Source organism: Equus quagga, chromosome 5, assembly GCF_021613505.1.
Source record: "Equus quagga isolate Etosha38 chromosome 5, UCLA_HA_Equagga_1.0, whole genome shotgun sequence".
Lineage (NCBI taxonomy): Eukaryota > Metazoa > Chordata > Mammalia > Perissodactyla > Equidae > Equus > Equus quagga.
The window spans coordinates 11,897,438-12,040,128 of record NC_060271.1 but is presented as its reverse complement, the minus strand read 5'-3'; the positions used below and the strand labels follow the sequence as shown (position 1 = coordinate 12,040,128).

Below are 142,691 nucleotides of genomic sequence, written 5' to 3'. Positions count from 1 at the left end.
GTCAAGAAGCTCCAGGGAAAGCCCTGCCTCAGTGCTCTGTAAACAGCCAGTTTATGTACATGTACTTCCATGTAACAGGAGCACGGCTCAGGGAGGGAGATCTGTGGAGATCTGACTCCATAAAGTGAGGATTTCTTAAAGTGAAGTCCTGCCAAGCTTCCCTGCTAGCTTAGAGCAAGGAAGTGGAAGAATTTAGAATGAAGAGACCATCAAAGCCAGGCGAGCTCTTAGAGCAAAACCAATCTCCCAGCTTCTCCCATTTACAGATGGGAGAACTAAGGACTAGACTGGGACAGGGATCTGCTCAAGCACGTCAGCGGCAAACACAGGACAGCAATCCAGGCTTCCTTCCTCCCATCCTTGCATAGAAAACTGCTGATAAAACAAAACTTCTTCTTGCTCCCCTCTTCATTATTTCAGGCTCACCAAGAGACAACCTCCCCCTACAACACAGACACACAAACTAATTTGATGGGAAGATGGTAAGTGGAGAAACAACATTTTCTGTGTTATTGGCAATTAGAGTTAATGACTTTGAGAACAAGGTAGATCAGTGTCGTAGAAGCTAATACAGAAACATTTCTAATAATGTTGCTCAGAATAAGACAAGGGCATGTTTAAATGCATGCCTTAAAAGAAGGTTATTAGAAAAATTCACTTATGAAGCATGCAAATCTCAAAAGAATCAAAATAAGTATATTCAGTATGTGCAAGAGGTATCTTAGGAAGACGCAGCTCCCAGCAGCACCATCTGGGCATGAAATGTGAAGTGAGAGAAGCAACAGGATAACTTAGCCAGCGATCCTCTGTGCAGAGAGCCCGCATCCTCTCAGTTCCGGCCCGAGAGAGACCACACTCCCTATCCTCTGTCACAAGGTGGATGCGCTATGACCCAGGCAGTGGGAATGGGACTCTCAGAGCTCTCCACATGGTCATATGCAAAAGGGCTATCCTGGGAGTAGTGTCTGTCTTTACCTGGGTCAAGAGTCAGGGCTCAGCCTGTTCTTATAGAAACAATTTGTCTCATCAATGGTAGAGGACCCACCCCAAACTAAAAGCTCTAATGTCAGTTTCATTAGCAACTAAGCACTGGGGTGAGGGGTGGGGGAGGTTATCAACACAAAGCAGTGAGGCAAATGACAACTCAGGCAGGAAGTGGTGTCGGTACGCTCGGTTTTCCTTCCTCAGCCCTCTGTTCTGGACTCCAGAGCTTTGGGTCAGGGGCACACCAAACGTACAGGAGCTCAGACTGAGGTGGCCCAGGGTGCCCAGCCAAACATACCGGAGTGGTCAGCTCTGGTGTGGTTATAGGGGTGCAGGAGTTGTTCAATTTCACCCCACTGCCCAAGTCAAAGTCACAGATTTTCACTGGAGACACCTGAAAAGGAAAGCAGAAACCAAAGGTCACAAATATAAGAACCCAAAGGACACAAGGAGCCCAACATGACTCTATGGGTGCACAGCTGCGTGGCTGCCACACTGAAGCCCAGCTTTATCTGTCAGGTCATGTTTACTCTCCTTGGGTTAACTAGAAATCACCTGAGGAATTATCCTAAGGTGTCGCCTTCCCCATGCTCTCTCCTTGTTTCCTGACTAAGAGAAAATGTGTGCATCACCTGGTGTCAGACTGTTGTGAACTTAGTATAAAACAAGTAGTAAACCTATGGAACCCTTGCTGACAAACGATGGTGTAGGTTGCACCACAGAGGTTAGAGAAGTTAGTATGCATTCCTGAAAGACTCTTTGCAGCCCATTCAGCGGAGGGCAAAGGAGTTTTGAGTAAAACCCTTGACCGCCTCAGGTGGCTGAGTGTGACCAACCTGTCTTTGTTTGCTTGGGACTTTGTCAATTTAAGCACCGAAAATCCTGTGTTCTGGGAAACCCCTCAGGCCTGAGCAAACTGGGATGGTTGGTCACTCTAGGCAGCATCAACATAGCAGCCAAGCCCACCAGAAGTGGATGCTGCACCTGAGACCACAGACAGCACACGTCACCTCTGGAGCAACCAGGAGGGCAGTTTGTGTGCATACATGAGGACGGCCTGTGTGGTGGGAGCAGCACAGAGGGCGAGTCAAAAAGGCTGGCTCCGAGAGTCCCAGCTCAGCCATTTCCCTGCTGGGGAAGCCTGGGCAAGTCTCTCAACTTCTCTTTTCTTTCTTTCCTTCCTCCCTCTCTCTCTCCCTTTCCTCTCTCTTACATTCTTTCTTCTTTTCTTTTTCACTTAGCCTCTCTTTTTTCATTGTGGTAAAATATATATAACATAAAATATACTATTTTAACCATTTTTAAGTGTACAATTCAGTGGCATTACATTTACACTATCGTGCAACCATTAGCAGTATGTTTCCAAAACTGTTCCATCATCCCAAACAGAAACTCTGAACTCACTGAGCAATAACTCCCTATTACCCAACTCCTCAGCCCCAGTAACATCAACCTACTTTCCATCTCTATGAATTTGCCTATTCTAGGTATTTCATTTAAGTGGCCTCACACAATATTTGTCCTTTTGTGTCTGGCTTATTTCACTTAGCATACCGTTTCTAAGGTCCATCCATGACATAGCATGTATCAGAATTCCATTCTGTTTTATGGCCGAACAATATTCCATTGTATGTATATACCACATTTTGTTTATCCATTTATCTGCTGATGGACACTTGGGTTGTTTCCAGCTTTTGCTGATTGTGAATAATGCTGCAATAAATATTGGTGTTCAAGTTCAAGTCTCTGTCTTCAATTCTTTTGGGTATATACATAGGTGTGGAACTGCTGAGAGGTATGGTAATTCTATGTTTAGCTTTTTGAGGAACTGCCACCCTGTTTTCCACAGTGGCTGTGCCATTTGACATTCCTACCAGCAATGTACAAGGGTTCTAATTTCTCCACATCCTCATCAACACTTGTTATTTTCCGTTTAGTTTTTTATAACCATCCCGGAAGGTGTGAAGTGGTATCTCATTGTGGTTTTGATTTGCATTTCCCTAATGACTAAGCATGTTGAGCATCTTTTCATGTGCTTACTGGCCATTTTTATACCTTCTTTGGAGAAATGTCTATTCAAGTCCTTTGCCCATTTTTTAACTGGGTTTCTTTTTGCTGTTGAGTTTTAGAAGTTCTTTATATATTTTGGATATTAAACCCTTATCAGATATATGATTTGCAAATATTTTCTTCCATTCTATGAGTTGTCTTCTCACTTTCTTGATAATGTCTTTTGACATTCAGGTTCTCTCTTTTTTTTTTTTTAAAGAATATGAAGAGATTCTTTTTTTTTTTAAGATTTAAAAAAAATTTTTTTTTTCCTTTTTCTCCCCAAAGCCCCCTGGTACATAGTTGTATATTCTTCGTTGTGGGTCCTTCTAGTTGTGGCATGTGGGACGCTGCCTCAGCGTGGTTTGATGAGCAGTGCCATGTCTGCGCCCAGGATTCGAACCAATGAAACACTGGGCCGCCTGCAGTGGAGTGCACGAACTTAACCACTCAGCCACGGGGCCAGCCCCACATTCAGCTTCTCTTAATTTTAGTTTTTCAACCATAAAAAGGAGGCAACCAATCTGTGCCATGAAGATCACATGACACAAAGGACATGAAAGTAAATTGTAAACCAGAGGCAGTATAACAGAGTAGTTCAGAGCGCCATGGAGTTCTGGGGTCAGACGCCTTGGTTTCAATCTATACCACATATCAACTGAGTGACTTTGGGCAAGTTTCTTAATCTAAGCTTCAGTTTCCTCATCCATAAGATGAAGATAATAATAGTATCTACCTCGTGAGATTTTATAAACACTCGATAAAGTAAGTTCCTGGCACAATTCAAGCACTCAAGAAATGTGACCTATAATTATGACAATGATAAATTATAAAGTTTTATGCCAGATAGGAAATCACAAGATCTTATTTGAGCTAATACATTACTATTCCCCACAAAACAGTTGTAAGTAGCAGGCTGAGTCATAAAATTCACTCACAGCCATTCCTAATTTAAGAGCTATCCCTTAATTCAGAGCAAGATGTGTGTTCATGCAAATGTGCACATATACACACACACAGCTATCAAACCACCAGGGCCTAAATCCCTTCTAATAAACACAGAATTTGTGAAATTTATAATGCTTATGGAAATACAAACACTTCCATTTACTAATAGATTGAGTTAAGATACAGTTTAAAATAGGTTGCATTTGTTCAACATCAAGTATAAATGTTTTCTTTTTAATAAGCACCTTTGGAAATAAAAATGGAAACAGAGACCCTTTTCAAGAACTTGCTTTCTAATTATTACCTCTAGTGGTGGACACCAGCTGGCATATATGCCATAACAGAAACATCACTTATGGGCAGAGATTTGCTTCCTATAAGACTGAGTTGTTGTTTATGACGCACGTCAACTGTTCTAAAGGTAGGGACTTGCACTAGAAAACACTGATTTTGTGCAGGTCTCATATTTTACAAACTCTCAGGCTGAATCCAATCACACTGCTGAGAAAGAGCAAAGAAGGGACGAGGATTAAGCTACTTGGATTATAGAAACACTCCACATCAGGTATAACATTCTCACGCGTCCATAATAATCAGTTCAAGTTGGTACCTGAGGTGGAGAGAACTGCTAACGACCTATATTGCAAGCAAGGGTGGCTTCCTGGCATCAGTGTCAACTGTGACATCCCAAGTCAGGCCCTAAGTACCTTTTCTGGAGATTCACACAATATATTTTCTGGCTTCAGATCACGGTGAGCAATGCCTGAAATGACAGAGCAAAGAAATGGTTGCCGTATGCACATAATTATCAAACGTTCCACACACAATTAATTTTTTCCAAATGCTGTTGTTCGCAGATTAATTCCCAATTATGGTACATTAAAAAATCAACGAGCTGCAGGAGGCAGAAGTAACCAGAGACACAAACCAAAAGCCCAGTTGACTCTGCAAGTTCTTTTGAAGCAGAAGCTTTAGAAGTCCGGCAGGGATATGAAGGGCTAAATGAATCCAAGCCAGCCTACCTCTCAGCTCTGCAGTGACGACCAAGAAGAAGCCTAAGACGAGGCAGAGCAAAGAGCTCTGCAGAGGACCATGCTTGGAACAGCAATGCAGAAATAATTAGTGCCTTGTTTAAGAGCATCTCAGGGGGCCGAGACTGCTCTACCTCATTTCTTCTTGTGTGGCCGATTGAAAAAAAAAAAGCTTCCTTCAGTGGGACTCCCTGAATGTTCAAAGGATCAAGTGTTAACAAATCTCCCAAAGCATGTCCAATTCCCTTCTCACCTGCTCTGCATAGTCTGAGACAGTCCCGCCAGAAGCACAGCAAGGACCGCTTTGGCCTCAGGGTTCTGTCCTTAAGAAAAGCCTCCCCTGCATTTTGGCCAGACCTCCTGAAGGAGACTGCGGACAGCAGCTTACCCCATGAGGGGCTGAACGCTGCTGACCTGGCCAAGAAGGGACCTGGAGGAAGACCTTCTAGCCAAAGATAGGGAGAAAGCAGCAGCTCACAGGGCCATGGTGTCCTAGTGGCAGACACAGAAACCTCCCATTCCTCTTTCCTCCCGCAGAATGTGTGGCGCAGAGACAGGAGGGCTGGAAGGTCGAGTAAAAACCGCACAGCTACTGCTCGGAAGTACTGGGCAGCAGCAGAAGTACCCTGTTCGTGGGGTCACAGGGAAAGCAGAACCAGCCTTCCTAAAACTCCCCTGTGCCCAACTTCTCAGGCAGCCCAATGGTGGCACTTCACTAGAGAGGAAAAACCTGAGCTCCAGCAGGCTCAGTAACTTCATCAGCCGCCTAATTGAATGAGAACCCAGAGCAACTCAGTCCAGGCTGCACAAATTGAGTCGGGCTACAGCCCGCCACACTAAAAGTGAAAGATATTTTCTATTACAGCAAGTGTTCCCACAGAAGGATCATGAGCCACACATGGAGCCCTGCTCTCCAAATAGGTGCCCGTGGCCCGGTCGTCCCCCAGCCTGAGAACTGAGAGCCCTGCTGTAATAATGGGTCTGCCTCTGTGAGCGCACCAGCCATCGAGCCGCTCCCGTTCATTTCCCAGAGGCTAAGCGGCAGTGTGTCCAGTATTTAAAAGTATGGAACTTGTTTCAGGGCTGACCCATTCTTGCCCAATTCATCTTCCCAGCATGAAGTTATTTAGAAAACAGCCAAGTTCGGCTGGAAATCGTTTTTCATACCCTCCAACTTCTAGTCACATGGGCAGCTGGCCAGCTAGATGTTAACAAGCACTTCAGAACTCCTAAGACACCACCAGCCTTTGTTCCCTTTAGTGCATTCTTGTAAAAAATAAATAAATAAATAAAAAATAAAAAATAAAACCGCCTTTACCCCCCTCCAAGGTATGGATCTTGTAAAAAGTGTGACCCAGTTTTGCAATCTACAGAGGCAGCTTGGGGAGCCGTTGTAAATCTTTGTCAAACAGGTGTTACCTACATGCATCCCGGCTTTCAGAAACAGAACTACTGCTATTCATCATGCTATGGAAAGCAGAGACACCCCTTCTAGGAATTTTCATCCCACGTGTAAGTCAGGCCCCCAACATGGGTACATCAGGAGATGTCTCTTCAGCCACTGGAGGAAACGAGGTGGAATCAACACACCTGAACTTCCCGCACACACGCCGCACCAGGCTGCACTGTGTTGCCGGCACAACGTGGGATCCGTGATTGGCATGCCTACAATTGGTCCTGAGCACGCACAACCGATGTGGCAGTGTCCACAAAAATGAAGGGAGCAGAGCTAAGTCACAAATTATTCACTCCACCCCCACCAGGCAGAATTCTTTACTTTAAGGGAATTAATATTAGGATAAAAAATACTTTCTGCCTAGTGAGGGATAAGGGTGGAGGAAATAACATTTTTGAAGAAACACTGTGTGCCAGGCACTATGCTCCAACTATGTTTTACATATACAATATACATAAGATACACACAATTATGTAAGTGAGTTTATATAAAAGGCTTAGAACAGTGTCTAACACATAAGTGTTAAGTGTTAATACTGTTGATGAGATTATTATTATCATCTCTCTTAATTCTCACCATAGCTCTGCGAAGTAGGCATTATTACTGAGAGAGCACATAGCTGGTAAAAAGGTGAAGCCAGAATTCATTTTTTTCCATGGCACTGCTGTCAGGCAAATTTAAAAAATGTATGTAATAGTCAAACATATTTATGGAAATGCAAAAATGTTTAATTTGCAAAAAGATTTAATATACTACAAACATTCTTAAATAACCAGTCCTAGATCAAAGACTGTAAAGCAAAGTGTAATTGAAACAATAGCAACATGCTATTTACCGTCATGATGTTCAACAGATACCTCAAATGTACGATGTTAGTAGAAAAATGCATTTTCCATTTATCATGAGCAAGATATAAAACTTCATACGTACCATCATGCAAATTTTGAAAAGAGAGATACAGGTGATATATTTTAAAAGACTAGGTTGAATAACACTCAAAGTGTTATTCGAAATACGAAAAGTCGTATTATGCGTAAGTTTTACTTTCTTCATTAGGAAAGACTATCCACATCCACACACTCACACACATCTGTTCAACATGACATTTATTCTTTTTCCTCCCTGCTATTTTTCTTGTATCCCCAGCCTGCTTAATAGCTCCACCTGTACCCACCGTCCACACCAGAAGCCCAGGAGCCATCCTGGCCTGCCCCCTCACCCTCAGCAGCTGCACCTGCTCCTGGCCCAGCCCTCTGCCTGGCCTGCTCCTCTCCCTTGGTCCCCAGAGGCTGGCCAGCTCAACCCACCTGCCAAGGCAAAGGCTTGGCTCACCTTTGGTGTGCAGGAAGTCAAGTGCAGCAGCAACATTCCGCACCACTCGGCTGGCATCTCGCTCATTGAAGTGCTTCCGCTTCTGGATGTGGGCCAGGATGGAGCCTGGGGAGCAGAGGGCACACAGAGGAATGCCTTTCAGGCTCTGCTCTGCTAAGTATAACTTCTCAGAGGACAAGTTTTCACAAGTTTGGGGTGGTGACAGAAGCTTCTTCATTACTAAATGTCTAGCAAGTGTGGTACCTAGCGCAGAGGCGGTACCAGCACAAGACTGGACTAAACAGAACTAGATTGCCGTCTTCTGTACCTAACCATGATGAGCACACAAGGGAGAGAGAACAACTATTTAAACGAGCAAAAAATACTAATGTCATGGGGCAGATTTGGCTTCTGAAATCAAAAAGAACTAAAAGTGAATCCACACAGGGCTGGGGGCCTGTCTGCAGGAACTTTCTCTCCTCTACATCTGATCCCAGACCCAAACAAGAGCACGAGACTTCCCGTGGAAATACCACACCCTCATCGAGATGGAAAGGTCTAGAAAAAGGAAAAAACTGCTTTTTCCCTTGAACTTTCTCATTTATTATTATTATTATAATTTTATTGGCAATGGCTAACATTTATTGAGTAGTTACTATGTGCCAAGCACTATGTAATACTCTTTAAATAGATTCTCTTATCCTCATTGCAACTGTACAAAATGTACAAAATATAGTTATCTCATCTCCATTTTTTAGATGGGGAACCTGAAGCCAAGGATGGTTAAGCAACATGCTCAAGATCACACACCAGTAAGTGTGTGTGGACTTAAGCCCAGTAAGTCTGGCTTCAGAGCCTGTGCAGGCTTCCCCTCAGCAGGACTTGTGGTCTGACTGCTAGGGGGCTGGGTTGCCCTGAGCCAAATGCACTCTCTTTACTTACTGGGTTTGGCCTCGGTAGAGCTGTACTCTAAGTGATATGGTCACTGACGACCCCAGCTGCATCCAGCATTCAGACATGCAATTCACAGTCCTAGCGTTGCTGGGTGCAGCGGGGACAGGCAGGGGCATAAACGTGCAGCTGGGTCTATGCTCACTACTGGAAGCTAGTATTTCTGGGCTGAAGGTGTCATCTCTGTGTCCTAAAAATGGCACGTTTACTTATTTACCTCTGGTTTTGGGCATGGGGAGGGGATGAAAGATCTTTTATTTGCCAGATTAAACAATCAAAGGATCTCAACATGCTAGGGAACATTCTGAGAAAACTGGCTCCTGGCTAGGTCTCAGGCTTGCTCTACTGCAGTGGGTCTCTTGTTTCCAAATTTATTAAAAGGGAAGGAGGAAAGAATTATTCTACATACTTCCAAGCTAGCCCTTAGCATACCTGTTTTATTAATATTAACAGCTGACATTTATTGAACCCTTAGTGCCTACTGGGCACTATGCTAAGCATCTCATATGAATTATCTCATTTAATCTTCACAGTGTCCCAAGGAGGTAGGTGCTGTCATTATCCCTGTTTTACAGATAAGAATACTGTTTGGAAAAGTTAAGTGACTTGCCCAAGGTCACAAAGCTAGTAAGTGATGGAGCTAGACTTCAACTTAGCTTTGTTGGTTTCTAAAACACACTCCCTTAACCACCAAGCTCCTCTGTGTAGTCATCCTCCCTAACCTTCACCTTGCAAATGTGTCCTAGGGTTGGGTGAGTCATGGCTAGGGAAAGGGCTTCTCTATCCCCTTCTCTATGTCCGAAAAGCCACTTGAATATACATCCCAGTGATTATGTGTGGGAGTGATGGCAGGAGTGGTAAATGGTCAAGAATGGCATCTTTCTACCAGCAGGATGGCACATTCTCAGGCCTCCTCTCTATCTGGGTCTGTGTCCTAAACAATGGAACCCTCCTCTCCCTCAGTGAGCTTTTCTGGGCTTCACAGTGTATGCAAGAGTTTCCACCCCATAATTAATTTAGTTAAATAGTGAATGTGTCAAAACAATGGATTGATAAATTGATGACGAAATGTATCTATATTTGAGTCCTATTATAATGAGGAGGCATTTCTAGAATGCCCACACAGGTGACATTCTAAGCTCTGCAAAATGCTAATTATCATCCTTCCCTCCGGCCTCCCTTCTCCCAAATCAAGGGCAGTTTTAAGTCCTTCATCCTTTTTATTAGCTTGACTCATTTTAGAAGTCTCTGGGATTCATGATGGATGATCACCACTCTGAGTCTTAATCAGAAGTCCAAACACATACTCAACAGTAAGTACCTCCTTGCAATTTCTCAAAGACCAAGTAAAACCTTGTGTCATCTTCAAAGAACTCAATCAGCTCCAAAATGTTCCTTAAATAGGAAAAAATAGGAGGAAAGGGAAAAAAAAAGGGGAAATGGTATTATATATTAAAGCCCACTTACAAATATTAAATGAAAAAATATACAATGCCCTGTAGCAAGACAGAAATCAACTTCAAATCAGAATGCTTATTAAAGACTCATGTTTGAGAAGTAGCCAATGGTGTTAGCAAGATTCAGGTCACCTTATCTTTCCATAATGTTTAGTCTCTGGTGTTTTCACCAAGTCTACGCTGTCAAACCCCAATCCTAAAACCCACTAGGTAGAGTTATAAAAAAGTCCCAGTCACATTAAACTGAATAAAATCTGCAGCCGACTGGAAGCAATTGCGGCTAATAACACTGAATAGTAGGTGTGTGTCCTGGAGGCAAGCAGCAAATAATTACTTGCCCTCCCTCTTGCCCATAAATCACGGGGCAGTATTTACATTGCCTGGAGAAAATGGAAACATCTGTCAAATAGACTTGGGGCCTAACGTGGGCACCGCCAGACCCTAACTGCTAAGCGCTGCTTAATGAAACGGCCACGTTCCCGCCGCCATAGCACTTGTGGCCTTCCCCGGTGAGCACTCTCTGTCTGCCTGAGCATTACTGTGCTCTGCCAACAAGGTCGCCTTGTAACTCAGTAGGGAAGCCACCAGCCTGGATATCGGAGGCGTTGGCGGCTTTTTTTCTTTTAAAGAACGAAATAAACCAAGTAGAGTCTCTAATGCTGAACTCAGAAGCTGCAGGGCTGAAAATAAAAATCTGTCCCTCATAAAAAAATGCCGGCCACTTTGGGAGAGACCAGGCTTTCACTAGTGTGAAGGCATCCAAATAAGACGGCCAAAATGGCCTAATTTGAAAGAAGATTGTAGAGGCAGCGCCTGGAGTTAAATCAGCAGCAGCCCCCATCCTCCAGGCTTAATGGCAAAGCCATCAATACCAGCCCACTGGCTCCCTGCCGACCCCGCCATGGAGGGAGAGGGGGAAGCGGAGTCTTAGAGGTGACCCTGATTTAAAGCCACAGTGGGACAGCCACTCATTTGGAGCTGGAGGTGAGCAGACTAAGATGGGGCTGGAGACTACCTTGGCCCAGTAATCAAGCAGAGTGTTAGAGCAGGTTTCAGGACCCTCAGTAGTAGCTGCACATATGTAAATAAGCTAGGATCAGAAAGCAGCAAATATTCTGAATGGTCCTCGTCATCCTCATCTATGAAGTAAAGCAGGTCCCTAAAGATTTCCACTAGGCAACACTCACTCAGCCTAGTTTCCACAGGCCCTTGAAATAAAGAGAACTCCATTTTTTCCCAATGAGCCACTGATTCAAATTGTTCACTCTTCTAACTTGCCTGAATTGCTGATATTTTTACAGTAATGGAAGATAGTTTCTTTGCTGCTGCTGCTTCTCCTCTCCCCCTTTTTCAAACATTGAAAGATGGAAGGAGTTATATGCAGTTACGGGGGAAGGAGTGGGAGCTAAATGCTGGGTCAGTGATGATAAGAAATAACCTCCTTTTCTGTGGCCAAGCATCCCCCCAGAGAAGCAGCAAGTAGCAGCCCTGTACTCACTTGTTTCCTTGACACTGATAGAGCGTCTCCACCTCTCGAAATACCCTACTCCGACTGTGCCCTGCTTGTTTTTCGATGATCTGTGGGAAGAATAAAATGTGTCACATACACCCCGCTGACCTCAGCAGGGGCCCCCTGGGAGAACGCAAGGCCAAATACAGCCCAAATCCAGTTTCAAGCACAAGTCTGGAGTAGGCCTTCGTGACAGGCACTGTGGCTCTGTCAGCAAAGCAATAGATTGGCCTAAGGGCTTTCCAGCCGGTCTGGGCCTGTTCCACTCTGCCAAGTACAACACCAAGAAAGCGTATGAGGCTGCTGCCCCCCAGCTGCCCCCCAGCTGCCCAGGGGAGACTGAAGAGCCTGCAAGACAAAGAGTTACGTCTACCCATTCCGACCCAGAGGGCATCTCTTTCTGCCTCACGGGTAAGAATTCACAACCTCTACGGAAGGATCTTCTGGTGCTGGAGGAAGAGCCAGGGGATGAAGGACACAGTGGAGAGAGACTAAAGCTCCAGGGCCCAGCTCAGATGCCACCTCTGCACTTCTGAGAATTTACCCTTGGGCAGGCACTGTATTGAGTCATTTGGGTACACAGTCTGAGCTAACCCTTACAACACAATCCCAAAAGACAGGAAGAGGTAAAATATTTGCTCACAGCTCTGATAAGAGATAGGGCTGGAATTTCAGCCCAGAGTTGCCTCCAAAGCCCTTGCTATCCTGTACTTGCCTATGTCCTACAAGGCTTCTTTCAGGGAACCTATAGGCTTTGTCTCCCCTACGACACTGTGGGCTGCTCCCCCTCCCCACCTATACCTGGAGATGCTTGGCAAATACTGAGTGAAGGAATGGATGAGCCAACAGAGAAGCAGCTGGTTTACACAGGGCTGGGCTGACTCTGAACATCTCTACAGACCCATTCAGAGTCACAAACTGTTGCACGTAGAGCCTGCGGGCAAGTCTCCTGCAGAGCTGGCTCTGCCTTACAGCCCCACGTGTAGAGTGGGCAGCAGAGATGATGACATCCTGTTCCTTCATTCCAAGACTGCTGTGTAGAACACTTCAACCTTCTTCAACATGTTGTAGCACAAACATCCATGACAAAATGTAATTTTCCGAACAAGTCCACGTCTGTTAGTAAACCGCTGTGGACACATTTTCTGAGCAGTCAGAGAGGTGCAGTACTGGGCAAAGAAGCGACTCAACTTGTTTCTTTACCAAGAGTTTCAGATCAAACTCAGGAAGAACTTTCCAGCAGGCCAACTATCCAGCAATGGACAATTTTCTCTGAGGAGGTAATAGACCCCTGCTACAAGAGAAGGGGAGCAGAACAAGGACAACTATTTGAGGAGTTACAGAGGAAAATGAGGACCAGATTATCTTGAAATTCCACTCCAACCCCGAGACTCTAGGATTCACCAGTTGGATGCCTGTAGGGAAAGCCCTAATACAACCAAGAATTGTGGAGTCATGCTGGGAGAAGTAGCCCATCTCTAGGGAGCTTTCAAAGAACCAGAGAGACATGAGATGTGGGCAGAAACTAAAGCATCTCCAGGCCAGGGTCCAGTCCTTGCCCAAAATGCCAGCGGGCATGGAGGAAGGGCCAGGTTTTCCTCTTGTGATCCAACCTTGAAGAAATAGGTCTGTTACCCATAAATGTATTCAAACTTTTGAGAATCAATTTACATTTGTAGTTTTTACCATATTTAGGCATATTTTAAAAAAATTACTTGCAATCTATACTGATCTGTTTCCAAAAAGGAATCGTGGTAGTGCTTTTGTTACCACACGAAGCAACACTCCAGCAAAAAGGAATACAGCTTAGCAGAAGTGTTCTCCTTTAGAAATCTACAGCTGGGACTATGGCCAGTTGGCTAAACGAAGAAACATTTCCTTCAGGAGCCAGTTTGACTGGTTTGCCCACCTGAGGCGAGGCTGCACTCGGACCTGGGGGCTCAGGTGGATGATTTGAAATAAGCTTGACTTGCCTCCTTGGATTTAATAAGACCTTATTTCTAGGTCAATGGTTCTCAAACTTTGGTGGGTATCAGAATTACCTGGGGAGGTTGGTAAACATACAAAGACCCCCCCCTCCTCTATTAGGAGACCAGGGTCTCTGAGCGCTTTCTCAGCCCTCCAGGTGATTCCGATACATACGAAAGTTTAAATCTGCCCTACGTCAGGGCTTCTCAAGCTTTAGCAAGTGTCAGAACCACCTGGAGAGCTGGTTAAAACTCAGATTGCTGGGCCGATGCCTAGTTTCTGACTCAGTAGGTCTGGCGTAGGGCCAGATAATTTGTATTTCTAACAAGTTCCAGGCAATGCTGATGCTGCTGGTACAGGGACCACACTGTGAGAACCACTGCTCTTGATCCACCCCTTTGTCCATGGGGGAGTCGGCAAATGGAAGCACACAGGAGTGAAGTGAGCCGCTCCAAGGTCATGCAAGTAGAAGTCACCTCTCCTGCTCCAAAGCGGAGGGCTCAGTCCTCATTATCACGATACTGTACATCACTTGTACAGCATTTCATAATTTGTGAAGTGTTTCTACTTCTACCAGTTCCTTTTTATTTTCATCTTCATAACCACTCCACGAGACAGGAAGGGCAGGGATCATTATCTTCATTTGAGAGATGTGGGAACTGAGGCTCAAGGGGGTTCAGTGACTTGACCAAAGTCAAATAGCAGTAGTTTGTCAAAACAGAAATTCAGGTAGGCCTTCTAATTCCAAATCTGATTGTCTGCTCCCTGAAGCTAATTTCATTTGTCAGAATAATAAGACACAGCTTACTATGAGCCAGGCATTGTTCTAAGCACTTTACACATGTTAACTTATTTAATCCTCAAAACAACACTATATAGGTTCTATGGTTACACCCATTTTACAGATGAGGAAACTGAAGGACAGAGAGGTTAAGTAACTTGACCAATGTTACACAGCAAATAAGTAGAGAAACCAAGATTTGAACCCAGAGACTATAGCTTCAGAGCTCCCATTCTTACTGAGCTACAGTATTGGGGAATATAAAATTTATTTGTTTTAGGACAAGCTGGGACTGACTATTTGCAAGGTAAAGCCTGGCATCCAGATAAGAAACTCACTTTGACAGCATACTCTTTGCCATTCTGCAGGCTCACGGCACCTTGAACTTTGGCATAGGCTCCCTCTCCAAGCAATTCAGAGGTCAGCTTGTACGTATCTAGAGGTGAAATGGATGAGAGGAATAACAAGGTGAGTCACCCCTTTGCAAGTTAAGGTGGAGAGAAGAGCTTCTGTGACTGAGCTTCCCCGGTGGGACAACACAGGCACACGATGACCCCATAGCACTCAGTGATGAGGAAGACCATTAGCTTTCCCAGCCATCTCAGGGCTCAGATTCTCAACAAGCAGACCACATTGAAGGCATCCTGTTCCTCAGTTTAGAGATGAGGTCAGTGAAAGGGTTTCAATTTGGCACACAATTCCTGAGCACCTACCATGTGCCAGACAGCACATTAGACTCCTAATAGGGACAGAATGAGGAATAAATACAGTCCCTGCCCTTTGAGGGTCACAGTCCAGTGGAGAGGACAGACATGTACAGAAGTGACCACAGAATAACCCCGGCAGTGGTGACTACTATCTCAGAGGGACAAGGCACAGTAAACAGAGCAGAGGAAGGGAAAGATAACTCTGTCCAGGGACTCTGGGAGACCCTCACAGACGGGGGTGTGATTTGAATGGACATCATTCATTCATTTACTCATTTGCCAAGTACCTACTATGTGCCCAGCTCTGTGCTAGGAACTGATGACACAAAGGGAAGTAAAGCACTGTTTTATTTTATATCACACACAAAGGAGGTCATCGGAGGTTTCTGAGAAGTTTCCATAAGTCACCCACAGAAATAAGGGACAGAAGTAGGATGCAAATAGACGCCTCAAGGTTTTTAGGGTACTGAGTCTAACAGAGTAATAGGCCTGGGTTGAAAGAACATTTAGGTGACCTGCCCGAGCTCACAAATAGCACAAGCTCTTTGAGCCCCTTCCAAAGGAAGCCACCGCTCTGTCACAGCCTCTGCCAGCTGACCTCCTCCAACCTTGGCCTCCATTCTTCAGCTTTTTCCTCTTGAGGCAGCCTAGCATTTAAACCCACAGAATGAGCAAAATACTTTTTAACCATGAAATTAGATTTTATCACTCTTAGTCATGAGAAGCCCTATAATTGCACAAGCTATCCTTGAATAACAGGAAATACTCTTGTGTTCATCGAAAGAACAAGATTGTTGATTTGGAACCTATTCTAAAAAGCTTGGGACTTTTGTCCATCCTTCTTCCCTCCCCCCATACATACACATCTACTGTTTGAGTTAAAGACAAACAGACAAAACCCTGCACTAAGCATCTTCCTGGTTCCATCACAGTTTGGTCTTGCAGCTGTTTATAAGAATGCACACTGTTGTTTGTAAGTATTTTAAATGATGTTCCTTTCTCACAACGGACGCTCTGGTATTAGCCTTTTACACGCCAGGATAGGTCGGTTGTTGGAGGTCCAGTATTCCTGACTCATAAAGGGCTTGTTCTTAGAACCACTCTACAAAACGATCAATTCACTAGTGTATCTGCAGTGTTGGAAAGAGGGACCATGAGGAGAAGCTATTTCAGGTCTCGTATGAAAGAAACAAAATAGACAAAAGGGGCATGTCACTCCTGGGAGTGGCTACTGATCTTTCGGTCCTTTGCACAAGTGTCCAATGTTCCCCTCATCCCATCACATGCCCAGTGATAACAGGAGCAGCACTGAGCCTGGTGCCTCACACATAGAGCGTGTTCAAAATGTTTGATGACCCAACGTTGCGTCCCCTGATCACAACACGCACTCTTAAAGTGGAGTCAAACCCAGACAGCACAAGTAGCTGCAATCTCTGGGAGCCAAATTCTCTGTTTATAGAAGACTGAAGTTTCCTTTGCAGCCATGGCCCTTGGTGTTCTCTCATCCTCTTACATTCTTGTGCTGCCTCTCAGCATCCCCTGAAGGAACAGCTGAGGGAAAGGTCATGTGTGAGAAGGGGCTGAAACACACCAGGAAGTCTCACTCCATGTACAACTCTAACAGATTGGTCTCTCTGTACACGGATGAGATGCTCGAACCATTCAAAGGAGGCTGCACATCATCTGAGAGTTTTTCCATCTCTGCTCTTGCTCGCTGTCACTCCTTTGTGTAAACCCTATCTTTCATCCCTATCACACAGATAATCATGAGCTGGCTCAAAGATGATGCAGCCTGTGATCGAGACCCACGGGCTTCCAGGATGCTCCTCCCATGCTTGGGCAGCCACAGGCCCAGATCTGAGAGAGGTGTGTGACCAACCTTCAAACCTTCCTGGCAAGGAGTCAGTGGCCCGGGCCTTCCGCTTCTTCTTCTTCCTCCCCTTGTCACTTTCTGCAATGGGAAGGGGTTCACTGCTGCCCATCTCTGGAGAAAAGAGGAGATGTAAGGGAATATCATTGTACTGATCAAGCTATAAGTTCACCCAGAAGAAGGGGTGGGGCAGGAGATTTACATTGATGGTTTCTAAACATCTGTGAGGATTACTGATTTGTTTTGACCCGCGAGGCAAAACTAAATGCAAAACCATTATAGGAGATCATTAACTGTGGAAAGGAACTCTGGCAGAGAGGCTGGATTAAAAGAGGATAGCAGAAGTCTGTTTTAACCAAGCTTATTAGCACATGGATTTAGATCTGCCACCAGTCAAACTATAGGCCCCAAATAGAACAACCCATGAGCAGAGTCCCACCTGTGACATCCTCCAGCCTCACAGCCAGAAAGGCAGGACTGAGGGAGTTAAGCAAGGTGGGGGGTGTGGTTGGGAGAGGTCCATGCAAATGAAATCATACGCGCAGTGACCTCCCTGTGGAAGCGCATGGGGATCAAAAGGCCTTCAGTGGAGGCTGCTTCTGTGAAGGTATAATAAGGGCAGGGGATGGGTTTGAGGATGGCCCTGTTACTTCACGTCCAAGAGCACAGACGTGAGCGCCTGTGGAGCCCAGAGTGTACTCTCCCCTCCTCAGCTCCTTATTTGAAAGGCTGCAGGTAGGGCCCACCCAGGAGTCTGCAGTTGACAGGTCTACAGCAGGCTGCTGGATGAGGTCGTTTATTGCAAAAACATTATTATCTCTCACTGGCAAGCACCTGGCTCCCCCTGTTAAAGGGAGGATTTGTGAGGCAGACATTCAGACACTGGACAGATTGGGCAGGAAAGGGCAGGGACAGAAAGAATAAGCAGGAGACTGAGACGGGGAAGAGAAGAGGAGGAATAATGAGCCAGTGCCCAATCATAGTACTGTTTCTAAGACACTCTAGCTAGGGCCTTCCCCTGTTAAAGATAAATTACTTATAGAACATGTCATGCCCCTGATCCAGAGTGGAGCCTTAATACGCTTTGCCTGCAGTTAGAAATAATAAGATTTCTCTCAAGTCTCTGGGTCTAAATCCCCACCAGGGTGATTAAACCTTTACATCCTTCTAAAATAGAGGCACTCGAGTGCTGATGGGGCATATGACGTGAGAGACTTTTAGACCAACCTTCAATAAACACAGGCTCTAGGTTGTTGGATTTTTTTTTTTTCCGAGAGATTTTGAAATGGAAGCTGGCTCTTTGCCCACTGAGGGGAAAGGCCCGCTCTTCTCAGAGGACCCTGGCTGAACACGATCAGAGAAACAGCAAGTCTGCTCAGGAAGATTGATTAGAGTCGATGCATGTCTTCCATACACTGTTCTCAGAAGCAAGTACACAACAGCCATTAGGAGAAAGCACACAGAACAATGGCACTTTTCAACACCACAATCCAGAAAGCATGCTTAAGCAGCCAAATGTCTGACAGCTCAATTTAGGTGCATTCTTCCTTCCGTTTTTAGGATCTGATGACAGCAGATTTTCAATTATACATTAGAGAACAAACACACGGATAAAAGGAATCCTCAGAGGATCTCAAAATATTATTCTAGCCAACAACTTCAAACCCAAGATATATCTGGGGACTGCAACATGCTATGAATGCAAAGAATTGAATTTAAATATCAGCAGCCAAATATCCACCCTCACTAAGGCAAACTAAAAGGAAAAAAGCTGCCCAACATAGTGAGAAATTCTACAGAAATAAAACACAGGGTCACTCATCTTCTGGAGCTCAGGGAGGGGGCACCGGCCATCGGGAAAGCAGGCTGAGAAGGAGCCTCTTGTGGAAGGTCCCTCTTGCTCTGCCCTTGTGTGCAGTCCAGTGTCAACTCTCGTCTCCGTCTGTTTTCTCACCAGTACTGCGAGCCAAGTGCAGAGTGGACAGATTTTGGATTCACTTCTCTTTCTCCTTTCCCTACCCACACTCTGATGGAGGGCCTAAGGACAAGCAAAACAGCCAAAAGGCAGGCAACGTAGAGGAGCAGCAAGAGAGCCGGTGGCATTATAATTCACAGGGGATGCTCAGACATACTTACGACTCTAGCTAGAAAACCCTGTTAGCGGCAAATTACACTTGGTTTTTACCACGGCAGGGCTGAGGGAGCCTCTTGTGGAAGAAGCACACCTCTGAGCACTGCCGCATGCTCAATATTAGACTTTATGGCTTCACACACAAAAAGATGGAGTACCTGGTCTATTCTGCATGGATTTCAATGGAAGAGAGTACGCCGGAAGGGACAAATGGTTAAGACTTTCCTCGGAAACAGAGCTTGTTGAAGGAGAACTGTTTTTGAAACTAGGAAGAAAAAAATGCAGGAAGACAGTGAAGTGCAAAAATATCCCTAACTTCCCTGTTTTCACAGGAGGAGGGGGGAGAGGTGTCACAATCTCACCAAGCGCTCGATAGTTCACCGTCTGGAGCCTGTCCATACACTCTGTTTTATCACAGACAGTCCACCAGCAGGGTCTGAGGACCTGAATTTATCATCCACGCAATCATTTGATAAAAGCTTCCTTAGGGTGCAAGCCTCTGCAATCAGGCTCCTCGGCTCACCTCCTTCCCTTGGCCTAAGAATTCTTCTCCGCCATCGAAACCCAGCTCAAAAGTCTCCTCCCCTTGCAGTGAGTTAAGATCTGAGTAAACACTGTGGACAGTTAGGCAATACGCAACGGACGGTACGACCGCACAGAACTATGGTTAGTGCTCCTCCTCTGCTCCCAAGCCCCCTGCTAGAAGCTCTACTGGAGCGCTGATTTTATTTGGCCTTGAGCTCTCCCCAATGTTCCCCAAGGCCAGGTCTGTCGCCTGTTCATCGCTGTATCTCCCATAAGTCATGGCACAGCGTCAGACACATACCAGCCATCAGAAAACACGCACTGAAATGAAAATATGAAATGATGCACATAGTCATGCATCACTTAACAATGGGGATATGTCCTAAGAAATGTGTTGTTAGGTGATTTCGTCATCGTGTGAACATCATAGAGCGTACTTACACAAACCTAGATGGCACAGCCTACTGCATACCTAGGCTACAGGGTACTAATCTTATGGGACCGCCACCAGACATGTGGTCCACCACTGACTGAAACGTTACACGGCACATGACCGTGCTTAACGTTTGATGCAGTGCATGTCACCCAGGCCCTTTAAGTTCCAAGTGCACACACTGAAAGAAATGTGGGTACATCTTTGCCCTGCAGATAACACAGAGTAATGCTATTTAGTTCTATGACTTCCCTGACAAACTCCCTCTAAAAAAAGTCCTATGATCTTAACTTTCTAGCCAGAAGCCTGGTCCTTGCTATATGACTTGGCAATGTGTCTGTTATTTCAGAGGAGGAAGTGAGGACTTCTTTTAAGTTTTTAGACAGACTCCAGCTGCTGTGGAGGCTCCCAGCACTTCCACTGCCTCCAGCCCTTGCTTTTCTTTTGGGCAGGGTTTGGTGGCCTACCACTTGTGAGATGGTGGAGGAGGAGCTGGAGAAGAGGCACCCTGTTGACAGGGAAGGCACATGGGCTTGGCATCAGGAGACCAAGGTGAAAGTCCTGCTTCAGATATTACCAGACATAGCACCAAGGCCAAATTACTTTGCCTCTTACAGCGTCCGTTTCCTCATCTACTGAAAAGGTTTAAAAATAATACCTGCCCTTTCCGGTAACCCTGTGAGGACCCAGTGATATACTTAATATAAATGCACATCAAAAAACATGTGTATGCACAGGTATGTATGCACACACAACAGAGAGAACACTAGACAGAAATACACAAAAACGTTAATACTACAACAATTTGAAAGAGTGCCTACTATGTGCCAGGCACCGTGCTAGGTATTTTACATATATTATCTCTAATTCTTACAATAATCCCAAAAGGTAAATATTTCACCATATTTCAGGTGAGGAAACTGAGGCTCAAAGGTTAAATAATCTACTGAACTCCAAACGTCTAGTTAGTGGTTTAATTGGGATTCAAAATCAGTGCTGCCCTTGCAAGTCCAGGCCATTTCTAACCTGTAGTAGTCCTGTCTATGTGAGGAGGTGATTTTTATTTTCCTCTTTATATTTTTCAGTATTCCCCAAATTGCGTACAATGAAATTTATTACTTTTTTATGCTATTATTGTTTTAGTCAAGTTTTATATTTCAATAAAATACACAATTTTTCTCCAATACACATCAGAATTTAGAATCTGATTATACAGTATTTAAAATTATATCTAGATTTCTCTGTATTGAAATTCGACATTCAGTGAGCAAAAATGTTTCAGGAATATTGAAGCCTTGAAGATATTATTTTTATAACCTTGAAAAACAACAAATACTATTTTAATTTTTATCTTTTTTTTTTTTTTAAGATTGGCACTTGAGCCAACATCTGTTGCCAATCTTTTCTTTTTTTCCTTCTTTTCCCCAAAGTCCCCTCAGGACATAGTTGTATATCCCAACTGTAGGTCCCTCCGGCTGTCCTATATGGGATGCCACCTCAGCATGGCCTGACGAGCAGTGCCATGTTGGCGCCCAGGATCCAAACCGGCAAAACCCTGGGCCGCCGAAGTGGAGCACGTGAACTTAACCACTTGGCCACAGGGCCGGCCCTAATTTTCACCTTTTTTAACTGCTATTTTTAAAAATGAAAAACTTTGTAAAAACAAAACACAACAACGTATTGAACATTCAAGCCTGAGAAACACCAGTTTGAATCCTGGCTCCCCACCCCTGTGTGAGCTTTGGCAAGTTGCTTAGCTTCTCCAGGCACCAGTTTCTTACATAGAAAATGAGGGCAGAGTAAGGACTGGGCTGCCTATATCATTAGGCTGTTGTGAAGGTCAAATAAGAAACTAGATGTGACGGCACTGCTGACTTATTCATTCAACAAACACTATAGTTATTGGGCACCTACTGATTGTCCAGTGCTAGACAGTGAGAATATAAGAGAAGACACAGTCTCTACCCTTATGGAATTTAAATCCACTGGCATGTAAAACAATTCCAATCCAGTAGGACAAGTGCTGTGACAGGGAAGTCCCAGGTGCTGTGGGATAGACAACAGGCATTTAACTCAGTTTGGGAACTAGATGAGGGGACAGCTAAGCTGACACCTGAAGGATGAATGGGAATTGGCCAGGGCAGGGCTGGGGAGGGAGACAGAGGACGAGCATGTGCTAGGCCCAAAGGAGAGGCAGCCTGGTTGGCCAGTGTGAGTTAGAGAGAACTCACAGATGAGGAAGGCCGAGGAGTCTTACCCAGTGGGACTTCAACAGCAACAGATGTTCCTGATATGCGAGTACCGATCCATTTCTGGTTCCCCTGCAAGGCGACCCCAAGGCCTGCCTTCTGAAAGAACTGTGTCATTTCTCCATGAAGTCTATGAGCCACATTGCCCCCAAAGTGACTAGATGTGCTTTCCATATTTTGGTAGAGTCTGTAGAGAATTAACCAGCTCCCACATCTGGTATGTGATAGCAAAGATGATCATTTTTCCCCTAAGAGCACGACTTCGCTGGCTAACTCAGCTCGGCTGGCCTAGCTCGTGCTCCTCTCCTAACCTCTCTAGCATTCTCCTCAACGTCTATGATTCACTCCTCTTCCAAACCTGCAAGAGTTACTTCCCTCAGTCACAAGCGCTTTCTAGAGAAGGAGCAGCGGTGAGAGGAAGCTCAAGAGGACAATGATCAATTCAGCTGCCTTCTCAGTCATCAGCTGGCTGAGGGCACCCAAACGGATGGAGAACTGAGAAAATGAAAGCAAAGTGAAGAAATGAAAAGAAGGGGGATGGACACTCTTAAGGCAGAGGCTGAGACTAAGAAACGTGAGGCAGAGGAGGAGGCAATGAGGAGGCGTCTGGGGAGACTGAGGCTGGACACTGCCTTCTCTAAAGTGGTAGTAGTAGTTACAACACACACCACTACTACCAGTGACAGCACACACACACACGGATATGGTGCCTACCACATGCCAGGCAGTGTTGCAAGCACTTTACAAATACCACATTTGTACATACCTATTTAACTTATTTATTATAACATATAACTTTTTTCATCTTCACAACTCTGTGAGGTAAGTATAATTATTATCCATATTTTACAGATGAAGAAACTGTGGTACAAAGAGATTAAGTAATTTGCCATGGTCACACAACTAGTAAGTGGCAGAGCTGGGATTAAATCTAGATGGTCTGGCTCAGAATTCAAGCTTTTAACTATTATACTATATTTACACATTAATGCTGAAAGGCATAGGGGATAGCCAGTCAGAGTTAGTCAGGCACCAGCAAGAATACTTTTATTTAGAAAGCTTAGCACAGAGCTTCCCTACCAATGTGCTGTGAATGAGATACGGATCCTCTCATCAGGCTGAACAGTATCATTTCTGTGCATGCTATCATGTCAGAAAGGTAATAAGTGGCATTGCTCTAGTTTACATTAAAACAAGAGCATTATTACCATATTATCATTATTATATTAAAGTCTGATTTATCAGAAGTTTCCTCTTCTCACTCTGAGATAGCTCTGTATTTCGTGTTTTGGCACATTACATACGACGAGCTACAAACCAATCCAACCACATTATTTCATGGCAGTTCTGGTCTCAGGTACAAGGCTACATTCTTCTACGTGACCTACTAGTTGGTTGATTTGGTTTCTGATGGTATCACTACTACGCAGGGGACAAGGTCAAGGAAAGGGTGCACTCAAATAGAAGCTAGTCAAATCTAATGCATGGTGGATGAAAGGAGCCACCTGTGGAATCAGCTCAATGAAAGGATGGTCTGTCTGTGAGTGTGATTCCACGGGGCTAAGGTCCTTCACAGGTTTCTCCCAAGAGTCCTGTGTGTAGTGAGGCCGGGCAGTATTATGCAGATTCCAGTGTCTCATTCAACTGCACTGAAAGCAGTTTGAGGCCAGCTAAGGTGGCTGGGTGGTGATTCACAACAGGCCTCAAACTGGGCTGGGACAGTCAGATTTCCAGAGGCAAAAGGTCTAGATTTAGGCCCATCTTCTTCCTCTGTTCTGATTCTGGGATCACAAGCAGACTTCAGAGCTGTCACTGCATCTCTTGGTGGAAGGAATGACAAGAGGAAGCGTAGAGGGGGTAAAGGAAGTGTGTGCTTAAGAAACGGCAAGCAGGAGTAAAGGACTGGATTTGTGTGAACACGATAGTATAAAAAGCTGAAAAAGGCGGGCTGAAGTGAGATCAACCAAGCTTATCAGTACAGCCTATAGGGGCCTCCAACATCTGGTCCCCGTCTACTTTCCAGCCTCACCAACCAACAGTCAGCGATTCTTTCAAGTAAAAATGAAAGCAGTGGCTAGTTCATCCTGCAATTCAAACAACCCCACAGGTGCTTTTCCTGAGACAACCAGCGTCCTTTGGTATGCAGAAGTGCTTTATGAGCATTGCCATTTTGTCACACAGAATATTAAAAAGATGTGTACTCAAGGGTTGAGATTCAATAAAACTAATATTTTTTACTGCTTCATCAAGGACATTCTTATGTGAAAATGGCACTTTTTTAAAAACTCTGTGTGGCAGTGAAGAACACAATGATTGCTAGCGCAGTTCGGTGCCACTGCCTTGATTCATGCTAAGGCACCAGCAGTTTTGCCCACTGTTGCTTTGCAAATAACAAATAACATCTTAGTACTGCTATGAAAATCGTTTTGACCTTGCAGATATCCTGAAAGGGTTTCACGGACCCCCAAGGTCTGCAGAGCACCCTTGTAAACCACTGTTCTAGGCAATGAGGAGGGACCGGGTACGACTGGAGTTGCGCTTTAGGGCTATCAAACTAGCTGTGAAAGCAGAAAAAACTGGAGGCTGGAGGGCGGAATGAGGCTGTGGCAACAACCTGAGGAAGACCTATAACTGAGGCAGGGACAGAAAGGAAGAGACAGGGGCGAGGGAATGAAGTCACAGAGGCAGAACTCGTGCTGGTCCCGCCAGATGACTGGAGACGGTGGAGGAATCAAAGACTCGTACCCTCCTTGAAGGAAGGGACAGGGTCTAATTTCTCTCTCTCCCCACTGCCCAGTATGGAACCAGGCACAGAGGGGGACCTCAATATATGTTCATTAACCAAAGCCAGGTAACCATAAGAGCAGTAGTAGCATCAAAGGAGGGGGGAGCTCAGGAAGGGAAGCTGGCTGGGGGTGGGGAGCAGGGGAGACAGTGTGCTGCTGCGAAGCTTCAGATGAAGGGTGACCACAGAGCAGCCAACTACAAAAGCTCACAGATCAGGCTAAAACCATTCTCACCCACCCTTCATCTGACCCAATTTATAAATGATGCATTATTTATAACCTAGCAGGCATGATGAAACCCCAGGTTAGAGTGTCATACACAACACTTCAAAACATCATCATATATGTCACACATAAATTAAAAAAACATGAAAAAAAAAACCCTGAAAAGATACATCTCAAGCTATTATTAACAATGGCTACTTTGGGAGAATGAAAATGGGTGGTTACAGAATTTTACTTTTTATACTTCTGTTGTATTTGATTTTGTTTTGTTATGATACAGTTGTTTTACTTTTACAATTAAAAATAAACAAGTATGTTTTACCTACTGCATGGTTTTCCTATGACTCTCTCTGCCATTTTATTCTGGTAGAAATGTGCTCCTCCCTACTAAGTAGCTGTTTTAGGCATGCCAGGCAGCCCAGCTAATCCTAGCTGCCCAGCTGAATAGTGAAATCTTGGACTCACCCCTTCTGGAAATATCAGGTAGTTTCATCCTGAAGCAATCTAAAAGGCTAAGTAAAATGTACATCCAATCTTACCTATAGTTTGTCCAACTTTTGAGAAGCGAATCCTCTGTAAACTTGAAATTCCAAATAAAATAATGCTTCTGTCAGGAGGTTGCTGTCTTCCAGCTACAGGAAGTGTTTCAATGGCCTCTGTATGTAGCAGACATTCCTCAACTCTCCATCGGCCTCTGCTTCATCATATCTGGCATGAAAATCTTCGAAAAGTAGAAATAGAAAGGATATCAAAATGCTGACTTCTTTAAAAGAATCAGGAAAGATAAAAACCAACCTAAGCATTCCCCAAACCTATGCATTACCCTGGTAAGTAGATTTGCACAAGGCAATCACAGATTTCCCTAGTCTTTAAAATCAGACATTTGAGGGCCGGCCCGGTGGCATAGCGGTTAAGTTTGCATGTTCTGCTTCTCAGCGGCCTGGGGTTTGCTGGTTCGGATCCTGGGTGTGGACATGGCAGTGCTTGGCACACCAAGCTGTGGTAGGCGTCCCATGTATAAAGTAGAGGAAGATGGGCACAGATGTTAGCTCAGGGCCAGGCTTCCTCAGGAAAAAGGAGGACTGGGACCGGCCCCGTGGCCGAGTGGTTAAGTTCGTGCACTCCGCTGCGGTGGCCCAGCGTTCGGATCCTAGGCGCGGACATGGCACCGCTCATCAGGCCACGTTGAGGCGGCGTCCCACATCCCACAACTAGAAGGACCTGCAACTAAGATATACAACTGTGTACGGGGGGGTTTGGGGAAATAAAGCAGAAAAAAAAAAAAAAGAAAGATTGGCAGCAGCTGTTAGCCCAGGTGCCAATCTTTAAAAAAAAAAAAAGAGGAGGACTGGCAGTAGTTAGCTCAGGGCTAACCTTCCTCAAAAAAAAAAAAAAAAAAAATTCAGACATTTGAGCATTTGAAAATGCTGACACTAAGCATTTGAAGATTTAACAAGGGTCTGAGTAAAGATTTTCAGATTCTGTTTCCAGTGTGGGATTCCAGGCATAGAAAGACGCAACTGGACCTGGATGACAGACACGGACACCTCTCTGTTCGCTGAGGAGTCTCACCGGGAATGTAAAACTAACACTTCTCTGTCATCCACTTTTTTAGAGATGAATAGACCCTGTCTCTACCTCCTAGCGGCCGGGTCCCATTCTCACAGGCAGGAGGCAACAGAGCCAGAAAGATAAAGTAGATGCTGAGAGCAGGAGGTGGCATGAACGGGAACAAGGTTTTATGCCAAATACATACTAATTGCTAGTTTTCCATCTGATGCAACTTCATTTCCGGATGTCCACTGCTATTTTTAATCTTGTGGCCCTAGCTATCACGTATTAAACTTGGTTTGTCAATTTCTCTACAAAATGAAAGTGTACTTCCTCTTTTCCCACTGGAAAAGTTCTGAAAATGCAGTTTAAAACCCAATTCTGGGTCCTTCTGCCAAGATTTCTAAAATAGTTTTCTAACTGGAAGCCGGATGTGTTTCACCATTACCTCAAATCACATGTCCCAAACTGGACTCATCCCCAACCCCCACCCACCACCTCCTTCCTCCTTTCTCTTCTTCTCTCTCAGATGATATCATCCTGCCAGTTTCCTAGCCACAGAACCTTTAAGTCATTTCTAATGTCTCTTTCTCCTCCAGCCTCATAAACTCCATATACTCACACTGTCAGGCTTTCCCTCAGGCTGGTATGTAGCTCCTTGAAAAAGAACACCTATTCACCCTTCAAGGCCCATTGCAAATTACTGAAAGTAGTCCCACAAACTACAGAAGCGGTCCTAGACTCTTTTTTCTACTTCATCCAGCATTTAATGGAACCCACAGCATGCTATTATACTTAGAGTTGGTTATACACAAGCATATGTGGCTCTCCCCCGAGGCCATAAGCTCATCAAAGGCAGGGACACATCTTTCTTCTCTTTGCATTTCCAGCATCTAACATAGTATCTGGAACAAAGAAGGGCTCCAGTAAGTATCTGAACGAAATACTTCATCCACAAAATATTTCTTTATTGTCCCATAGGGAGTATTAGCACATAGAATAATCCTTCCTATTGTGCTTTTTACTCCCAAACAAATTTCTGTGGCCCAAGGAAACTTTCCAGGGCCCAGAGAGGCTCAGGTTACACTCTCTCTCCTCATGGCCACAACACTTCCAGGGACAAGCTTGAACACCCTTGAACTTCAGCTCTGCCTTTAGTCTTGCCACAGGTTTAAATCCCTTGGACACTTCATGCTGCCTAGAGTAGGGGCTGGCAAATTTGTTCTGTAAAGGGACAGACAGTCAATATTTTAGGCTTTGTGCGTCACATGGTCTCTGCTGCAACTACTCAATTTTGCTTTGTAGACTGAAAACAGCCATAGATAATACATACATGAATGATTGCGGCTGTATATATATTTTTTTTTTTTAAATTTTGGCACCTGAGCTAACATCTGTTGCCAAGCTTCTTTTTTTCCTTCTTCTTCTTCTCCCCAAAGCCCCACCCAGGACACAGTTGTATACTCTAGTTGTGAGTGCCTCTGGTTGTGCTAAGTGGGACGCCGCCTCCACATGGCCTGATGAGCAGTGCCATGTCCACGCCCAGGATCCGAACAGGGGAAACCCTGGGCTGCCGAAGTGGAGCGCATGAACTTAACCACTTGGCCACGGGGCTGGCCCATGTGGCTATATTTCAATAAAACTTTCTTTATGGATACTGAAATTTGAATTTTCACACCACAAAGTATTAACCTTTTGATCCGCCCCCGCAACCATTTAAAAATGTAAAAAGCATTCTTAGCTTGCAGTCCATACAAAAACTGGTGGTGAGCCAGATAAAGCCTGTAGACAATTGTTTGCCAACCCAGCTTATTTCCCCTCCTCACCAACTCCACTCCTCTCCCCAACACACACACACACTCGCATTCCTCTTCATGTCCACCAGTAAAACAACCCCCAGAACTCCTTTATGCACTGTGTTATTCTGCTGTTTGGAACCACTCTAGGGCTGGGGAGGTAGAAAGTGCATGGGTTTTCAAGCCATTAGGGACTAGATTCAGATTCTGCCTACCCTCTACTAACGAGGTACCCTTGAACATAATACTTAGCCTTTCTGTGCTTCACTGTCATCATCTATAAAATGGGGCAATAAAACCACATCACAGGGTTGCTGTGAGAATTAAATGAGCCAATGTATGTCAAGTTCATGGCATAATGCCTGGTATATAGTTAGGCGCTCAGTAAATAGTAACTATTATTCTAGCTTGGGATATGGCTTCCCCACATCAGCTGTGGTCCTGGAAAGCAATCCAGCCACTCTGTAAACTACAACTGGGCAGCAGGAGAGAATTAACTAGTAGTAAAGTACAAAGGCTGAGAGAAAGAACTTGGAGGTTCTCAGATACATGAGCTGGGATTCTAAGTGCCTAGTTAGCCCTGATTCCTGTGGCACCGTTCCAAATTCCTTTGGGCCTCTTTTCTTCCTCAGCAAGAACTTCTGACTCTCACTCTGCCTGAATAGTCTTAGCATTCCTTACCATACACACAGATAAGCCCTGGAACCCTGTCCTCATTCCTGCACCTCTTCCTGGGATAGGGCTGGGGAAGGGTGAATGTGGCCAGACCAAACCTACACAACTGGGCCTGCCGCTGGGTCTTCTACAGGCTAGGCACCCAATTCTCTCTCAATTCTTCATGAGTTGCCTGCTGTGTAGGGGATGAAATTTTTACAGAGCTCAAGAATTAGTCTTTCTACAGAAGTTTTAGAGCAACAAACCCAAGTATATAAAGAATTCATCATACTTTTCAAGACAGAAAACATCAGTGGAGGAAAGATAAGACAAAGGCTTGTGATATCTCTGTTCTTGGTCCAAAAAGCCAGATTTGAGGCTGTCATTTTCTTGCTCCAACATCTCTAATGGGTGTTCACTGCCTCTGGAATAACCAAGCTCCTGTGCTGTCACTCAGGGCCTCCACAATCTTGCCCCAGATGACCCCTCCTGCACTACGTCTTACCACTCCTCTACAGAAGCCTTGACCAGGCGGAACAGACAATCTGTTTCTACCTAACTGCCCTAAACAAGTTCCAGTTTCCCACACTTGTGCATGATTCAATCATAGCACTAGTAACACGTTACTGGACATCTCCCTCTAGAGTGTGAGCTAGGGACAGGGTGGCGACTAAGTCTGATTCATCTCTGGGTCCCCTACACCCCACACAGCCCTGGCGAGGGGCAAACACTCAAGAAATGTTCATGAATTAATAGAAACACCTGAAGTTATTCTTCCCTTAAACTGTTTTAGTTGGACTCTTATTAGCAGACTAAGCACAGTCTGGGTCACCGCCAAGAAGTAGAAAGACCGAAGAGAAAGAAAAGAAGCATGACCAATGTGATCCAAGCAATGGAAAATAGGTTTTAAGAGTGAGGTAAAAGAAACCAAGGCTGCTTAGCCTGGAGAAGAGAAGATGAGGCCTAACTCGATTCTGGCTTTAAGTACACAAAAGGATCTCCCGAGAAAATCTTGATCTCATCCTCCCTTTATAATCAGAAGTAACTTTTCCATATTCATGGAAAATGGAACAAGAAGAAATGGCTTAAGTTACGGCCAGAGCGGTTTAAGCTGGAGAGAAAGAAGAACCAAATTAGGCACCACTTTCCAGAGATACTGTTACTGTGCTTTTTGGCTAGTGACTTGGAGGCGTCTTGCTTAGTACTTTTGTTGAAGGCTGTGCAAAAGGGAATGAATACGCTGCTCTGTTCCTGTTTACTGTGGAGAGAGGTGGGTGAAAACACAAGTCAGGTAAGATTTTCTAACAAGCCACCGACTTTGACCCTTTTCCTACAGGCACTTTCTGTCATGTCATGCTTTGCAACCCTGTGATGGAACAATCTAGTATTTCAAAGTTTCCTGATGGGGCAATGGGAAGAAAGAGAAGGTAACAATGTCAGAGTAAGACAGTAGGGAAAATGGCCCTAATAAATATACTTTCTATAAAATCAACACCTAAGTGGACATTAATAATAATTGCTACTATTATTCCCATTAAAGCTAACATTCATTGAGCACCTACTATGTGCCAGGCTCTGCACTAAGTGTTTAACATAAGTTATCTCAATCCTGATGACAACCCCACAAGGTAGGTAATATTTCTATCCCAATTTTACAGATGAAGAAACTGAGACCCAGAAGGTTAAATAACTTGCCCAAGTCACACAGCTAGCAAGTGACAGAGGCAGAACTCAAACCCAGGCAGTCCAACTCTAGAGTCTACACACCTAACTACCGTCTCCCTACAAGAAGGACGAGAGGCTGGACTCCAAAAGCTAGTCTCCCTGAATCCAGGTTCACTTTCTCAGCTGCTTCCCTCTACTGCCCCCAGCCAGGAGGAGCAGAGCAACACATGACACTAGCAAGAAAAGAGATCTCAAAGCGAGCTCAAATAGCCCCTATACTATAGAGAAAGAAGCTGAGACTGAGGACTCACAGATGATAAGGAGCAGAACCAGGACTTGAATGCCAGCCTCTTGACTTCAAGCGTCGTCCTCTTTCCTCCACTATAGATTCTTGTTGAATTTGAGGGTGAGAAAACAAAGCAACAGAATGTGCCAATGGGTTCCCTCCCCAGACACTTTTGTACTGAACTGCTCATCTCACCTTAGAACCTATGCCTGAAAACAAGAGTGCCAGCAGCCTCTGTAATCTGATCCTAAGGTTCTTCTAGCTAAGGATGGCAATACACTGATTTATGGTAATAGAAGAACTGTCAAAAACTCACATATTAAACGACTCAAGCAGACCTAGACCAGGCAGCTTCCACACTAGGTCAGTGGTTCTCAGTTGAAGCCTGAATTGGACTATTCCAACAGCCCCCTCATCGATGCCCCCATTCTGGGATGTTCTTTGCTCCAGACTAGCCTCCATTCTGCAGCCAGAGTCCACAGAGCCCTAGTCATGGCATTCAGAGCCTTGCAGCATAATGGAAAGAACATGGGTCTTTGAATCCAACACTTGGTTTGGACCGAGCTCTGCCACTTACCTGACCTTGGGCAAGTCACTTTAATCTTTCTGACATCTCATTTCTTCATCTTTAAATTGGGGATAGATATCCCCATATTAAAGGATTGTGAGGATTAAATAAATTATAGTGTGTAAAGCATCTAACATATTGTAAGCCACAGAGCAGAGCAGACACTCGATAAATGTTAATATTCTTCTCCCCACACCCACGTTTTGGCCACAATCCATCATTTCAGCTTATTTCCTCTCCTCGCCAACTCCATTCCTCTCCCCAATACACACGTGCATGCACACACACACCCGCTATTCATTTCCACCTCTAGACCACTGCTCAAGCTGCTCCTTCTCACAGGAATGAACTTCCTCCACGGCATAAATTTCCCACCTTCAGGAACCCTTCTCTGGACCCCCTGTGGTCATACTAGGATTGATTTCTCCTTTTCCCAAGCTCCCACTTTGTTTACATTCCTCACTACATTTACCATAGTCAGTCTGATTTCAGTTATTTATGTACTTATCTGTCTTCCGAACTACACTGAAGGGAGAAGGCTCTGAGAAGACAATTACTTACAGGAGGGCAGGAAATGTGTTTTCCTCTCTGTGTACTTCTCAATACCAAGGTTTTGTACACAGCAAGAGCTCAATAGGTGTTTATTGAACTGGATCTTGCCACCCTTGACTGGTAATCTTTACAGAAAGATCGTGGACTGAATTTATTCTAAAACTCTCGGGGCCGGCCTGGTGGCGCAGCAGTTAACTGCGCACATTCCACTTTGGTGGCCCAGGGTTCACTGGTTCGGATCCCAGGTGCGGACATGGCACCTCTTGGCAAGCCATGCTGTGGTAGGCATCCCACATATAAAGTAGAGGAACATGGGCACGGATGTTAGCTCAGGGCCAGTCTTCCTCACCTCAGTAAAAAAAAAAAAAGAGGCGGATTGGCAGCAGATGTTAGCTCAGGGCTAATTATCCTCAAAAAAAAAAAAAAAAGCCAAATAGTAAGCGGTCAATAAATGTTAGATATTATATTAACAATGAAGTACACTGGAGAAAAATAAAGAGTCAGGACTTTGCACTTCTAGTACTATCTCCACCACTGACTGACTGCTTGTGTAATCTTGATCAAGTCCTTTCCCTTCTCTGGGCCTTTCCCCATGTGTAAAATTAAAGAGAGAGAACCAGATGGTTCCCAAACTCCTTCTACCTTTAACAATGTGTATTTTTCTCTGATCAACAAAGAGCCTTCTGTTCCATATACTGAAGCTGTTGGCAAGGAAAAATGTGCACTTGTAGCTGCTGGTTCTCCAGACGGAAGGGGCCAAGGCCAAGGCCAAGGGCAGGACAACTGATCAGTAAACCACCTGTGTGCTTTCCCCTGCGTGAACTACATCACACTGAGCGCAGGTCCCTGAACAGAGCACCACTTTCCTTCCAACAAAACTCACAGCAAAGGCAAGACAAGAGCCTGAAAACGATAGCAGCAGTGAAGAATCCTGCCTTGCGCAGAATTCCTGTACTTTTGTGCCTTGCATGCCTGTAATTAGGCATCATTAATCTAAACTAGGGCTCTCCTTAGACACAAGGAGAAGGAAAAACACAAAGGCCCACTCTGAACCTGAAAGCTCATAAAACAAAGACCAAAGCGAATAAACAAAAAATGTCACTGACTCATTCAACCACAAACACTGCAGTGGCCTACTATGTGCCAGGCAGAGGAAGGATGAAACAGATCTGGTCCCTTGCCACCAATGTACTCAGAGTACATATGGGGTGACATACCCCAAGGCAGATTGTGATCAGTGCTATATTTGAAGTGTAGCCTCTGCTACAGAAGATGGGGGCGGTGGGCAACTAACCCAGTAGGGTGATCAGAGAAGCTTCACTGATGAGGTCACGTGAGACATGGGACTTGAAAGATGAGAAGGAGGATGGAACTCCAGGAAGAGGGAACACAAGCAAAGGAACATGCAAGGAGTGTTTGAGGAATGAAAACTAGATTATTTTGACTGGGGCACAGGGTGCAGATGTGTGAGAACAAAGGGAAACAGAGCAGAAGACAGGTTTGGGAACAGATTATGGAGGGACTTGTCTATGAGACTGAGGAGTCCTAACTCTATATAGTGGACGACAAAGCCCACCAAGGTTTCTGAGCAGAGATATAACATGACAAGAATGTTGTCTCAGGAAGGTCACATAGGTACCTACAAAGAAGATGCAAAAGGAACCAAGTTACTAGATTAGAGACACATGTGCCCCCTAAGCATGTGCTGGAATCCAGCTGCTCCTATTCACAAGCTTCTCTCTCCCATGGCTCAGCTTCATGCAACCGGGGTTTAAGAGGCGCTCACTTGCCAGGCCCTCTAACCATCAAAATCTGCTGGAGGACTAGAGTAACAGGCCTCCCAGACAAAGTCAAGAACCCAATTAGCCCTGTGGATCACAGAAAGAGAAGAGCCGAGGTGGGAGAAGTTGGGGGTGGGGGGCATCAAAGTCTCCAGCTGGCCCAACTCATATAAAAACCCAACCCTGGGTCTCCTCTTTACATCTCTTCCAGCCTAGCCTCTTTAGAGGGGCTGAAGCAACGGGTGATGGGGCTGAAAGCATCTGGCTGTTGGCTGAAGATCCAGTGAGAGGATACACATCAACTGCCTGGCACATGGACAATGGTCAATAAGCATTTGTTCCCTTCCCATCCTGCAAGGTCAGTTCCGCCTACAAATCCCACTGAAGTGTCAGGCCCTGGGTCACCTCAACTCCCCTCCCCCAGGGCCTCTCTAGGGTACCCCAGTCCAAAATGATCTAGTTCCTAGGAATCACAGCTACCAAGCATTCAGCACCCATTTTGTGACAGGTGCCATACCAGGTGACACATGTAGATCCTATTCAACCTTCACAAGGACCCTACTATGCCATCTTATAGGAGAAACTAAAGCTCTGAGAGGGGAAATGACTTGGCCGGAGGACACACAATTAGGAAGTGGCAGAAGGGAGGCTCGAACCCAGGCCTGCCTGCCCCGAAGCCAAGCACTTCCAGCACCTCATTCCTGTCACCCGCCGAGCCTCGGATCTGCTACTGGCCATCTGACAGGTGGCCTGGAAACTCCCCCCGCCAGAGACTGCGCCTGACACAGACTTCTCCTCACTGGATAGCCACACGCGCATGTCAGGAGCTTTTAAATGAAATCAGTAAACTTTAAAACAACGTAGTACACAGATACTATAAATTCCTCACGTGAAAAACTATTCACGATGTTGGACTGCCTGAGCCGTGAGCCCAGCCACACAGACTGCTAGGGACTGAGCCCCAAACTGGCCACAGGCTGAGCTCCGACCTCTGACACCTGTCCCGACAGACGCCCGACCCCAGGCACGGGCTGAGCCTCGACGGGGCACACATGCTGCGCCCTGAGCTCGTCACAGACAGAGCCCAGAGGAGAGCCCTAAAGGAGTATCCCCTTGGGGTGTCCCCCCAGGGCAGAATCAAGTCGTGACCTCGGGCTGTTCTGAAGGCCGTGACCGCCCCGTCCCGGGCACACCGACTCATTGAGACCCCCGCCCCATTTTGCTCGGAGGGATACCTCGCCGTCCCGCCTTGACCGCAGCTGACTCTTCGCGGGACCGGCCGCGCGCACCCCCACCTGCAGATCGCTCCGCCGAGAACGCGGAAGAGGCGGTACTAGACCCGGGGGGCGGGCCCGACTGAAGAGGGGCGTGAGGGGGCGGAGTTGCGCCTGCGCCCTGACGGCTACTCCCAGGGAGAGGGTGGGGCGAGCTCAGTAAACTACGCAGGCGTGATAGGGAGGGGCGGGGAGATCGCTGGGTAGCGGGTGGGGCTTAGCTCCTTTCGATGCTGTCTTTCCAGAGAGGTCTGCAAGCGCTGGGAGGGAGGAGGCCCAGCAGCGGCAGGTGTAATTAACATTTACTGAGAGCTTCTGCATGCCAGAAAGGAATTTTTAAATGCCTTTTACATATGTGGAAATGCTGCCAGAGATTTCTAAAACAAGAGCTAATTCTGTAAAATTTCTTAAAAGGTTTGGGTGCCTATGATTTCACCATGAGAGTTTCTCCTTGAGTAAAACATTACCCCCAGTAGTTCAAAATAAAAAACTTAAAAGTTCATTTCTTGGAGAAAACTAACTGCAAATAATTAGTATTTCAGCCCTGCCCCATCCCTCCTCTAGGCTGCAAGTGTGATGAGGGAATGAGAGCGCTGACTTGAGTTTAATTCAGGTCCTCACTCAGAATGTGTTTCCTACGCTGTGAAATGGAAGTAAATATCCCTTCCCCGCCTGTCTCAGGGTTTTTGTGAGGGTTTGGTGGACAATGCTAGTTAAAGGGCCTCCTGGACTTCCTTCCCATCATCACCTGAGAAGTGTTTGTCGACCTGCCCCTTCTGGGTTCAGTCTTCTTATCTGTTTGATGGAGGGAAGTCTGGAACATTAGGGAACATTCAGGGCTTTGCTAGATTTCTCAGTCTGGGTGAAACCTGGAGAGGGAGGCCTTCTTCTAAGTTTCCAGAATCCCTCAGTCCAACCTGAAGGCCCCTGTATAGCCTGACCTCTCCCACCATCACCTTCCAGGCTCACCCAAGCTTCATGTCCTCAGAGGCCATGCTGGTCTGTTCCCCTTTCTGTTCCCTAAATGTCTCAGTAGCCAGCTGGCCCTGAGTCACTCAGGCCTATGTTCCAATCCAGGTTCTCAAAATTCTTATGTCTCCCACATGGCAACCAAGTTCAGTTAACACCAGAGATGAGGGCTCTGGGGGCCTCAGAGGAGGAAGGGCTCAGGCAGGCCTCCCCCAAGCCAGGTAGGGCTCCACACAGCTCCTGGGAGCAGGGTTGGGAGTGGGAGCAGGAAACTTTAAAGAAACTGCAGTGTTCATGAGGGCCAAGTGGGGAGGGCAACCTTGACTCAACAGGTGGACGCTCTGCCCCAAGGTGGGAGAGTGGTTCGCTTCCTTGTTCCCTGCTCCAAATTTTTTTTTTTTTTGAGGAAGATTAGCCCTGAGCTAACATCTGCTGCCAATCCTCCTCTTTTTGCTGAGGAAGACTGGCCCTGAGCTAACATCCATACCTGTTTTCTTCTACTTTATATGTGGGACTCCTGCCACAGCATGGCTTGACAAGCGGTGTGTAGGTCCACACCTGGGATCCAAAACTGAGAACCTGGGCCTGAAGCAGAATGTGCGAACTTAACCACTGCACCACCAGGCTGGTTCCCCCTCTCCAAATATTTTTATGGATCCTGATCCAACAAGAAAACAAAGCCTTCCGCAGCCTGGCTGCCCATTCTGTCCTTCTACCCCCAATACATTGCTTCTCCCAGGACCTTCTGCTCTCCTGCCAAGTTCTGACCTACAAAGGACTCTTTTCTCTGTCGCTGAGATCCCAGCTCTCCCTCTGTCTCCTCCTTTCTCTCTACCTCTGTCTAGTCTTCTCTAAGCATCCCTCTTGGAATTTCTCCAAGCCATTTTGTGACGACTTCCTGATGTATTCAGACATTCCTCTGTAAGGCACAGGCCTTGGCCACACAGTTCGGAGAGAAACTTATCCTCACTGCCATAGTGTATTTCACAACTACGGCCCAGAGCCTGAACTTTCTAAGAGGCTGAGCTGTCCAGTAATTGAAGAGGTAGTGAGTGACCTGTCATAGGAGGTATGCAAGCAGAGCCACCTTTTGGAATGCTGGACTGGGGCCTCCTCTGGTGAGCGAGAAGAAGAGGCAGCAGAGTGGAGGGCCTTGTAGATCCTAGAGCAGTGACAGGAGGGATACTGGGAGCCAGAAAGGGAGTCAGAGACAAACTTGATTCAATAAGCTATTATATGTCAAGCATTTAGCACTATTATATGTGTGTACCTGACACACAGTGAGTATTAGCAATTATTGTTACCATTGTGAATGATCCACAGACCGTGAGTAATGAAGAAGTTCAGAGATCAATCAGTTCCTCACTCCCACACCTGGTCATGAACTAGATGGGGAAATTGAGGTCTAGAGGGGAAAGGGGCCTGCCCTAGCACCTGGGGAGCTGGGCTGGGACTGAAACTCAGGCCTCTGCCTCCCAGGAGGGCACAAAGCCAGGCTGTCTCCTTCTTAGGTAGAGGAGAGAGCTCTAGGTGGGCCTTTGCTGACTCTTAAGAACCAAGCTGTTTTTCAGCTCTTGTCTGGGCACTTGACGCCAAGGGGCAGTGGAATGACAGCGAGACCTGAGCTAGGACACTCAGGTATCTTCTGGGAATAAGCTCAGGAGTCAGCTGCATGTCCTGCCACCCCCACTTTGAGCTCTAGCCAACACCCAACAAACAGCCTTCTCTTGAGAAGGGCTTCCTCTGCTGTGATCAGGATTAAGACTGTTTCTGCTCTGTCCCTTAACCCATTAGCTCCACTAAACCACCCAGATTACGGGGGTGGGGTAGGAATAGCCAGTGCCAGGTGACCTGAGCTGAAACAAGGAGACTCTCCCAAGAGACTGAGTTCCCTGAAGGCAAGGGCCAGCACCCCCTACTCTGGGAGTCCTAGCCCAGCCCAGGAATTCTGGGTCCAGAATTCCCAGAGCCCTGGGAAAACCTGGGTGTCTCTACCCTGGAGAGCTGGGCCAGACATGACCACACAGATCAACCCTCCACATGGCCCAGGATCTCAGGACAAAAAGGCCTCCCTGCCCCATTTGGCCCAGTTTCTTCCACAGCCTGCCCAGGAACCATGTGGCACTCAGACCACAGCTTCCCACCAGTGCCACTTTAGTTTGCCTCCTTTATTTTACCAAAAATAACAACAATAAAGTCTTCCCTCTGTTTCGCAAAAATAGATTTACCCCCTCCCCCCACCCCTCTCTGCAATCAGCCATTGGCCACAGCCTAGAATCCATCTCCCAATCCAGTCCTCCCTGGGGGAATGTCTGACCCACCCCCTCATTCCAGAGTCTCTGGCAAAGCTGCTGGGTCAGTGTGTTTCCCTTGGGAACTTCTCCGGAGGCAGCAGTCCCAGGTGCAGCTGGCTGGCCCCGGGAGCCCCATCTGCTTCCCTAGAGATCAGGCAGCTGCTGGGCCATGGAGAGGGGCATGACTTTGGAGGCTTGGCTCAGCAGACAACCTCAGCAGACCTGAGGGGTGGTAGGGCGCTCTGGCATCAGGCTAGACATCCTTGCTCAAAGCAGGAACAGCTGTGTTCTGGAAAGGGCCTGTCAAACCCTCTTTCCATGTGCATCTCATCTCCCTTTGCAGCCATCCACAGGCCTTGGGTGGGAGTCAGGACCCTTGGTTTAACTCCAGCTCCACAAAAGCCTTGCTGTGAGGCCTTGGACAGTTTCTCCCTCCTCTCCTCCTGGCCTCAGTTTCCTCCTTTGTACGTGGATGATTCTGTGAGACTGAATGATGCTCGGGTCCTTTCTGGCTCTCCATCCTGGCCTCCCAGCGTGGAGGCTCTGGCTGTCCCTGCCTCAGTTTCCCCACCCCTGGGTCTGGGCTCAGGGCTGGGCATGGGGTGCTGAGTGATGGAGTGCTGAATGAACATCCCAGTTTCTCTGTGGGCAGCTACGCTCTGAGATCCAACCAGCTGGAATGTCTCAAGAATGGTTGGGAAGGAGGCAGGTACTTGCAGGATGGAGGTTCTCCAAGCCTGGCAGAGTCTACTCACTAGCTACATGGTCCTCAATGTCCCAGGATGGGAGACAAGTCTCCAGAGTCTCCCAATTCAAGTTCCACTAGCTCCTCGGGTTGGAGCTATCTTGTACTGGGCTTCAGATCCTGGGAGCCAAGTCCATAGATTCTAGGAGCTAGACTGGAGCATGTGATTCCCAATTTAAGGACCAGGAGACCTTCGTAAACATGAGGGATCACCCCCCTCCTCCAGGAAGCTGCCTCCAATCAGGCCTTCCTAGAGGCAGACGGATGAGTGAAATGACAGCTGATGGGCATTTCTGGCTGAGCGAATCAGAACCTGTGTGCAAATCAGAACCTGTATCTGTGGTGGGCCAGGGGTTTAGGTACCCAAGGCAAGGCTCCCCTTCCTGCTTGCCCCCAGCTCCTCAGAACTTATGTTTGTGGAAGACGGTAGCCTGGAAGCTTCAAACATAGAGCTACGCCTACAGCGACATTTTGTGCACTTACACACGTGGTCAGACACACTGAGTGGGAACACCGACCTGTCATCATCCTACAGTGGTCATGGTCTGATGGTCCTAAACCCTACTCACTCTCTTCCTTCTTTCCTTCCATCCATTTACATAACATTTATGGAGGGCCTACTATGTGCCAGGGAGGTCTAAGGCAGCTAGCTCTCACAAACACACCCCGTAGTCAAAATCACTTTCATACACACACAAACACACACAGACACACAGTCATCTGTGCTTACACACAGGCTGATCACTCTCTTGTACCTTTCTTGCCATCAACTCAGCCACATCCACATTTCCCAGATATGCTTGGGAACTACCATGGAAGGGTCAAGTGTCAGAGCAGAGACCCTCTAGCCCACCCTGCCCCTAGACTTCATGCCAGAGGGTTAGCTCCTCCTTCCCTTCTGCTTGCCCACTTTTAAGCTATCCCCTTCCCCATTCACAAGCAGTCAGGGGGACATGTGGGCGGACTTCTGAGGACCAGAAGTCCAGGGGCTTTGGGTGTGTGGAGGGGTCCCAGGGCCTGCAGGTTTCTCTGTCACCAGACTCCTGAGGGTCCCCTCCCCTAGCCACTCTGTGTTCAGATGATCCATCTGACGAGCAACAACATCCAGGCCTGGGCTCAGTGACAGATCCGCTCTGTCATCTCCCTCTGCAGAGACACAAGGTGGGAAGCAGTCAGTCAGAGCTCACCCTGCCAGGTAGCCCCTTCCCAAACCCCAGGGCCTGGTTGCTCTTCTGCCTGAGCCTGGCCCCCTCCCCAACTCCAGGCTGCAGATCTGGGTTTGTAAGCTGACACTTGAATGAATTCTCTATTAAAGTACAGAATCCATGGTTAAAAGAGTTGCCTTCCCCTAATTTATCCACTTGAGTACTGGATTTTCTTAAAGCAGGTAGCCTCTGGATCTGAAAACTCACAGAGGCTAGCCCTGGGCGGGGAGGAGAGAGGGGGCTTGGCCTCACCAGTGGCTCCAGCTCCCGCTGGTCCACCAGGCTGAACTCGCGGATGAAGTAGTAGAAGTGCTTGTAGCAGGTGTTGACGTGCGCCTCGGCCCCCATGCTGAGGATGCTGTCGAAGTGGTGGATGTAGACGTGGACAAAGACGCGGAAGAGGCGGGTGAGGATCTTGGTGCAGACCTGCTGGAAGTTCCTGGGGAAGGGAACTCCTGGGGCAGAGATGGGCAGAAGTTGGGGATCAGCATCTGGTGATGAAACTCAGCCCAGCCCTGCCCTCCCCCACATAGGCAGCCTTAGCCCAGGATGGCCTCTTCCCTAGCACACTTCCCTGCGGAGACAGGGAGAGAGAAAGAGAAGGTGGTGGCTTTCTCCCATCCTTCCCTTTTTAAGGAAGCACACATCTGATTGTGCCTCTCTCTTGCTGAAATACAAATCATCTTCCACATTTTCCCGTTTCCCTGAGCAGGACTCTGCAACCTTGTTGGGGTCACTGACCAACCATTCTTAGACTATTATGAAAATTATGCCCAAATTCTCCCCAGAGATATGTGCATCTGCAGATGCTCTCAAATGATGTCCTTGGGTACAATTCCAAGGGGAGTTCATCAACATCTGGGGTCCTTTTTTTTTTCTTTTTTTGTTGGTGAGGAAGATCTGCTCTGAGCTAACATCCATTGCCAATCCTCCTCTATTTTTTTTTTCCCTTGAGGAATATTAGCCCTGAGCTAACATCTCTGCCAGTCTTCCTCTACTTTGCATCTGGGATGCCTCCACAACACGGCTGATGAGTGGAGTAAGTCTGTGCCTGGGAACCGAACCAGTGAACCCAGGCTGCCAAAGCAGAGTGTGCAGAACCTTAACTACTTGGCCATGTGGCTGGCCCCTGGGGTCCATTTTTAAAAACACGGGCCTTCAGGATTAAGTCCTAACTTTGCAGCACAGCACCTGCACAAGGCCTTTCATGATCTGATCCTGACCTCCCTCTCTGGCCCTACCTGGCTCTTTCCTCTTCACAACATTCATACAGCAGGCCCCAGATCCCCAATCCCGAGAATTACTGAATCTTCAAGAACTAGTTCAGACATCTCTCATTCCTTCAAATATTCAATCACACTCACAAAGAACCTTCCATCTAGGAGCTGGGCCCTGTGCTGGGCCCGCTGCACCTCTTGTCTGGGATGGTAGCCATTCTATATATGATAAGATGGAGGTGCATGAAGGTGGGGCCACTTGCCCGAGGCCACCTAACTACTCACTAGTACAGACCGGAGGCACGACTCAAAGCCTCCTGCACTGCACTGCAACGCCCTTCAGAGATAAATGCCACGGACCCAGCCTGAGAGAAGCCCCAGGACCTATGAAAAAGGCACAATTTCTACACAGCCCCGACACTCAGGGTGGAGCTCTTAGTGGCTACACCCTCTTCTCTGCTGTAGCAGAGCCATCCCAAGGTTAAGGCACAGGCACCTGGAGTCTCACCGGCCCGGGAGTCAAGGCAAGAAGGGAATAAGAGCCCAGCCATAGCGCCACCCTGGCCCACCCGGCTCCACGGCGCCCTTCTTGCTCACTGCGCTTAGGTGGGGTTGTGCCCTGCCTCCTGTGAACGCTTCCAGGCCCTGCCCAGGTCCTTCAGACTTGCCCTGCCCATCTGGACTTGGGGCCCGGGCCTCAAGAGACCTGAACTGCAATTCTGAATCCCTTCTGATTCACTGCGCTGTCCCTCTCTTGGCCTCAGTTTCCTCCCACGTGAAATGAAAATACCCATTGTTGGGCATGATAGTGCAAGAAATGGCAGGACACCAGCTGGGGAGGGGCCGTGGGTACTCAATTGTGACTCAGTGCCCAGCTTCTCTCAGCATTCAGACTTCTCCCCTCTGGGCTTGACCACCCTGCCCCACCCATCTCTGATTCCAGTAGCCTCAACAAGGATGAACATGAGGCCAGGTGGGGGTGCGGCTGCTGTGATGAACATGGTGTCATGACTGCTCAGCTCCTGGCCAACACCCCCTCTTGTTGCCCTTGGGTGGTGAAGCAGGGCCAGGATGACATCACTCATCTCTCCTCCCTACCAGTACCTGCCCAGGCTGCCCAGCTGAGATAAGAGAAGGCCCCATGGCTTGGGCCTAACAAGGGAAAATTCTGCCCTCAGAGCCCTCTGAGGTGGAGATCCCACCCAGCCCATGCAATCCCCACCCCTTCCCTTTCCTGGGCCAGGAATCAGAGGGAACTCCCAGGAGGCTGCAAGTCAGATCAGCCCAAGCAGGGCAACCTGCTAGGAGCACTTTAAGGCACCTGTTCTGGAAGTTTCTGAGAACCATAGTGGCCTTGCCAGGTGGTCCCTTCAAGTTTCAGACAAGAAGAGCCCCAAACTTGGAGTCAGGCAGTCCTAGCTGGAGATGCCTGATGTTGAGCAGACACTTCACCTCTCTGCGCCTCAGTTTTCTCCTCTACAAAACAGGGATAAAAATCACAACCCCTGCTAGAGAACTGCTCTATTAAACTCCCTGGCCAGGCCTCCCCTGCCTGCAGGTGGCACTCACCAATGCGCGTGGGAAAGACATCCTCGTCGTTAATGAGGCCCTCGATCCAGTCCATGAGCAAGGCCATGTAGCGCGGCGCCGAGAGCTTGGCCGGCCGCCGATACTGGCGCTCGTCCTGCCAGCGGTACTCGTAGCGGGGCCCGCCGGCCATGACTGGGCAGCTGGTCTCGCTGCAGCGCTCCGCCATGGTGCCATAGATGAGGTTGATGCGGTTGAAGAAGTCCACCACGTGCACGGCGATCCAGTCGTCAATGTTCTCCCCCGGGGGCAGCCTCACTACACTGCGCAGGTCCAGGCCCGACTTGAGCGATGCCTGAGCTTTCTTATACAGCTCAAAGCGCTGTGTGCCGGGCTCAAAGCGCTTCCGCGGCCGGAATGTCTTGTCCTTGGCGAACACCTGCTTCAGGCACAGCGCCATGGCCAGGCTGGGTCGAGGGCCAAGTGTCCAGGGGCAGGACCTGTGGATGCCCTGCTGGAGCCAAGGGTAGGGGGAGCATAGTGGTCAGGTCCTTACCAAAAGGCCTTTGACTTCCCAACACATCATTTCCCTCTCACTTCTGAGCTTTTGGCCAACCTCTGCAGCCTCTGTCCGGGACCTAAATGCTCCTCATCCCCTCGGTCCAGCGCCCCAGCCCTATTTCCAGGCTACCCCAGCTCCCCTTGCCAAGCGCCCACAGCCCTCCCATCTTGTTTTGTTTCCTCTCCACTTTCATCGCATCTTACAGAGGGCTGGGCCTGGGCTCCCAGCAGGTGCTCCTCAGACTTGCTGTTGACCAGTAGAGAGGCAGCACAGGCTTCCTGCAGGCCCACCAGGAGGCAACTGCCTGGACATGATGACCTGTGGGGGCCCCACAGGCCAGCTGGTGTAGCGTGGGAGAGCCTGGCTGCATTGTGCTAGGGGCAGGGGATAGGGGGAGGGCCCCGCCTTCGGCTTCCTCTGGGATATCCCGTAGTCCATCCGGCCACTGGCCACTGGGGATTCCCAGGGAGCAGGAGGGACTTTTCTACCAAAAATGTCCTTTCTTTTTATTACCCTGAAAGAGGAAGGACCCCTCATATGGCCAGCTGGGTGGCCTCTGAGTGTGGCCCCAGGCACTGGAGAAGGGGGGAAGGGTGGCGGGTCTAGAAGGATGCCACTTCCTCCAACAGTGGCTGGAGATCCTTCACCCCAAGATAGCCTCCTCCAGCCAGAAACCCAAACCCAAACCCGAACGAGCCACTGGCCCCTGCCCCTGCCCCTGCCATTCAGGAGACATTCTAGAGTACCTACTATGTGCCTGGCACTGGGAGATAGGACAATGCAGTCAGATCCACCCAGCTGGGTGCATCTAGAATTCAGACAAATTTGCTTTGCCTCTTAGAATTGAAGGATCTCAGACTCAGAACAGACTTTGGGGACAGCAATGAGGGCCCCAGGCTTGGAGGCAGGAGTCCTGGGTCCTAGTCCCAGCTCTCCCATGGCTGGGTGACCCCTGTAGTAGGCATGGATTTGATCCAGGTAACTTCCTGGGTCACTCTGATACAGGCCAGGTTTCTGGGACTCCTGCGGCAGTCAGCTCACATCTCATCTCCCCGGGGAGTGTGTGAGCGCTTGGGAAATGCAGACCTAGGTGCCTGCTCAGACTGGAATTTAGCCACAAACTGAGCACTGACCCTGGCTCCAGACTGTGCACTGAGCTCTGGCTCTAGGCTGAACTCTGACCTGGCCCTGACCCCGGTCACTGTGAGTCCTGGACTCCAGCCCTAGGCTGAGGCTTGAATACAGCCACGAAGCCTGGCCTTGACCTCAGAGCTGACACTGGAGCCTCTTCCTTTCTCACATTGCTAGTAATGCTGGGACAGGACTGGGGACGGGAGGATGGGACAGGGTGACAACGGGGTGTAACCAAAGGCACAGCACACATGGGTGGCTGGGAGGTGTCACATCAGGCAACAAGTCAAGGTAGTGGAAGAGAAGTTTCGAAGGAGGTTCTTCCCCGTACCCACAACAGGCAGGCCAGGAGGGGACAGTGAAGTAAAATGAGAGGAGTTTGGCGGGTAGGGGCAGGTCTCCCGGCAGAATCTTGTCTTCTTGAAAAAAACCCCAAAGATGTGGCAGGTCATCTTATCCATCCCCTGCCCCTCGACTTCTCACCCAAAGAAGTCCCCAGAGTGGGACCCGAGCTTCCTGACCCAAGAGAAGATGTGTCTTCAGGCTTCACTCGCCACCTGCGTTCTAAACTCTGCTTGGGCAGGTGCTTCCAAAATCATTCACACTGCCATTAGGTGGGGCTCCTGGCTCTCCACCTCCGCACAGTCCCCTTTACGGACAGTTACCAACAAGCCCCCCCCCCCCCGGCATTCAACACTGCACCCCACCTTTCTGCCCCACTGCCCTACACCCACCACCCTGGGCTTCCTCCTGATGCCTGAACACACCCTCATCCTCCTACCTCTGTGTGTTTTCATACACTGGTCCCTTTGCCTGACTACACATGGTCAGGTTGAATGTTACTTACTCCCACAGCCCCCTCTTCTGAACCCAGAGCACTTTCTCCTTGGATGGAGGCTGCTCTTCGGTCACTGCTGTCCTCACCCACCTCACCCCACAGCCTAGGTCAGGGCCTGGCACATAGTTGATGCTCAGGCTTTAAAAGCTTAGAATCAAGAATCTCAGGGTTGAAATAGTTCTGAGACCAACTGGTCCAACCCACTTCTTGTACAGATGGAGAAACTGAGGCCCAGAAAGGGGACTTGAGGAGCCTGTGTTCACACAGCAAGTTACAGGCAGGGGATCTCCAAAGGCAGAACTGGGAAGTGGGATAACCATGACCATGAGCAAAGGGCCATTTTCCTGCACTGGCTGGTCGCTGGTCTGGTAGAGATGAGGGGACAGGAGGGGAGTGGAGGCAGAGGGGAAGCATCTTCTCACCAACTAGACCAACCTGATTCCTGCTCTCCCAGCATGCTGAGCCTCCCCCACACCCTCACAGCAAGTTGGATGTCCTGACCAGTGACCCAGAGTCCCACCTTCCTGCGGCAGAATTTCAAGGCCTCGGTCTTTCCCCAGGAAAATGTAAGCTTGGGGGCGGGAGGATCCATAGGTGCCCTTCTATCCATGGTCCTTGTCTCTTCACTTCCCACTCCAAAGCCCCTACTGAGTTTCTATCCCTCACAGAGCCTCTGTCCCCTCCCTGAACCATGGCCATTCCCCCTCCTAGTCTCCGTTTTCTAACTCTGGATGTCCTTTTACTCCTAAAGTAGCCAGTGATGGCTCATATCCTGGGTGGACTTCTGGCTTCCCAAATGAAGACCAGAGTGGCCCTGCCTCTTTCTGCCACTTAGCCCCCCGCCAGGGCCACACCTGCCACTCTCCAGGCCTGGCCCAGGATCTTGGCCAGGGGATGGCCCCAGTTTGAACTCAGAATCCAGCCTAGGGCGGTGCCATGTCGGGGCGCCCTGCAGGGGAGAGATCCAAGAGGAAAGTATAGGCAGAAACTCCATGCTCTTCCTCGCAGCGCTCACCCACGCCCCCCCCTCGGCCTCCCGCTGGACCCCCTGACTCCCACCACTCTCCCTCGCCCAGCTGCCAGGAGAGAAGTTCGTAGGACCCAGAGGAGCAGGCCTGACATTTCCGCTCCTGAAGACACGCCCCCTTCAAACACCGCCACCCCCTCAACCCCGACTTTCGCAGCTTTTAGCTTCGGACCCCGGACCGAAGACTGTGGCCAGCCTGCCTTCGGGCGGAGGTCGCCTCCGGACAGTGCCACTCCAGGGACAGCCGCAGAAATGAAAGTGGAAGCAAGGCTGGGCCGCGTGCGCGGCGGGGGCGCTGGGGCGCGGGCACTCACTCACGGGGTCCTCGTCTGGCTGCCGGGTCACATCCCCAGCGCCCTGGGTCGCCTTGTTCTGCCGGTCCTCCCACCCTGCCGGTTCTCTCGCTTGTCCGCCTGTCCGCCGGCCTACCCCGCCGGGCCGCTGTCGCCCTCCCGCCCCCAAGGCGACGCCGGCTCCGCCCTGTCCCTCCCGGGCCCCGCCACGCCGCGGCCCAGGGGCGGGGAAGAGGCGGGGAAAGGGGACCCTCCTCCCCCCAAAGCACAGACACACTCTCTGTCGCCTTTCCGCAAAGTCGTGCTCCCGGCTTCCCTAGCTGGCACTCTCAGTTATCTCAGACTTACCCAGGAAGCAGCCTCAGCTTTCCCGACTGTAAAATGGGGCCAAGCTCAGCTTCCGTCTGGAGCAGAAACAAAAGAGCTGCTAGATAATGGTGGTTTCCTTGCCCTCCTAGAATCAAATGTGTCTCACTTGTCCCTCAGCTCAATAAGGGATCAGGTCTGCCCTATACAATTTCATGCCCTCAGCTCCTGGCAGAGTGCCTGGCAGTAGCAGGCACTTAATGCCCACTTGCTGAATGAATGAATCATGAGTGAGTCCCTCACCCCAGCACGTGGCAGTGAGGAGTGCTCACATCACAGACTTTCCCCTCCCTCAGCAGAAGTCACCCCCTTTCTCATTGCCAGACCTTTGTTGCATCTGCTCCCACTTTGGGCTGTCTTCTCCCCCTCCTTCCTACCAACCAAATCCAAACTATTCAAGACCTGATCCGTTCTCCCTCCTTGTCTGCCTGGGTTCCTCCCCTGAGGGCAGACAGATATCCCGCAGCAGCTCAGTGCGCACTGTGGGCCCCAGGCCCAGGGTCCAGTTGGCTGGCTCTGTCCTGGGATGGGAGGGAAGGTTGGAGGCCTTCTGGGGGTGGGAGGACCAAGGCAGACAGATGGCTGCAGAAGTCACTCTGGAGGGGTGTGGGAGGTGAGCAGGCAGAGGTAGCGGAGACTTGGAGGTGGGCATTTACAGTGGCATAGATGCCTCACTGAGCTCCCCTTGTTTCTGGATCTTCTGGTTGTTCAATGGCATGAGAACACACTGGATCCTTAAGAATCCCAGCTCAGAGAACTGAGGATTCATTCTTTTGTTGAGCATCTATTTTTGCCCCAGTCTAAAGCTCTCTTTTTTTGGCTGTCTGAGTCTTAACACTGCCCCAAGTCCCCTATAAACAAACATATGCGTGCTCTAGTGCATGCAGAAGGAATTCAAATCTAGTCCTTCATTTGTTTGATATCCTAATCAGTAGCCTTTATTGAGCATGACTCTGTGCACTGAGAGCAGGGGATCAGCTGATGAAGCTGTCCCAGCCCCTTACCTCAGCTGACAACAGGTCAGCAGTGGGGGACAACACACAGAGATAACACAAGGTCAGAGCTCAGTTTTCCAGAAGTGAGAACATGGCTAGAGACTGCTAACGAGCTCTTTGTAAGAGTGGGGTTATCTACAGGAAACACGTGGAACACCCAAATGGGGCACTTTGAGGAGAGTTTAAGGCAGGCACTATTTAGAGCTGCAGCGAGGGTGTATGGAAACTGCACAAAGGGCTAGCAAGAGCAGCCCTTCGCTGTCTATCCCAGGCTGAAGGGGTGCTGAGAGGGAGGGGTAAAGTGGGAGCGAAGAGGAGGGGGCTGCTGATGGGAGCTGTGGCCCGAGGTCGAGGGGCATACCCAGCCCACAGCGATCATGCTGCGAAGGACTGGGGGTGAAAAGGGGCCTCACTTCTCTCCCTCCCTCCCATCTCTGGCCAGGTTTCCCCACTGGCCCAATCCAACCCTTGAAGCCAAGGACGAGGGAGTCTGTTGACGCAGTGCCTAGAGGTCGGCCTCCTGGGCCTAGAGCTGGGGGGAGAAGGGTACATCTGGGGGCAACAGAAGATACTTGGCGCATGGGCTCAGGGACTTAACTTTGCAAAGGAAATAGAAACTGCTTGTGCTTTCCTTATCATTCAGTTCTAAATATTTCATAATTTCGTTGTCATTTCCTCTTTAACCCATGGATGATTTAGAATTGTGTTTTTTAGTTTCTTGGACTATGGGAGGCTTATGTTTTTCTTTTTCACTTCTAATTATGTTGCCTTGTGGTTGGAGATCATGGTCTGTAAGATTCTTTGGAATGTGATGTGACTCCCTCTGTGGCTTTGTCCATGGTCATTTGCTGTATGTCTGAGCTGGGTTTTAGAGGATGGGCAGGAGTTTGCCTGGTGAACAGTGAAAAGCACAGAATCTTATGTTGTAGGAAATACAGATGATCCGTTTTGAAGGAACTTCAGGAGTTCCCAGATCAGCCACAGAGCCCCTGGGTGTCAGTAAAAGTAGACAGGCTGGCAGGTGGGATGGCAGGCAGGTGGAAGGGTTGGGAGAAGCCAGAGACAGCCCAGATCTTGCAAGCACCTGCACCCCCTTACTGCGGCTCTCAGTCTGGGCTAGAGAGGCCTTGTTCCTTCAGGAGGCTCTGCTGGGGCTGAGGAGACCCAGACCTCGGAGAACAAGGTCCTGGCTTTACCATGTATTAACCGTGTGACCTTGGGTTACTCTTGTCCTCTGTGATGACACGCTGTAACCCTGCAGCACTGCACACCCACACAGGACAGGCACTGTTCTCTGCCACTGTGTACTCAATATAAGTGGCTCAAATAAAGCCCTGTTTTGCAAGCTTGGTGAAAGCCGTGGAGAATCTAGTTGAGGACATACCCTCTTCCACTGCACAGCGCTGGCACATGACTCTTCCATGGGAGCTCCAAGTGGCAGCAGGGTGGCATGCAGACCTGGGCTCCTGCCCTGCTGTGTGCCTCTGGGAAAGCCTCTGCCCTTCTCTGGGCCTCAACTTCCCCATATGTACCACAAAAGCATCTTTCAGCCATACCATTCCAAGTTCCTTACCAGGTCCAACTCCGTGTTTCTGCCCCTGTGGGCCTGTACAGTGACTCCAGTGATACAGAGCGGCCTCTCCCTGGGGACTCCTCAGGCCCTCCTTTGCCAGGAAAAGTCCCCCAGCCCCACACCGCTCTCAGAATGAGCTACAATATCCCCAGCTCGCCCCACTAGGCACCAGCAGCACCTGTAGCATGTAGGCCCACCTTCTCCTCACTCTTTCCCAAGAAAAAGTTTCCATTCAGCTTCTGCCCCTCCCTGCCCAGAAGGCAGGATCTCCCATCCCGGGTCTTTTATCCTGGCACATGGAGGAAAAAGCGAAGGATACCCTCGTGGCAGTAAGAAGAATTGAGCTTAGACTTCCTTTCGCTTAAAGAAGACAAATTCAAGGGAATGTGGCAGGGGAAGACAAGGTTGAAAAGAATGTACATTAAATTTCTGCACGACCTTGGGCAAGGCCTTTATTCTCTCGGAGCCTATTTCCCCTTCTGTAAAACAGAAACAACGACACTAATATGTGCCCCACAGAAGAGCTGTGAGGATCAAATGTGAGAGCCCTGGTAAATGGCAGAAGGCTCTGGCCCGTCTTTTTGGGGGTGCTGGCTTCAAGCACCCAGAGGCTTTTGTGTAGAAGAGGGATTGCACTATTCCTGTGGTCTTGGAGGGCAGGGGGCAGAGACCCAGGACAGTACATGAGGAGAAACTCAGCACATGACAGCTGTCCAACCATGCAGCCTGGGTGGATGGACCCACTTCTCAGGACAGAAGTGTGCAAGCAAAAGTGGCAAAGTCCCCTGCAACACGGGCTTCAGAGGGTTTCAATCCCTTTGCAGAGCAGGAGAGCCCTCTTGACCCTGAGAACCTCAGACTCCAGTTTCTGTGCTCAAAGGTCCTCCTCCCTCCCGGCTCCCGGTCCACCTGGGAGGCTTTGCTCTCACCTATGCAGGTTTCAGGCCTTCCATTTTGGGAAGGAGATCTCAGGAGATTGGTGGAAGTCTGGTGTGCATAAGGGCCTTAGGACGATTTCACAGTCCTCCTGACCTGACCTCCAAAATGGCCTGTCAGGCATTGCTCTCTCCCCCTGGTGCACGCTCTCCAACCACTTCCCAGCTCAGGGTGTCCCAGGAGAGGAGGTGATAGCTGTGTGTGTGCAGGGGGTGCTCACCAGTGTCCAGGCTCAGCCGTCCATGGAACCCACCACAAAGCCTGCACAGGAAATTCTGTCCAACCCTAACCCCTCTTCTGCCACTGTGGTGCCTCAAATTCAGCTTCTGGGGCTGCCTGCCTGGAGCACCACCCTAGTTCAGAGCCCGTCTCCTACAGGAAGCCTCCCTGGCGCTTTCTTCCTTCCTCCACAGCATCCCTTCTCCAAGTGTGTTCGGTAACACCTGCCTTAGAGTCACCAGTGGGGATGGGGGTTCCTTACAGAGTACCATCTGATTCTGGCCAAGCCTGGAGATCTAACTCTCAGTTGCAGGAAGGACTGGGAATTGAGGAACAAGTGAAATGATATCGGAGGGATGAAATCAGCAAAATCCAGAAAGAGGAAAATTCTGTAGGACAGATTCTCAACAAATAAGTGGCAAGAATACAAAAGAGATGAGGGGACACCTACAAATTAAAAGTGAATTAAGATGGAATACTGCTCAGCAATAAAAACAAACAAACTATTTGATACTTGTAACAACTTGCATGGATTTCAAGGACGTCATGCTGAGTGAAAAAATTCAGTCTTAAAAGGTTACATACTGTATGATTTCATTTATGTAAGTTCTCAGAATGACAAGATTATAATGATGGAGAGCAGATCAGTGGTTGCCAGGAGTTAAGGTTGGGAGGAGGGTGTGACTATAAAGACAGAGAACAAGGGACTTTCTCTGGGTGATGTTTTGTATCCTGATTGTGGTTCCACAAACCTACACATGTGATAAAATTTCATAGAACTATGTACAAAAGGAAAAACTTAAAAATGAGTGCATATAAATCCTGGTGAAACCCAAATAAAGTCTGTGGTTTTAATAGTATTGTACTAATGTCAATTTCCTAGTTTTGATAATTATACTATGGTTATGTAAGATGTTATCTTTGGGGGAAGCTGGGTGAAGGGTACACAGAAATTCTCTGTATTAGTTTTACAACTTCCATGTGAGTCTAAATTATTAAAAAAATAAAAGCGTTTTTTTTTTTTTTGAGGAAGATTAGGCCTGAGCTAACATCTGCTGCCAATCCTCCTTTTTTTGCTGAGGAAGATTGGCCCTGAGCTAACATCCGTGCCCATCTTCCTCTACTTTATATGTGGATGCCTGCCTCAGCATGGCTTGCCAAGCAGTGCCATGTCCACACCCGGGATCCGAACTGACGAACCCCAGGCCGCCGAAGCGGAACGTGCGCACCCAACCTCTGTGCCACCAGGCAGGCCCCAAAAGCTTTTTTTTAAAAAGACTGATTTAAAAGACATATCCAGTTGCAAGGTGTGGATCTTGTTTGAATTCTGATTTGAACAAATGTGCTGTTAAAAAAAAAGTTATGAGATAACTGGAGAAATGTGAATATGACTGCACATTTGATAATATTAAGGAATTATTGTTATTTATTTTAGGAATTTTTTTTTGTATGCGTGAGGAAGATTGGCTCTGAGCTAACATCTTTGCCAATCTTCCTCTTTTTACTTGAGGAAGATTGTCACTGAGCTAACATCTGTGCCAGTTCTTCCTCTGTTTTATGTGGGACGCCACCATAGCATGGCCTGATGAGCGGTGCTAGGTCCGCGTCCAGGATCCAAACCTGTGAACCCTGGGCCGCCAAAGCAGAGCGTGTGAACTTAACCACGATACCACTAGCCTGGCCCCCTTTAGGAATTTTTTTTAAAGTTCTCATCTTTTAGAAATATAAACACAAGTCTGTACGGATGAAACAATATAATATCCAGCATTTGGAGGGAAAGTGGGTGGGGGTATAAATGAAACCAGATTGTCATGTGTTGCATATTTTTTATGTTGGGTCATAGGGACTTGGGGTTCATTATACTATTGGCTCTACTTTTGCACATGTTTGAAAATTTCAACAATAAAAAGTTTAGAAAAGAATACACACAAAAGGCAGATTTCTGGGCCTCTCTCATAGAGATTTTGTTTCAGTGTCTCTGGAGTGGGCTCAGGCGTCTATTTAGCAAGCTCCCCAGGTGATGCTTATATGGAAGACTAAGGTTTGAGAACCTCTGCTATAGACTGAATGTGTTCCCCCCAAATTCACATTTTGAAACCTAATCCCCAGTGTGATGATGGTTGGAGGTGGGGCCTTTGGGAAGGATGACTTCATGAGGGTGGAGCCCTCAGGAATGGGGTTAATGCCCTTATAAAATAGACCAGAGGGCTCCCTTCTCTTTCCACCACGTGAGGACACAGTGAAAAGATGGCCACGTGAACCAGGAAGCAGTCTTTGCCAGTCACCGAATCTGTGGGTGCCTTGATCTTGGACTTCTCAGGCTCCAGAACTGTGAAAAATAAATTTCTGTTGTTTATAAGCCACCCAGCCTGTGGTATTCTGTTATAGCAGCCCGAATGGACTAAAACGACCTCTTTCTGTTCCCCTTATTACTCGAGGGGGGATAAAAATGGGGGCCTCCCAGAGGGGAGGGGTGATGTCTTCTAGTAATAGTAGTAGTAAATTAGTATAGTTTTACCATCTTACAGAGACAGTTGGGTGGGATGGAAACAGCACACCTGTTTCATTCATTTGTTCATTCATTCATCAGATGTCAGGCACTGTTTCTGGGCCAGGTGCTGACCTTGCTCTTGTTTTGTGGGTGATGACAAAGCCCTCGGTCTTCTGAGGAACTTCCACCAGGTGTCCCACTTCATAGCTCCTAAGACTGAGGCTGTGGAAGATCAGAGCCAGCAACAGGGCAGGGAGGGACTGGCTCTTAAAGGCGAAGGGTCCTTGGCTATCAGTCTAGTCTCCTCAGAGTACAGGGGAACTCTGAGGCACAGGGAGGAAAAAGGGTCAATAATGATAATAAAAACCATTCTGCGAACCTTCTATATACCTGTGCTTGAGATGCATTGTCTCATTTCTTCGTCTCATCAACCTTGGAAGGAGGGTTTGTCTTTCCATAGCTGTTAAGTTGTCCTCTCCAGGTGAAGGGATGGAGGGGCGGGAAAGAAAAAGACAGTCCCACTAAGGGGGAAGCAGGGATTGGACGTGTTAAGATGACACCCCAAACTCTGCCCTGCAGTGCTCCCAGGAGGACCCGTAGGTCCCATCTTGGCTTCATTTTCTGGAGGTGGGAAAACTGTTCCCCACAGTCAGGAAGCAGCAATGCAGGCAGTGGGCGGGGCCTGCTCACTTGGTGGAGACTCACATTGCACCCTGTGGATCTGGATTCCACAGCAAGTACAGCCTGTGACTTCCCGCTTGTCATGGGGCTGCATCTGGGGCTTTTTCAAGAAGCAGCTTTGCCCAAGGCTAAGGGAACGAATGGTGTGCTCTTCTTTTCCCGGGAAGTCTTCCTAAAATACACCAGCTGCCTGGAACCAACCTTCCTCAGGGGGGAGCCCTTGGCACAGAAAGTTCCTAGTGCTTGCAGATATGCTCCTTGGTTAAGCCCACGAGACTCTGTCTTCCCTTTTGGACCGTAAACCCTGAAAAGTGGGTTCTTATTTATTTTACCTCCTCCCATGGAACCCTGTAGCAACAACTGACAGTTGTAAGGAACTTTCTGGTTTACTAAGTGCTTTCACCACTCTGGTCATTTTTGAGTCCTGCAACAACCCTGGGAGACAAGTATTAGCTCCAAGAGGTGAAATGACTTGGCCAAGAGGCACGGCCGGAAAATGGCAGAGTTGGAACTCAAACCCAGGCCTCCTAACTCCAATCATGCGTGCCCCCAGCCCCCTGCCATGCCCCACACTGCCTGAGTGCTTAGCAGATACACTGCTTAGGAGCTATCTCCCATGACCCACCCAGGAAGGAGAACAGATCAGTTTGAAAAGCTGACCTCATCCCAGGACTCTTCCCTAGAAACAGACAATAATCAAATCCTCGTTTTTCAGATATGTTCCAGCTGAGTTGCTTGGGACCAAAGTGCAGAGAAAATTTGCAACGAAGAGATAGAAGGAATGTTGCCACCAACCCTAGACACTTTTCTAAAAATGTTCTCCTGGGAGAGTAGATGATAATGCAGACAGTTGTGCCTGATCCATGTTAAAGCAGTTAACAGCATTCAGTTCACTGACCATCCTCAGTAACCTTGACACTACCTTAGATTTCTCGCTCACTCTTTCAATACCCTTGCAAAATCTGCTGGGGCAGGTCCTATCCCGTACAGTCTGCAGACAGAGAGAAAGTCATTTAATGTGAGCTGAGGGTAGAAAAGGAGAAAGAGATAGGAAGGAGACCAAGTACAGAGAGGAGAAGGGGTTCAGGAAACAGAAGCTATCTGAGGGTCACTTGGTTTCTAGAGTAGAGGGTCGCCCACCTCTGGGAAGAAGGCACATGGTAGACCACCACTGAAATACCCAGAGCTTCCCTGACCTTGACAGCAATTCCCTCTCCACAGGGGCGTTCGGAGGACACACTGCAGGCTGCTGGCTCTGAGACAAACTGAGAAGGGCAAGAAAGTTCCAGCCAATCAATCCCAGCTCCAATGGGGTGTGAGTCTCCCAGCCAAGCTCTGTAGTGAGTTCCCATCCATTACCCATATCGCTGCCAGCCCAGCTCTCCATATATCATCCACCTCCACTCCCTCACCACAGACGAGAACAAACGCACACGGGGTGGAGAGCTTCAGCCTACACAGGCAACACACAATTCTCCACGCAGCTGCAGGAGCCAGGCACAGATAATCCAGTGCAACAGATAAGCCAGCATTTGGCTCCAGGGGTCATGAGCCCGGGGAATTCTCAGCTCTCACAATCAAACTAAGAATCTGGACTCTAAGAATCTGGGAAGGCCTCTGCTGTCCTCTGTTGTCCCTCAAGGTTGTCATCCAAGACATGCTAGGAACAGCTAGTCTCATCCCAGAAATCTTCCCTAGAAGCAGACAATAATCTAATCCTTGTTTTTCAGATATTTTCCAGTTGGGTTGCCTGGGACCAAAGTACAGAGAAAGTTTGCAACAAAGAGAGAGGAGGAATGTTGCCACCAACACCCTGTGTGACGTTGGGGAAGTCATTTCACCTGGTCTGCGGCTTTTCTCCTCATCTGTAAAATTGCTAACTTATTGCAGGGGTTCCCAACCAGGCTGAGCCTCAGAATTACCCAGAGAATTTTTTTTAGTAAATAGTTTCCCAGGTCCCACCCTAGACCAAAAGAATCCATATTTCAGTGGTGGGGCCCAAGAATGCACATCTTTGACAAGTTTTCAGGTGTTTCTGAGGCCCAGCCAGGTGGGAAAATTATGTTGGTTTCTTTAAGCTATAAACTGTTACCTCTAATGAGTTGGAATTAAAGAAGAAGAGGTCTATAATCAGGAGTACCTTGGTCACAGATAAGCCATCCACAAATAATCAGGCAGGCCCTGCACCTTGGCCTGGATCTTCAAGTGTCACCTGGCTTCTGACCCAGCTGTCACTCCCAGGCTCTGGGTCTGCCTAGCTGCCTGCCCTCACTCCCTGCTCCCCTTACCCAGGTGTGGGCACTGGGTCCAGCCAGCTGGTGATTAAGGAGAGAGAAACAGTGCTCACTCCAACCTATATGCTCTGGTCTGGGTTAACCCAGCCTTCCCCTCCTTGCTCCTACCCGCCAGTTTGTGAATCCAGCCTTGAGATTCCCAAATTCCTAGTGCCATGCCAGGATTTCTGAAAATGTCAACATAGTACAGGAAAAATAGCATCACAGAAACTTGTGCTCTCGAAGCAGAATATCTATGTTCCAGAAGTAGAAGATCCCACCTCCTCTACATGGGAGATGTGTGCCTCGAAAAGGCCAAGTACTTAATCTAGTGCCTACTATTTTGCACTTTTATTCTGTGTGAAGCACAGTGTTAAGCACGCTACATATACTATACCACTTAATCCTTTTAACTTTTCAGATAGGACTATCATTTTTTATTTACAGATGAGAACACAATGGCTCAAAGAGATTGAGTAACTGGTCCAAAGGCAGAGCTGGGATTTAGAACTTACTCTTAACATCTATGATGCTGTCTCCCCAGGGATATCATTTATAAAACGAGAGTAATGCTATCCTCATAGTATTGTTGAGGAAGATCAAATGGAAGAAACTTAGGCAGTGGAAGCAAACATCTCAGAGAGTCCGCTGGGAGTCATGCACCAAATGAGGCTCAGCAAAACACCTCTGTGTTGCCTCCCATCCCCTACAAAATCAGCGTCAAAATATAAGATCTGTCAGCTACTTCCCATCTGACCAGAGGCAAGGCCAAAAGGGGAGAATAAATGTGGGTTGAAGAAATAAGAATGCGAGGCGGGGATTCATGCCAAATCATGAATATAGGCCCAATAACAACAAAAAGGATCTCAGGGTCACAGTGGACCAAAAGTGAAACATGACTCAGTAGTGATATTTCAAACCAAGGGAAGGATTTTTTGGGGGGTGAGTGGGTAAGTGGAACACTTGAGGGGACACCATTTACCTCTGATTATTGCCGTGGCAGATGCAGAAGACTAAGGAAACTCACATCTGTTGGGAGGGACACAGGTTCTGGGCGACAGTCAAGATTCAAGTCAAGATGTGATGACAACCCTGGGCTGAAACCAGCCAGATGAAATGAAATCAGGATATGTGTAGAGGCCAAAAATCAAAGAGTTCCAGAGTGAGGCAAGGGCAAGGTGGAGGAGTCAGTAAGGTGACCTTAGGGAGTGGCAGTGTGGGGAGATGACTGCCAGGTGGGCCATGCTGATTCCCAAAGGACTGCCATCCTAAATCTCCTCTGGTCACTCCATAAGGCTATGTTGGGTTCAAGTCCCCACTGTGAGGCAGACTCTGGTGAGTTAGTCTGTCCAGAAGCAGGGGTTGGGGTTTTCGGTCATATGAGGAAAGACAGAAGGCTGTGTAATCTGCTGTAAAGTCTCCAAGGCAACTTGAGAGCTGTCGTCACACATCATCAGGAGAGGCTGTGAGGTAGAAAAGTGAACAGACTTTTCTGGGAGGCTCCAGCTACGTGAGGCAGAACAAAGGCCTGTAAGGGAGTGACAGGCGGCGAAATTTCACTGCAGGGGAGGGAAGAACTTGCTGTCACTCAGAGGTGTCTCTGTGAGGGAGAGGCAGGGCACAGGTCAGCCGGCAGAGCAGAGAGCTCCCAGTCCCTGTGGGTTTTCAGACAGTTGCCCAATGGCTTGGGGATGCTGTAGAGAGAGCTGCTGTGGTGGGAGAGAGGTTAAACTAGACCAGGGTTTTTTTCATTCCTTCTTAGAAACTGTTTCTTCAAATGACAACTGATGGGATGCTCGGTAAATAACACACTGCTTCTCTGGTTGAGTTAGAGGTAAGGACCAGGCTTCCAGGGTCCCTACCTGTAAGGAACTGTTAGATTTCTTGACACACACTTGAAAACTAGTGACTGGACAGTCTCTAAGGTCCTTTTTAATGGTAAGACTTGGTAAGCCAAGACAGGAGCTTGAATGTGCCAAAAAAGTAACCGTCTTGCTCTAAAAGTTCGTTCATTGTTCGTTGGTTCTTTCTGCTTACAAACCCTGGACCTGACTGCCTCCTCTGATGGCCCTTTGTTTTCCACATGCAGCCTCTGCAATAAGTGCAAGCAAAATGGCCACTCTCGGGCTGGGATATAAGCACAATGTGTTTTCCAGGGCTGGTCTCATTGTACACGCGATGTTTGTAGACACAGGGGGTCTGAGCTGAGCAGTCATCCAGGAGGAATTTATTTGACATTCACTGGGTATCTTGTCTCTCTGTGTCAGGCTTCATGCTGGACACTGGGAATATAATGTCCAGGAAGGTAAGATCCCTGCCTCAGAAGAGTGTCCAGTCTATGGGAGAGACAGCCTTGTAAAGGCAGAACACAAAACACTGGGGAGGAACAGAGGACCACATGACCAGGGTGGGGTCAGCGTGGATTGGGGGAGGTGTCAGGGACGGCTCTAGTAGAGATGGTTCAGTGGAGCTTTGAAAGACAAATAAGAATTAACTTGATGAAGGGAGAATGGGTATTTGAGGCAGGTAAAAGTATCTGAAAAGGTCAGGACAGAGATAAGAACACAGTGTGTTCAGGGAACTGTTAAGTTGTCCAGAATGAATGGAGCTAAGGGAGTGGGTAGGGGCCTAGCAAGAGATGAGCCTACAGATGTCACCATGGACCAGATCCCAAAGCTCTTGTGAGCAGATCCAAAGGGACTTTATTCTGAAAGCTCTGAGGAGCCTGGGAATATTCCTAAGTGGTTCGAACCAATTTTTCTTATAGCTCGTCCAGTTCCTGAGGCCCAAAGAGCTCAGAAGTGGCCCTGTGAACATTGAGGGATGAGCCTGCTCAGTGGACATTACAAATGATACCATTAAGTCCGGGGCATGGACAGTCCACCTTCTATTCCTGGCTTGGCTCCTGATGCAGGCAGTGACCTTCAAGTCATCTCTTTCCTTTTCGTGTACCAAGTCTCTCCTTTAGCAGAATAGGGCTAAAAATGCTGCCACCAGCCTGTCACATTAGGAGAATTGCCAAGACCAAAGTGCTCCATGTGGCATAAAACAGCACAAAAAAATCCTCCTCAGGTAGAACACGCTGGCTTTTGAAACAAAGTTTGGAGGAATCGGAAATGTATAAGGTGTGCATTTTGTTCTTGAGTTGCCAGCAAGGAAACCGGCACACTAGTTTCTCAAAGCAAGGGCTGGTTCAAGAGCCACTCATGATTTCTTAAGCCTTGAGTTGGCTGCTGGAGCTTGGATTAGGGGTGATCGGGAGGCTGCCCTCTCTTCTGAGCTGGAGGCAGGGCAGGGCGGGAGGTGGGGCGCAAGGAGAGCAGTGCCACATCTCACCAACTAGCAGGTTCCTGCTGACCTCAGAGGGTCATGGGAAAGACTGAGATAATCCAAGTAAAGGGCTTAGCACAGGGGCTGGCACATGTAAGCCCCCGGTAATAAATGTCAGTGGTTACTGTTAACACGCATATATTGTGAGACCAACTCTGAACTCACAGGGCCTCCCGTCTCATTCTTTACAGAATAGAATACGTTGAGACTTTATATTGTCTGCTTTTTATTCTCTTTTAAGCTATAAGCGCTTCACGGTGGGTACCATGGTCTGGCAAGATTTGCATTCCCCACAGCATCCAGCAGCTTTCTTTACATTCCTTGCCCCTCTTCTGAGATGGCCCTGGTCAGTCTGCCTTGTAATTATTCACGTCAGTGTCTCGCCTTACTGAACTGTGAGCTCCTCAAGGGCAGGGACTGAACCTTTAAATCTGTGCCCAGAGACCAGCGTGCATAGCTTGGCCCTGCTTCAAGGCCTCAGCACCTGTTCTTTTCTTTATCTGGTACTTTTCCCCCACCTCAAGCATCAGCTGTCACCTCTGCAGAGATGGTGCTCCTGACCATTTAAGTTACTGCTTCCACTCCACATTCTATCACATTTAAAAAAATTTTCATAGCACTACCCGTATTTGAAATACTCATTATTTATTTGTCTTCCCCACAAGAATATAAGCTCCATTGGAACAGGGGCCTTATTTGTCCTGTTCATTGCTGCATTCCCCAGTTTCCTATAACTGTGCTTGGCAAATAATAGGTGCTCAATAAATATGAATGCATGCTGAATCAATGCAAAATCAAATGACAGGGCATGGGCATTTGTACCTCTTCTCCAAGACTAAGCAAAAGGTCAGTAATGTAGAGGCTGCAAAAAAACAGAACATGCAGCTCCTACTTCCAAAGTGGATGGAGAAGAAAGAAGTAGCAGCATAAACATCCTCAGAACAAGACAAGGCAAACGATGACCACGTGCTAGATGTGAGGCACAGAACCAGAGGCAAGAGAGACAAGGATGGCGGCTGGAACAGAGCTTGACAGCAGGGATCATCCTACTCATCTTCCTGTCAGGACCTGACAGGGCGGTTGCAGAGTTGGTGCTCTGTGAGCGACTGCTGAATTGCACTGAGCAGACAGCCTACCACAGGTAATGCGGGAGATTGGGTGAGATACAGAGACTCTGGGTATAATTTGGTATCCTGGTTTGCAAATATTCCTACTCAGTAAGTTCTTGATCTATGTGTGTTAAGAGATTCTCCTAAATTCAGAGCATTTAAATACAGGCACACAAAACAAGATAACGTTTTGGCTAAAATCCATGTCATTTATTTATTCAACAAACAACTGAGCATCTTCTATGTTCTAGGCCATATCCTTGGCACTGTGAATGAAGATAAACCCTGGCCCTCAAGGAGCTCACAGTCTAGTGGGGAAAAAAGATGCATACATAAATAAATATAATGAAGAGGATGCAAAGGGGACCACTATGGGAGGCAAGCAGCAGGGGAATCTGATCCTGTGGTTAATGTCCACATTACCCATTGGCTAATGGGCATTTTTTTTTGTGAAGAATAGATAAGGCAATGGTTCTCAAAGTATGGCTGGCTAATTATCCACATCAGAATCACCTGGAGCACATATTAAAATTTAGATTCCCAGCACCTTCAGCAAAGATTAAGATTCAGCAGGTTGGGGATTTGGGGCCTGGGAATCTGCATTTCAAGTGCTCTGTGTAATTCTACTGCAACTTAAAGTGCGAGAACCTGTGAGATAAGGTTTGCTTTTTAAACTTGAATGAAGAATGATCTGCACATCTGAAATGCTAATTTGTGTTGGTCTTTAATGAAAGGAAGGGGAAGTAGAGAAGAGGAAGAGAGCAGGCGTTTACTAAGCTCTACTTTAATCTATGTTTAAGTTAATTTAATTCTTACAAGAATCCTGTGAGGTAGATATTATCCCAATTTTACAGATGAAGAAACAGAATTAGAGAGTTTAAATAATTTGTTCAACATTATAGAGCTAATGAATCCCAACAATGAACCCAGATTCGCTTAACTCTAAAGACTGTCCACTTTCTGTAACACCATCTGGCACCAGGGCACAAATTTACTGATGAATGTTACAATTTTCTTTTAGTTCTTTGCCAGATCTCATCAGGTAAATGTAAAGAACAGCCAGATGATACCTTGATCACGTCCAATGTAACTGACAATGGATACATCCTTCTTTGCTAAGTGGGGATTTAGGGCAAAGCTGGGAGAAACAACAAAATGAGCAACCAGTTCTTCTTTCTTTTCCCATCATTTTCTCATCCTTTGGTGGAGGTGTTATGCAAATGTACCATGGTTAAGAACTGGGTCCATCTGGAGGGAAAAGCAAACGTACTCACGAAAGTAACTCCACCTGACGTCAAAGATTCCTGGGACTCAAAACATTCAGACTCAAGTTTCTCAAAAAATGAACTGTCAGGACCAGAGTTAGGTCCAGAATTTGCATTAGGAAATGGCTCAACCTTCAGAGAAGTTGTGAAAGGCCAGCAGCTTTTCCAGGTTAAACAAACACTATCTCTTTCTACACACAGACTCAGAAGTACAACAAAACAGACACAGCTCAAAAAATAATGGGAAGTGCAATCCAATTTAAAGAGCTTGGGGACAGGCCCAACCTATAAAAATTCTTCTGTAACAAAGAAAACAAACATACACACACAAACTGCAAATACTGGTCACACTCCCACTCACCATATTCAGTGTCATAACCCAGATCTTGGGCAGGAGCAGCAAAGTGGAGCGCGCCAGATGAAGAAAAGGAAAGGTGTAGTACAGGCAGTTGACAGCAATACTGGGGGCCCGTGAGGCCTCGGGTCCAGAAGCCTGGCGTGCAACCACCACCATCTTCTCTCACTGAGCTTGGAGAGACAACAGTGACACTACAAACCAAACGTGAGTTTTCAGCACTGGAGAGCTCCTTTCTTATTTTTGACGTTTCAAGTAACTGCTGAGTCCAAAGATGAGTTTTGATCAAATCAGCCACAGCACTGACACTATGGACAGCACATAGCTTAGATTTCACTATTTATCATAGCAAAGATTGTAAGTCAGGCTTATTTTATTGCTACATTTTCCCCATATCCAATCTGGGAACATTTGAATCCACCCACATTTTCATATCATACTGGCACGGCTTAGAGTTGTTTAAAACAAACAAACAAACATGCAAATCTGGATTGATCCTCTGCTTGGAAAAGTGTTGATTTATTTACTCTGCACTGATTCACCCCCTCCAAATACATAGCTTCTAATAGGCAGAATTGGAGGAGCAGGTGCCACAAACTATGGTTTAAAAAATATGCAGGCACCATACCTGTGTGTTTAACTATACCTGAAATCTACTGATACTCTAAACCAGCTACATTAAAGGCAACTCTGGGGGCATCTAGATAAAGTCTTAATCCTGATGGCAATATGTGCTTGTTCTGGAGTCTAAATAGGATATTTGTGTTGTGCCTTTGGCCAGCCAAGTGGTACAAGGGAAGAGGATGTAAAGCCTACATCTAACTATAGCAGGTCTTCAAGCTTATTATCCTGTCACAAGTTTATAAAGATAAGGACCTAATCATTTGGGAGCTGTGTAGTCAAAATGGTCAGAATGCAAATGCACTGTTATACTGTGTAAAATCAAGTCAAACATCCTGCAGATCCTTGGCTGTCTCTGGTTATGACCTCAGACACTTAAAAATGAAACCTCAAGTATGCTGGGAGATAATTATCAGAATGTTTGGGTACTTCATTCCTGAATATCAAGTAATAGGGCTCATCTCCATGTTGCTTCTTGTAATAAGAGACTCATTAGAGACTGCTGAGTATAGATGCTGAGCTCCCAAGAGTTCAAGGCGGTGTGTGGGCTCTAGACTATCCAGGGCTGAGCAGACTCTATAAGCCAACCCCTACAGCTCTAAGTCTTATGCTGGTTCTGGGCACATTTCAGTTCTGCTCCAAGTCCGCTTTGCTCCAATTCAGCGATGACAGACATATATTTGAACTCATTTGGTCTGAAGTTAAAGGTCTCCACTAAAGCGTAGGTCTCTTTCCGATCGGTGGCATAGAAGAGCTGAACTTGGTTGGCAATGCACTGTGCCTCAGCAACGTTCTGTAAGGGAAAAAGAATAGTGAGGTTTTCCCCTGCACAGGGCCACAAAGCTCTGTGTCTGACTCCTGTGGCGGGTGGGGGTCCTCACCCAGGAGTCACTGCTTCCAGAAAGCTTCCCTGACTCCCTGACATCTCAAGTCTTGGTTGGTTGCCCCTTGTCTGTGTACCCAAATGACCCCATGCTTACCTCTACCATAGTATTTATCATACTGTCTTGTATCTGTCCTTATTTTCCCTTCTCTCTGCCTTTCCTGGTATGAATTCCTCAAAGTACATGCTTGTTTTATATCCCCGCACATAGTGATATCTGGTGAATGTTTGCTGAATAAAGTAATGCATACGTTCAAAATTCCCTCTTTGCTCAGTTCCTTAGTAACTGTTAAATATATCTTAAGGGGGGAAAAAAAGAGCAATAGTTACCCAGCTCCAAGAACCAGTTTGTGAGCACTAAGTTCTTGACTAACCAGACATACTCTTGACTAAAACCTGTTCCTGATACTACCTCAGTCAGAAAACTAGTGCCAAAGCCAGCTGTGTAGTTTTATAATTTGTCCACAAATTCTATGACGCTCATCCCTTTGATGCAGCCTAGTTTCCCTTTCCTTGAGTGCACGCTGTACTTAGTGACTTGCTTCTAACAAATGGACTATGGTGGAATGGTGGAGAAGGACTTTTGCTCTTAAGCCACAAAAGATACTGTAGGCTTCTGTCTTGCTATCTCTCTTGAATCACTTGTTCTGGGGAAAGTCAGCTGCCACGCCATGAGGACATTCGAGTAGCCCTACGGAGAAGCCAACGTGGCAAGGAAATGAAGCCTCCTGCGAAGAGCCATGCAAGTGGGGTCAAAGGTGGATCCTCAAGTCCAATCAACCTTCAAATGACTGTAGCCCTAGCCAACATCTTGACAGCAACTTCAGAGGGAATCTGAGCCAGAACCACCCAGCTATGCTGCTCCTCAATTCCTGACTCACAGAAACTGTGAGGTAATAAATGTTTATTGTTTTAAGCCGCTAGGTTTTAGAGTAATTTGCTTTGGAGCCTTTTATAACTGATCCACTAGTAAAGCCACAGGGAAGAGAAGGGGCCCCTTTCTCTAAAGCTCAGTAGTAGAGAAATGGTGACCAAACCACTCTATAACAGAGGGGGGGTCAGGACACAGGCAACACTCCCGAAACCTTACAAAAGAATTACCTCAAACAACTCTTACTTTTCTTCCGACACATTCTCTAGTTCTAGCTGGTCAGAGGCACTTATTCATTATCACTATGTTCCTATGGCCAAAACTCAACCCCAAAAGATAATGGAAAATTCCCACTAAAGCTAACTGTCAAAAGTGTGCTATGTCTAGCTACGAATGATGAAAACGGTTTATAAATACCATAGGCTGCTTTACCTCCATTCCCTCCTGTGGGGCTTTCACATCATTTCTCACAAGCAGGCGCTAATCTCTGAGACTGGATCTTCAATCAAAAGCCTTTTTTCCAAAATGCTGGCTATTTTAAATTCATAGACTTTTAGAGCTGGAAAGGGTCTCAGAGATAAGCCAGTCCTCATTTAATAGGCCAGGAAACCAAAGCAGATGAGGTTCAGGGATGGGCCCAAGGTCATGTGGCTAGCAAGTGGCAGAGCCAGGACCAGACCTCTGGACTTTCAGGTTGGTACTCCCTCCATTTAACAATGACACTGTTTCTGGTGGGGCAAGATAATTTAGATTGACTAAAGCTGGTAACGACTTCATCAATTTCACCTTTCTTATACTCAAACATGCTTCAAGCGCAAACTGTTTCTAAAGCAAGTGCACTGCCATAATCTGAGGCAGACACCATCACTCTCTGAGCCCCTAAACTGTAGGGCCTCTGACAATCAACTTTTATTTCAGGCTTAGGATGGCAAAGGTAGGGGTAATTTTGGCTGTGTTCATTCTAGAACAGTGCTGTTCAAACTGCAGAGTCCTAGGGGCTCTGTGGAGGTGCGTCAGGTCCTTCACCTCTGTCTCAGCTGTTATACCCTGTGGTTTTACATAATAAGATTTTGTTTGGTGGGGCCGGCCCGGTGGCGCTGCAGTCAAGTGCGCACGTTCTGCTTCGGCAGCCTTGGGTTCCCCAGTTCAGATCCTGGGTGCAGACATGGCGCTGCTTGGCAAGCCATGCTGTGGTAGGTAGGCATCCCACATATAAAGTAGAGGAAGATGGGCACGGATGTTAGCTCAAGGCCAGTCTTCCTCAGGAAAAAGAGGAGGATTGGCAGATGTTAGCTCAGGGCTAATCTTCCTCAAAAAAAAAAAAAAAGATTTTGTTTGGATAAAGGGTTCTGACCACTAGTTTGAAGACCACTAGTATAGTGGGTAGGAAGGTAAGACCCAGGGAGATATGGGCATCTGTCTCTTATGGAGGGTTATAGAAGCCCCCCCACTCCCACTTATTCACCCCTGCCTTTTGTTCTCTTAACTCTCAACATGAAGCAGTAGTCTCCTCCCTTTCCAAGACCCAAGAAGATAAACATATTAATTCCCTGCATTGCTCAATAAGGATGTATAGTAACAAACCCAATTCCTCCCTCTCTTTCAATCTTCATAGCTACAATCAAATTACCAAGTCTTGCCCATTTTACTCCCTATATATTTCTGGGGTCATTCTTTCTCCTCCATCCCTACTACCACTGCTCTAGTTCAGGTCTTCACTATGCCCAGATTATTGCAACTGTCTTCTAAATGAACACCCTGACCAGGCTAGAACTAAAAAATGTTTAGGAAGCAAATAATTAAGGTTAATGGTCTTGAAATCCAACTCTTTATGTATGGGTCACTCCCTTTCCAAAACCTTTTAATGACTCTTTTGTGTCCTCAGAATAAAGCCAAACCTCTAAACGCAATCCACTAAACCTCCTTTTTTATATACCAGTGATACCAAACTGTCTGTAATACCCCAAGTCATTTTATGCCTCCCAGCATTTACTTATGCCATTCCCTCTGTCTGGAACATTCACCTCCCCATGCCCAGTTTCTTTATCTGGCTCAACTCCTGCTCATCTTTGAGGTTCAACCCAGGTGTCTTCCCCAGCACACTGTGCATGTCTATCCTAGCACTTACTGCATTCCAATAAAATCATCTATTGACACAGACATAGAACCAAATAAGTTTTCTGAATAGTCTACTAAATCTTCAGCATTAAAGTTAATTAGTTCAGAAGAAACCTTTAGTTTCCACGTATTTCTATTCATTTGCTTTACTGTATTTGGAAATACCATGCCTAAAATGCAAACTAATGCCTGAGTATGCAGGAGATCACATATTTACATTAAATTTCTAGGTTTCCCATCTGATGCCTGTGCCTCCACAATAAATTCTAATGTGTCTAGCTCTGTCCTACACTGGAAACTTACAGTCAAGTTGACTTACACAAGGCAAATGCATGTTGTCTGGTATACTGTTGAATGTTATAAGGCCAGGAAGCAAATTTTAATGAGGATGGGGACTGTGCAGCAGTTTGAGACCTCTAGAGTGAGGTGGTAAAAATGCCAAAGCAGAAAGGGTCTCTTCTGATCTCTAGAGTCCACTTTTAATGTGATTAGATGCTGTGCTTTGTTGAAAATCAGAAAATAAAGTACAACCTCTACGTCACTCACTCCTGTGGTCAAATCTTAAACCTTGTCATTATTGGTTAACTATATCCCCTCCAAATCTCAATTTGAAATATCCACATTTTGTCTACTATTTCCTATCTTTTTTTTTTTTTTTCTGGGAAAGATTTGCCCTGAGCTAACATCTATTGCCAATCTTCCTCTCCTTTTTCCCTCCTGCCCAAAGCTCCCGTACATAGTTGTAGATTCTAGTTGTAAGTTCTTCTAGTTCTTCTATGTGAGCCACCACCACAGCATGGTTACTGACAGACTAGTAGTGTAGTTCCACGCCCAGGAACTGAACCTGGGCCACCGAAGCAGAGTGTGCGGAACTTTAACCACTAGGCCATCAGGGCTAGCTCTGCTATTTCCTATTTTTTAGGCTCACTCCCAACTTCAAAAATCCTTTAACTCCACTAGAAGTCACAATTCCTACTGTCTTTAACCTTCCTTATTTTTTTACTTCCTTCTTTATCCAGCTTGCATTCCGTGGTCATTAATTAGAATCATTCCTTTGCATTCACCTTTAAGTTCCTGGTCCTTGTCTTACTTCGTTATACCACTTGGCTAAACCATAATCCTGGTTAAATCCAACTGAGTCTCAGCCCTTTCTCTCTGTGCCTGTACCTGCACCTGCATTCTCTCTCCCATTTTCCTAGATTGCAAGTTCACAAACACTTTTTGTAAATGGATAGACAGCTAATATTTTAGGCTCTGTGGGCCCTATACTCTCTGTTGCAACTACTCGATTCTCTGTTGTAGAGCGGAAGCAGCCATAGATAATATGTAAATAAGTATGGCTGTGTTCTAATAAAACTTTATTTACAGACACTAAAATTTGAACTTCATATACTTTTCACAGGCCATGAAATATTCTTCCTCTTTAGTTCCTCACCCCCCACCCCAACCATTTAAAGATTGTAGAACACATTCTTAACTCATGGGTCTTATAAAAAGTCAGTGGATTGGATTTGGCCCACTGTAGTTTGCTGACTCCTGTCCTAGACAACAATTTCACCCTTTCTCTTTTCTACTCAACTGTCCAACATCTATTCTTCCATACTCTCTCAGCTGATCGCCTTTCTTTCTGTTCACTAAGCAATCTGAAGAGAACTTCTACAAGCTGTCACAACCTCTATGCATTTAACTGTATTTGTGTCCTTATATCCTGGCTTCTCTCCTCTCGTTATATTTCTGGCAAAGATCAACCCCTTATTCCCAGACTCACCCACTCAAAACTACTACTTCAACAATTCTCCCCTCTTTCTCCTGCATTATCATTATTTCCCTCTCCACTGGATTTTTCTGTTGGCATACAAATAGAATGTTATTTCTCTCATAACAAAAAACACTCTTGTCCCCACTTCTCCCCCTCCAGCTAATGCCCCATTCTCTCCTTTCCTTCACAGAAACATTCCTTGAAAGATTTATGCTTACTCTTTGCAATTTCTCTTCCCATCCTCTCTTAAATGTACTCCGATCATGCTTTTATCCTACCCCTCCTTTGAAACTGCCCTTATAAAAGTTTTCAATGACTTTAATATTGTGAAATCTAGTAAATTCTCAGTCCTCATCTCATTTGCCCTACCAGCAAGTGAGATTTTGCCCTACCGGAAAGTGAGATTTCCTATTCCTTGAAACATTTTATCTTAGCTTCCAAGGCATGCTACCATCTTAGTTTTCCTCCTACCTCACTGACTATATCTTTTTAATGTTCTTTGCTGATGCTTCCTCATCTCTCCAGGGCTCAGCTCTTAGACTTCTTATCTTTTCTATCTTCACTTATTTCCTTGGTGATTTTATTCAGTCTCACGGGTTTAAATAACAATTTGTATGCTGACAATTCCCATATTTATATCTCCAGCCTGGACCTCTCCCCTGAACTCCAGGCTCATATATCTAACTGCCTACTACTTGGATATTTAACAGACATCTCAGATTTAACGTGTCTCAAATTGAGCTCCTAATTTTCCTTCCAAATCTGTTTGCTCCTCCTACAATCTTGTCTATCTCAGTTAATGGCAACTCCATTCTTCTGGATAGGATTTTGGGTGACTTCCAGTTGAGTGTGATGGGTGGAAGGAAGAATGGGAGAAATGGGGCTGAACAGTTTCAGGAATAAGAGACAGGGAAGTAGAGTCCCAACTGTGTCCTAGACTTGGGGTTTACTGCTACTGTGAGATACTAGCTGAACGTCATCACTTTTTCATTCCCAATATGCAGCTGGTAAGAAAGAGAGAGAAAATAAGTGGGTGTTGTAATGAAGAATCTCAAGGGGAAGAGGCACTAAAGTGCCCCCACTATCTTGAGGATATCTTGAACTTAAACCGTGCCAGATGAGGAGACTGAAATGAGCAAGGACTAGACAAACAGGTTGTACAGTAATCATAAAACTGCTCTTGGCCCTGGATACGCAGAGAGAACAAACACAACGGACACCATTACCTATGGACATATGGTCGATGCTCTAGCCCAAGGAATGGGAAAAGGAGGAAGGGAAATCACCATGGATGATGAAAGCTGAACATACGAACAATGTGGAGGAAGATAAAAGATGCATAGCTACTGTAGACTTGGAACTCTTCTCTATACTTAAAAAGCCATTTACTCGTCCACAGTCTCTTACCTGAAACCTCTAGGGCCAGATGTGGCTCAGAGTCAGAATTATTGGATTTTAGAAAGGTAATAGTGCAGATACTGTCTGTGTATTATGCATACTCACTATAATCAAACACATAATATTTCCCTAGTAAAATGCATGAATATTCCATACCAAGTCGGATTAATAAGAACTGTAAGTGGCCTCACGTCAGTTTAAGTGAAGATCTAGCTCCCAAATGAGTTCAAGTCAGATAAGGTTTTGTGATCAATTCAGTTATCAAAAAACTTTGTTGGCCAGCCCCGGTGGCCTAGTGGTTAAGTTCGAGGTGCTCCACTTCAGTGGGCTGGGTTCAGTTCCCAGGTGCAGACCTGCAGCACTCGTCTATCAGTGGCCATACTGTGGCGGCGGCTCACAAACAAAATAGAGGAAGACTGGCAACAGATGTTAGTTGAGGGTGAATCTTCCTCAGCAAAATGCAAAACAAAACAAAAAAACTTTGTTTTCAGAGATTTTGGACTTCAAAATTGTGAATAAGTGATTGAAGATCTGTACTAATTTCAACTTGGAAGAGCCTGAGCAAGACAAAATTATTGTCAACTTTAAGAAACAAGTACACGTAGGCCTCCGGAATTACACCTTTCATGAACTTTGGCAGAAGAAGAATAGCTTCAGGGCCACACAGTAAATCCAAGGAGGTAAAAGTTGATTCTTACCAGAAATGTAGAATCCATTTCTGCTGTCATCAGCACTATGCCCTTCTCTTCCTTAAGTTCAGGGTAGTGATATAAAATCAGCTGGCTGGCTGCAGCTTCCCCTCGGGTCTATAAGAAGGAACACTTATCAAGGCTCAATAAGGTACCATCACAACAAAACCGCAATTTCGGAGCAATAGAGTCTGGAGGAAATTCTGGCCCCTAACAGCCCCTTGGGTGGCTAATGAGTGGGACGACTGGTATGTGGGGGGATGGTCAGGCCTGCCAAGGCATGGTGAAACTGACAGTTTGCACAGTGTTATTTGTGTCTTCAATTGAAAAAGGTTTGGCTTTTTTCCCAGAAAATGTTTACAGTAGGCAGTGAATCCTTCATCATGGCCATATATTTAAAAACAAAACGGCACAAGCAGCTACCAAATCAAGTTCTAAAGAAAGCAATGTGCCTGTGTAATTGCCACTTTTATGGACTACTGCATTTCACAGTTGAAATCTACTACCCTTGGCTGGCTCTGAAGACTGAGCTCTTTTAAGCTGTAGCAAACAGCTGGAGAGTTTGCACATGGGCCAGATTTGTAATGTGCAGTTTTAAAATATAATCTTGGTGAGAGGAAGCGGGGAAAGAAGAATGGGAACACCATAATTTCAGGAAAAATGGACAGGGCAGTGGTTACCAGACTTCAGTTCAGACTAGGAAGAGAGGCTAGGTTCAAAGCTAAAGCCCTCATGCAGTGCAGGAGAAAACAACTATACATTCAAAAAAGATCTCTGGGGGGGGGCTGGCCCCGTGGCCGAGTGGTTAAGTTCGCGCGCTCCGCTGCAGGCGGCCCAGTGTTTCGTCGGTTCGAATCCTGGGCGCGGACATGGCACTGCTCGTCAGACCACGCTGAGGCAGCGCCCCACATGCCACAACTAGAGGAACCCACAACGAAGAATACACAACTATGTACCGGGGGGCTTTGGGGAGAAAAAGGAAAAAATAAAATCTTTAAAAAAAAAAAAAAAAAAAAAAAAAAAAAGATCTCTGGGGGGCCGGCCTCATGGCCGAGTGGTTAAGTTCGCATGCTCTGCTCCGGCGACCCAGGGTCTCGCTAGTTCAGATCCTGGGCGCAGACATGGCACCGCCCATCAGGCCATGCTGAGGTGGCGTCCTACACAGCACAACCAGAAGGACCACAACTACAAAGTACAACTATGTACTGGGAGGCTTTGGGGAGAAGAAGAAGAAGGAAAAAAAAATTGGCAACAGATTTTAGCTCAGGTGCCAACCTTTAAAAAAAAAAAGAGGGGCTGGCTCGGTGGCCAAGTGATTAAGTTCGCACGCTCCGCTGCGGCGGCCCAGGGTTCGGATCCTGGGCGCGGACATGGCACCGCTCATCAGGCCACATTGAGGCGGCGTCCCATATCCCACAACTAGAAGGACCTGCAACTAAGATGTACAACTGTGTACAGGGGGCGTTTGGGGAAATAAAGCAGAAAAAAAAAAAAGATTGGCAACAGTTGTTAGCCCAGGTGCCAATCTTTAAAAAAAATAATAAAATAAAAAATTAAAAAAAAAAGAGAAACTCCCTTAAGAGTATTTCTTTAAAAAAAAAGATCTCTGGGTTTCATCTCTAAAATTTCAGGAATAGTCTTTTTAATTTATCAGTACCTAACTGTTGCGATGGTACTCTTAAAAGTTCAGCCTCTCAGTTCTCCCGAACATACTTCAAATATACTGATCATTTTGATCATAATTAGGTTTCTGGATCTTTTTCCTATACTTGTATGTGAGCTTCACGAGAGCAGAGACCTTGTCTACAAGATCTCCAAGTCCTAGCATAGTTTCCAACACAACAGCACAATGGTTAAGTTCATAGACTTTGGAATCAATAACTTAGAATCAATCAATCCCAGCTCTACCATTTATTAGCAGTGTGAACGAACTTCTCTGAGCCCACTTTCTTCTCTGTAAATAGAAATAAGAATAGTATCTATCTCCTGGGATATTTGTGAGGATTAAATGATATAATGTATATAAAACATCTGGCACATGGTAAGGACATCAAATATTGGTTATTATACTATGTGTCCCATAAATGACTGTTGGATTAGGGGCCGGCCCCATGGCCGAGTCTTTAAGTTCACGCACTCTGCTTCGGCGGCCCAAGGTTTGTTGGTTCAGATCCTGGGTGTGGACCTACACACAGCTCATCAAGCCATGTTGTGGTGGCATCTCACATGGAAGAACTAGAATGAACTACAACTAGGATACACAACTATGCGCTGGGCTTTGGGGAGAAGAAAAAAAAAAAAAGGAGGAAGGTTGGCAACAGATGTTAGCTCAGGGCCAATCTTGCTCACCAAAAAAAAGTATACTTAAAAAAAAGTATTGTTGGATGAGTTATAAAATAAAGTGAAAGCTGCCTCCTCATTCTATTTTTTTCCTTCCTTTTTTTTAAACAAATATTTTACAATTTTTGGATACAATCACAAGGAATATAGTCATGAGCAAACCCTCATTCTATTTTGTACTCTCTTTACTCCAGCTTTAAAGCCATTATAATATATGCTTGTTTTTGCCAGATTTGGCCTCCAAATAAATAATAGCAATTCTAGTCATGATCTAATTTAAAATACTGACTTATTTTAAAAGTGTCAAATGCTGTGGATTGAATTTCTCAATCTAATATTCTGGAATAAAACAAAGAAAAAGAAAGGAAAGAGAGAAGCAAAAAACCCAACATCTATGGCTTGGAAACTATGCATCTAGCACCTTGGAAAGTGCTGACCTGGTTAAAAAGACACAAGACACAGAACTTACCTTAAGGTTAAAAAGATAACCATCATAACTCACCTATGTTTGTTAAGCAAGGCACATGTAGGAAATGTCTGGGGAAGAGATAGGAGAGAGCCAGAAGTACCCTGAGAACATGTTTTGGTGTCTTTTCCAATTTTTAGCTATTGAGTAGGCCTAGAAAGCTAGCCCAACATCAAAACACAATCATTCACAGCAAATACTCCTGGGAGTTGGTAGATATTCTGTGTCCTCAAGCCTCAGCAGGTGCTCGTGTTCCCAAAAGGGGTGGCATCTTTCCTCTAGGGGATGAGCACAAGCCACCTACCTGAATATTTATAAGTGCAGTGAAGTGGAGCTCAGCACCTGTCCACTGTCCTACAAAGAACTCATAGCCTTCCCTTCTCGGCAGTGCACAGAGAAACTGTGGGAAACACACACACAAGGAGACAGATGAATAAATAAAATCATTTGCTCCGTGTTCAACCACCTGGATCATTCACTTCTTCAATGTTTGGTTTTTAAAACATTTTTTAAAATTATGAAATTCCTAGGGATAATATAACAAACATGCATATATTTTGCAACCCATCTAAGAAAGAATGCGTTAGAGATCCAATTGAAGCTCTCTGTAACCCATTCTAATCCCATTCCAGGGTAACATCTATTCTGCATCTTGTGTCTGTCATTCTCCCTCAGGTTTTTATACTTTTAATGTATGGTATGTGTATATCCATAAACAAGAAACAGTACTGTTTGCATGTTTAAAAACTTAAATCTTATCAAACTATATGTATACTTTTACAGCTTGCTTTTTTCACTTCACAGTATACTTCTGAGATTTATCCATGTTGATAAATATAACTCCAATTCAGTAATTTTCACTGTTGTATGGAATTCTACTACAGAAATTTACCATAATTTATCTATTCCTCTATTGATGAACATTTGGGTCTTTTTCAATTTCTAAACTTTGTAATGCTGCTGAATTAACTTTTGTTCCAATTATTGTAATCACTTCATATTCTCTCATCTGAGGCTGATACTGGAATATGGCTCCAAACACAAGAAATGATGAATTTTATGCTTGAGGTGTTTAGAATTGGGGATGAGTGTGGAGAAGAGAATGGTGCCAGAACAAAATGAAGTATAATCAGTCCAATATGCATTAGTCATGGAGTCGTATCCTTCTTGCCAACCACTCAGGCTCTGTTTTACTATTATTAGATGAGAGAACTTCAGTGACTATCTAATAGCTGATCCATTGTTAGGGAAAAAATTTTTCTTTAGAGCTTTATTGAGGTATACTTGAAGTAAAGTAAGTTGCACATATTTAAAGTGTACAATTATATGAGTTTTGACATTTGTATACTGTGAAACTATTACCACAATCAACATAATGAACATATCGATCATCTCCAAAAATTTCTCCAAAAAGTCTGTTTGTAATTCACACCTCTCTCTCCCCAACTGTCCCTAAGCAACTACTGATTTGATTTTTGTCATTATCAGCCAGTCTGCATTTTCTAGAATTTTGTATAAATGGAACCATAAAATCGTACTTTTTGCGTTGGCTTCTTTCAGTCAGCATAATTGTTTTATGATCTATCCACCTTACCGCATATATCAAGAGTTCATTTCTTCTTATTGCTGAATATTATTCCACTGTATATGTATATGTACACACATACACAGTTTCTTTATTCACTTACCTGTGATAGGTCTGGATATTTTTCAGTATTTGGATATTATAAATAAAGCTGTTATGAATGTTTGTGTACAAGGCATTGTATGGACACATGCTTTCAGGTCTCTTGGGAAAATATCTAGAAGTAGAATGGCTGGGTAGTATGGCAGGTATATGCTTAACTTGTAAAGAAACTGCCAGACTGTTTTCTAGTGGTTGTACTATTTCCCATTAGTACCAGCAGTATATCAGAGTTCTAGTCGCTCCATATCCTCACCAATACTTGGTATGGTCAGTCTTTTAAATTTTAGTCGTTCTAGTGGTATCTCACTGTGGTTTTAATTTGCATTCCCATTATGACTAATGATGTCGAGCAACTTTTCAGGTACTTATCTGCCATTCCACCTTGTTGGTGTATTGTCTGAATCTTTTGCCATTTTTTTGGGTGTGTTTTTTTAAATTCATGTCATAATAGTTTATAATACTGTGAAATTTCAGTTGTACATTATTATTTGTCAGCCACCATATATATGTGCCCCTTTAGCCACCATGTCCAGCTCCCAACCCCTTTCCCCTCTGGTAACCACTCATCTGTTCTCTTTGTCCATGTGTTTGCTTATCTTCCAAATATGAGTGAAATCATATGGTGTTTGTCTTTCTCTGTCTGGCTTATCTCACTTAACATAATACCCTCACTTTCTATCCATGTTGCTGTGAATGGGACAGTTTTTCTTTTTTTATGGCTGAGTAAATATTCCATTGTATATATATACACACACACACACACACATACACATATATATATATATATCTATACACACACACCACTCTTCTTTATCCATTCATCAGTCAGTGGGCACTTGGGTTGCTTCCACATCTTGGCTATTGCAAGTAATGCTGCAATGAACATACAGGCGCATAAGTCTCTTTGAATTGTTGATTTCAAGTTCTTTGGAGAAATACCCAGTAGTGGGATAGCTGGGTTGTATGGTATTTCAATTTTTAGTTTTTTGAGAAGTCTCCATACTGTTTTCCATAGTGGTTGTACCATTTGCATTCCCACCAGCAGTGTATGAGGGTTTCCTTTTCTCCACATCCTCCAACATTTGTTGTTTTTTGTCTTGATAATTATAGCCATTCTAACAGGTATAAGGTGATATCTCGTTGTAGTTTTGATTTGCATTTCCCTGATGATTAGTGAGGTTGAACATCTTTTCATGCATCTGTTGGCCATCTGTATATCTTCTTTGGAAAAATGTCTGGGGGCTGGCACGTGGCATAGCGGTTAAGTTCTTAGGCTCTGCTTTGGTGGCTCAGGGTTCACCAGTTCAGATCCTGGGTGTGGACCTTGATAAGCACCACTTATCAAGCCATGCTATGGCAGGCCTCCCACATATAAAATAGAGGAAGATGGGCACGGATGTTAGCTCAGGGCCAATCTCCCTCAGCAAAAAGAGGAGGATTGGCAGCGGATGTTAGCTCAGGGCTAATCTTTCTCAAAAAGAAAAGAAAAGAAAAATGTCTGTTCATATCCTCTGCCCATTTTTTGATCAGGTTGTTTGTTTTTAGTTGTTGCGTTGTATGAGTTCTTTATATATTTTGGAGATTAACCCCTCATCGGATACATGATTTGCAAATATTTTCTCCCAGTTGGTGGGCTGTCTTTTCATTTTGTTCATGGTTTCCTTTGCATTGCAGAAGCGCTTTAGTCTGATGAAGTCTCATTTGTTTATTTTTTCTTTTGTTTCCCTTGCCTGAGCAGATATGATATTTGAAAAGACCCTTTTAAGACTGATGTCAGAGTGTATTGCCTATATTTTCTTCTAGAAGTTTTATGGTTTCACGTCTTACCTTCAAGTCCTTGATCCATTTTGCGTTTATTTTTGTGTATGGCATAAGACAATGGTCTACTTTCATTCGTTTGCATGTGGCTGTCCAGTTTTCCCAACGCCATTTATTGAAGAGACTTTCCTTTCTCCGTTGTATGTTCTTAGCTCCCTGTCGAAGATTAGCTGTCTGTATATGTGTGGTTTTATTTCTGGGCTTTCCATTCTGTTCCATTGACCTGTGTGTCTGTTTTTGTACCAGTACCATGCTGTTTTGATTACTATAGCTTTTTAGTATATTTTGAAGTCAGGGATTATGATGCCTCAAGCTTTGTTTCTTTTTCTCAGGATTGCTTCAGCTATTTAGGGTATTTTGTTACCCCATGTGAATCTTAGGATTCTTTGTTCTATTTCCGTGGAGAATGTCATTGGGATTCTGATTGGGATTGCAATGAATCTGTAGATTGCTTTAGGTAGTATGGACATTTTAACTATGTTTATTCTTCCAATCCATGTGCATGGAATATCTTTCCATTTCTTTATGTTGTCGTCGATTTCTTTCAATAATATAGTTTTCATTGTATAGGTCTTTTACCTCCTTGGTTAAATTTATTCCTAGATATTTTATTCCTTTTTTTTTTTCTTTAGGAAGATTAGCCCTGAGCTAACATCTGCCAATCCTCCTCTTTTTGCTGAGGAAGACTGGCCCTGAGCTAACATCCATGCCCATCTTCCTCTACTTTATATGTGGGACGCCTACCCCAGCATGGCATGCCAAGCGGTGCCATGTCCGCACCCGGGATCCGAACCGGCAAATCCCAGGCCACCAAAGCGGAACATGTGCACTTGACCGCTGCACCACCAGGCCGGCCCCAAGATATTTTATTCTTTTTGTTACGACTGTAAATGGGATTGTATTCTTGAGTTGTCTGTTAGTTCATTATTAAAGTATAGATATGCAACTGATTTTTCTAAGTTGATTTTGTACCCTGCAACTTTGCTGTAGTTGTTGATTATTTCTAATAGTTTTCTCATGAATTCTTTAGGGTTTTCTATATATAAAATCATATCGTCTGCAAACAGTGAGAGTTTCACTTCCTCCTTGCCAATGTGGATACCTCTTCTTTTTCTTGCTTAATTGCTCTGGCCAAAACTTCCAGTACTATGTTGAATAAGAGTGGTGAGAGAGGTTTTGCCCAGGTAGCTTGTCCTCTCACTATTAAGTTGTAAGAGTTTTTAATGTCTTCCAGATACAAGTCAGTTGTCAATATATGTCTTGCAAATATCTTTGCCCACTCTGTGCCTTGGTTTTCATTTTCATAACAATGTCTTTTGAAAAGTAGAACATTTTAATTTTTTTTATCATGGTAAAATATACATAACATAAAAGTTACCAATTTAACTATTTTTAAGTGTACAATTCAGTGGCATTAAGTACATTAATGCCATCCATCTCCAGAATTTTTTTCATCTTCCCAAACTGAAACTCCATACCCATTAAACAGTTAACTCCCTGCCCCCCTTCCTCCCAGCCCCTAGCAACCACCATTCTACTTTCTGTCTATAAATTTGACTACTCTAGTACTTCATATAAATGGAATCATACAGTATTTGTCTTTTTGTGATATATTTTTGTGGTATATTCCATTTAGTCTAATGTCTACAAGGTTCATCCATGCTGTAGCATGTGTCAGAATTTCCTTCCTTTTTAAGGCTGAGTAATATTCTGTGTATTTATTTATACCCCCTTTTGTTTATCCATTAATCTATCAATGGACACTTGGATTGGTTCCAACTTTTGGCTATTGTGGCTAATAGTGCTATGAACATGGGTAGACAAATGGAAAAATTAAACTTTAATGAAATCTAATTTATTGATTTTTTTCTTTTATAGTTTGTGCTTTTTGTGACATACTTAAATCTTTGCCAAGCCCAAGATCACTAAGATTCAATCTAAGATTGTTTTTTCTAGAAGTTATATTTACATCTATGATCTGTTTTGAGTTAACTTTTGGATCTAGGGTGAGTAAGAATAGAGGTTCATCTTTTTCCTTATAGATATCCAATTGTTTTGCACTATTTGTTAGAAAGATTATCCTTTTCCCATTTAATTACCTCATCATCTTTCCTGAAAAACAAGTGACCACACATATGTTGGTCTATTTCTGGATTCTCTATCCTGTTCCATTGATCTATATGTTTATCCTTATGCCAATACCACAGTGTCTTCATCACTGTAGCTTTATGATAAGTCTTGAAATCAGGTCACGTAAGTTTTCTAACTTGGTTCTTTTTCAAAATTGTTTTGTCATTCTAGGTCCTTTGGATGTCCAAATAAATTTGTATAATCAGCTTGTCAATTTCTTTAAAAAATTATTTCTTGGGATTATATTCAATACGGAGATCAACCGGGGAGAAATGACAATAATATTGAGTCATCCAATCCATGAACATGATATATCCCTCCATTTACTTTTATTTTCTCTCAGCAATGTTTGTAAATTGTTTTTGAGAATTCTAGAAATTATTACTGACATCAAGTCAGCTGGTCTACCTCACCTATTCCCTTTTCTTCAGGTCTTCTGGCAGCTTATTACTCTAGTGACAATCTCATAATTCCTTTTAAGCACATACAATCAGGACAGCACGGCCAAAACTGTAAAGAAAACTGACAATAAGACAGCAACTTAAAGAAGGTTGAAAATATTAAGGTCTCAGGTGCTGCATCCAACGTTCACTTATATTGATAGATTAAGATCCAGATCAGAAAGGGCTGAGATGGGTCAGAGAGCCAAAAAGGCAGAGACATACTGGGTCAAACCCATGTGATTTCATAAGGCTGAAAGTCTCACCTATCAATACAATCAACATATGAGCATCTTTGTTAAATAAACAGAGCACTATAACATGTGAGACAGTATGAAGCATGAAGAGGTTGGTTAGAAAACATCCTTGTTTGGCAGCATTGATAAGCAATCCTCATGGTCAACAGAAACTTACTGTTGGACAGGACTGAGCCCGGTTCCAGATCAAATCAAACTTCTCTTCCTGTAGGTTGGAAAAGAATAAAATTCACAAACAGGAAAACATAAAAGGCCAGAGTCACATTTAAATTCACCAGTACTGCACTCTAGAACTAAAATACCACTAAAACAATCTCTTAAGTTCCATCATTTACAAATCCCTCTTACGACAGAGAGGAAAAACCAAGATGTATGCTTTGCTGTTCAATGTCAGAATTACACCTCAAGAGTGGATACTCCAAATATTCCAAACTCTCCAGGGGATTCTGACAAATGTTAGAGATGTCAGGTCACTAAGTCTGTCTGAGGAAGAGCTAACAAGGCCTGTCTAAACAATGAATCAGTACGAGAGAGCTAAAATATCATGAAAAGTGCAGATCCTTTTGGCTGTTGAACTCCTGCAGGGCAAGGGCATATACGTATAAGAGGCAGAAAACCCAACTCTCACAACAACCAAAGGGCCTGGCTTTATTTTTCTGTCTGTAAGTTTTCCCCCTTAATCTTACACTTACACATGTAAGCTCAGTATAATACGTATATATTTATCTATTTGCTTGATAAAAACTTAACCTAAGCTCCTTCCTCTTCAGGGAAGAAGAAGAACAATTAAAGAACTAGCTGATAACCCAGTACAGTACTTCAAATGCTTTCTTATGATAAAAGCCAATAGGACATTAAACCAAAAGAAGACAGCAACACCCGTTCCTAGTCACAGATCTCAATGGTCAAGCAGTGGCCAGTAACTATTTCCAAGACAGCAATTTCGAGAAAGGGAAAAAAACCAAGAAAATGCCACTTGCTAAAGGGAAATGCCAGAAAAAGACTAGGAGGAGGTTCCAAGTCAGCTCAGGTATAGGTCACTTAAGACAAGAAGGGAAGAAAGCCATGCTAGAGGTCCTGTCTTAAATTCCAATAGCTCGGTTGGAAAACAGCAAAAAGAAATAAAAGACTTGGAAATTGGAAGCTTGGAAATTGCTCAACATGAACTTACACCATGCTCCCTTGTCAGAGACTTGACTCAAAGAGACATTTCTAAACCAGAGAAAGGAAAAACAAGAGCCATAAATATACCATATGGAGCTCCCAATCTTTGGTGTTTAGGGCATAATAAAAACCCTCAGAGCTATAAAGGCAAGTTCTCAAGAGGCAATAAACGTAGGAAAAGTAAAGGCAACTGCCTGCTAAGGTTAGAGACCTGACCTTCATGCTATAACACTTTCATTTTTCCCTCCAAACTACTTACAGGAATAACTGCATAGACTGTATCTTTTGCTGCAAAATACTGCTGCCAAATCTGTACAAAAAAGAGAGAGTGTCTGTGACATGTGGGTAATCTTTTCAATCTGCGCCACGAAATGGTGACAGCTTTCATTGCTCAGAGTAATATGCTATTTGATAACAGGGAGGAAAACCCAATGTAATGCTTTTATTACTGGTACATGATTACAAAAAAGATTTAATACCATCTACTCTTCTAGATGATTAAACTGTAACTCTTAATAACAAATTCCTGTCAGAGAAATGGACTCTATGACCTTATTAATCATTTCTCTTAAGAAGTGCCTTGGGTGTAACAGACAAGCTCTTTTTTTCATATCTTCTCTCTTCCCTCCCAAAACTCATACTCCCCAGCACATGTGGGCATTCTCAGAGAGCCAGGATATCAGTCATTCAGAACCCAGGGTGTGGAGTCAGGGGGACCTAGATGCAAATCCCAGGTCTAATCATTTGCTGGCTATGCTACTTTGGGCAAATTACTGAAAATCACTAAATAACATCAATATAATCGTCAATAAAATAGCAATAATATCAACCTCACAGGACTGCTGTGAAGACTAGGTGAAATAATGTAGGTTTGTGCTTAGCACAACAGAATTACAATGCAAACCAGAGCCCAGGTGTTCTGAGGGCAACAAAGAGGCACTTAACCCAAGTAAGGGAACAAGTGCCAGAGGAAGGGACACTGGAGCTATATCCTAAAGGATGATCAGGAGTCAAACAGGTGAATGGGGATGCTGGGGAGATAAACAGATAGAAGATAAGAGATGTATTCTAAGCAGAGAACAGCATTAGCAGAGCCACAGAAGTTGGGACAGGCATCATAGCCAAGGCAACACCTGAGTGAGCTGATGTTAAACAATGGGTCACCCTCCTTTAGAGTTGCTCTGCTTTGTCAACATCCCCATTAAAATGGGGGGCCCTAACTGGAGACATTAATCAAAGTGTGATCTAACCAACACAGAACACAGAAGGACTGTTATCTCCTAAGACCCGGGCAAGTCACTCTACCAATGCAGCCTGAGGCTGCTTTTTTTTTTTTTCCCCGCATGTTAAAACACTGTCCTCTCATTTTAAGGAGAGCATATCCTGCTTATTTTTATTTAATTTATATTAGTAGATAGTTTATGAATCAACAATGAATATGAGACTCATGGATGTTTCCTAACATAGTTGACCTTGGTTACTCAAAATTATTTTAACGAACAAATTTTTATTAAAATTATAGGTCTGAATGGTATCTGTCATGTGATCAGCCCTCCTGGGCTGGCTTCTCCCTCCCCTAAAGGACATGCTTGGTGTCTACTTTCCATTGGCAACTCTTCCCAAAGGCACAGTTGAGGTCTCCCTGAGACTTTGCATGAGCCTCTATTAACAGAAGTTAGAACCCTGTGTTGTCCTTATTTGTCTTTGTGTCTGTCCTTCCACTGGGCTAAAAACCCCTTGAGAGTAGGGAGTTCTCTCACTTGTTTCCATGTCTGGCACAGAGCCTGACATTTAATAGGTATTCAACAAATGCTTGCTGAAATGAAATGAATGATAAAGCACCCAAAGGAAACCCATGGCAACTGGCACAACTTCTCGTAAGGGAGTATGACGCAGAGTCAAACAGACAGGGCTTGAGTCCCAGCTCTACACTGACGAAGTTACTTAATCTCTTTAAGTTACAGTTTCCTCAGTTGTAAATTGGGAATAATAGCACTTACTTTACAAGATGACTATTAGAATTTAATGAAATAGTGCATATGAAGAACTAAGTCAGTTCCTAACACACAGTACACTGCTTTTATTATATTCTGATTCTCTCAATCTACCTAAAATGTAATTCATGGATCTATAAGGGATGCCAATAAATAGCTTTCTATAGCATAATTAGAGAAAAGATTCATAGACATGAAAATTTAAATAGCAATGCAAAGCAACGCACATGGAATGACCAAACAGGCAGGATAGATCATGAATGCTCTGAAGGAAGGTGTCCAGGAAGCTTCCTGCAGGAGGTCCTATAATAATGGAGGACTCTGAATGCCCGGTAAAGGAATATGGGAAGTCAATGAACATTTGTGAGCAGGTTACTTACATAATATTTATTTTTATTCATTTATTTAAAAACACAAATATAGCACTTACTCTGTGCCAGGCACTGTTCTAAGTACTTTACAAATATTGTTTAATTACCCAAATAACTCTATGAGGTAAGTACTATTATCTCCACGTTATAGATGTGGAAACTAAGGCCCAGAGAGGTTAACTAACTTATCAAAGTCATACAGCTCATAAGTGGCAGAGCTAGGACTTAAAGCAGGCAGCTTGGTTCTGGAGTTTGTGTTCTTAACCAACACACTATGCCTCTCCATAATGAAAAGAGAACTTTAAGAGAACTCAACTGGTGAGGCTATGATAGGGGGAGTGGGAGAAATGAGAGCAGGGAACCCTATCTAGAAAGGTAGTGCAGTAATCCAGGTATAGAGTAGTGACAATTTCAAATAAGGTATGGGCAATAGGAATGAAAAAAAAGGGGACATTTGAGTTGATGAGACATACAGGAGTGAGACCAAGAAAGACAAGTTTTCTTATGCCACTGTTTTTCACATAATTCATCACTTTTGCTTTCTCTTTCTAGAAAGAGGCATCAGGAAAATGTATGCTCCTTTCTATTTTCAAATTTGGTTCACAGGGCACACGCTTTCATGAAGTATGCCAATCTGTTTTCATTCATTACCTGTTTTATTTCCTCTGCAGTTTTGTCTTTCACCATCTCAATGTTAAAGATTGAACTGAGAGTCTGAAAGAGAAAATAACAGGCAATTAACACCCACAAAAATAAAACAGCTTAACTCTATTTCTAAGCCTTGTGGGAAGGAATCTGTCAGGACAGTGAAGCATATCTTTAATAAGCAGAGAACAAGTATAAAAAAACCCAAATGCTCAGAGAAGGCAGCTGCCAAGCCCAGGCAGGGTTTCACCATCCCATTCCCAGGGCGTATCTAAGGGACTTCCCAAATGCTTCATCCTCATTAATGAGCACTGGTAAGAGGAGAAAGTTGGGTTGTTACCTTTAATTTAACTGCTATTCTACCAGGGGTGGCTTCTTATTTGCAAAGTAAACATGTTTTTATTTGATTTTTTGAACACTTCTTCCTATAGAAAGGAAGGGTATCACTATATTTCCTTCGTATTTCCTCTAGCCCCGCCAGGACCCATTCTATGCTAGGGGTCATATCAAGGACACAAAAATTCATAGAACTATTTCTTATCTCCACAGTTGGAAAATCACAGAATCACTGAACCACAGTAAATACGTTCAAATTTGCAGCCTCTTGTTATAGATGTTCCATATGACTTCAGACTTGTATGTTGAATGGAAACCTACCTTGTCCTTAGTGAATCCTCTTCTCAGAGGCTGTTTCCCCAAGGTGTCTGTCTGGAATACATGATAAGACAAGATATTAATCTACACTTTACTCATAAGAAAAAGACCACCAAGCTAGGGGCGGTGCCCAATGTCTCATTTAGTAATTTTGTAACTGAGAATTCACTTCTCGCTACTCTTTATAGTAACTATACACACTGTTAAGAGTTATTGTTTGTGAGACTTTTCTTTGACTAAGATTCTGAGATACGGAGATAAGAAAGGACTTCTTTGTTAGCAATCACCAATTACTAGTTCTGAGTCCATTCTATACCTGACACTATGGATATGAGGGGCTCCTTCCCAGAATGAGGCCTGCTTGGGCTTCCTGTGCTCTTCCCTCTGAGCTGCTCCACAGTAAGCCACAGGGGAGGTGAGAAATGGAAAGACGTATTTCCCCAGGCTGCTTCTTATCTGTGACAGCACTTGTGATGGCAGACATCCTCAACAGACCATAGAGTCTTTTCAAATACTTGGTCTTAACATTCCCTCCATCAAATTAGACTCCTCCTCAAAAAAGGTCAAGAATAAGTGAAAGTGATTATTTTCTCTCCTAGCCCACTATCTCTCATAAAGGCCACAGTCAGGAAATCCTGTTTCGAGTTGTTTCTGATAATAGGGATGGGTTGTTCTGAGTCTTCCACTCAATTTCTTAGCTCAAGACCAAGCCTTTCAGAGAGAAGGAGTACAATCGACATCTGGGATTCTGAAGCTGAAAACACTTTCTGTATAAAACTCTGCCTTTTGTTATTCTGTGCTTTAATGTATCCAAATCTTTCATAAATGATGCCCCTAGAATTCATACCCACAAGTTAGACAAAAGCCTGGTGTAGAAAAACCTACTGGATACACTCTGGTCTTCTTGGTCATACTCCTACACATTGGGCGCATCCTAACGCAGTCTTTCCTTCATATGTAAACCGTCCAGAAAAGAAAAACTTGATTTCATTTTCATACCACTCACCTTCAGATGTATTGTGAAAATAAAACAAACAAAATCCTCCATTCATGCAGCTGCCTTCACCTTTCAATCACTAAGCCCAGTGTATTCTTTTCCCACAATGTCCCTCCAATCCATTCTTTGTTTCTGTTTTCACTCAGAGAAATAAAAAATTTAAGCTCTAAATAAAAGCTTATTGCATTTAATCTAATTTAAGACACTACTGATCTTAAGAAATACCATTATTTTATGTATCAGAAAATGATGCCAATTAATAACATAATACTTTCCTATCACATCAATTTTACGACAATTTTGGAGATGTTAAAATGTAAAAAAAAAAAAATGTGGGCTTTAGAACCAATGAAATAAAGTAATTAAAATTATAGTTGAAACTATGTGCCAAGTCTCAAGAGCATTTCATAAAAAATTTAAATGGGTACTTCACTACTCTCCTACAGATGCGTTGGAAATCTGCGGGGAAGACTTTTTTGTTATCACAATAATTGGATGGTGACACCTCCATTTATGGGAGTAGCAGTGGTGCCAAATGAGCTGCAATTTTGCAGATGTGTTCCATATAATGAAGAATTTTCCTTCATCCTGCACAACTTTTCAATGTCTAGCCAGACATCCTTATAGGTGAAAAACCTTTTTATAATTACTTGGGCCTAGAAACTAACTGTTTTTCTTTCTTTCTTTTTCAACAGAGTTTTAATAAACACTGAATTTTTCAGAAATGTAACTACAACATAACTTGAGAGAAGACTGTACATTGAGGAATCTCACGAGGGTCACTGATAACAACACTGCTGATGGTTTGGGAGTTTTTACAATTATCAACACGACACCTGTGTACCAGGCAGCATCTGCTGCTTGTGTATTCATGGTGATTTCACAGGTAGGCGAAAGCATCTGATGACTGTATAAGGTCTCACAGCATAGTGTGCCCTAGAATTTACATACTAAAATATGTATTTTATAAAAAAATACTTTCCTCTATATTACATTAGGGCATTATATTGATTTTTTTCCTCCTGAAATTATGTGTGTAGGTGGGTTATACTGTCTACATTTCATTTCAGGGTAGAAAAGGTGTAATTAAAATTTATTATAAAAAGGGCATGTCGGGTCTCATGTGGTAGGGAACCAATGACTCAAAGAAAAGAGAAGGCTTTGGGAATGGAGTCATTAGCCATTAGCCTTCCTCTATCTAGCTACACAAGACAGACAGTAAGTGAATATTTACACAAGTGTTGCCATAATTTAAATTAAATATTCACTTATTCTGCATCTTGTCATCATAAAGTTGAATTTCTAAGTCTGTTTACAAAAAGGGGCAAAGAGATTTCCCATGTAATACTGAAAGTTTACAATACAGTAATATTTCCAAAAGCTACTGACTTGTAACCTTGACACTATAAATGTTTATTATAGGAAATTGCATTTGTTAAAATATTTGTAGTAGAGAGTTGTTTGGTCACATCAAGTTGTAAACTATGTTTGTCACAGGAGGTTGAATTTGCTCCCCAACCTTGTGACGATCAGTGCATTGACTATTGGTCTTGTTCTAATTAACTCAACCAGTTATGAAAAGACTGAGTGGATTCTCTTAAAATTTAGGATACTCAGGGCAAAAAAAATTATTTCCCAAGTATAAAATAAACATCTCTCATTTTAAAACACAATGTAGAATGCCAATTTTCCACTGTAACTACCTTATTTCAGGCCCATGCAGCCCACACGTGGATTACTGCATATTCTCCCTGATTTCAGCCTCTCCCACTCCAATTTGTTCTGTGTACCACCCTAGATTAGTATTTCCAAAATCATAGGTTATGAAATCAATTTAGTGGATTGTGGCTGAGGTTTTTTAAAAGACGAAAAATAGTAAGTGTGCACTGCATGTAGTAAAAATAAGCATTGTTTTGCAAAAATTTTGTTTCGGTTAAATCATATACATATGTATGAACTAACCTGCAATGTAAAATCTATTTCTTAATGTGGGCCATTGTCACAAAGTTTGAAAAGCACTGCATTAGATAAGTTTTCCTATATGCAGCTTTCAACATGCTTCTCCCCAGCTTTGATTCTTGTTTAAGGATAGTGATAACTATTGAGCACTTTTCTGCCCCCCTGATCTCTACAGCCCACCGCCATGTGTGTCTTGCTCTGACCACCTGACTGCACCTCCTGGGAGCAGGTACTACTCTTTTCATCCCTCTCTATCTCCACTATGACCACAGTACCTTGCCAGAAAGAGCAGGATACCATTAATGGGTGGAGACTGAACTGAATAGAGAGAGGCTATGCTCAGTTCATCCAGCTGACCCATCAATCAGCCCACTCCCAGGATAAGGGTTAGTTGAGGGGCTCTAGAGCACTGGTGAGCCAAGGGGCAGGTCTTACCTTCTGTTCCACACATTTGATAAAGTCACCTTGCCTGGAGTGCCCCACTGGCTGCTTTCGAAACTCAATGCGCTTCTCCAGTCGGGACTCAAAAACAGCTGGGTCAGACCTGCTCAAAGGTAAACCAGAAATTAAACCACCTGGGAATTTTTGGATTTGGAAATAACAAAGCATCATGTTCCACTTCGAGAGAGAGGACACAGGCATTTAGAGGCTGAAGGATTCGCTTAGTTCATCAGGCCTGAGCACAGGCATAGAAATCAAGAAAGTGGAAAAAGAAATTCAGTTATTCCACTATTGTTAAACCTCAAGGGCCTGTGTAGTATCTTTCTCCTGCAGGATATTCCTTAGAGGTGACAAAGAGCTTGGTCCCTCAGGCACTTACACTCTGGGTACTTGGAATTCAAATCCTCAAGATGGGAAGGGGACTTTGAGGTCATCTTCCTGAGTCACTTCCTCTGGCAGGAATCCAACAGCATTCCTACTAGGTATTAAGCTTTTACTTGAACACATCTAATTCTTGGACATCTTCTTCTCCCCGGACCCAGGCAGAACATGTGTTTATTCAGATGCAGGTGATTCAGAGGCTTCAGGCAGCTTATTTTGTAGAAGATTTAGCACCTGAATAGCTCCCTAACCCTCTCTCCAAAGAATCTGCTCCTGCAGATGGAACATCAGAACTTGTCCTTTATGTCAAAATGGGCTGGTCTTCAGGCCTGAAGTCCAGGTTGGGGCTGCTGCCCTTGTTAAGAATTCTTCCGGCTGTGTAGCTGACAATGCAATATTTGGCTCTGTATACCTTGGTGAAGACATTATACAGGGACTCCAGCTCCTCAGTGAAGAGACCTGTCGTGTCACAAGTGAGGTCTGCAGGATCCAAGGACATCTTGGTCACCTCTCTGGTTGAGTCCTTTCTGGTCAAGGCACTGTAGGGGCCCCTTTTCCATAAAACTCCTTTCCGGAGGTGACATCAAACACCACTTCCTTCACTGCCACATATGTGAACAGATCTTTTCTTCCCCTCCATAGCAGGCCAGCTCCTCAGTACAGAGTTGCTCCAGGAGTCCTGCTTGGTAGAGTGTGGCACCTGCCCAGCCAGGGCTGCTAGCGCCAGGACCAGGGTCAGTGCTGCCAATGTTTACAGCCACACCTGGGCCTGTCATGGAGACTGGACAGAGAGAGCGAGGGGCAGCCTGGGCAGTGGAGTCTGTGCATTCTCACCTTGGACATCTTTTATTATTAAAATTCTCTGAGCTTAAATTTATCCCTTTCTATCTTTCACCCTCAGGAACAAGAGAAAATGTCTAATTCCTTTTATACGAGCACCTGAAAATCATTATTAAGTCACCCCCTAGATTTCTCTTCTCTAGGTTAAATTTCCTTAGTTTTCTTGGCTCCTTTCCATATATGTGATTGGTGACTCTTTCCTCACTGCGCACCTGCTCTCTGCACACTCTCGTTTGTCCACACTCTAGATAGAGTGGGCCTGAAACTAGCTCAAATCCTCCTAACCCACCAACACAATGTACACTTTGGTGAAGACATTATACAGGGACTCCAGCTCCTTGGTGATGAGAGGTGATGCAAAACCCCAGACACTGGACTGGAATGGGGTCAGCAGCGGACACAGCCTTGTCCTGCTGTTGGTTCACACCGAACTTGCTGCCAGTGCTCAAGAGCTCAGCTTTTAGTGCGTATGCCCCAGCAGGAACCAATCAGGACTGTAATTCCTTTAAAAATATCTCATGATAACCTACCTGTTTGGTCCTGGGCCCGAAGTCCAGGCCCTGTTTTGCATCTTCCCCTAACTGACCCTTTTTTGGTCCTGCTTTCGAATCTCCCTTTTCATCTACCTCAACCTCATGCTCTTTTCCTTTTTTGTATCCACACAGCTTTCCCTCTCACCTCCCCAACTCTTCTCTCACTCAGCTTCTTCTAGGACTTACCCTTTCCCTTCTCCTTTTCATTCATTTAGCAAACTTTTCTTGCTGTCTCCTGCCTGATGGCTACCTTGCTGGACTCTGGGGATACAAAAGTAAACAAGCCAGAGGGCTTACCTTAAGGAGCTTACTATCTAGTGGGAGGGACAGACATGTAAATAAGTACATTAAAGGGCTACAGGGATGATCATGAAAATTTGCTCAAACATTCCCAAATGGTTGAGGTGGTTTCATGCCTCTGTACCTTGGCTGCTGCTGCTGCTGCTGCCCCTATCTGGAACATCCTCCCTCAACCCAAGAAAGTTCTGGTAATAGGCAAAGCTAGAGAAGCAAGACTCAAAGCCTGTGTGGAACACTATGGAATATGGACATTATCCAGAGGTCAGTGGGGTGCCTTGGAAAGCTCACTCTTCAGGAGGTAGCAGCATGTGTAAATGCTGATAGGAATGATCTAGAAGGGAAGGAGAGTAAAACCAGTCACTCATTTGCTCATGAGTAAGGATGAATGGCAGCTGTCAAGAATTCAGAAGATGAGTAGACAACTCTGAGATGCTTGTCTGTGAAAGGGATCAACGAGAAAAGCCTGAAGAGGGATGAAGGCCAAGAAAAGGTTTTTAAGATGACAAATACTCAAGTATATCTGAATGCAGTTGGAAGGAGAGCAAAAATAGTCATTCATTTATTCTGTTATTCTTTCAAAAAGAGACGAAAGATCACTATAGTAGCAGTGGGATGATTGTGGGTGGAGGGGTCCAAGACCGGAAGTGGGAAGACTAGCTGGAGGACCACAGGAGTCCAGGCAAAGCTGATGGAGGAGTAAATTAAGGTGTGGAAGTAGCGAAGAGACAGAACTCGAAAAGAAGTTACAGTACACACTTCTGGTTTCCTTTCATAAGACAACTGCCTGCCTACCCTGCCAAATTCTCACCCAAGCCCTTTAATTTTCACCTTTGGTCTCCTTCAGCTCCTTCCACTTGAACTCTTCAGACATTCCCATGGCCCCTTACATCCACCTCAACTCCCTCGAATCTCCAGGTCCTTCCCTCTGGAAGCTGAGGGGTGGTGTTAGGAACTCGGATTCCAAGTCGGATGGATCCCAACCAGCAGTGTGACCTTTGGCAGGTCTTTTACTCTCTCTGACCCTCAGTTTCCTCATCTTAAATCAAGGATGCAACTGACGATCCAGCTTTGACACTGTCAGTCTTTGATGCCCTGCTCCCACCCCAATCTCCTTTCCTTGCAGTCACGACTGTAGCTAGGAGCCTGGGTACCCGAGTTCCAGGCCAGGCCTCGGCTGACTCAATATTTGACCGTGAGCAAGTGAAGTCCCTTCTCTGGAAGGCTCCATTTTCCCATTTGTATAACAAGCCCAGGTCTCTTGGAGCTGCCTGCTTCATAAGGGCTGTCCTGAGGGTCCACCTCAGCGTTTGGAGAACTAAAGCACAAAGACAGACAGCCGGGAAAGCGCCAGAGCTCTGCAGAGACTCTCAGCTCGGACACTAGCTGTGTGATCTTAGCCAAGGGGCCTGCCTCTCTGGGCCTACAGACATCACCTGCAGCGCGGGGACACAACCGGCGCCCGCCTCGCTGGACAGTGGGCAGCACGGAAAGCGCCCGAGACACCAGAAGGCGCGCCGCCCGCTCCCGCCCGCCGCCGGCCGGGCCGCACCTGCGCAGCTGCTGGATCTTGTCGCGGTAGCGGTCGTAGAAGGGGTTGGCCTCGAGCTCGGCCCCAGCCCGGCTGCCGTCGGCGCCCCCCGCGGGTCCGCCCGAGCCGCAGCGCACCGGGAACACGCGCAGCTGCGCGGGGCACACGAGCCCCAGGCCCAGGGCGCGGCTGCGCACGGCGCACAGCCCCCGGTAGAGGCCGGCCACCTGCAGGACGGCCGCGCCCGCGCCGCCCGCCGCCGCCGCCACGGCCGCCATGGCCTCCTCCTCCTCCGCCGCCTCCTCCGCTTCCTCCTCGGGCGCGTCGGCCTCGGCCCGCAGCCCGCGCGCCCGCTGCATCACGCTCCGGCTCCGCCGCGCCCGCGCTCCGGCACCGAGGTTCCGCGCCCCCAAGGTTCCGGGCGCCGGGGAAAGGTGGGGCGGGGAGGAGGGGGCTGCTGCGCCGGCCCCGGCCCCGGCCCCGCCCCCGCGCGCTCCGCCGCTGGGTGTGCCGCTGCCCGCCTCCTCCCCGAGCCTGCCCAGGTTCACGCCCTCCTACTCGGGACCAGCAGCCTCTGCGCTCCAAGTGGCCTCTTGAAAGCCTCTCGGACCTACTGGTCCTCGCGGGGCTTGCTCCCTTTTAAACTCTGCACACTCTGCGCTCGTCTTTCAGCATCGAAGGCCCTTTCATCAACTATGTTCACAGTAGCAGCTTCTCTTTACTGAGCGTTTCTCGGTGCGGGACACTATCGGCTTCACACCCTGTGAGGCAGGTTTTTTCCCCTCATTTTACAGATTAGGAAACTGAGGCTGAGAGTCATGAAGAGACCTGTCCTAGTTCTGCCCGAGGGCTGAACTCTTTTAAGATGCCGGCTCCCTCTAAAGCCTTGTCTCTCTCTGCTTCCTGACATCCACCTTTAGCTCCAGCTGAACTGAACTACTCTCCTCCCCAAAGGGACACTTCGATTTGTCCTTGACAAGTCTTTATTCTTGATCCCCGCAATGCTCTCTCCTTCCTCTCTCTCCACCCGATGCCGCCATCTTCTTCAATCCCCTGAAAAGGGTGTGAGCTCCTGGGGTCAGGGACAGTGACATCAACATCTCTGTGTCTCACCTGCTCCTAGGACAGGGCCAGGCCTGGAGCATGCCCTCTGCCTGGGACTGATCAGTTTGCCTTCGTGGAAGTCCTTCCTGTATGCATCTTACCTGATAGAAACCCCTCCTGAATAGTGGACCCCTCAGGGGCAGGGACAGAGCCTTCAACTCTGCTCAGTCCAACCTACCATCATGGAGATGGGCCCGGAGCCCTGGACTGTGCTGGCAGTAGTGTGGTGGACGCTGAAATTAGTAAGTCCTTTGAGGGTGCTGGCCTGTACTTGCCTCAGGATCCTTGCACTGGCTGATCCTCTTGCTTGGACCTGCATGTGGCTGCCTCCTCCTCATTTAGGGCTCAGTTTACAAGTCGGCACCTCAAAGGGACTTTTCTTGATGTACCTCACATCCCTTTATATCCTTTATCCCATTACCTTATTTTATTCTCTCCATATCAGTTATGACTGTCTGAAATTCTTAGGTATTTATTTCCTTGTTGACATTAATTCATGGAGCTTACATTCTAGTGGAGTGAGACAGACAATAAATAAATATATAATGTTAGGTGATGGTATGTGCTATGAAGAAAAAACAAAGGAGGCTAAGACAGACAAAAGTAAGGAGGCACTTGAGCAGAGACCTGCAGGAAGTGAGGGAGTGATCTGTATGGATATCTGGGGGAAGAGCCTTCCAGATAGAGGGAACAGCAAGTGCTAAAGCCCTGATGCGGGAGCATGCTGGCCCTGCTAGTGGAACGGCAAGGAGGTTATGGTGTGAGGGAGGTATGGAGAGGTGCAGTTACATCGCTCAGGGTTTTGTAGGTCTTGGTTAAGGAGTTGGGTTTTAAATCTGAGTGAGATGAGACGTCGCTGTAAGTTTTGAGCAGAGAAGTAACATGATCTACTTTTAAAAAGGATCATTCTGGCCGCTGGTGGAATATAGGGCATGAGGGGCAAGGATGGAAGCTCTCCCAAGGTGACCAGTTTGTCCTGGTTTACCTGGGACTTTCTTGGTTTTAGCACTGAAGGTCCTATGTCCTGGAAACCTTCTCAGTTCCAGGCAAACTGGGATGGTTTGCCACTCTACAGTGAGACCAATAATCCAAGTGAGGGATGGTGGTGCTTAGAATAAAGTGAGAGTGATCGGAAAGTGGTCAGATTCTGGGTATGTTTTGAAAGCAAAGCCTAAAGATTCTGCTAATGGAGTGAATGTGGGTGTGAGAGGGAATGAAAGGAGTCAGGGATGACTTACAGGCTTTTGGCCTGAACAACTGGAAGGATAGAGTTGCCATTTTCCGAGAGGAGGAAGGCTGGAGAAGCTTTCGGAGGATGGATGATCAGGAGTTTGGTTTTGGATGTGTTAGTTTGAGCTAATAGACTGGCAAGTAGGGATGTCAGCCAGGCTGTTGGGTGAATGAGTCTAAAGTTCTTAGGAGTGGTCTGGGACAGAGATAAAAAGTTGGGAGTTGTTAGTATATATATGATATTTAAAGCTATGAGTCTGGATGAGATCACTGAGGGGATGACTGTAGATAGAGGGCTGAGGTCCGAGCTCTAGGGCACATTATTAACATTTAGAGGGGCTGGACCCATGGCTGAATAGTTATTAACTTCAGGCGCTCCGCTTTTGCGGCCCAGGGTTTCACCAGTTCTGATCCTGAGTGTGGACATGGCACCACTTATCAGGCCACGCTGAGGCGGCGTCCCATATAGCACAACCAGAGGCACTCACAACTAGAATCTACAACTATGTACTGGGGGGCTTTGGGGAGAAGAACAAACAAAACAAAACAAAACAAAAAAAACAAGATTGGCAACAGTTGTTAGCTCAGGTGCCAATGTTAAAAAAAAAAACCAAAACCAAAACAAACATTTAGAGATGGGGGAAAATAGGAGAAACCAGCAAAGCAGACTGGAAAGCAGGAGCCAGAGAGGTGGGAGGAGAGCTAAGGGTAAGTATAATCAAGAGAAAAATCTGTACTAAATAGGGCCCCAAGTCACATGCTGGGGGACCACAAAGAGGGAAGTAATTAAATGATGCCAAGAAGCTGGGCTAGCCCCGGGGGTGCAACCTACAGGGAGGCTGACTTGGGCTTAATTAAGGATGGGCTTTCTCACTGAGCTGCCCATAAATGGATGGAGCTGCCTCAGGAGGTGTGAGCAGTCCCTGACCCAGTCACATCCCAGGGATTGGTTGCCAGGTAGGGGAGATCTACCTCCAGGGTTCAAGCATCTCATGGGAGTTGGACTGGACAACACTCAAAGTCCCTTCAAACTGGAGATGATGTGATTCTGGGAAGCCAACTGAAACAACTGCTTGTTTGACAAGTTGACAGGTTGAAACAACTGTCACAGAGTAGGAGGTTGAGCTGAACCTTGAAGAATAAGCAGGTGTTCCCTGGGGGGAAAAGTGGGAGGGGCACTCCTAGGTGGAAAAGTAGTGTGAGCAAAACTCCAGAGATGTGAACAAGCAGGGTCTGTTAAGGAGTCTGGCCTGGTCAGAAGGGAAAGTGTGTGAAGGATGGGGAGGAAGGTGAGGCTGGAAAGAGATGTAGGGCCAGATGGTAGGGAGCTCCTACAGGACTTGATGCCCAGGATACACTTGCCAGCACTTGCTGAAGGAAGGTAATGAAACAAAAGGGAGATTGTAAGAGCCGAGGGAGTTGGGGTTGATCACTTAGTTCTCTTGAGCAGGTTTTCTCCTGACAACTTGGTCATAGATGTCTTGAGGGCAGGGCTGCCCAAAGCTGTGTGTGCTCCCACTCGCCACTGGGGCCAGGTATCCATCAACTATTCCTTAAAGTTCAGCAACAGAAATAAGCCCCTGAGGGACCTAGAGCCCTTTCCTTGGGGCTTTTCTGTGGGTTCACCATGACGGGGTAGGGGCAGACAATTCAGTGGGTGGGTCAGTCCCTGATAGAAGCAGTAGAGATACACTATGCCCATGAGACACCATTGGATGGAGTCCCTTCCTTCCATTAACCTAAGACTTCACAATCACTGCCCCTGGAATACTCAAGGCTCAGAACCCAGTGACTTTGCCTTTAGGGAACAATGGGCCTGGGCATTCTGGGGACTCCTATTGGCTGGACAGATGGATAATTGAGCTCCCTCTCCCCAGAGCCATCAGTTGGGTACCGAAGCTCAGCCTTATGGATTCCCAACAGGAGGACATGAGCCTCCCTGGAGGTAAATGTCCCACCAATCCCTGCCCATTGCTTTGCGCCCTTAGGTAGGGGGCAGATACTCAGGGAAGAGCTTTTACCTGGATGGGGTGGTGGCTGCTCGCATAGAGGTTGCTAAGCAGTTAGGATATGGTTTCCTCTAGAAAACTAAGGATTCCTTGCGGGCAGAGACCATGTCTTTCTGCCCAACCAAAGGGGCACTATGAATACCTCAGGATCATCACAGCTGGATGGTTAGGGGTTGTGGTGGAATGGGATGGGACATTGGTGTCCCTGTCAACTGGTAAACTTTTACTTCCTTGATGGATCTTGCCTTGAGTGAGGCTTCTCAATCTGATAGATTGGATGTGTCCAGGGTTGGGAACCAGAGGCCTGACTAAGCCGGGGCAGGTCATCCCCTCTCTAGACCTTGCTTTCCTTATCTGCAAAGGGGAAAAGGTGGCCTCTTAAGCTCCCTGGAAATCTAGCTTTGACTGAATAAGAGAATGACAAGGCAAGTCAACGAGGAGGGAAGGAAGGAATGGAGAGAGTGGTTAAGTGGATGGAATGATTGATGAATGGGTTAAGGAGAGGAATGAGAAACAGCTCAGGCCTCAAGCTAGAGCTATCAGCCAGTTTGCCTCTTTTTCTTTCTTATTGCCTTAGTGTGGCTTTCATTGTACTTTGGATTCCTGGGACTGTGTTCTGTGGCAACCGGCGGCTTCATTCTCCTTCTGCACTGGAGGAAGAACTTGCGGCGGGAAGAACGTGCCCAGGAGTGGGTGGAGGTGATGAGAACCACTGCGTTCACCTACAGCCCGCTGTTGTACTGGATCAACAAGAGACGGCACTATGGCATGAATGCAGCCATTAACACAGGCCCTCCCCCTGCTGTCATCAAGACTGAGACTGAGGTCCAGAATTCAGCTCCTCTGTGGGAGTTGGACATCTCCGAGAGTGGGAGCTATGCAGCTCAAGGCAGCAGCCCCAAGGTGGAGGCCCCTGTTCCCCTGCAACCTGAATTGCAGGTGGGCCCACAGCAGCTCCTACCTTCCCCAATGCTGCAGCCCCAGGCCAGCTCTCCATTCCCAATTCTCATCTTTCAGGAGCTTCCCTTTGACTTTTCTCTGTGCCATATACCCCCAATGCTGAATCACTCGGCCTCCTACCCTTTGGCCACCTGTCCTGAAGGCAACGCCTACTTCTATTCCCTTCCCACACTGGCCCTTGGGGACCACTGCTTCAATGCCAAGCCTTTTGCTTCAGAATTGTAGCCTCCTCTCACTGAAGGTGGGAGCTGGAGGTATCAGGGGCAGAGCAGGAAATGGAGTTAACCTCAGGATGGTTGTATTGATACAGAGGCCAGGGCCCATCTGGATGTCACATCATTAAAGATTAAAAAAGTTCAAGGTTCCCTTGTGTCTCATTTGTTGTTAGCAGGGCAAATGTTCCTCCCATTTGATGGGGGCACTTTCCAAACGTAGCTGAAGGTTGCCGAGTAACAAATGAGAACTGGAGGGTTGGCTGTGGGGAGACACACTGAACCAGTACTCGTGATGGGCTCAACATCTCTCTGTCTAGAGTTTAAGACAAAAAACATGTGCCAGACCCTGGGCTAGGTACCCAAAGGCACTGCCCTTCTGTGGGATGTTGAGCACAGCTGCTACAAGAGTGATAGCTGCTGAGGGTGCATGAACTATGGCGATTCATAGTGGCCATGTTGCAGGCAAAACAAGTCATCATGAGACCCATGAGCCACGCTGCACTGCTGGCTGAATCACGTTCTTTGTTAACATCTTTGTTGACGTATTGAGTTCTTACGTGGCTGTCTCTGTACATTACTCCTAACACTAACAAGAAAGCTGCCAAATGGCTATCACCATCCCCCTCTTACAGACGATGAGACAAGGTTCCAAGGGCATTTGCCATATTGTTTTTATTTTACAGAGCTAGTTCTCAAATTTATGTCTGCCTGGCTTCAAAGTTCCTGATCTCCCCACCATACACCATGGTGTCCCTTCCCTAATGATAAGTCTTGCTAGGAAACGCTTGGCAAGATTGTGTGTGTGTGTGTGTAGGGTGTAATTAACTTGCTCCACAGATTGGCTTTGGGGAAGGGATGGTCAGTGAACACCCTTTAATTACTCCGAAATAGATCCAGTTTTTAAAATCTTCACCAAAGGGATTCATGGCCCCTCCAAGTTAAGATACACTATATGGGAGTATTAATTTTTGTACCTTCTGGAAACAATCCTAAAAGGAAAGACAAAGATAATAGTGGCTATTTGGTTCTAGTTTAAAGATAAAGTCCAGGTCTGCCCCAGGATGTAAATTTTTCTCTTTTACTTTGGAAATGTGAGGAATGAGGAAATCATCTTACCATAGGTAGATGAGTAAGCTTTATGTATAGTCGTCCCTGAGAGGAAAGGCCACCCAAATTGTGTGTGTGTGTAATCCCAGAATCTAGCAAACAGGTAGAGCTAAGCCCCAGCACCCAAAGGACTCCTCTTGCAATGGACTTCAAGCTTTTTTGTTTTTTAAAACGCAGTGGAACATTTCTTGTAAACATGCTCTTATACTGAATCTCAAAATACATAGCATGCCTAAGTGGAGCTTGACTGATAAGGGGCAGGGGCTCACTCTTCCCTCAGCCTGCCCCCTCCCACCCAGCAGATGCCAGAGAAACGGCCTTCACTTCTTCAGGCCAAAGCCCGTGGTTCTTCAGGCACATTCTTCAACATTGCTTTGTGCCCACCATCTGTTAGTCCCTGCTTTCAAAAGGAGGAAGGAATCCATAAAAATATGGATCAAAGCAGATAAGTTTTTTTTCCTTAGTAATGGTGGGGGCGGGGAGCTCTTAGTCACAGACACAGTGGGAGAAAAAGAAAATGTTTTATTTAGATAAATTAAAATGTCTGTATTACTGATATGAACTAAGCAAAGCTCAAATCAAGTCATGGAAACCTTGAATTCACTCCCTAAATAGAACCAAAATTGCTTATACATTACCAAAATAGCTCCACTAAAGCAAAGTAGATTTACATTTCTTAATATGAGAAAACAACAAGGTAGCTTAGGTTCGTATAACAAACAATACACGCTCTGTAAAATCTCAGGAATACCCAAATGTGTTCTGGTTTGGATATGAGAGGAGAAACCACATCTAGCTGGTGTTGGCAAGCAAGCCAATGAGGTGTGTAGCAAACAAAAGCTGTCACTAAAAACAACTCAACAGCAGGTCATTAGGAGTGTGAGCCCATCACAGTCAAAATCTTCAACTGTGACCAGCAAGACCAATGAGGGGGGCTGACTGGGTTAAGTCCAGCCACGTAAAGTGAGGAAGCGCCAATGGAAGAGACAGTAACCGGTAGCAGATGAAGGGCGTCCACTCTTCGGTGTTGCTGTATCAGACATATTCCTAAGTGCCAGGCCCTTCTCTGCCCTTAAGATGACACTAGTCATCCCTAAACCAGGTTCTCTCTTCTTTTGGTTCTTCTCCTTTTTGCTTCTCTGATTTATGAAGAGGCTCTTTAAGTAAACAGTATAACAGTACAAGGCAAAAGAAAAAAGGACCCAGAAGCAGTGATTGGGATAACTTAGGAAAGCAGCAGCAGGAGCTGCCAAAGTGAAAAAGTAAAAGTATCTGAAATGAAAACCAAAATCAAACTCACCGCCACGACTCAACCTCCCTCTTAGAGCTGAGATGTGGCAGGTGAGGCTTGACTACAGCTTAAGTCACAGGTTGGGTAAGTCAAGCCACATACAAATAAAGATCCCAAATTAACACTGGATAATAGGCTTACGGAGTTCTTTTCTTAAGCCAACGAGTCTGCTCAACTTAGAACCAAGGAGTTCAAGATGCCCTAGCTCTGCCTGGGACATGGGATACTTTCTTAGGCAGTATGACAAGGTATTCACCAGTCTAAGAGTGTAGCATGAACACCTCTGCCAAATTTGGGAAGGGGAAAGGATGGTGCTAATACAGCTGGCTCAGGGATGAGGCTAGCCAGACAAGCTCGAGGTGGGAAGAACAGATAACAAAGAACAAAACTGCCTTCTCCATGTGTAGATGTCTGAAGCAAAAGAAAAGTACATACAACAAAGAGTTAAGGTGTTCTCAAAGTATCTGCCTATGAATAAGAATTTGAAAGTAAAAAGGACAAGCTACATTACCCTCAAGTATATTTCATATAAATCAGTTCTCAAAAAAATACCTTCCAGGTACAGACATACTATTTATGGTACAGTATATACAAATATAGCAGTATAATTCAATTTATTGCTAGAATTTTATTTGGTTGTTACAAAATCTGTAAGGGCATATATATATTAAAAAAAGGAGGGGCATGGAAGGCAGCCAGAAGAGTAAGAGTTATCTTCAAGTTACCTAAAGTGCCAGGTTAATTTTACACTATATGTTAACCTTTCCAAGAAAGTGAAAGCTCAGGTGGGCTGGGAAATTTTCTTTTTAAAAGAAAGAGAAGCATAAGCCATAATGAGGTAAGCAGACACATTCATGGGAAAAGACTTCATCTTGCTTTAATTAAATTTTAATACTTCTAGGAAAAAAAGCTTCTAAAAGCTTAGCCAACACCAAGCTGAACATCATATAAAGAAAAACACCAGCCCTTAAATATTTAAGGGTGCTCAACTGCATTTGTGGCTAACAGGACAACTTGGGAAAAGTTAAAATGTAAATGAGCTCTACTAAAGAAGTCTGTGCCATGAAAGCTTCTCTGGTTTCTCCCTGACTTGGCCTCCAGCACAGTTAAGTCTTGCAAAGTTTTTTCCTTTTGTGATGCCCCAACACTGCTTCTAACAGCAACACAGCACACACATAGGTGACATGGAGGTATAATTCCTTCCAGTCCAGGGACCTTTAGTACCAGGCCTACAGAAGTGTTTAAAGGAAGAAGTATTGCACTTGCTTATATGAGATTTGAAAAAACTTCCTACCATCACATGAAGCCCCCGGCTCCAAGCCTGCCCGCTATCGTCTGGCATCCTCTGGACAGAAAGCCTCTAGCTACTCCTGGGCTAGTAATTGTAAGGAAACCCATTATGGTTTCCTGTGTTTCATTTCCCAAGCTTTCTGGCCTTAGCCAAAAGAGGGATACATTAGATTCTTGGTTAGCCTCCAGGTAAAGTCTCAAGGAGTTTCCTGGGTCAAAGTTAGAGGCATAGCTCTCCTCTAAAGCTTCTAGGTAGCCAGGCTAACAGTGACCGAGGGTCTTCAGCTCTGTCATTCAGAATGAAGACAGTATCAGAGGTGGAAATCAGCTACAGCTTTAAGATAGACTTGAGTGGGTGGGCGGGGAAGATAACGTAGCTCACTCAGGGGGGAAATATAGCTCCCTGCTAGATAACTTTGTATGCTCATAAACCCTAAAATAGGATTAAAAACGAGAAAAAAATCCCCGACAAGACTTCTCTGGTTCACAGGTTGGGATTAGCTAAGGAGAAGGGACAAAGAGCCAGAATTTTACTTTCCTGAGCCTGGAGAGGACACTGTCCCCACTGGGTCCACTCTCTAAATCTATTCCCCCAGCCACCAGGCCAAACCCCCCTGGCAGCACCTAAAGGAGATGCCTTAGGGAGGAGTGGACAGAGTTTCAGCTGCTACCACCTCAGATTAGTGATTTTTAATAACAAGTCATTTGTTCACATCCTGTTTCAAACCATTCTATTTCCCACAATTATGCACAATTGTTTCTTTCATTTTAAATATTTACAAACAGAAAAGGTCTAACTTTTAAAGGAAACACATTTTCTGACTCTGTATAAAGTGCAGCTAATTTAAGGCAAATTTATGTGAAATATAAAAGGTGGCTTATTCTCTCTATATACACATTTTCCAGTTTTAAAAGATAAGGTCTCCTCCCCTCAAAAAAAGGAAAAGAGAAAAAAAGAGGGCTTGACTTTTTTTCCGGCAATTTTAAAATTAAGATCTTCTTGGTGTCAGGAAATTAGAGATTTCTGAATATCATATTCTACATAAAATGGTCTTCTTTTTTAAAAAAATAACTTTTATATAGCTTTTTCAAACAAGTTAAAAGGTGGCAATGTGTCTGCTATAGTAGTCTGGAGAACTGATGGGTAAGTAAAGGGGTTGTTTTCTTTAGGTGAGTAGATATTAGGTAGTCCAGGGTATATATCAATTTCTAAAATATGCCTGATGAAGCTAGACACCTAAAGCTACTCTTAGCTCCAGGAATGAGTATCTTCCATCTCCATCGGAATCATATGCTCTCAAGCTCTCTGGTTCTGGCACAGCAGAACTTAAGGAGTTAGAGATTTCTTGGTAGGTCAGCTTCCCATCCACGTCCTGGTCATTCTTGTGGAATAAATCCTGGAGATCTGTTAAGAAGGAATTACAAAAAATATATATGTCTATACATATAGCTAAATTTAGTTAACAGTTAAAAAACTAGTCTCAACTTAATTTTAAAAAGCTACTTTTGTAAACTTTGTTTCCAAAAGGTAAAGTTTAGGATCTCACTAAATAAGAAAGACTAATTCTTAATCCTTTAAGAATGAGAGGAATAACGTATGGCACTATCCTTCCAAAACAGAAGCAGTGACAGAGAATCACAAGAGAAATTAATGGACTGGCTTTCTGTTTGCCCAGGGCCTACCTTTTAAATTTTCCAGACTGTATTCTTATGTTGAAGGGGTGAAAAGGATTGTAGAGGCCTAAAGAACCGCTTGATAGGAGCTGAGCCTATAAAACTGACTATGGCATATTGTCAGTTAAACAGAGCTATCATATGACCCAGCAATTCCATTCCTAAGTATATACTCAAGAAAAATGAAAACATATATCCACACAAAAACTTATACACGAATACTCATAGCTGTATTATTCCTAATAGCCAAACAGCCGAAACAAGCCAAATATCCATCAAATGATGAAGAAATAAACAAAATGTAGTATATCCATACAACAGAATATTATTCAGCTATAAAAGGAATGAAATCCTGCTACACGCTACGACAAGGGTGGATCTTGAAAACATTATGCTAAATGAAAGCATACTGAAAGAAAGCAGCACACATGAGGCCACGTGTTGCATGATTCCATTTATATGAAACACCCAGAATAGGCAAATCCAAAGAGACAGTGGTTGAGAGATTAGTGGTTGCCGGGGAATAGGGGAAGGGGAAATAGGGAGTGACTGCTTAATGGATACAGGGTTTCTTTTGGGGATGATAAAAATGTTCTGGAATTAGATAGTGGTAATGGTTGCACAACCTTGTGAATATACTAAAAACCACTGAATTATACATTTTAAAAGCGTGACTATTATCGTAGGTGAATTATATCTTAACTTAAAAAAAAAAAAAGAACCAGAGGACTGTATCTCTTCAAAGCTATATAAATATAGAGGGAGGCAGCCAGGCTAGCTAGCTATCTTTTTCCTCAGCTAAGAGAGAGAGCAATACCACCAGCTGTTCTGTATCTTCTTTTTTATTTCTAAGATATTATTTAAGCCAATAGGATTGGAGAATTTCTACCAACAGTCTCTCCTGGTATTTTCTCAAGGGCCCCATAATAAATACTTAGGAGAGCTAATTATTTACATAACATTTAAAAAGGACTTAATTGTGTCCCCACAGAACGACTTAGTAGATTTAGTCTCTAATACCAGAATATGGTCAATGAGACATGTTTCTTTAAAAATCTTCCTAAATTCCTTTCCTTTCTTCATTTATTCAACTCCACACCTAGATTCAAAGGCCTCCTGCTGTTTGGTACTTAGGAAGAATGGAAATGGCTGAAGGTAAGAGGGCATAGAGTGCAAGGTACAGTCCAGCCAGAAGTTTTGTAGACAAGCCTCTGAATAGCGCCCTACTTTTACTCCTAAGACAGCCCTGGCCAAAGCAGCCAATAAGTCTCAAGAGTTCTCCGAGAGCCAGAAAAGCAGGTGGGAGGCTTGTTCCCAAAGGCTGCCACCAAGTGGCTAGCTGGAAAATGTTTTTTGTGTGTATATGGGGCATGAATTTATAAAATGTGCTAAATGCACTTGGCAGCAGTATTTGAATAAAAATCTGATTGCTGTTTCAGGTAATTTCAAAGTGTAATCATTCAAAAGTGTATAAGGCCCATGTTAGGGACTGAACTACAAATGTTAACATGGCTATTTCTTAATCTTCTCTCACAGTCTGTCTTCCATTCTTTCTCATCAATTCTTGATGTGACAATGGAGAGTCAGAGGAGGCAACTGTGTTGCCAATAAACACAACCCAATACTCTGTCGCTTCCTCCAGAAAATAGAAAGAAAAAATTGAGGATAGGGAAAAACAGTAAATGCATTTAAATGGCAATATAAATTTAAATCTTCTACAGCCTGCAGATAACTCATTCACTTAACAAATATTCACATGTACCGGGCACTTGCTAGAGGCTGGGAGTGAAGTTAAATTTTCTATCTCCCCAGGAAATTAGAAGAGAGTGACACATGCTAAACAAGGGCAAACACGAAATACTGTAAGGGTACAGACTCAGGAGGAAACTAATCCAGCCCCAGGAGGTAAGGAAATGTTTCCTGGTGGAATGATACCTAAGCTGAGGTAGAGAGTCAGGCAGAGGTAGGTGGCCAGGAATGGGGTGACTTTCCAGGCAATATCAAGAGTCTCTAAACATCACAAGGAGGGCGAGAAGACACATTGTTGGAAGCGAGGCAAACATTTTTCTGTGAATCATATCTTTCCTACCAATGTTTATCTTGCTGATTTTCAGCCAAAGGACCTCTCATTTTTGGAGGCCCCTGACAAATACAATCAACTTTTTACTTTATGTTGCTAATCTCCACCAGTGTGCCTTCTCCACTAGACTGTGACATCCACGAGAAAAGTGAGATTGGATCTTATACGGTTTTCTCATTGCTTAGCACTGGGTCTAATTAGGCACACAGTGAATGAACGAAGACTCTAAAAAACATTAACAGAGAGATAACACAGTACATTGGTTAAGAGTGCAAACTTTGGTGTCATACTGCCTTGGTATGAATTTTACCTCAACCAATTATGTGCTGTGTGGACTTAGGCAGTTTCCCTCTCAGTAAAATGGGTATAATACATGAATATTGATGTTCTCAGGATTACATGATAAAATGCATATCAAGTATCTGGCCCATATGAAGAGCTCAATAAATGTTAGATATAACTCTTTTTCTTAAAAGTTAAAAAATATTAAAAAGTTGTAACTCTGAACATTTCCCCAATTACTTCATGGTATAAAACTTTACCTTTGATGCTTGAAATTCCTGGCAGGGAGACAGGTCTTAGCTGGACAGCTTTCTCAACCTGGTCTCCAAAAGATCGTGGAAATTTTGGCAATGCTGATGGCTTTGATGTGAAACTCTGTACTTGCTCTGTAACAAACACATACAATTTTAGTATTATCAAATCTGACACCAAACTAAACCAGTATTGAAGGTCACCTTTTAGGGCAATTGCATACATACTTAATTTAAGAGAAACAGCTGAGAATTAAGTAACAGAGTGACTAATGTGAGGTTAAAGGCTTGGATTGAGATATGTTTTGCGGGTAAGGGAAGATCAATCAGTAGTAGATAACATTAAGGTTTGAAGCTGTGGTCCCACTGGAAGATCTTATGTATAAGTTAGCATTTTACCTGTTTAGCTGGTAAGAGTTTAAGCCGCAAGTGAGGACAGCATTGGATATCTGACATCCTAGGAGCCATGCTATAAGCCTGATGTGGGGGTAAGTGCTCTTTGACCAGCTGGTGCTGAAAGAGTGCTACCACACGATTATGTACTATAAGGCCTCCTGTTGTAGTCTGTCTCCCACCCAAAAAAGAATAAGAAAGGTTGTATTGTTTTCCCCAAATGAAAAATACTTGTAGGGGGCAGGGGTCAAAGCCAATGCAGTCCAGTGCCGTGGTTATGCCTTGGTTACGTCTTCACAGAGCTTAAACCAGTGGAGGTTGATGCATCTGCTAATATTGGTTAGGTGTCCCTATCTAAAGCCAAGGGCCCTTCCAACCCAATAATACCATGATTATTTGTTAATGGTTTTTCACAAGAACTAATATTTATTTTTAAGTAAATTTTATGCACTTACAGAAATGAAAAGATGCCCATAAACAACATTTAGGGCTGGTTTAATATACAATATGAGAGTAACATTTTTGCCTATAATTGGATGCAGACAGCATGGAGAAGTCTATTTCCAGCCAAACATTACCCATTCTTCCCTTAATAGACTGGAGTACAAATCATGTACAAAATGGGCTTTTTCTAAATGAAAGCAAAGTGTATCAGCTTCGTCTCAGTGCGCTCAGGCATCATTCACTCAGTTCGATCAGTCCTGCTGGAACACCTTTCCCCACTCCCAGTGTGGGAGGCAAGCTGCCCAAGCCTGCGTGAAATATTCAGAAGCCAGCCCTGAATATCTCACCTTCATTGGCGGTCTCTGGAGGCCTGTTGCTCTCAGGTTTGTTTGTGAAAGCACTGATCAGCTGTAGTTTCTCTCTTAGCTTGGATACCTGAGAATCTGAACTATCTTCTTTCTGCTCAAAAAAAAGATCACAGAAGGTTTAAGGTGGAAGTCAGACCTCATTTGATTCTTCATTATATTTCCAGAGCCTATTTAGCACGTGGTGCTTGGCCCCCAGTAGGTTCCCTATAAATGCAATGAAGGCATGACCCAACAAATACTAGAGAGATCTTTGGTATCAGTGCTGATGAGGGCCTAGCTGGATTTGAGGCTAGACCATTAAGGGAACATTATGCTTCAGATGATCTGATTCACCGTGAACATTTGGCTGATGGGGAAGGCATGCATGTGTTAGCAGTAAAGAAAATGTACCCATGCTCAAGTGCCTATGCGACGCCCATTTCCTAAAGGAGTAGGATGTTGTTTTCTAGGAACTATTTCACACTAACTAATGTTCCTGAATATCTTACTTCACCTGGGACTAGTTTAGGTAAAGTTTTACGCTCTTATCATCTTAAAAAAAACCCAATCAAACCAGAAGTGTTCCCTGATCCTCCTTCTCTGCCTCCATGGGGATGACGCAACTGGTGGTAGGAACATGAAGGAGCTGGAATAGTTCTAATTCAAAGTCTTACTTACATAAGTCTTCTTAAAAAGTTTTTTCCCTATATCCTGCCTCACTCCTGGGATGATGTAGAGTGGCATATAAAAATACATTTAATTATAAAATGAAAGAAGTCTGGTTTCTATGAGGCCAGTTTCTAACTACTTAGGCTAGGGTGAAAGACCTTGATCCTATGTTTAAGTAGAACATAACTCATTACACATTTCTTTTATTTAACGTATATTTACTTATTGCTCTCCTATCTTTATTTCTACCCTAACAGTTACTGCATAGTAGATTGCTTTTGGTTTATTTAGGAAGGTAAAATACAAACATATGTAACTAAAACTAGGTACTAAATGCTTCAAGAATGTATGGTAAGGAGAAATTACATCTGGTTAGGATGCTTCAATGAGGTAGGATAAAGGGACTAATACATTGGGATGACAGTTAAAAACACAGAGTCTGAAGGTAAAGCCAAGAAATTCAGGCTTTCTGTGTACTAGCTGTATTTTATTTTGATATTTACTGTCAAAATCTGACTTGTTCCTGAAATCACTAGTACTTTCCAATAGTAACCACCTGTTACTTTTTTTGGGCTCAACATTTATACCTGGATCTTAAATTTTTTTTGTCATTCTCTAGGTGAGGTTTTTTTTCAAAAAAACTCTTCTTTGCAGAAGCAGTTAGAAAACTCAACAAAAGCCTAGCTTATAAAGCATTAAATCTTAATATATATGATTTTTATCTAGACAATATAAAATTGTTAGGGAAGAACAAATATAGATGGAAAACATTACATTGAAAACTGCCTCTACTATGGTTCATTTCCAAGTTCATTTCCTCTGAACCTCATATCCTTGAACTTCTCAAATGCAATGTGCATCTGAGATGATGTTTTAGCCACTCAGTCACAGTCTTCCTGGCTTTTCCTTTATCTTAGCCCAGGTCTTATAATATTAAACAACACTCTGATCACAGAGAAGTTGCAAATGAACTCTCTTTCCTGGGATATCAAAGTATATCACAGATTGCTTGTCTTATCTTGACAATATATCTGGGAAGAACAAAAAAATAGGAAAGTACAAGGTGATGGGAACTGGCTGAGGCATAAGGGGACAATGTATGTACTGAGACTACAATCCTGTTATCCCTCCGCCATCACCCAAGAGACTGCAATCTTAAAAATAAATCATTTTTAGGTTAGACACCATTTTTAGACCATCTATGCTTCTGTTCCTCATCATTAGTACAGATAACTTACTTAGATTAAAAGTCACTTCCTTAGGGAAGCATTCCTGATCTTTGTTAATGCCCTCATTGCGCCCTACACTTTTCCCTGTAGCACTTATCATACTTGTCATTATGTGTTCAATTATGTGTTAATGGTTTTCTGACTGATGAACTTTGAGCTCCACCAGAACAGGGGTCACATGTCTATCCTGCTCACTGTGGTCACCCAAGCTCCCAGCAAAGTGCTTGGCACAGGGGAGGTGCCTGATAAAGTTTGCACTAATATACTAATTTAGTAATTACTTTGTTTTGAAGCTTCAGCAAATGAGACCAAAGTGCTCCTTTTGAGAAAGACGCAATAGCTTAAAAGCACAAAGATGCTGACGCATCTATTTTTACTTCAGAGTGAGTCTCCTATTATTTACCTTTATGCTTTGGGTTTTTACTGTTTCAGTTCCATTGGTTACTTGATGCAAAGACTCTCTTTTGAGAGTGGCAGCTCCATCACCCATCTTAAAGAGAAAAAAGAAGAACAAGAGAAGATTAAAGGCAAATATTAAAACTTGAACATCTCGCACTTTTGAAATAAACTGGTCAAACTTATTTAAAGGGTCTCAGAACACTTTCAACAGAAATATCAGTAGGCGGGAGGGAGGGAGGCCACTGAGACACAAAGCTGAAACTAGCGCTTCCAGTGGTTTCAGTCACAAACTTTAGAACTTGAAGTATAAAAGACGAGAGAACTTTTACCAAGAAACATGCTGGGTATGATGCTGTTGGAAAGAAAGAGTAGGACAGATGGTACTATTAACAATTTCCTCTTCTGGAGAATAAGTGAGGAGGGGCAGGACAGTACAGGGAGTTTGGGGGTGGCAAGTTTTCACAATAAGCCTTAAAACCTTCAAGGCCTCCTACTCATCAAATCATCCCAAATTCCTAGCCTCTACTTAGTTCAGCTGAGTTCAAAAGGGCTTTTTACAATAAGGCTCCTTTAATCTTCACAGCTTTGTAGTAAATTACACACCCTGCATAGCAGGAGGAGGAACAGGTCTCCTTACTCCATCCTCAAAGCCAAGTCGAGGCAACTTGCCAAGGCTCCACTGCGGCACAGCCAGTTCAAATGCTGCTTTCCATGTGCCAGAGTCTGACTTTATTTGTGGGCTTGCTTCCAGCTTTGGTGGTTACTTGAATTTATAGTACAATTTCCTGTATTTGTATTCCATTTCTCTATATATGCCTGTGTCTTTGTTGTATGAAATCTTTAAGCGTAAGGCTTGCAACTATTAAAAAATAATCCATATGGATTCCAGCACAACGTATATGTGAATGTTGATAAGAAAACGCCACATTTTTTTCACAACAACATGAAAACCAGTATATTTTATGGTCTGCCAGTGTTAGTGACTTACTGGGTCATTCAGTTTCCTCATGTAAAATGAGAGGCTGGACTCAATGGAGAGTCTCAAGTTCAGGAGCTGGTCTGATCTGATCAGTTTTAAATGGCTTTCCTGACATTATATGCAATAGGATCCCCCTAATATCCAGATGAATCAGGATAAATCTGAAAGCCAAGTTCAGGCTTCAAGAAATAACAAAAGATTCTTTAGTTATTGTCACTATCATTGCTCCCACCCATAACAACTTAAAAAAGAAAAGATCAAGATCTCACTTGGAAATACACGCCAGAGCTTCCCTACCAGATGGGGCACTGGTAACATAATATGAGGCTTGTCATCTCTGCCAACAACTTGTGGTGAGGTCTTGGCAAGCAAATGAATCTCTCTACATCTCCCTTTCAAATCAGGACTAACACCGCCTGTGCCATTCACATCACAGAGCTAGTGTAGGGATTAAAGGAGACAAGGATTAAGTATGACACAAATGTGCAGCCTCTCAAATATGCCAGAAGACTGCGTCTGAAAAGGTTGTGGCATGTCACCTAGATACACACAGAACACACTGTAACACAGAACATGTCACAGAAGATGGGAAAAGGCTCACCATGCTTTCTAGTGAAAGTGAGAGGACAGGTTCACTTGCTTTTCTACCTTGCCCATAGCAACCAGATCTCTTTCTATCAAGTTGATTCTCTGGGAAAGATTACTGACTGTCTCATTCATCCCCTCGAGTTTAAGATCACTCTGTCTCTGGTATCCTACTAGGGCACTGTTTCCCTCCTCTAAAGAGTTGTTAAGGTACAGGCTATCCTGGAGCAGAAATAAATCAAGTTGTGGAATCCAGCTAAAGATGTATACTAGACAAGCAGGCCAGCAGCACTGAACAACCATAATTATGTCAAGTTCCTGAAGTGAAGTCTTTTTCCTAGTTTAGACCATTGATTGTCTGTCTCTGCTTTGTCCCTCCACTCTAAATTGCTCCCAGTTTACTCCCTCTGGAATTGTTTGACCTCAGCTAGACAGGAGGGGGAAAGAGGGAAGAGGACTACCTACATGATTCACTCTCTGGTCCCAGAAAGCTGAGAGCGTGGGAATTGATTTCCCAATGCTTACCTCACCTGCTGGTGGGAGAGCTGGCTGGGTTATTAACTGAAATGCTCATCAACCTAATTTGTCAGAACAAAACTACCTTAGGAGCAATACCAATTACTGAATTGGCTTGTGTGGCAAAACCATAACAAGTAGTGCATTATTTAGTACAAGATTCAATTCTTCTTATTGACATCCTCTAGTATTGATTGCTACTTAAAAAGGAATGATGACTATAGGTTTTAAAGGACATTAAACTCAGGACAGGAATTCTTAGTGAAGATTTCCTTTATTCTCTTTAATGTGACTTTGAATTCAATATCCTTTTCCTCCCTCTTGTCTTTAGTCTTTAGAAAATCCTGATTTTCAAGGGTATGCTTTCTAATATTCTTAGAATTTACTATGGCTCAAACTAGCCATCACTCTGAATTAATCTGCTATCCAGACACCTTTAACTTGCTCAGATTGCTATTTTTCATAAAGAGTTTCAGGATAATCTGGTTATTCTATGTCTTTCAAGAGGTGAGAAGGAATTTACTCCACTGATCAACATGCAGGGAAAAAAAGCAGAGTGCCAAAGAAGAGACAGGACAGCATCTTGTTTCCTAAGATAGTAACACACATCCCTTTCTGCTCAGTTCCTAGGCAGGCAAATATATGTAGAGAAGCCTGCCAAGGCACCACAACACTAAGCCCAAACTACTCAAGTGGCCTCCAGAGTCCACTGTGGTCACAGGGAGTTAAGCCAGAGACAAAAAGTACCTGTTTCAAATTTTCGCTGTGAGTTTTATTGTCAAGTTCTGATGTAGCTGAAGGTGATGGAATGATCTGGTTGCTTCCACTGGTCTCCTTCAAGAACTGCTGATTTGTTAACAGGAATGGAAGTTAGTATAGGCAATAAGTAATTACTAGTTCTACTTAACCATCTGGGACGGTCTCAGAACACTGCAGCCTCTTCCAGGGAGCATCCACAGATTTATCAACAATGATTTCCTGGGAACCTACAGTGTGACCAGTTCTGTGCTAAGCCCTGAGGGCACCAGATACTTCTGGGGATGCCCAGCATGAAGCATGGGCTGGACAGCATACCTAGATGACCTTGGGAAACTGGGATCTTCCTGGTCTGTTTCTCAGCCTCTGAATGGAATGAACTCCCCAGAAACCAGTCCTCCTCTCCCCCATTACCTGGACTCCCACAGAAACTGTAGAGTCACTATAACTTCCCAGGAACCAACTCAGTCTAAACCTGGCTAGTGTCATGTCCCCAAGACTAAAGAGGTTTGAACATTCAAGGAGTAGCCAGTCATGTAATCACTGGCTTTGGGCACTGAGCACAACCACCACTCATGCGTATTATTAGCTTTTCAGTTTTAACAGCACGTGCCATGATTTATGTTTGAGAGTCATCCTTCCCTTCCCATTCCCTCCTCACTGCTCAAGTCTCTCTTTAATGAGACTGAAGAATAACATGTTTCTATACACTTTTTCCCTTTAGTGAAAAAAATTTTGTATGGCTTAATCTTTCAGAGCCCATAACTACAACTTATTTGGTATAAATTGTGCCAGTAGGAGGATTAACACTGGTAGCCATGGAAGTCTAAAAGTGGTAGATTTAATTAGAATGCAATTGGGGCTGGCCCTGTGGCCGAGTGGTTAAGTTTGTGTGCTCCGCTGCAGCAGCCCAGGGTTTCACTGGTTCAGATTCAGGGCGCGGACATGGCACCACTCATCAGGCCACGCTGAGGTGGCTTCCCACATGTCACAACTAGAAGGACCTACAACTAAAAAAGACAATTATATACCAGGGGGCTTTGGGAGAAAAAGGAAAAAAAAAAAAATCTTAAAAAAAAAAAAAAAGAACGCAATTGGTGAAAAGAAATTGTTTTCCTTGAAATCTGAAATCCTAGACATTCACCAATCCTGCCTTTATAAGAAACAAAAGGCAACAATAAAGAGAAAAGGAGGAGTGGAGGGGAAAAAACCCATGGTTTTTTAAGCTTAAATTTATAAAGTTTAATTTTTGATTTAGGAAATAATGTATTTTAGAAAATATTTAATTACTTGAGCAAATGCTCCAGATATTAAAAAAATAATAATAAAAGAATTGCTGAGTTAGAGAGGTCTTTATTCTTATGGATCACATAGTTACTCAACAGCAGAGTTGGAACTACAATCCAGGGTGTCTGGACACCTAGATCAATGCTTTTTCCTCTGGGTGAGCCCCACTAAATAAGAGTGAGCAGTAGTGGTTTTGAAGAAAATAAAAACCCCTCCCTTCCAGAGCTCTAACATAGCCCAGGTATCTCTGGTACAATTTACCCAGTTTAAACTTGAAACTCCAAAGCTTAAAAAGAGCATGATCTAGAAATTAGTGGAGAAGCTAGGGAACTTCCATGTGCCTTGAAGAGTCCTCCTTTCACGTACATGTAACTCATCTCCCCAGCAAGACAGCGAGGGCTGTGCCATCCATTTTTACTCTTCATAAAACCTTCATGGAGCTGAGTACTCATTAGGTGATTAATTAAGGCCTCTGATTGACTGCAGACAGCTTACATCTGCACAGCATTGAGAAACACTTGAAAACAATTCCTGGGCACTACAGGGGTTGGCTCCTGTCTCAGTTATCTGTTGCTACATAACAAATCATCCCCAAACTTTGTGGCTTAAAACGACAATTTATTATTTCTCATGATTCTGTGGGTTGACCTGGCTCAGGGGGGTGTGGGTGTGCTTGTGTTCCACATGGTGTAGGCTGAGGTCACACATCTGGCTGCATTCAATTGTGAGCTCGGTAGAACCAGAATATCCAAGATGGCCTTTCCTCCTCTAGACCTCCTCTTCATCTGGCCTCTCATCATTCTACAGCCTAAGGGCCCTGCCCAAATTCCTGGCCCACAGACAAGAAATTATAGTGAGAAATCACGTGTTGTTTTAAGCCACTAAGTTTTGGGATGATTTGTTCTTTAGCAATAAATAACTGAGACACTTCTCTACTTTCCTTTCCTTCTTTTCCATTTTTCTTCCTACTCATTCCACCCTCAGGAACTGTGTCCCAATGCTGCATCTCTTCCAGCATGTTTGCAAAGGACTCAGCTTTTAATTCTATCCACCTTAGCTGCTTAATTTACAGACTGTAGAAAAATCAATAAACTTTTGCTTATTATGTCTTTTAAAAAGGGGCATAGTTGGGTCTGTGTGGATAATTGGAAAGTTGGCATCAGTACTGTTACAGCGAAAACGGTGGGCAGGAGAACATGGACTCTAGTAGCACTTGTACATTTCCTCACCATATCACTCTGCAGCAACTCCATGGTTGTCTTGTGCTCATCCATGGTTTTCTGTATTGCCTCCACAGCAAGGTGCACACTGTTTAGAGTATTTCCAATGGAAGCTACACTCTGAACGGAAACATGTAGTAAGGTCAGTGTTCCTTCTTTTTAAAAATTCTTAATAGCTTTATTAAGATATAAGTGATATACAACAAGCTGCACATATTCAAATGCGTGACTTTATAAGTTTTGACATGTATACACCTGTGAAATCATTACCACAATCAAGATAATAAACATCCATCACCCCTAAGTTTCCTCATGCCCCTTTGTAATTTTTCCCTCCCTGTCCCCAGGCAAGCACTGATCTGCTTTCTGTCACTATGTATCAATTTGCATTTTCTAGAATTTTATATAAATAGAACTGGTGAGTGAGCAGGTACTTTTCTTTTTGGTATGGCTTCTTTCACTCAGCCTAATTGTTTGGAGATTTATCCATGCCGTACCTACTTGGCATGTAGCTGAGTAGCATTCTTTTATACGGATACATCACAGTTTGTTTATTCACCTGCTGATGGACATTCAGGTTGTTTTCAGTATTTGATTATCACAAATAAAGCTGTTATAAACATTTATGTACAAGTCTTTATGTGGGCATATGCTTTCATTTCTCTTCATTATAAGCTTTCTCATCATCATAATACCTATGAGGTGAATGACTCATCATGTGGCAGATGTATGCTTAACTTTAAAAAAAAAACTGCCAAACCATGTTCTAAAATGGTTATACTACTTTACATTACCATTAGCAGCATATGAGGGTCCAGTTACTCCATACTCTCATCAATACTAGTACTCTCAGTCTTCTCAGTTTTAGCCGTTGCAGCAGGAGTGTAGTGGTATTGCACCATGATTTTACTTTACATTAAACATTGATCTAATGGAGGTCAGTGTTCCTAATTATTTCAACTATCTTCAAACTATGAATTTCATATAGCTTATACTGACACAATTAACAGGAAACTACATATACGTGTATATACATATATACACTCACACACACAGTTTACCTATCAATCAGTCAATAAATCACAAGCCATTTTCCCAATTTAAAAGACTTTCCCTAGAGGAAAACCAAATCTTTCCTTAAAAAAAAACAAAGATACTAATTTATAAATTTAAGACCCACAGATAAGGTTCTCCCAGACTGCCTCTACTACCCCTGCTGTAGGCAGGCAGATGGCCAGAGCTAACGATGAAGACTGCCACTATGCCAGGAGCAAATGATGACTTTTGAGTGAAAATGGGTGGAACCATTTTTGGCTCTGAGAAATCTAGCATTGCAGAGAAAAATGAAAAATTCCACCTGGCAGCATTTTTTGTTCTTCTACTTTAGAATTCCATCAGTAACTACTGAGCAGAGTTAAACATGGGTGATAGCTTACTTTGCTTTTATTAGGCCCAAGGAGCTCAAGCGGACTGGGGACTTGGGAATATGATTCAGAGACCATCTCTTAAAAAAGGCCTGTCCTTTGGGGCCGGCCTGGTGGCAGAGCAGTTAAGTTCATACGTTCTGCTTCTCGGCGGCCCAGGGTTCACTGGTTTGGATCCCAGGTGTGGACATGGCATAACTTAGCAAAAGCCATGCTGTGGTAGGCATCCCACGTATAAAGTAGAGGAAAATGGACATGGATGTTAGCTCAGGGCCAGTCTTCCTCAGCAAAAAGAGGAAGATTGGCAGTACTTAGCCCAGGGCTGATCTTCCTCAAAAACAAAGACCTGTCCTAAGGGAATATTCTAGAGTGTTACTATTTGGTGGGTGTTGGCCTCTTATTAAGATATACTGACAATTTTATAGTGTCACTCAGTATTTTTAACCAATGTCCTTTCTATTCTACTGATAGTCAAGATTCCAAGAGAATAAGAGATGACATTTTCAACAAATAAAAAAAATTACATGAGATACATTGAAGTTAGCCAGACCTGGTGATCTAGTGGTTAAGATTCAGTGCTCTCACTGCGTGGCTTGGGTTCGTTTCCAGGTCAGGGAACCATACTACCCATCTGTCAGTTGTCATACTGTAGTGGCTGGGTGTTGCCGTGACACTGAAAGCAGTGCCACTGGTATTTCAAATACTAGTAGGGTCATTGATGGTGGACAGGTTTCAGTGGAGTTTCCAGACTAAAGCAGATTAGGAAGAAGGACCTGGCCACCCATTTAAGAAAAAATTGGCCATGAAAATCCTACAAATAGCAGCAGAGCATTGTCTGATATAGTGCCAGAAGATGAGAGGATGGTGCAAAAATACCAGGCAGGGTTCAGCTCTGCTGTACATAGGGCTGCTAGGAGTTACAATCAACTCAACGGCACTAACAACAAACAACATTGAAGTTAGGTAGTATTTGAGATGACTTACCACTTCAAAACTGAGCCACTTGTAATAAAAGTAGTGCCTGACACTATAAATGCACAGATTTGCAAAGAGACAACACACTGGGTAGAAGGCTCTAAGCTGGGATGTTATCTATGCCAGCTCTGTTGTTACAGAAGCTACAGGCATTCAAAGACACCTACTGTTAGAGAAGCCTCACTAGCTGGATGTATGAGCCAACTGGGATGCAAGAAGATAGTAAGCTCTTGTTTAAGATTTTTTTTAAGGAAGCAGCTGACAGAGCCATGTGAACTTTAGAGCAAATCCTGAAACTAGTACTCTCACCAACTGCAACGTGCCTGGCACATAGTGGAGGAACCTCCACAAATGTTTACTGAATGAATGAATGCAAGAATAAACCCATTTCCTTTTCTAATGCAAGACCACCAGGATTGTTTCTGTATTAAAGGCTACAAAGGCCTACCTTTTCCCACTAGGCCCTTGGGAACAATGGCAAGGAGAATTTGGCCTCATCAAAGTTGTCCCTACTTTTTTTTTTAAGCTGTAAGCAGATGACCATATTGGACAAATAGCAAACTATGGAGACTGAGAACACACAGCTAGGTGTGGCTATAAAAATAGCAAGTTTTGTTTCTGCTTGTGCCTTAGGAATTTCTCACTCCCTTGTGGAAACAATTTATATGTTTAGAGAGCCTGGCATATAATCAAATCAAACTTAACACACACTATCTTTTAAAAGTCAAAGATCCTAGACTTGATACCCATTGTTTGGGGTTCCCTTGCTCCAGAATCCCTTCTTCCATTTCCTGCTGTAGGGGCTGGTGTTGCTTATGCTCCAATTAGGCACCTTCTCCTTCCTACCTTATCCACTCACCCCACCCGGCTCTACGTATTATTCATCTGGTTGGTCACTGCCTCTTGCTCTAGGCCTGAATTCTAGGGATCAAACAAACAGAAATTCCAAATTATTGTTTGCCTAGGCCCTAGATTGTAGGGTATGTAACGTAGGAGTGACTTGCTTAGAGGATGTGCACTTTTACCTTCATAAAATAATATATATTGTTTTCTAAAATGCTTTTTACCAATTTATACTCCAGTAGGAGTGTTTGAAAGTTTCCTTTGCTCCACATCCTTGCCAATACTTATATCCTGAATTTTTAATTTTTGCATTTCCTCAAATTATCCTTTTAATTTTTTCTTAAAAAACCTCTTTCTCAATCATGGAAAAGAAAAGCAATTTAGAGCAACTCTCATGTACAACTGGTCTGTTTTCATGAAGATATTGTGGATGATGAACTGAAAAAGCAAGTGATGAAAAGCAAACCCATATATGTTAAGATTCTTAGAGTCCCAGCAGAGCAATCCTGGAACTTGGAGAGCCAAATAAAAAGGTCTGAATCCATCTCAAACCACAGCTAAAGTCACCTGTTACAAATTAAAGGCCCAACTAACCAGAACAAAACAGATGAACTCTCTAGAACACAGTGATATGCTCTAGTACTACCCTAGTGGAACAGTTGATTTCAAATGCCAGGCTGTCAAAGAAAACTTGTAAGAATCTAGAATTACCACAGTAGGTTAATCTCACCGCCCACACATATCGCTTACCTTCTGAAGTCCCTCCACAGTGGCAGGCAGGCTAATTAAGTCTGCAGCTGACTTAACATTGGCTTTGAGGTGATTTACTGCAGAAGTCAACAGAGAAATCTGAAAGGAAAAGAGTAACAAAGAATGAAAATAGAATTTGTAGAGTGAATGCTTCCTTCACAAACTCTACAGTTGATGATGTCAAAGCACCCTTGGCTTTTACGTGTTTCTGTGATCCAGACATTATACCCGTCAGCTCACAGCAGCAGAGGAACTACAGTACCTTGGATAGACTTGAGATCTGGGAGGCAGCAATAATACCCTTTCTTTCCCTGCCCGATTTAAACACTAGTGCCAAAGAGGGAAAGGCAAGGATTATTCTTTATCTTACTCCTGGCAGTTACAAGATCCAAAAATCTTAAATTACCCAAAAGATGCAGTGATTACAACACAATCCTTCAACAATTGACAGGAAGAAAACTAATGATCAAGGACCCCTGAAAGATTTCATTTTAGTAAAAAATAACACCTCAGTTATTTACTGAACTTTTGTTCCTGCCCAAGTGGGAACATATATTAGAAAGTAAAAGCCCATCACCACAAAATACAGTCTACAGGAACTGCACCCTGACAACCTGAGCAGCACTTTCAACTACTTGGAGATTTAGTTTTGGTTTAACAATGTGATTAATATTTCAAACTCTATAGCTCAACCAAAGCACTACTTTGTACCCTGAAGGGGCTCAATAAATACCCACTGACTTGCTGACTGATGCACTGACTGTATTAAAATAGGAATTGAATCAAAATAAAATGTGTCTTCTCTTCTGCTATTTAGGGGTAGAATTCTAAATAGCTGGACTTCTCTCCTGAACGGGGACTGAGGGAACCTTTATAATACGCACTTTCAGGCTGCAGATCATATTCTAACAACCTTGCAGTTTGGTTCAAAACATGCCTAAAAGAGTCTTAGTTCCAAACTGCTTTCCTGTCCCAAATTCTAGGATGAGGACACAAATCTGCCAACAGCAATTGTATTCAAGGTGACCTCACAGAGTAACCACTGAAGTTTCTGGGCAGTTGTTACATGTTGAACACTGCTGTAGGCACCAGACAGATATAAGACAAAGTCAATTCGATCCCTGCTCTTTCCTTCAGCAAACGCTTGGCTTCTTCCCTGCGCCAGGCACTGTGCAGGCATTGAGGAGACAGTGGCAAACAAAACCATGAGGTTTTACTCTCATGGAGCTTACACCCTAGCAGAAGGTGACAGAAAAACAAGGAAGTAAAGTATCGGGTAGTAATCAGTACTACACAAAGAATTTAAATTGAGCTCCTAGAGCAGCCGCAGTGTGTTCTGAAAAAGGGAGTCCAGTGAGGAGGCCGGGAACTCAGGGACTCAGGTTCTCTTCTCCTTCTTTCCTTTTAGGAGGGATGAAGACCATTTTTCATTCATTCGTTCATTCATTCCATTCCAGCAACAAATGTTTACTGAGCCCTATTTTATACCAGTGGCGAACAACACAGATGTCAGTGATCTTGTGATGGTTACATTTTATTGCAAGGAGACCGACAATTTTATATAAGAAAAATATCAGACAGTGTGCTATGTTAGAAGAAAACGAAAATAAGGTGATTTGATAAGTGACTGGGTAGCTACTTTAGATTGGATGGTCAGAGAAGGCCTCTATAAGGAGATGAAATTTAAACTGAGATCTTAATAATAGGAAGGAAATAATCAAACAATGATTGAATGAAAGTACATTTCAGGGCAGAGGGAATTGCTAGGGCAAAGGCCCCAGCGCAGGGAAGAGCTTGGCATATCTGAAGAATAGAAAGAAGGCCTGGTGGCAAGAGCATATAATGTGAGTGAGAAGGGAGAGGCAGAGGGGCGAGGATGGGGAGGGAGAGGGTAGAGGTAGGTGGGTAACTGTAGAGAAACAATTGAGTACTAAATGTGATACTGAATAAAGCTCCCAGAAAAGAATATTAGTGCAGGCTGAAAGGGACAGGCTTCACCGGAGCAGGACTCAAATTAGACTCCGATGGAGAAGACAGAGTTCTAGATATAAAAATAAAGCAGGTATTCTTTCTAGGTTAGAAGGGTGAGTGTGGCATTGGGGAACAGGTAGGGAGCAACAGCATGAACAGGCCCAGGAATAGTTTTTCTTCAAGGTATTTCTCAAAGTGACAATGATTTGTTTATTTGTGTGATTAATAAGGTTTCTCTCTTCCACTAGACTGTATGTTCCATGTCATCAAGGACTATATCTGTTTTATTTTCCATAATATGCCTGCCACAAAGACAGGCATTCAATAAATATTTACTGAATGAATGAATGGCCGAGAATGAACACTCTGTGTCTGGGATGGACATTGCGAAGGCCAATCCAAGCAGAGCAGAGGGTAGAGGCCAGGAAGTAGGTGATAAGGCTAGATAAGTAGTGAACTCATTTTTCTCACCAGTAAAGTGGATAAAATAATAACAACTGTTTAACAACAGCCATCTCGTAGGAATGTGTGATGATTTTAAAGTATGCCTACAAGGGCTGGCCCCGTGGCCAAGTGGTTAAGTTCGTGTGCTCGGCTGCAGGCGGCCCAGTGTTTCGTTGGTTCAAATCCTGGGTGCGGACATGGCACTGCTCATCAAACCACGCTGAGGCAGTGTCCCACATGCCACAACTAGAAGGACTCACAACGAAGAATATACAACTATGTACCGGGGGGCTTTGGGGAGAAAAAGGAAAAAAAATAAAATCTTTAAAATATGCCTACAGATTCTTTGATAGTCCTCCCTTCAAGAGGTAGAACCTCATTCCCTTTCTCTTGAGTGTGGCCTGCATTTAGTGACTTTTTTTTAGTCCACAGAACAGAATGGAAGTGACAATGGGCAACTTTGGAAACCAGGTCATAAAAAAACACTATGGCTTCCTCTTTGTCTCTCTCTGGGATCACTGCTCCAGGAAAGCCATCTGCCATGTTGTGAGAACATTCAAGCAGCCCCATGGAAAAGCATACATTGGGAGAAACTGAGACCTCCTGCCAACAGCCATGTGAGTGAGGATCCTCCAGTCTCAGTCTAGCCGTCAGATTATGCAGCCTTGGCCTATATCTTAGGCAACTTTAGAGAGATCCTGGCCAGAACTGCTCAATTAAGCTGCTCCCAAATTTCTAACGCACAGAAACTATCAGATAATAAATGTTTGCTGTTTTAAGTGATTAAGTTTTGGGAAAAATGTAACACAGCAACAGATGACTAAAACAGGCTATGAGGATTAAATGAGATATATAACTAAAGCTCTTAGCACAGTACCTGGTATAAACAAAATATCAAATAGGTGTTAGCTCTTTAACAGTGAAATTTAATAAGCACTTAAACATGCAGTTCTCCATAAGTGCTCCAAAATATTCAGACTCATCTTCAACATTCCAACTCTACCCACTTAAAAACAAAATGGGTGAGAAACCTCGGCCCACAGAGAGATACTCTCAGCAAACTATAAGCCTCTTAAGAGTAGCGATTACATCAAGGTTTTAACCTCTTTTTAACTTTAAAAAGATATGCCTATCAAGGTTTGTAAAGGACATAAGGAAATAGGCATTCTCATGCATAGATCGTGGGAATGTAAATTGGAGAAGACTTGTTAGAAGGTTATCTAGGAGTATCTGTCAAAATTTGAAATATTTATATATCTTAATTCAGCAATTTCATTTCTAGAAATTTATCCTAAAGATTACTTGCTCGTGTACACAAAGACATATGCACAAGACTATTCATTGCATCCTTATCTGTGACAACAAAACACTAGCAACAATCTAAACGTTTACCACTAAGGATGTAGAAATATTCAGTGAACAAAACAAGCGGTAGAATAATATATACAGAACGACTCCATTTAGTTACACTTACACACACTAACCCATTAGCTAATTCATATTAAAAGCTACTATGATTTTGTAAATACAGAGAAAGGTGACCAAAAGAATGCAGCCCAGACTACTGACAGAGGATACCTAGGGGGACAGGGAATGTGTATGTGTGTGTATGTATATGTGTGAGAGATGGTGGCACATACAGAGATATAGAGGGTAGAGGGGGAATTTTCATAAAGCTCTATGTGTATTTTATTATTTAAATCTTATATAAGAATACATTCACATATCACTCATGAAATTTTAAAGAAAAAGATGGGAGAGGAACATACACATAAGTAAAACATATCACAAAACTTTAAAAAGGGCTGACAGATTTCCTTGTCTGGCCTTTTCTTCCATGCCCTCTACTGGGTTTCCTAAGACTACGTTAACATGCTCAATGATAAAGTGCTAGGAAGGGGTTCCTGCCCCAGGTATGTTTTACTCAGTGGCCTAAAGTATGTACATAGTTGGCTCTAGACCAACTTGATGGGCAAGAATATGGTTATTCCAAATGCCCTATCAATTGTGTGGTTACCTCTTGGCCATCTGAGGGAATAAATTCCTTTCACTGATAACTGGCCAGATCCTTAAAGGAACAAACTGTTCTAGGTGGAACGATCTGGGTAGAAACTATTCTCCCAGGCACTGCAATATCCTGAGGCTACGGCAGAGCCGGATACTAATCAGAAGTATCTCAAGACTAGTAATGGTTTCACAAATGGCCAGTGTAGTTCGTTGGCAGATACCATTTCACCCCAAATCAGAGGAGCAGTTGAAAGCCAGTGCATACAGGGTAAGGTGAGGTCTGCTTCACTTCTCCCCATCCCCAACACTCCACACCTAGGGTAACAGCTGCCTCACTGAAAGAGTACACCCTGAAGAGCTGACCATTATCTCCCTAATTACCAAACATCGCTCAGCACTTCTTAGTCACTTATAAGACATGGACCACACACTCGTCACTAGGACTCAGTTACATTCCCATAAACCACAAAGCTGGATTCCATCTTTTAGCATGCTTCTCTTAGCAATGGAATAATGCCAAAATCTATGGAAAAGTACAGCATAGCTACATGTGTAACTACAACGGAGAGACAAGGGGCACTCCCCCATTACTATCTCTGGGACTGCTCTGGTCTATGATAGACACATTGTAGAATGTCAGATTGGATTCAAGCAATACAGAACTTATCTTTAAAAGTTACACACTGCATCTCAAAGAGTCTAAAAATTTGAATTAAGGAGAAGACATTATGAAAAAACCCCACATTCCATCCAAAAGATGAGTCATGACTTTTATGCATATTACATGACTTTTCATTAGCAAAATTAAAAATAGCTCCTGTAGACCATTTGCTTATTAGACTGTTTTATACTATAAAGTCTGAGATGCTGCGTTTTTGCTTTTGGGTTAAAATTAAGTGTTCTTTAAATAGTAAGTAAAAAAGTTACTAAAACAGACACTCATCAATGACGAATGATTATGAGCCCTACTAGAAACCTGACATCACATCCTTTCAACCTTATCTACTAAGCACATACTGCATCCTATAGAGGATATAAAGATGGAAGGCAGAATGGAAAACTGGAAAGAAAACAGGCTCCCAGGACTTGAATATTTTAATACTAGCATGACTACACAGCTGTGTAACCTTGGGCAAACTACTTAACGTCTTTATTTTTAGTGAGGAAGATTGTCCCTCAGCTAACATCTGTGCCAGTCTTCCCTTATTTTGTATGTAGGACACTGCCACTGCATGGCTTCATGAGTAGTGTGTAGGTCCGAACCCGGGATCCAAACCCTGGGCTGCCAAAGTAGAGTGCGTGGACTTAACCACTTACACCACTGCGCCAGCCCCTACTTAACTTCTTTGAGCCTCAGTTTTCCTATCTGTAAAATGGGACACCATCTCCTACTTCATAGGACTATAGAAGCAAAATAGGAGATCTTATATGTAGTGCATCTAATAGTGGCCTGCGCAAAGAATGGCCTGCATTTAATGAATGGTAGTTATCATCTTAATTACCATTATCATTGTTGCCATCATCAAGCTCAAAGCTCAGAGTACAGTGTACAAGCTTTTAGTGTAATAGGATGCATACACAAATAACTATCACATAAGGTATCTGGACAAATGCCAAAAAAGAGATACAGAGCAGACTGTAGAAGGGCACTCAAGGTCCTTCTTGATATGGCTCTTGCTGACACAGCCTTACTTCTGGCCTCTTTCTACCAAACTATAGCTATCATAAATAAACTACTAAAATTCCCTGAACATGCTGTGTTTTTCATTTGTCTATGCTTTTGCACATACTGTCAACTCTTGTTATTCACAGTAGTTACGTTCTAGAAAGCTGCAGCAAACATTGCATTAGTGAATACTGAACCATTGCTCCTAAGGGAAGTACAGGGTTAGGTTCCTGAGAGCCCTCTGGTCACAACATTTTCGTCAACTGATCAGTTAATATATAACCTTGTTTTACATCTGTCTCTGTTTAAAGATATCTTATTTAACATCTATTGCTGAACTCATGCCTGAATAAAGTTTATCTAACACATGTATTTTTTCTGTAAGGCATATCATAGCCTTCTTGCACTTCCGAATACCAGATAGTACGTCATTCAGCACTATCCTAAGGGGACATTTTACACAGTGGAATCACCAACAAAAAGCACAAAATTGCGAAAAATGTGGCACTAAATATACCGTGAAAAGGAAACTTGTTTACAGTACGAGAGCTGAAACAAGGCAGGGTGTTGCATTGTTTGACCTCAACTGGAAATGTTCCTGTTGGGTGACTCAAATTTTTTGCTACTGTATGACTGTCAGTGAATGACTTTGAAAGTGCCACAAGTATAGATTTTTGGGTTACAAACAAATTTTAGCGAGTAGGTAAATTCACAAATACAGCATCTGCAAATGATGAGCATCAACTGTACTGTTTTACCTAGAACGCCCTTCTCTCTTTCTGCAGAATTCACCTGGCCAATCCTGTTTGCTCTTCAGGACTCAGCTCAAGATATCTGAAAAGCCTTGTCTGGGTCACATACACACCTATAAATGCCCCCATGGTCCTCACATGGGCCTGCTTCTCAATGCTCATCAGTCTGTTTTACAATTGTTTACTTTTCCATCTCCTCCATTTGACTGTAAGAGCTTTGAGGGCAGGAATCACATTTTTTTTTTTGGTTTTGAATCCAAGGCCTATCTCCATAAAAGCAGCTCATTAAAAATTTGTTGAATTAACGGTCTTCAAAGAAGGGAGATGAGACTCCCTACAATGGTTGAGAATGGGTATGGGTATGAAATCAGAGGCTTCATGAAAAAAACAGAGAAGGAAATGAGATTTTAACTATTAGTTTAAAGATTTTCAATGCAAAATTTGATTTAACTTATTTCAAACTAACGGCTTTTTTTCCAGGCTGCATTAACTTCAACTCACACTGTGATAAGGACAGTTCTCGTTAAGTGATAAGGATAGTTCTTGTTAAGTGATATAATACATTTTCTTGTTTAAGCCACTTTGAATTGCTTTTTCAAAAAAAAATTTGCCACTAAAAGCATCTTAATTGACAGAGTTTCCCTTAGATATAGAAACACGGTTAAATATTAATTTTATTTTTATACCTATTTTGGTTTGGACAAATGCCTCTTACTTGAATAGACCATCAGAGATGTGTAATGTCAATTTTAGAGAATCACTCAAACAGAGAGTGATGAGCTCCCTTTGGACCAACACAAAGTTCTACTTCATCACCACCTCTCCTTTTGCACCCACGCCAGCAGAGACTTCCTCTGCATCAGGTTGGTTTCATCAATCAGTTCCATCATCTCTAAAGATCTACTGAAGCTAAAATGGATAGGGTTTCAGTTTAATCTCTCCCAGTTTATAGATGAAACCCTAGCATTGAAGTAAACTTTCATGTATGCTTATTTTACCAGGTACTTCTTGCATTAAAAATAACAGCCAGGCCAAGAAAAAAATGATTCTTTCATTTCCAGATTCCTGGTCAAGGCGAACGTGAACCAAAATATGTAGCAAAGATTTGAAAACCTGTGTGTCCTGTCACACCAAATAGCAATTTACCCTTTGACTCTTCCCATAATGCTGATTTACAAGCAGATGGGAAATAGCTGACTTTCCCTCTTCACCCTGAAAGGTCTCATCCTCGCCTCAGAACAGTAAACTCCATGACTGACTATTGAAATGGAATCTATGGTTTGCCCCAGTCAAAGATGCTAATTATGTCTCATTGCTTCACTGCGGTCTATTTTCACTTGATGTAATCTCTGGCCAAACTGCTCATTTGCTCTGTGAATACAAGAAAGGCCACAGTTTATCCTATTCTTTTTGAAAAAGGAGTGAATATCTGATTTTCCCTAATTACTGAGAGCCCAAAGATAAATGATAATGAGTAAATACTAGGTGGTATAACCCATCAATTATTTCATGAATAATTTAAAACAATGAATAGAACTGAATAGAAAATATCATAAGGCATCATAAGACTAAGGGTAAGCAATTGTTTTCAGAAACTTTTATTTCAGATACACATATATATGGATGTGTTTATTGGGTAATGATGTAAAACATTTCTTACTGTGAGTTCCAGGCAAAAATCTGAAAGCCACTGTACCCAGCCATTGACCTCTGATCTTAAGAGCTGCTCTACTCCTGCACTACCACTGGAAGGTGGAGGGTAGCTTTGGAAATATCTGTAAGCACTTGATTTTAGCACAGTGCTCCCTGCCACTGACTGATTCTGAACTTTGTTACTCCATTCTGAAGAAGAGAATATCCTCCTAGCCCCAACAAGGATGGCATGTCTATTTTTAAGCCCTTTGCAAGTATACCACCCATTTGGTACTTGAGTTTTCTTTGCAATGCACATCTTTCCTAACTAAACTGAAATAACTGAGGACAGGGACTATAGTTACCCAGCAGCAACACAGTACCTTATACATACAAGATGCTCAGTTAACATCCTTTAAATAAGCCCTTTTCCTCTGGCAGAGTCAGAGGAATCAATACCTACTGAGATCTGGCCAATTTAGGGACTGGAAAAGTTTTTGCTCTAGGCTTGCTTGCCTGGCCAAGGTATTTAACAAACTCTGTCACCTCCTCCTATCCTATTCTAGAATAACTATGATTAGCTGTTGATGGTTTCCAGATTTGTTTTAGTATAGTGTATAGCACTACACCGCAAGGCTGAATCTGTATGTTTATAAACTCTATTAAACAAAATAATTCTCATTACCTAATAAAAATAGGCTACTTACTTTTCTTGGGAGTTAGATGACACTCTCTTTTTATTTGATACTAATACTGCTCCTTAGGACGAGTTTACTCAAGAATTTCCAGCTCCCTCTAAACAACTCTACATGGTACAATTGTTCCTTTGCAGAAAGGGCTAATGTTTTAAATATTTGGTAAATGCACAACTATTACCTTAATTTTACCTGACTTTAACGTGTTGGGATCATAATATGCAAAACACCATTTCAAAAAGTAAAACAATCTGAAGTGAGTTCCCTATACCTACAAATTCATACTAAACAAACAAAACTATTCATAGCTTACATAGCAATAAAATCACACTTTTGCTACCTGCTTATTCATTTCTGTGATGTTTATCCAGACTCTGTTCAAGCCCAGCTCTCCAGATTCAATCTTCTCAAGCTGTTTTTGTTTGCCGAGTAGTTCTTCATTAAGTTTGGGAATTTCTTGGAATGAGCTTTTCTGATTAGATTCCACTAGAGGCAAAAACAAGAATAATCATAAATAGCCATAAAGTTCCCTCATGGCTCCAAGAAGAAACAATGATCATGTAGTAGGAAAAAGATAGATTAATAAAAGTTAATTCTGGGAGGACAGTAAGTGAATACATATCAATCAACTACACTGTTCTTTTATTTGTGTAAGCTCAGTTTCCTCATCTGTAATACAGAGTTAACTATACTTTACAGGACTTTTAGAATTAAGTGAAAGACCGGCTGTAAAGTTCTAAATACGCAGGCCAGGCATATAATAAGTGACAAACAAATTTAAGTATTGACCAACTCAATTAAGGAGCTTTTTGATTAGTCAATGAAGATTTATAAATCTCACTCTATTGATGCTCAAGGTGATAGCATAAGTTCTATTTCTAAATGCTTACATCAATTTTTTTCTATCTCAAATTGGTTAAATCAAGGTGGGTTCTTACTACCTTTCAAATACTGTTATGAAAACTAAGATTTTAATCTTTTTCATAAACAGCAAACAATCTTTTCTTAAATCTTAAATCAACCCAAAAGCTCAAAGTGAAATAGAAGATAAAGGAACACGTTGGGTGAGGTATAGGGTGATATCTGGCCTTTCCTTTGGGAAATAATATCTCCTGAATGGTTTGGAGATTTGATAGCTTGAAGGGAGAGGCCTGAAAGAGGGCTTCCTCTTCTTTCTTTAAAGACTATTTTTCTTTTTCATGGAAAATAAAATATTGATAATGGCTGGTCCTCCAGAATAAAACCTACATAATTTTTCTGAAAGCCACAGACTGCCTGATTAGTTATATATGCTTTCTTTAAAACCAAAAATTAGCATAAAGGACAGATATAAAACAATTTACTAAAATGTAAGCTCCAAGAGTTTTTTGTCCATTTCTGTATGGTCAGCACTTAGAATATACCTGGCACATTTTACACACTCAGTAATTATTACTGACTGAATAATCCTGGCCCTTGCTTACCTCTCAAACCTGTTTCTCATCACTCTACCTACCTCTTCAATCTACTTTTCAGCCAAGTGGATTTTCCTGACACACCAGCCTCTTTAAGCCTCAGTGACCCTGCACATTCTATTTTTTCTCCCTAGATGCCCTTGGTTTGCCCGTTCTTCATTTCTGCCACTGTAGCCTAGTTAATTCCTTTCAAGATTCAGCACAAATAGCTGAGCCTACCTTGGACCACTACCGCCTCTTTATCACTCCTAACTCTACCAATCATTTAACACTGTGCTGTAATTAGGTGTTAGTCGTCACCAGACTAACAGCTGCTTGAGGACTAGGACCAGGTCTTATTTGGTTATGCATTCCCAGGGCCCAGCACAGTGCCAGGTACACAGAAGCACTCAAATGCTTGTCTAGTGAAATGACTGCAGGGTATGAAATGGAGTTAATGTTAACCTATTAAGTCAAACAAAGAAAACTCAACAAATAAATAAATAAACTCAACAACAAAAAAAATCCCCACGAGAATTGGGGGTGGTAGTGGTATCCTTACTGCAAGCAAACTCACTATCTGAAAACTCAGCGTTAAAAGAAATTTGATATTTTCACTTTTCAAAAATACATGCTAAAGGATTTCTTTATAAATAATAGACTTCTCTAAGTGCTTCTAATGTAACATTTGATTTACACATGGTTTGCAGGAGTATATCTATCTCATTCAGTAAGAACATTTTACGTCAGTCTAAATTAACGCTACACTTAGCATTTCACTGAATTTCCTATACATCTTCAGTTAGGTTGTACAGAAAAACTTATCCCACACATGTCTGCCATTCTCAGGTGGTCAAACATCCCAAGGGAGAGCCTCTCTCTTTCCTGCAGTGTATATGAATTAATAGAAGGTAGACTTGGAAGACAAAGTAAGAAATACATAAACAACTTAGGTTACAATTATTAACTAATAAACATATAAAGCTGATGAGCCCTGAAAACATTCTGGATCCTGAGGATTGTATGAGCCAAGAGGGGATCATAGTCATTATCTGATTTGGGGCTTTTTAGGACAGATAAGCCCAGTAAAGACACTTTGATTACATAAACGGGAGGAAGTACAGCAAACAAACAACTTACAATTACTAATTCATGTTCTTTCAACATGGAAAGCAACTCATTTAAAAGAACTTACTTAACTCTTTTCCTGATCTTCAAGATAAGGAAATGGAGATTTCTGCATACATCCTTCAGACAGAACATACGATGCTGACAGCAAGATTTTATATTTATACGTCTTTATAGTTTGCAATAAACTTTTATGTAATTGTTCCACTTGTTATGGAGCCTCTACCATGTGCCCGGCCCTGTACCTGGCACTAGTGCATACAGAAGACCCTGAAGCGCTCAGTCTAGAGGGAAGCGAGGCCTTGTGACACAATTACTATACAGTGTGACAGATGTTATGACAGAGGAATGTTCTACGTGCTTTGGTAGCACAAATACATCTTTATGTTTCATGGATGGGAAAATGAAGGTGCAGAAAGAAGAAGCGACTTGTCCAAGTTTTACAGCTAGTAATGAGAAAGCCAGGATTTAACAGTCAAATCTTCTGCTTCTAGGACCAGCACTCTTTGTAGCATGCTCCAGCTGTCACAGACATGTACATCCTAATGTCCTCATTAGCAGAAGACCATTTTTAAGTTCTGTACTAAATGACCCACCTGATACTCTGCCTGTACGATCAGAAAAGGAGATGCCTGATTTAGTAATACTTTCCTTCTTTTCCAAATTCTTTTCCTTCACTCTAGAATTTCATAGTTGAGTGACAGAGATAGATGGTTGGAAATAGAATCTTCCTCAGAATAACTGTGGAGGTGTTTTGAAGTACCTGGTTCTGGAAAAAGAATACTGAGCTAAGAGTTTCAAGGCCAGCCAGTACTTTTAGCTTAAGGATCAAGTTACTCTTGACCACAAGGCAAAATATCAAGCCTATCTGCCTTGTTTCCTATTTCACATATTTCAGCAATCTTGCCTGCTTTTCCTCACAAGTGTCTCAGAAAATTTATTGCAATAAGAACAAGGGGATCTGAATTTCTTAAAAAGGAATTACAGCCAGATCAGCAGATGGTCTTATTGGAGTGATCCAATAAGAGGACTTCCAGTGTCCTCTTGAAAAACAAGAAATAAAAATTAACTTGTTGAAATATATTTAAAGCAGAAGCATAATTCAAAGAAAGATTATTTAAGCTTAATAAGACTGATCTCATTTAGTCAACATAATGGTTTTCACTAAAATCTCTTGAGCAAGTAGTCCAAAATGGTTCAGCCTATGGACTGACTATGCCCCAGGCTCCACTCCCATCTCCCTCAGGAAGTTCCACTTTACACATTACAGGTGCTGGAATTTCTATTGTAGCAGACTAAAGCCAAAAATCAGCTGGACTAACAATTCTAAATCCGTTTCATTCAGCTGGTTGACAAATGCAGTCAGGGTCTCAGGAGAATGCTGCTCACTGATAGAAAGCAGGTCTCACAGTCCAGGGTATGATTCCTGGCATCTCTTGAATATAGTATTTCCAGGGACTGGTATTAAGAAGTGCTCAATAAATATTTGTTGACTGATTAATTACCAGGTCTATTACATGTATACATTTTAAATATGCATTTCTAAACAAATTCCCTGAAAAGCTCAGCTGAGGTATAAATTACATGAGTGTCCTGCAAACACAGGCACAGAGCAGTCAGAGACAGGAATCCCTGGAGGGTAGAATTAAGAAATGTTTTGAAATGTATAAACAAATAATTGCTATATGTGATCAAAACAAGCTGTAACGCAAACCTAGAAAGCCCAACTAATTACAGAGAGATGATGGCACAGATGGGTGTCTTCAGTGGTTAGTTACAATTAAACATTGTTTCTGAGAACCTCATTTCCAAGTCATGCTCACTACTTACAAAGAAAATATTAACCTTAAAAACACCTGGCAATACTGCTAAGGACAACCATTAGAGGGAAAATAACTAGAATATAAATCCCATGCTTTCTTATACTGTACTCTGATTCGTCAGTTGATAAAACGTATAGGTCAGGATGATTCTGTCAGAGAATTATGGCTTATCCAATGTTATTACCTGAATCAGAAGCTCAGAAGAAAACCAAAGTTAGTGTTTCAACATTTCTTTTCAAGCAACATCACTAGGAATGTCATTAAGACACTAAGGAGGATTAGCTGTCTCCAGGTCAGTTCGGAACTTGAATAACTGCAGGCAGCAAAGAGAAGCTGGAGTGAAGAGAAGCTAAGATGTTGTGATCTCCTAAGGCTTAAGATGAGAAGTAAACAAACAACTCTAATTTCAGTTCTGGGGCCAGACTTCCTTATGACCTTGAGAAAGCCTAGTGGTCAGTTTCCTGGTGTGCTAATACTGCTAAAGGTTAGAGTATTTGTGATTAACTTGAAACTGGTTCCTTAGCTCACTGAGACCTAGAACCAAAGATCTCAGTGTTGCTAAAGGAAGATGGTTAGGTTAAATCTGGCAGAAGTTAGTATGCAGACACATTTTTCAGAAAAAGTACTTTGGATGTGAAAATATAACTTTTTAATTTAGAACATATAAAATTCTTCAGCTCAAGAAAAGTCTCAAACTTTAAAACTCACTCATGAGACAAATATTTATTTGTGATGTGGCACACGGTATACCTTCCATAAATGTTATTATTATTATTGCCCATTCCTATGTTCTTATATGGTTTTCAAGGAGGAAACTGTTTGACACACTCCCACATTCTTTCTCAAATGACCCTGTGGGGAGGAAGGAAAGAGTCCAGTGTTCCTATTGCTACTTTATACTAGGGGAAGTGACAACAGGTGGAGGTTAACCAAGGTTCTAAACTCCTGGAGCTTAGCGCTTCCCTTCTGGACCTCAAGCATTGACAATAGTGCCATTATTTCAGACACTATTTGTCCTGACGGTGCATAAGCACCGTTTTTTCTTTGCGCGTTTAAAAACAAATAACTGTTACCCCATTGAAACTGATGGCTAAGAAAGAGCATACAAATGCTGGAAAAATGTATAATTGCTTCATCAGCAGGCAACTTCATTCAGCACAATCTACTTTGTCCTAGAACCTGGAAAAGAATCCAAGATTATACTCTGAAATGGGCAACCACTTACTTGTTCTAAATTTTTCTTTGAGGGCATCCAGATCCTCCTTCAGAGCAACCTGCATCCACACCAAGCCAACGCAGGCCACAACACAGGCGGCAAGGATGACAAAAGCACAGAGGGGATAACAGATCTTGCAGCATCGTAAATAGTCTCCCCTGGTCATAAGAACAAATTCAACCAGGAATACAAACGTGATTATGAGTACAGCTTTATCAGAAATAGCACACATGTGTTGCCATGCAATTATCTTCTCTGATGAATAACCAGCTGATTTTCCAGGAAAGACAGGGTAACACGCTTACATCTGAACAGCAAGTTGAAAATGACTAAGTAATATGACCTATGAAGTGTTCATCTATTGGGTACAAAGGTTTCAAACCTTAGGTGAAACAGAGGCAGCTCCTGCAGGCCACAGGAGGCACCTGTGGGCACCGCAGTTCACTGCCACCATCATCAATTCAGGTCTTTGGAAACAAGCTCAGGTTAGGAAAGTGTCAAGACCACAGCTTCTCTGCAGTTCCATCAGGGTACTGGGATTTACCTATCTATTTCTCTCTCTCAGATACATACTCACTCCAGGGGACCTTGTTTCAGTTTATAGAAACTTCATAAACTTGAGCAAGTTTTACTGCAAATGGAATGAAAGAAACAGGAATTGCAGGTTTAAGTGGACACCTGTGCACTCTAGCTTATCGGCTCAGAAGGAAGGAAACACAGAAAGGGGTTAGATTTCACAGCAAACTTCAACCAGCACTCGGGGTCTTATCTAACCCAACAGGACAACTATTCCAGTGGAACTATTCTACTTCATCAAATCTTCACAACTAGGATTGCCCTTAACTACCTATCTGGCAAAGCTCATTAGAAGCTAAACTCTTGCTTTAACAAAATAAGGGACACAGACACTCTAAATAAACAAACCTCAAACAAAGCATTCAATCTCTTCAGCACTCCAAACTTCTGCTTCCAACCTTGCTTCCACATCCTCAGCAGAATACTCTTTTCTTTTAATGTACTCCCTGATAGGGTCCAAGGGCACCTTCAAGGTCCCTTCAGCCCTTTCCCACCCTGAGCCCCAATTCCCAATGTCCTCAGTGCTCACTACTGCATTTGTCTAGTGGCTGCACCACCTACAAGTGGTTTGGAGAAAAGCTGTCTCTTCTTTTTGTCCCCCACCCTTCATGACTCTCAAGGTTCATACTTTCTACAGTATGTCCCTCACCACATTCTCCCATCACCAAGATCAGACTCATCAAGAGTGCAAAAAATAAATAATGTGCAGGTCCTAAGGTCCCTGTTTCTCTTCTACTTTAAAAAAAAAAAAAAAGGCTAGTTCTAAAAGCTTTTCTGCTCCTATGTTCCTATTCTTAGCTTCTTTGCTCCTCCCACATTGGTCTCTCTGGGCTCTTGGCACATTCCCCAAGCGCACACTACCACCCTAGATTCAGAGCTCTTCTTTGTACGGCTGGAGACAGAACTCTACTTATCCTTCATTCAGAACCTGAACTCATCTTCTCCTTAACATCTTTTCTCCCTCTTTGCCTTCCAAGGTCTACACCTTTTCTCTTCCCAAGAACCCCCTTCTTCCGTTCCATTTGTGCCCCTGGTGGTGCAAGGAGATGCCTTTTCCCCATCCCGCTCCTCACATCACTTACTTGACAAAGCGGGAGCGATTTCCACCTACACCGAATTCTTCTTCCTCCTCTGAGCTGGACTCAGAGGCTGAGTCAGGAGGCTCAGTGCGAAGCAGGCGGTGGCCTGAGCCCTTCTTGGGCTTCTTTCTTCGGCTGTCCCCAGCCAAGCCAATCAATGCATTGAGCTCCTTGCGCTTTTTCATCTTCTTGTGTGGGGTGAGTGGAGCACCCACTCCGGAGCTGCCAGGTTCGTACCCGAAGCCCAATTCTCTCGCTGCCTTGGAGCTGCCTTCCAGGGTGAGGGATCCTGGGCCAGAGCCCACCGGTCACTCCCACCCAGGGGTGGGGCCGACCAGATCCGCTGAGGGCTGGAGATTGGAGCCCAGAGGAAACTGGAACTCAGATGGGTGGGGGAAGTCACATAGAGATGGCCAAGAAGCTGGTGATCCAAACGGATAAGGCCCTGAGCATGGAGTGTCAGTTAGTTAAGAGGATGTTAAGGGGGGGGAGCAACCTTTGTCTCCCAAAGGGGATAAGAAGCCAAGTCAAGAACGAGAGATTCTCAGCCCCGATAAGTAGATAATATTTCTAAGCGTGCTCCAGGAATTGGGGAAGGACACACAGATGAGTGTTTTGGAGTTCCGGGGCAGGATTCCCAATCGATAGGGAAAAGAAACTTGTTCTTGAACGGGAGGAGAGGGGGAGGTGCACAGCGAGACAAGGAACGCGCTAGTCCCTCCCTAGCTGGACAGGTGGCAGCAGGAGGGGGCTCCCAGTCGCTACAACCCCGACACAGCCTGGACGCCGAGAAGATGCCCGGGTCTGGAGTGATCGCCGTCCTCCGTCCTGAGTTTGAAGGGAGCCTGAGACTGAGGAAGACCCAGAGCCCGGCTCGGAGGGCACGGGCTGAGAGGAGCCAGTCCTGCGCCCGGGGAGACCCCAGCCCTGCTGTCTGGGCCTGGGGGTGAGGTGCGGAGGGGCGACGGCGGCTCAGACACCTGAAGCGCTCCCACCTAGAGTCTGAGGTGTTCCGGCACCGGCGACTCTCGGCAACTCACATGCGCCGCCTCCACTCCAGCCGCGACTCCGGCCCCCGCTCCAGCTGCGGCCGCGGCTGCTCCTGACGCGCTGGCGGCTGCGGCGGCGGCGGCCGCGGGCTCCGGACCCGGGCCATTGCTCCAACCCCAGCTCACTTCCCCTTTGGCAGCGGCCGCCGGCGCCGCCTGCCAGTAAGCCGCGCTCCCATTGGTCACCTGGCGAGTGGCGTCACACCCGGGAAGAGGGTGGCGGCGGGGAGGCGGTTGGGGAGGCTCCGCCCCTAGAAGGCCACCTGAGCCGCGCCGCTCGCCTGAGGAGGACGCGGTTTTCGTTCCCGACGAGCGGGGAGGCGGAGTGGGCGAAGCGCTCAGCTGCTCGACCTACTTGGAAAGTTTGTTAAGCGTCCGGGTCCCCAGTTGTGACCTGGACTTAGCCAGCCTGGGTGTTCCGCCCCTCTGAGTCACATGCTGTTTATTAAAACTTTAGGCGTGTTACAGATTAATGATTCAGTTGAGCGCATTCATTCATTCCATAAATATTTACTGAGAGCTTACTCCGTGTCAGGAGCAGTTCCACCGCTGGGGATACAGCAAGGAACAAAATAACTACCGTCCCTGCGTTCTTGCGTAGGGTTGCCGGATTTAACAAATAAAAATACGGGCTACCCAGTAAAGTTTGCATTTCAGATCAACAACGAATATTTTTTCAGTATAAGTATATCCCATGCAGCATCTGGGACCTCTTCATACTGAAAAAATCAATTCTTTTTTTTTTATCTGAAATTCAAACTTAACTGGGTGTGGTGTATTTTATCTGCCAACAGCTTATATTCTAGTGAGAGCAACGACAGGCAAGCATTTCAAATGTTCTGAGGTGATAAGTGCTATCAGGAAAATTAAAACCAGATAAGGGGATGGGAAGTGCCTCTGAGATAAAGGGACTTTTGGTTAGAGACTGGGAGGAAGTGAGGGAGTGAGTTGTGCAATGGTCTTCAGGAAGGAGTGACCTGGAAGACCTGGTGTGGCTGGACCTGAAGAGCAAGAAGGAGGCGAGCTGTAGGAAATGAGGTCAGCCAAGCATCATGGGCCAGACAGTGAAGGGCCTTGTGGACCCCAGTAAGGACTTGGGGAAACCACTGGTACTTTAAGTTGAGAGGAGACATTCTATGGCTTGGATTTTAAAAAGATCACTCTGGCTACTGTGTGAAAAGAGAATGAGGAGAGGGTGAGGGACAAAGGAGAGCAGTTTGTGTCAGTCCAGGTAGACATGATGATGATGATAGACCAGGGTGGCAAGAGTGGAGATGGTGAGCATTCTGGATACTTTGTGAAGATAGTGCTAGCAATACCTGCTGATGGATTAGATGAAAGGTGGGAATAAAAGAGGAGTGATGCTTTTAGGGTGGAACAACTAGCAGAAGGAAATTGCCGTTTACTGAGATGGGGAAGAGCAGGTTTGGAGCAAAGTTGAGAAGCCAATTCAATAGTCACATGGACTGTTTGGTGTATGCATTCGGAGCTATGGGTAGAGTTTGGGGTCTGGAATATAAATTTAAGAGTCACCAGATGTAGACGGTATTATAAGCAAAGTGTTTTGAGCTACTTGCAAGAAAGTCACAAAGTAATTTTTATACATACATTCTCATTGTGGCAATCACACTGTCTAGGGATACCCACCCAGGTCCTGTCTCTTATTTGTCTTTGTGTGTCTGTCCCAGAGGTAGGCACTTAAAAATAATGATCTGATAACTATGCGATGTTTGCATAAGTGGGCAGAGTTGTATGGCGGAGTTTTGGAATCAAGAGATCCAGGATTAAATCATCTTTTAATACTTATTATCTTTGTCAGCATGGTAGCCATTTAAATTCTCTGAGTTTCAGTTTTCACTTCTGTAAAATGGGGATAAACATCTATTTCACAGGGCAGACAAGTGAGAAGATGCTTGTGAAAGTGCTTTTGAAGCCCGAAAGCATGGTATAGTTATTCTGTTTTTATTGTCTCCTTTTGTTTCTAGGGCTGTACTGCCCAATACAGCAGCCACTAGCCACGAATGGCAATTTAAACTTACATTTAACTTAATTAATATTAAATAAAAGTTTAAATTAGTTCCTCAGTTTCACTGGCCACTGTGCTTCATAGCCATTTGTGGCTAGTGGCCATTGGGCAGCACAGAACAGAACATTTCCATCATTATAGAAAGTTTTATTGGACAACTTTGCACTAGCACCTCCCTGTAGGTCTGGCATGGACAGGAAAGGGTCCTGATTTCAGGAACCATTTCACAAACATATCCCGTGGTCATGAGAAACCTTGGGAAGAGAGGGCCCTGGCCCAGGACAGCCCATCTCACGGCCCTCCTGTGTTGTAGGTGTCACATCCTCACCAAGGAAACCAGGGACTGAGGAACCCAGGGGAGTGAGGCAGGGCCAAGGATGCATCACCCAGTTGCAGTGACTTCTGGTCAGCCAGACCCTACCCTCTCTGCAGGTCAAGACCTCCCCTAGGACTGACCAGTGGGCTGGTCATGGGTGGGCAGGCTGGAGGAGTGGAGGTGAGAGCTAAGGGGATGCTTCTGTTGGATCTGTCATTCAGTCCCTCTGTCTGCCTGTATGTCTATTGGTCTATAGATAACACCCCTCCTGTGTTGGGTAAACATCCCATTGGCTGCTGAGTCACTCTTTGAAAGCTGCTGGCCTCGTGTTTCTCTTCTCTCAGGAGCTCTTGGGTACTTCTCTGGCCTCCTCCCTCAGACCTGGGACCCTCAAGGCTGGAGATTAAGTCAACCCTCTCAGAGCAGGGGCTCCTACACTGAGAAACCCATGTTGCCCTTCCACACTAGGACTGCCCAAGGTAGTGACCCATCTTTTCATTTGGGGATGTCTATGTTATGACTCTGAGTCTGTGAAGCCATATTACCCTATCAAAGCTTATCACTTTACAGTTCTGATGCTTCAACTTTCCTGTCTTTAAAGTAAGAATAAGAATATTCCTTGCCCAGCTTTCTGCCGAGTGCTTTTTATGGGAGGAAGCAGCATGAAAGTGCTTTATATGCCGTGAAGGGTCATGCAGGGTGGGAGAAGCCTGACGAATCCTCCTAGCAGTTCTTGTGGGGAAGGTGAGCAAAGATGGTTTTCCTGTGCTCAAAGTCCCAGCCTGCGTAAGTGGCAAAGCCAAATCTTGACACCCTGTGCTACCTTGGAAGACTCCACACAGCACTTTCACTTGGGAAAACTGAGCTATAGAGTGAGGGTAAACTTGCCCAGGATCATGATGGGAAGTCAGATCCAGGGCTTCTAATTCCTGGGCTGAAGCTTTTTAAGATCTCAGAGTCCTCTTTCCTCTGGGACCTAAGTCCATGTCTGAACTCTGCCACTTGGCAGCTGTATGATCTTGGGCAAATTACTGAGCCTCTCTGAGCTTCAGTTTCTACTTTTGTGAAACAGTGCTAATAATAGCTACACAATTTGTGGGGCCCAGCACAAGTGAAAATGTAGGGCCCCTTGTTCAAAAAGCAGGAAAAAACCTTTTCCTTTCTTCCGTGATTTCCTGCTCAAGCTGTCATGTTTATTGTTCACTATTTTATGTTGTGCTCCCTTGGGCATGAAGATACTCACAGGGGCATGGGCCCTGCCTCTTGACTTGGCATACACTCTGAACCCGCCCCTTCCTGTGCCTGCATCCAGGCCCCTGCCTGGGACGAGGTGGGGTGGGAGACAGGCAGCTGAGAACCCATCCTGGGGAAAGGGAAGTGGGAAGGGGACCAGAGGCTGGACTACGTGGGAGCTGAGGCTCCGAAGTCCTTAGCGCAGCCTCCATGGTTCATTCAGACTTCATTACAAAACACAAATTCAAAAATAAAATTATTAAGAATTCCAATATAGTGATAGCAGAACATCAAACCCCCATCGTGGGGCACCCTTCTGATTAGGGGGCTCTGTGCAGCTGTACTGGGCACACGCCCGTGGATCTGGCCCTGATAATGCCTAGCTCACAGAGTAGCTATGAAGAAGTAATGTGCCTGACCCATAGTAAGTTCTCAATAAAGGTCAGTGGTCCATTAATGTGATTATTAATTATTAAATGTGATTTTGATGACCCAGTTGTGATAATACATCTTCACTTACCTAATAGAAAATGCTGCTTCCATCTGCTCCAAGAACCTTCTTTGCCATCATCTTTCTTGGTGTTTTGCTATGGTTAAAGTTGAGGGAAGGAACAGAAATGAACATTTAAGAATACTTAAGCATCAGGCATTTTTGTGTTAACCCTCACTGCAGTAAGGTAATCTTCACTAGGCAAGCATCTTATCCCTACTCTAACTGAGAAGGAAATGGATGCTCAGAGCTTGAAAGAGGCTTGCCCAGGGACACACAACACATCAGTGGCAGATGCTGGGGCTTGAATCTGGATCTGTCTACCTCGGAAGCCTGAGTTGTGCACCCGGTGCCAGTGCTCTGCTGGTGGAGCCTGCTGCCTGGGGCCTTTGTCTGTAGCTCATCTGGGAAGGGAACACCAGCTGAAGCACCTTACCTCTCCTGGGATGGCCTCATCTGCTTCCCCCAGCCCCTTCCCCATCCTTTTTGCTGCTGTGCCGGCAGCTGCATCCTGTACCCTGACAAGAGGCCTAAGGACAATGGGAAGGGGAAGGATTAGGTGGTAGGAAAGGGGCCAAGCTCCAAGCTAAACAATGGTTTCTCTCTGGATGGGTCGCAGGCAGCCGGAAGCAGCAACTGGTTCCCAGCATTATTGTGGGCCGGGGAGACGGTTGCCCCCCCTGGGATTCTCCTTCTAGTCCAGACACAGCCTCCTCTGAGTTGCTGCAAGCTTTGTGTGCCTCGGGGAAGTCTCATTTTCTCCATCTATCAACCATGTCTTTAGCACCCAGAACAGGGTCCAGTGCTAGAGGGACCTCAGGGACCATTCACTGAATGAAATTATTAGATGAGTAGAGGAGACTCTAAAGAGTTTCCAGGTATTGTCCTTCATCTTGGTGACCCCATCCATCCATCCAACAATCCTGCCCTGAGGGAGCCCCTATCTTGGAAAGGTCCTGTGTGAGGCCCTGGAATATACCAATAATAACCAGGTTCTGCCCTGCGAGATTTCCCAGGAAGCAGGTAATGGCCCCTGGGTCAATGCCACACAATAGGTTTATACTGGAAAACACACAAACAAACAGAAGGCGAGTCTGGAGTGACTGGGTTTATTTTAGGACGAGAACAATAACCCTGGGAGGAAAGAACCTTCACTATAGCCTCCAGCCCACCTGTCCTGCTCCTGCTCTCTTCCGCTGGGGCTTGAGCTGGAGAGGGGGCTGCAACTGGCCACAGAAGGAGCCCTGGACCAGCACATCTGGGTTGGAGCCTCAGCCTCTCTACTCACTAGCTCTGTGACTTTAGACAAATTCCTTTTCCTCTCTGAGCCTGTTTCCTCGTCTGTAAATTGGAACTAAGAATGCTCACTTCTTGGTAGTGCCTGTGGTAGGGATTAAACTTAAATGGTGGTAATTAAAGTGCTTCAAGTAATCGCCAAGTTCATCCAGTGGATGGGGAGGCCAGGAAACAGACCTCTCAGCAATCTCATGTGAACCAGGAAATGTAAACAGCACAGGCTGGGAGAGAAGGTGATAGGATCGTGAAGGGTGGGCTCTTCTAATTGAAGAAAGGCTGTGTGTCTCTTTCTCTCTGCTCCCTCCACCAAGGCTGAGTGTTTGTGGGTGAAGGAGTACACTGCAGGAGATGCTACATCAGCAAGGCCATGTGGCGAAAAACCTAGGGGAGGCTTCCCGGGCTCTCCTGAGTCCTTTTCTGAGGGAATAGCGCTAGCTCTGTGTGTCTAAGTCAGCCTAAGTCTCCAGCTCCGGCTCCATCTGGTAGCAGCCCATACTCACCTGAGACTGAGACTAGGGAGACAATAAAGACATGCACGGCCTTGTGCTGCCCTCTGCCGGTCTCCTGGACAACTGCACTTTGTAGTGGGACAATTCTCATTCATGCAATTGATAACTCTCCTGTGTCCAGTCCTATGTTGGGAGGTGGGGATACACAGGTAGACAAGATCATATTCCTGCTGTTTAAGAACTCCTGGAGTGTGTGTGCGCGCACGCACACATTTGAGTGTGTGTGTAACAGAGAGAGAGCGAGTGAGCGAGTGAGAGACAGACATATAAACAATAAAGGTGTGATCACTACCGTGATAGAAGACGGAGAAAGGGTAGGGCTGGCATCAAGGAAAATTTTTGAAAGGAGGTGATTTTTTATCCATCCATCACATATTTATTGAGTACTTAATGTATCTAATCTTTGTGCTGGAGCTACAACAGGGAACAAAATACACAAAAATGCTTGCCTACATGGAGCTTGCATTCTAATAAAGGGAAACAATATGTAAGGAAGATGGATAAATATATACATATATATTTGGATATATATATTGTGTTGGACGATGAGTGTTAAGGAGAAAAATGAAGCAGAAAAGGAGGACAGGCAGTATTGTTGGAGTGATTGCAACTTTTGAAGTGACATTTGAATAAAGACCCAAGGGAGAGGAATTTTAGCTCTGAACATGACTGAGTAAGTCGTACTGGACTTTCTCTACTGTGTAAATAACTAGAACGCTAGACCAACATATGAAACAACTGTTCAGACATTGAACAACAGTTAGCACAGGACTATGATCCCTGAGAGAAGGAAGACACACAAGGTGAGCCTGATGATCACTCTAGCTTTAGGCCTGAAGGCAGTTTCTGGCAGAACA

The 142,691-nt window shown here is 44.5% G+C and overlaps 5 protein-coding genes across 14 annotated transcripts in view; 1 reads left to right on the top strand and 4 right to left on the bottom strand.

The window, feature by feature from the left end:
• MKNK1 (MAPK interacting serine/threonine kinase 1) overlaps positions 1-35,583 on the bottom strand; it is a 40,882-nt gene extending 5,299 nt beyond the window's left edge. Inside the window, exons 1-11 of one of the 4 annotated variants that reach the window (XM_046662121.1) lie at positions 35,461-35,511; positions 27,737-27,828; positions 25,912-26,093; positions 19,313-19,419; positions 17,033-17,137; positions 14,785-14,882; positions 11,686-11,765; positions 10,052-10,125; positions 7,801-7,905; positions 4,689-4,744; positions 1,283-1,378 (exon numbers count right to left, since the gene is read on the bottom strand). In XM_046662121.1, coding sequence (XP_046518077.1) covers positions 1,283-1,378; positions 4,689-4,744; positions 7,801-7,905; positions 10,052-10,125; positions 11,686-11,765; positions 14,785-14,882; positions 17,033-17,137; positions 19,313-19,328 — 630 coding nt within the window. In that variant the 5' untranslated portion in view covers positions 19,329-19,419; positions 25,912-26,093; positions 27,737-27,828; positions 35,461-35,511. Of the gene's footprint in view, positions 1-1,282; positions 1,379-4,688; positions 4,745-7,800; positions 7,906-10,051; positions 10,126-11,685; positions 11,766-14,784; positions 14,883-17,032; positions 17,138-19,312; positions 19,420-25,911; positions 26,094-26,195; positions 26,331-27,736; positions 27,829-35,460 lie in introns of those variants that run through there. The other 3 variants (XM_046662120.1, XM_046662122.1, XM_046662123.1) reach the window with 3 other exon arrangements.
• Positions 35,584-37,566: 1,983 nt separating this feature from the next.
• Positions 37,567-47,472, bottom strand: MOB3C (MOB kinase activator 3C). 5 transcript variants are annotated; one of them, XM_046660029.1, is made up of 4 exons: positions 47,333-47,472; positions 43,499-43,970; positions 40,965-41,167; positions 37,567-40,653 (listed from the first exon to the last, which is right to left on the bottom strand). In XM_046660029.1, exons 2-4 carry the CDS (start codon positions 43,914-43,916, stop codon positions 40,624-40,626), a joined length of 651 nt encoding a protein of 216 aa, XP_046515985.1. In that variant the 5' UTR covers positions 43,917-43,970; positions 47,333-47,472; the 3' UTR covers positions 37,567-40,623. The 5 variants fall into 5 exon arrangements, with proteins under 5 accessions (XP_046515985.1, XP_046515983.1, XP_046515982.1 ...); XM_046660027.1 differs by having other exon boundaries at positions 47,329-47,450; XM_046660026.1 differs by having other exon boundaries at positions 43,499-43,967; positions 47,333-47,449.
• A 14,003-nt stretch (positions 47,473-61,475) lies between these two features.
• ATPAF1 (ATP synthase mitochondrial F1 complex assembly factor 1) lies at positions 61,476-92,612 on the bottom strand. 2 transcript variants are annotated; one of them, XM_046661875.1, is made up of 9 exons: positions 92,206-92,605; positions 88,597-88,705; positions 85,209-85,259; positions 84,558-84,620; positions 81,801-81,851; positions 80,535-80,582; positions 74,350-74,445; positions 71,249-71,356; positions 61,476-64,314 (listed from the first exon to the last, which is right to left on the bottom strand). In XM_046661875.1, exons 1-9 carry the CDS (start codon positions 92,541-92,543, stop codon positions 64,120-64,122), a joined length of 1,059 nt encoding a protein of 352 aa, XP_046517831.1. In that variant the 5' UTR covers positions 92,544-92,605; the 3' UTR covers positions 61,476-64,119. The 2 variants fall into 2 exon arrangements, with proteins under 2 accessions (XP_046517831.1, XP_046517832.1); XM_046661876.1 differs by lacking the exon at positions 81,801-81,851 and having other exon boundaries at positions 92,206-92,612.
• A 3,814-nt stretch (positions 92,613-96,426) lies between these two features.
• On the top strand, positions 96,427-97,712 carry TEX38 (testis expressed 38). The gene is made up of 2 exons (XM_046660410.1): positions 96,427-96,463; positions 97,105-97,712. Exons 1-2 carry the CDS (start codon positions 96,427-96,429, stop codon positions 97,710-97,712), a joined length of 645 nt encoding a protein of 214 aa, XP_046516366.1.
• A 1,599-nt stretch (positions 97,713-99,311) lies between these two features.
• Positions 99,312-136,115, bottom strand: EFCAB14 (EF-hand calcium binding domain 14). Of its 2 annotated transcripts, none has more exons than XM_046661016.1 (10): positions 134,919-136,115; positions 133,270-133,418; positions 128,001-128,146; positions 118,494-118,592; positions 114,511-114,621; positions 111,986-112,081; positions 109,163-109,249; positions 106,862-106,973; positions 105,687-105,812; positions 99,312-102,795 (listed from the first exon to the last, which is right to left on the bottom strand). In XM_046661016.1, exons 1-10 carry the CDS (start codon positions 135,098-135,100, stop codon positions 102,620-102,622), a joined length of 1,284 nt encoding a protein of 427 aa, XP_046516972.1. In that variant the 5' UTR covers positions 135,101-136,115; the 3' UTR covers positions 99,312-102,619. The 2 variants fall into 2 exon arrangements, with proteins under 2 accessions (XP_046516972.1, XP_046516971.1); XM_046661015.1 differs by having other exon boundaries at positions 111,986-112,084; positions 134,919-136,113.
• Between the last annotated feature and the right edge of the window lie 6,576 nt (positions 136,116-142,691).

Coding starts and splice junctions, on each gene's coding strand:
- MOB3C (XM_046660029.1), bottom strand. CDS start 43,916: ATGGCGCTGTGCCTGAAGCAGGTGTTCGCCAAGGACAAGACATTCCGG. Junction 41,168..43,498: donor TGTCTTTCCCACGCGCATTG/GTGAGTGCCACC, acceptor TCTCTGCCCCAG/GAGTTCCCTTCCCCAGGAAC. Junction 40,654..40,964: donor AGCGGGAGCTGGAGCCACTG/GTGAGGCCAAGC, acceptor GTGTCTCTGCAG/AGGGAGATGACAGAGCGGAT.
- ATPAF1 (XM_046661875.1), bottom strand. CDS start 92,543: ATGCAGCGGGCGCGCGGGCTGCGGGCCGAGGCCGACGCGCCCGAGGAG. Junction 81,852..84,557: donor CTGCAGAGGAAATAAAACAG/GTAATGAATGAA, acceptor TTTTTTGTACAG/ATTTGGCAGCAGTATTTTGC. Junction 74,446..80,534: donor GGGCTCAGTCCTGTCCAACA/GTAAGTTTCTGT, acceptor TGTTTCCCACAG/TTTCTCTGTGCACTGCCGAG.
- TEX38 (XM_046660410.1), top strand. CDS start 96,427: ATGGATTCCCAACAGGAGGACATGAGCCTCCCTGGAG. Junction 96,464..97,104: donor GGACATGAGCCTCCCTGGAG/GTAAATGTCCCA, acceptor TTATTGCCTTAG/TGTGGCTTTCATTGTACTTT.
- EFCAB14 (XM_046661015.1), bottom strand. CDS start 135,100: ATGAAAAAGCGCAAGGAGCTCAATGCATTGATTGGCTTGGCTGGGGAC. Junction 118,593..128,000: donor TCACAGAAATGAATAAGCAG/GTAGCAAAAGTG, acceptor TTTTCCTTTCAG/ATTTCTCTGTTGACTTCTGC. Junction 102,796..105,686: donor AGGAATTTCAAGCATCAAAG/GTAAAGTTTTAT, acceptor CCTTCTTAACAG/ATCTCCAGGATTTATTCCAC.